Below are 143761 nucleotides of genomic sequence, written 5' to 3'. Positions count from 1 at the left end.
GTAGTGACAACCCATCAAATCTGAAGGTAATTCCTTCGATCACCACCACCCATATCATCCTTTTGAGACCTGGAACAAAGCCCAAGCAAGTTTGGGGGCATCGGAGTTGCAATGGAGTCAAATTGAAGACACCCAAATTATAGGGTTTCGGCAGGTTTTAGCAAAATTAGAGCCTTTCTAGGCCAAATTAGACTTGGCCACAGGCGCCAATCGCTCGGAACGCCTCGATGGTTGTGCTAGAAAGTTGTAGCACGGACTTCAGGTGAGTGGATCTTTTCCTTTTTATCGTGTATACACACACACACACACACACACACACACACACACATACATGATTGATAATTTCAAAAATACTTTAAAATTGAATTAAGCAATTTATGTCATGGTTTCTCCATATGCATGTTACCTACAAATAATTGATGTGAACTACGAATGGCTTGATCCCTGTTTAGGGTACGTAGGCAGTCTAACGAGACGTTAGATGCAGCCATACAATAAGTGAGATACAATATTTGAGACAAAAACCTTGTTTGGGAAATTGAGCAATGTGAAGAAAATTGGTGGAAATGTGAGTTTAGCTTTATGAATTGGTGGCTAAATGTGGTCATAAATCAATGTGTGAGGAATAGAGAATTGAAGTAAGAAATCATCAGTTTTGATAGTTAGTTAAACTAGTGTTTAGTTGGGTTTATCACTGATAATTATTCCTAAAAGTAAATAGTTTGGGAGTAGGGCATTATTGATTGTATATTTGACGCTGTATTATATATTTTGGGAATACTATGAAATGTCTGATTCTTAGATTTGCATCATGGCATATTCTTATATATATTACCTAAATCTAATTATTGTGAATGCTTTGAAGTGCTAAATGACACTGCGGACGCCCAGGTGAGCTTCAGGTGAGTACATGTTGATGATAGTGATGGTAGTAAGTATGATTGTGTTGAGATTTATTTAATGCTCATTATCTTGCACCTCGGTGTTAGTGCTCTGCCCGTGGCCAGGGCCTAACCTTCAAGTGATCGTTCACCTCCTGCACCATACTCTCACCTTGGATCCAAGGTAGGTGTCATCCTGTCATACAGACCATATTAGGTGGTTCCAACTCGTAGGTGACTTGCGATACATCGCACAACCTTCACGTGATTGTAGCACTTGAGCGTATTTATTTACACCCAGCCTATTGTATAGACCACTTTAGGTGGTTTCGACTCGTGTGCAGGATTTGGTAGATGAGCTAATTGATGAGATATGTGATAAGATATGGATAAGTCGTACATGTCACTTTAGGTGACTCCGACTTGTATGCTAGCAATGATTGATGAGATATGGATTCAGCCGTACAGGTCATGTGAAGTGACTCCGGCTAATATGTTGATGAGCTATTAGTTCAGCCGTACAAGTCACCAAAAGTGGATCCGGTTGACATACCATTTCATATTAATTTATTTCACCTGGGTTACTTATTCTGTGCTATTGAGATATTTGGCATGGAATATTTATGAATTTCGCTATTCTGAGCATGGTAATGAGATATATATTCTATTTTCTGGAAAAGTATACAGGTGTTACAGCGAGGGGCTACTGCCTTTGGTCTGAAATTGGTTTGAAAAGTTTTGTTCACTCACTCACATTTTCTATTTTTGCACCCCTCCAGGTTCTAGCAGCAGAGTTTCGTATCAATGAGGATTCATGGCACTTTCCAGTACATATATCTTCTTATGATGGTATAATCATTATCTTACCTTACTGTACTATACCTATGCTCTGTATCATGCGTGAAATAGGTCCAGACCCACTCACCGCGCACTCGTGTACTTAGGCACTTTTAGATTTTAATTTATTCATATTTTATACATTATCAACTTTATGGTTTTGTCACCTTCCAGGTATCGGCCAGCACGCCTCGATTTGGGGTCTTAGTGGATATTCTGGGTCAGGGTGTGTCAACATTGATTTTCGTCCCATTAATGTAAATTAGTAAACAACTTATACAATTTAGTACAATTCCTACTTCGATTTCTTAAAATTTTAGTAAACAGTTTCAACAGGAATTTGATTTTGATTCCACCTCATTCCAATTCCTCCTCAATTCAATTCCTTTCATTCTAATTACGGATTAGTAAACAAGCCATTAAAGTAATGTGTTTAAAAAAATTTGTTGCATTTTTAATCTCATACATATTTTGGCTACAATACTTACATGTATTTAATACAACGTCATCTAATTGTCAGAATAATTCATGTGAATCTATGTAATTACTGAATCACCGTCTATAAATAAAGATCCTTTCTCTTAAACCATATATAAATTTGAAAAAAAGAAATGTGGATCTCTTTTCCTTAAATGCTCTCTCTATATATCCTTGCAAAAATTCATTAAATTCAAAACCATTTCTTTATTTAATTATCACGATGAAATTTCATTTTTTTTTTTCTTGGAACAAAATGTTCGTTAATTTCTTCAAACTCATTTAGGTGCCTCAAATATTTTCAATTTGGCTAATATTTTGCAAGAATGTTCTATGAGGTGCAAACTAAAAATAGACAATTGGGATCGTTAAAGTTTCATATGGTGTGGGCCCACAGTTAATCGCCATTTTTTTGAAAAAAATGAGGATCCCTTCCTTTAAACTTTAAAGGCTCTCTCTCTCTCTCTCTCTCTCTCTCTCTCTCGATCGACACACACACACGCATATATATATATATATATATATATAGGGGAAAAGACCTCTAATTTTTTTTATAAAAATAGAAATTAGTTGTGGGGCCCACACCACATCGAACTTCAATGATCCAAACCTTTTATTTTTCAAATTACTCATCTTAGATCATTCTTACAAAATATTAGCCAAATTAGAAATATTTAAGACATCTAATTGAGTTCAAAGAAATTAATGATCACTTTGTTTTATAAGAAACAATGAAATTTCATTGTGATAATTAGATAGGCAAATAGTTTTGGATTGAATTGAATTGAATTTTTGCAAGGATGATCTATGAATCAAGACTTACAAAATAGACGGTTGAAGTCGTTGAAGTTCGATGTAGAGTCGGTGCCATAACTAATCCCCATTTTTTGAAAAAAAATGACGATCCCTCCCTTTAAAGAGCCTATAGATATACATATATATAACATGAATGTATAGAAATCAACTGGCTCAGTGTCTATTTTGTGAATAAGATAATAAATAAATACTTCAATTCTGGAATGACTAAGATTGCTAATCAAAACAGGATCATACATTATGATGAAAATAATAAATTTAAATTAATGATGCAATATAATTGCTGAAAATATAATTTATTATTGACTTTTGAAAACTTACAGTTGACTAATAAAATTTATTGAAAAAGCCGGATGATGGTGCTCATAGGCATCATTCTTCTTTTTCTTAAATAAAAGAAGTTTACAATATTTGATTTCTTTGAATACAATGTGAACTCAAAGAAAAATTGGATTGAGAAAAATATATGGAAATTAACTTGCTTTCTTTGTCTTCGGAGTCTTCCGCTTATAGACTTGGAAAATGAGACTTGAATGATTGAGTTATTTACTGTTGAAGCACAAAATGGAAGATGACTTGCTTTTACTATTGAATAGTGAACTTGTTGGAATAATTGTTGCTTTTACTATAGAATATGATGGGTGATTCATGTTGGCTGATTGATTCATTGCTTTCACTGTGCAAATAATGTCTGAATGCTTCACATGGTGTCTTGAAATGATGATTGAATTCTTCACATGGTGACTGACTACGTTCACATGGCTAGACTTGTTGATTCACATGGCTTTATGCAAATGAGTCTTGCGCATCTTGGTAGTAACCCCACCTGGTGTTTTGACTGTTTGACTTTATTGGTTGATATAATGATGCATTTGATGGTTCAGAGGAAGTTTCATCTTCTTTGTGTTCAGATTTTAACTGTAATTGTAATTGGGCTGCCTATGATTGTAACTATGCCATTTGAGTGAGAAGTTTTTGTCTAAGGTCTTCAATTTATGCAGCTTTATGCTTTGATTTTGATGACTTGGAAGACTTTGATTTCCCTTTCAGTGAGGAAGATGGAGAAATCTCTGATAATGATTGTGTTTCGATAACTGGCTATGGTTCAACTGGCAATTCATTGAGAACATGTTCAATGATTCTTTGATGGTTGAATTTGTCCCACTATTTGACTGATATGACTCTATGAACTTCTTCATTGTCTGTTTCATACTCCCATTTTAAAATCCATGAAACTTTATATTTGGCCATGAAAATTAAAAGAAGAGGTATTTTCTTGTTGAACTGGTTTATGTCGAATCTTGACTGAAAATGGTTGATTCTGTGCTTGAGCGATTTTGGGATGAGATGGGCCATGAATTGACCACCACTTGGAGAACCAAGCTAGAAATATTGGTTGAAATTTCTTGTTTAAATTGATAAACCAAGAGTGACTGAAATCCTCTTTCTGATAAAGGAAAATGTTGGTTGATGCATTGATGTAATCATAATAATTGTACTGAATATTGGGTGGTTGAGTGTGAAGGGACTTATGTTTGTAAATGGGGATTTCCCATTCTTTTTCTTTCATCATTCGGTTTCAAAGAGAATGCTTTTGTAAAATCCAAAGGTTTTGCATGACTCTTTTGGTTGGTAATGGAAACTTGGGGGAAACCAGAATTTGGCTAACTTTGCTGGTGTTAAGTTTGGAATAAGATCTGGAAGGTAACTAAACAAATATTCGCTAGATGATTTTGGAATGTAAGGGGAAGTTTGACTGTAATTTATCATTGGTTATGACGGTTTTACTAAGGTTTTGTAAGGATCATAAGGTCTGACTAAGGCTGACTGATAATTTGGTCTGTAATTCCCTACAACAGGGAGTAAAACAATTAACTGAACTGTTGGCAGAGTAAGGTACAAAGTTTGACTGACTATTTTTTTACTGGGTTGAGAGACGCAGGAAGCCTTCTTTGATCAAGATTTTGTCCTGACATTTTTCCCTGCACAAGCTCTCTTGTTAGGAAATCAAGAAAGCAATTTTGACTGCCTTTTGACGTATTCGATTTCAAAATAAAAAATACTCAATATTGACAATCATCATGCAAAAATTTATTTTTATGCAATATTTTGAACAATTTTTTGTAAAACATGTTTTGCATTTTTGCAACCGACTCCTACTAAAAAAATTTATTTAAAAAATCATCTTGAAATTCTAATATGCATAATACTATAGATAATATTTCTTTTTTAATAGTACTATAATTACTTTAAGCTGAAATCCAGACTCCTGAAAGGAAACGAACAATTTGTTCAGGAGAATCGAGATGAGTTAACTGTTTAAGAATATCTCTGTAACCAATTTAGAGGCATCAGTTTCAACAATTTTGAATGAATTGACTGTAGGAATACCAAGACAGGGTAATGTCTTGACATGAGACTTGATTTGTTTGACTATGGAAGTATGAGTAGGAGACCAAGATATGGGGGTGGGGGGTTAGTCTTGAGCCTGTCAAATAATGGTTGGAAATTGTTATCTCAATTTTGGATAAAATTTTGCAACATAATTTAATGATCCTAGAAATCTCTGGAGTTGGGTTTTATCAGCAATAGCAGAGCCAGGAATTATTTTGTGGGTAGGCTAAACTAAAATCATTACTACAAAATCAAAAGCTTAAATTTTTTTTTGTTACATACATAAAGTTATATAATACAGAGAGGGATTTTCTACTTTCCTATTCCCATTTCCTTTCATCCCCTCCTCTCACATATTACTTTTTGTCTTATTATCTCTATAAAAAAAATCAATATAAAATGTTAACGTGGCTTAACTGTAACCTTTCAAATAGAAGGAGATGAAAGAGTATAGAGATTAGATGGATAGATAATCCTACTTCATTCCTGAAAAGCGTGTAAGTACTTATTATAATGAATAAAATAATAAAACCTAATTATAACTTCCTAGAAAACTAATTACTTCCTAGAAAACCTAAAACCATGAGGGTTCTCGAATTGTTAAAAAAATAAAATATTAAAACTATAATTACTCCCTAGGATACCTAGGTCAGTTCGGATTCAGATTTGAATAAAATAATCATGTTACTAATATATTTTATTCGTATGTATAAAATTTGTAATTTAAAAATAATAAATTTTGGTATTAGTTGAAGTAAACAATTTATTAATTCTCATTTTAAAAAAAAATGGTCATAATTTTCTGATTTTTCATCTACTGGTGGGTTATAACAATTAAAAATAATAAAATAATCCAAATAATTAGTAGTTTTAAGCTCAGATAACTAAAACTCTCCCTATGTTACAGCCCACGACAGCTTATTAGTGGCTCTGCCAGTGTTTGTCTGTGAATCCATTTGGGAACTTATCTGCAAACTGGATGACTTTGTCTATGGGTTGGATTGTTGACTAATTGATATTGACACACCCCAACCGAAGCCAGGTCATGCTGGCCGTCACGTGGGAGTAACGTAACCATGTGCACAGTACGGAAGCTAAGAAATAATAATAAAAGTACGAATAAATGAAAACCAAGCTATACACTAAATAGATAACATACAAGTGCAAGTGTAAGCGTGAAAAATAATATTCAGAGCACGGAAGACCTAGTGCAGTCTGGGGAAACAAACACTAAACGAACACACTCAAAGGTGGTCCTGCTCTGGTGATAATCTTTTAGATATGCCGTAAATCCCTCGAAAACCACCAACAGAGCTATCCAAACTAGAACTTAGAGGGGCGCAAAACAAAAAGTGTGAGTGGGCAAAAAAAAAAAAAACAAAGCTTTTCAAAAATCATTTCAATATCAAAAGTACTAACCCCTTACCGTAAAACCTGTATAGTTTCCCAGAAAATAGAATATGCATATATATATATATATATATATATATATATAAATCATGCTCAGAAATATGCCATGTCGAATGCCTCTAAACAAAATGCAAGTACTCAGGTAATGTTATTCAATGCCATGTAATCTGTTAGCTGGAGTTACCTAACGTGACCTGTACGGCTGAATCTAGAGCTCAAATCCACAACTCACTAACTATACCTGCACATGAGTCGGAACCACCTAAAGTGGTCTGTACGACAGGACTGGGTGTAAATAAATACGCTCAAGTACTATGATCACGTGAAGGCTGGGCGAATAATCGCGGGTCACCTACAAGTCGGAACCACCTAAAGTGGTCTGTACAACAGGACTATGCACCTAACTTGGATCCAAGATGAGTATGTGGTGCGGGAGGTAAACGTCACGTTATGTATATATATATATATATGAGCTCTCTATACATCTCAAATCATTACTAAACACAAACATAAACCATAACTTACCTGGCACTTACCTGTGCGTTCGTAGCACCAAATATATATATATATATATGCAACTACTAACGCATAATTAAATAGGCAAACGCAAAGCATGACATTTAAAACATATAAATGTTTAATTTCATTTTCTGGGAAAATCACAAGTATATAGGTATATATGGAAAACCAAAAGTCCACTCACTAGAATGTAAAAGGGTTGTAACCCCCTTGCCTCGAGTGACTGAGCTCATCCTCGGGATGGGTCTCACCTATATACGAAATAACTATAAAAACGTTAATTTATAGCACATACCCCAAACTAGGTAATAACTTCTCATACAATGCTCAAATGGGGTGTGTGAATACACCAACGTGATTTACTCAACCTCACGCACCCCCACGCGCCGGCCAAGGTACGGCCACAAGCGCAGCCCACGTACGGGCACATGCCTGGCACACTGATGGCGTCAGTTAACGCCGTCAGGAATATTCTGTTAACTCTGACAGATTCCGTTAAAGTTAACCTAACGCCGTTAGGAATATTCCGTCCAACTGACGGAATATTTCGTCGTCTTCTCCGACCAACCTCTGGCGCCGTCACCGTTGCCGGAAAACCGAGAAATTTTCCAAACTTCATATCTCACTCGTTTTTCACCCAAATTTCACGAAATTGGTACCAAAATGAAGCTTACAACTAGAGGAAAAAATCTTTACCACTTTCAAGCACTAAAACCAATGGAATCTCGCCGGAAAAACTCCACCAAATCCGGCTAAACCTGCAACTCACGATCTCGATGTCCAAAACCTTCAAATGAACCACCCCGAGCTTCCTAAGGACCTCACCAAGCTTCCTACAAGCCTGAAATTCCTAAAAACACATGAATTTACGTGTGCATGAACAATACTCCGAAATGAACCTCTCAGGTTCGACATGAAAACGAAGGTTCCCTTACCTGAAATGGGTATGGTTGAACTCCTAAGAACCTCACGAGCACAAATGTATAGTTTTCTTCCTTGACCTACCACGTTTTCGAGCACTTTGGTTCTTGTCCGTACAAACTGATGAAGAAGAGAGAGAGAGAGAGAGAGAGAGAGAGAGAGAGAGAGAGAGACAGGGATACGGGATAGAGAGGGTCAACAAGAGAGGGTGATGAGAATGAAGATGGATGTGTGGCTGAGATGCAGCCAACCGAGTACCCAAAGCAACCACACAAACAACAATTATCCACTAGGGGCAAAATCGTCATTTCACCCCTACGGTATGAAAAATCCGGGACAAGCTGTCACAGATATTGTATCCTAAAAATCTTATGTTGGTTTGAAATAAGGGAATTTTAATGAAAAGGGTTTGGATCAAAATTATTTTAACCAAAAACCAATCTAAAATATTATTTAATCAAAAGTTGCTCAAATTTAATTATAAGGACAAAGATCCAAAATTATACATGAGCTGGATTACAAAGCCCAACTTGCTCAAATATAAATTTCCATAATTGCCGCTAACGGAGCAACTTAGCCCGTTAAAAACTTCAACATATCTACAATCCTGGCCCACCTTCTGACCAGCTGCCGTAAATGCAAAACCAGCAATTCAAGCCATAACTTCCATTTCGATGTCCTGTTTCGCAAAACACAGGGGTTCCTTCAAACGCCAAAAATTTACTAAAAAAAGTTCAAATTCAACTTCAAGAAAAGATAAATTTCCAGAACCACGTTGCAAGGCTGCTGGTAGTTAAGCGTTTCAGCTTCCGTTAATAGAGTCATATTACATGTGTTCGATCCACCGTTAGTTTAACTGTTGATGAACTCTTGCGAACAAAATCGCACAACAATAAAGATGAAGCAGAAGAGTTTCTCTCTCTTCATTCCCACCCCACGTAGTCTCACCCTTTCATATGTAATTTTCTATTAAATTACTTTCCAATGAAATTGGTACAGCTAGCATCCCAGTGCTCAACCTGGAATTTGGTGTGGCCGATCCCGATCTAATTGATGGTGAAGTGGTTGGCCTTCCCGTGTTCTTCTCCAGCGTGAGAGGAGGAGAGAGAGAGAGAAGGGGGGCGGGGTGTAACTGAGAGGTGAGGGGAAGGGATGAATGGGTGTGGGTGGGGCGAAAGGTTCCATATATAATTTGGGTTGTTTGTCTTTTTATATTTTATTTATCTTTTGTTAATTTAGTTTTATTTATATTTTGGAGAATAAGATTTAAGGATTGTGTCATTTAAAAAGGTAATATTCAAGGTGTCATCTCTAATATGAGAAAGCCAGAAGATTACTTTGGTGTCTCAAGGCTTCACCAAAAAAATTTGGACTAAAACACCCCTAAACCAAAAAAAAAAAATCTAAAACTGATAAAATTTGATACATATAAAAGCACAAGGGCAATTTTGTTAGAAAACTTAAATTTGTTAATAAAGATAATAAAGAGAGAAAAATGGAAACGTGCTGATCAAACTCCTCCTCCATTATAGGAGAGAGATAATAAGAAAATAAAAAACCAACGTGGGAAAAGAAGGGTAGAGAAAATTATTTGCAATTGCCGGCAGCTTTAAACTCCCCACTTTGAATCAAATTTGTTGTTTAGCAGATCTCGCTCCCATATTTGGCTACAACTAAACCTTAAGCCGACCTTCGCTCGCGCTGATCCACCACCACCTCCACCTCCACCTCCACCTCCACCTCCACCCCCACCTCCACCTCCGATCCTTCTCCCTCCTTTCAATTCTAACCCAACCCTAATTTAAATTATTTAACGTGTTGTGTTGTTCACTTAATTTTGATTTAGTTTAAGTTTTGTCTTCCGGATGTTGTCAGGAACCTTGCTGGCTATCACACAAATTTACAACAAGGCTGTTCTACAGTGGGCTACTGGGAGATTCCTTTTTTTTTTTTTTATCTTAAGCATGGTTTTGTTTAATTTGCTTTGGTTTTTTTTCTTCTTAATTTTAAGTTTACTTCAAAATCCAAAAGTTAATAATTTCTTTTGATTTTTGTTTTGGTTCTCCCAATCGCCCCCAGAGTGCGTAGTTATGCTTGCAGATTTACGATGAAGGAGAAGATGGACGTGGTGTCATTTTTGAAATTGCTATGAGTCATTACCATTTGGTTTCTCTCTTTCTCCACCACTCATAAACTAAGTTGTCTCAGTCTCTCAGGTATTTTGTATTTTGTTTTTAACTTTTTTTTTCTTCTCTTATGTCTTCTTAGTGTTTGATTTCTTTTCCCCTTTTATCTTGCGTCTTACTAGGGAGTTGATTCATTTTGTTAACCCATTTTTTTTGTCTTACTTTCCTCTTTTATCGTGCATTTTGATTTTGAAACAGATACAAACATATTGCAAGAAGCGAGTGGAAAGGTTAATGAAGACGAGCACGACCCAGCTTGCGAAAAGTGGAGGAAGAGATTGGCGAAGTGGCATATTGTTGCTTGATTAGTGGATTCAACAGGTAGCTTTTTATATTTGTCTTACTTTGTTTATCAAAGTTTTGCCATGTTAGGTTGTTAGATGTTGTTTTGTTTGTTTGTTTGTTAATTGTGTGAGTCTATGCTTGAAACATTGAGGACAATGTTTGATTTAAGTGTGGGGGGGGTAACCAAAGTGTTTTGATGCAAATTCGTAGGGTTTTGTCACCATAATTCCAAATGTTGTTTCTTGCTGTTTTTAGGCTGTTTTGGTGTGTTTTAGTATTTATTGATCTAAAAATCCGAAAATTCCAGAAAAAAATTAAAAAAATTGTTTTGAAAACCCAAAAAGAGTTGTTTTAAGTTGTTTTTGTGTGTTTGTTTGTGTCTTAGGGTACCTTCCAACACAATGATGAGGATTCGGTTTGTAATTGCATGACTGTTAAAGAGAATGATTAACATGGATGGAAGTTTGATTTACTCTTTGTTTATGCTTGGTTGTGGTTATAACTTATGACTTCACATGTAATCAAAAAGAAAAAATTAGTTTTTGTAACATGCTTGAAGGAAGGAACTCAAACAAATGCTACAACCTTGTGAGACTTGAGCCTAAACGTTTATTTGGAGAGTTCAAATCTGTGCATTCTTGTTTTCTAAAGTCGTTGCATGATCTCATTATTCTTTGCTTGGTTACTACTTAGAAGGCGTTTCATCATTTAGTTCCAAATACTAGAACTCATGCCAATTTCATTCAAAACATGTTATTGAATTGCATAAATTCAAGATGAAGTTAGTAGTTACCACCATAGCCAAAAAGCCATCATTCCATGCATGTGTTTTTGTAGGTTTAACCCCGTTGAGCCTCGTTAAGCCTATTTTCGTTGTTAGCCACATTATCCTCACCTAGCCTAGATTAGGACTTTCCATACCTTTGTTCTTAAAGGATAGTAAAGCACGACTTAGGGTGAACTCCTTTGGTCAATATATGGCAGGAAACGAGTGTGGGGGAAGATGATAGGGCACGAAAAAGGAGAAAAAGAAAAGAAAAAAAAGAAAAAAAGAAGAAAAGAAGAGAAAATCGTAGAAAAATCAAAAGAAAATAGAAAAGTGTTGAAAAGAAAGAAAAAGAGTTGAAAAATAAGTGAGAATGAACTCACAAGTGTTGGTTGTTGAAGGAAGGGTCCAAAAGAGTGAATTTGACCCTAAATGTTACATGAATCTTCCCTTGTGTGTACTAATTGATTTCGGCCATTTGAAGAGAGTTTAAGTGTCAAATTCATTACTTTGCTTACTATTGCTTTAAAGAACATTTGTTTTATCCTTTACCTTTCTTTGTTAGCCAATACCCCAAGCCCCGTTACAACCCTTGACTTTAATCTTGAGTGTTATGTGTTTCAATTTGTGGAGTTTAAAATTGTTACGAGCATATGGTGTCACTGGTTCTCGCATCTAAGTAGTAGCATTCCATTCATGAGATCATATTGATAAACATGCTTTTTAACTCCAAAAAAATGCTTTCTTTGTCATACATATATGTGAGCATTCGTTTTCATATTTACATCTATCTTCTCACATATAACTAGTATAGGGTGTGTGGTCAGAAAATCTGTGTGAAAATTGAGTGCATATCTAGTAAGGAATTGAGGAAATTCTCTAAGGCATGTTGCTACATTCAAATCATGTTTTAAATTGGTTATTTGTGAACTAATGAGTAGTGACTATGATTAAGTAAATGCTTAAGCGTAAAGATGGCTAAAATCTGTGGGAATGATGATTTTTAACATGTCATGTGCATTGGAAATCCCTGAGGCGATTGTTGGAAGGTGTAGGTTGTGTTTTACTCGTTTTACTTCGTTTACTTACTTTGTTTCATTTTGTTTTGCTCGAGGACTAGCAAAAGCTAAGTGTGGGGGAATTTGATAGGAGCATATTTATGCACCTTAGTTTAGCTTGTTCTTGTGCATTTATAGTGTTTTTCCTTAGTAAAGTAGTGTTTTAAGCTAGTTTTATGTATTTTCAGGTTTTAAGGGCAAAGTATGCAAAAGGATGCATTTTGGAGCCTTTTGGAGCAAATTAGAGCTTGGAATGGACCTCATATGCTTAGAGCCAAGAGGATGGACGAAATTGAAGATTTGAAGATGATGTTTCCTACTTGAGCAAGGTTTCCTAGTTGAAGTAGGAAAGTCCCTAATGAAAATGGGTTTCCTAGTTGAAGATGGATTCCTAGAAGAATGAAGATTCCTACTCAAATAAGGTGTCCTACTTGAAGTAGGAAAGTCAAAATCCAAATGGTCTCAAGTGAAGCAACAAAGAAGTTTTCCAAGTCCAAGAAGGAAAAGGAGTCCAAGATGAAGAAGGAATGATGAAGACAAGGTTTCCTAATCCTAATAGGCAAAGTTTCCAAGTACAATGAAGAGTCCTTATCCATTTAGGACACCTTATCCTAATCCTATAGGGATGCCATGCACTTTACCTTATCTTGGAGGGTTTCTAGAAGCCTTAGATGCCCTATCCTATCCTTGCCGTGGGTTTTATCCAATTCCCCTTAGTTTTAGGCTTTCTAGAAGCCCTAAACATTATCCCTAAGAAGGTGCTGCACCCTTATCTCTTTTTCCCTACAAATTTGGCACTTAAAGCATGATTTTAGGAACCTTATCTTATCTCCTACAAAGGTGGCGCCCAAACCCTTCTAGAAATCTGATTTCCCTTGCCTTGCAAGGCATTCTAGAAACCTTATCACCTTATCCCATACCTGCCACACCTAGGAAGCATTATCCCTCTCTATTTCTGATTTCTAAGCCTATTTCCTAGTGGATTTGGGTTATTCAAGTCCATATCTGATTACCCTAGGGTTTTAAGTGCCTATAAATACTCATATTAACCCCTAGATCAGATCACCACCTCTCATACACATTCATTCATTCCAGAAATTCGTCCAAACCTCTCCACACCCTTTCCGCAGCCACCAAACACCCCTTTCCCTAGTTTTAGACCTTTGCCGCACCATCCCCTTCCCCTAAACACTACTACATCCCTCCATAACCATACATCCATACACCTAAGGCCCTAAAACCTGTCCCTAGACCCTTGCCGCACCAAGGAGGAGGAGAAGGAAGCTCGGAAGTTCATGCAATTCAAGTTCACGTCGCTGGAATTTCTAGGTGTTTCTTTTCCTTTGATTTCAATGTTTAATTTCAATTCTCTTTGTTTCGTGCGTATGAGGAACTAAACCCCCCCTTGGCTAGGGGGGGATTCGAAACACATGTTTATGCTTGCAATATGATTTGATTACTTCTAATTGCGTTTCATAAGTTGTGAATTCAATTTACTTATCTATGTGAATTACATTGATTTGTGTGTGTGTTGGTTGAGAGTGCACGCTTAATTATCATGCATAAATTGGATGCTAGGATATAAGGAAATTTCACCTAATCGTTATGGAATTATATTCACAAGTAGTAAAGGTTGATGATCTCAATCGCGTTAAGTAAATTCTTGGCATAAGTTTCATGCAATCATAGTAACAAGTGCTTCGTCAATGCTTATGGTTTTCATAGAACTTAATGATTCTTGCTTGTATCTCTATTATGCAATCATGTAGGGGACTTGTGGGGAATGTTTTGGGTTGTCGTATGCAATCATCCAATTCAATAACGTTAGGAAAATCTGAGGGTTAATTAGTGCAATTCACGGTTAATCTGGGGCGTTGAGAATTCATGGTTTATTGAAATAATTTTTTTTTTTTAAATCTGAATCATGTAAGAGTATTTTTGGATTATGGTTATTTCAAAATTTTTGCCTTTTGTATTTATATATATAGAAGAAGAAAATATAATAATAGTAATAATATTATAAAAAATCCCGGCAAAGAAATATTGCATACCAAGAAATTGAAAGAAAGCAGGATAAGGAGGGAGATCGTGAGATTTGGCCTTAATTCATCAAAAGCTTGGAACTGCAAGAAAAATAATAATCAATAAATGGTTGTTATAAGCACATGAATAAGAATGCAGGGATTATAAATAATAAGATAGAATCTCACACAGAAAGGATAAAACAACAAAGAATTAAAGCCAGAGAGATTTAGTGAAATCGTTACCATTTGTAATCCTATCATACGGTTACAAATATATAAAAATTGCTAATATACAAACCAATGAAGTGAAACACCTTATCTATATATATAGAAGAAGAAAATATAATAATAGTAATAATATTATAGCTTGAAATACAAACAAAAGGTTTGGAAATGTGCGGGAGAGAGACTTACCGATTTGTGTACATTCTTAGCATGCAAATGGGTGAGAACTGAAACCTGTAGAGAAATAGTAGTGAAAGAAGGAGAGAATATGGAGTGGTAGGCTGCAGTTAGAAAACAGAATGAATAGAGTTGTACGTGGAATTGTGTGAGGAAGAAGTTTGATCAGAAAATGGGGGAATAGAAGATAGACGTGGGTTGTATGGAAACTGCTATGCAGTTTGAAAATTAAACGTGCTAATCCTGAAGATTTTTCTCCCCACGTTGGTTGTTCTCTCTCCTAAAATGGAGGAGTTATCTGTTTCTTTTTCTTTTTCTGTTAATAAAACAAATTTTATATTTTTGTATTCTGACAAAAATGTCCATGAGTTTTTTAATGTATTTTATTGTGTCGGTTTTTGTTTTTTTTTGTTTGAGGGTTATTTTAGTCTAGAATTTTTTGGTGAAGCCTTGAGACACCAAAGTTGATTGCTGGCTTTCTAATATTAAAGACTTTAATATTAGAAAGCCAGCAATCAATTTTGGTGTCTCAAGGCTTCACCAAAAAAAATTGGACTATAAAGCCCCTCAAACAAAAAAAACCAAAACTAACTGAAAATAATAGAAACAAAATAGCAGGGATAATTTTGTCATAAAAAAAATAAATTAACAAAACATTAGAAGCAGTTTTCTTCCCACTATCTTGCGAGAAGAATCCGCGTGATGGGAGCAAAAGAAACTGTCGTCGTCCCACACAAGAACCACACCCGGAGGAATTCTTTGAAACTCTTTGACTCATCTCAAGAACCACACCCGTTCTTCCCGGAGGAAAAGAATCAGTTTTCTTCTCGGAGATTATATTTTGGATGCAAAATTTGATGTTTTTGTGATATTGCTACCCAAAACAAGAAGTGATATTAGCAATTCTGTCTCCTCCACCTACTCCCCGTCGCCTTCAGTGCCATTCGAAGGTACCCAACTTTCCAATTTAAAAAACTAGGGTATTTTTCTGGGTTTTTTTTTTTCTGTCAGTTAGTTTGGGAATAGTGACTACCTTACTCAATGGGTGAGATTGTGTGTTTTCTACTCTTTTCATTTTCTTAAGTTTTCGTTTTTTTTTTTGTTGGCTTTGTAGTTTGTCACTGATTTTGGTATTTTAGATTGCTTTTTGGGGAATTTAAAGTTACCCAGAAACTCCAATTGCATAATTTGTGGATATAATTTTAGTGAGATTTTGATGGGTGTTAAGGTTTGAACCTAAGCTTTCTAATGAGCATTTTTTTGTTGGATTTGGATTTGGGAATTGGGACAAATTTGGATTTGAAGGTAGACTGATCAGAACTAGGGTTTAATTGGAGTTTGTTTGGGTTATATTATGTTTTGCGATAATGTTTTGAAGGCATTTGGTATTTTTGGGTGTTCGATTGTTGTAGGCTTGCAGAGGAGTGAAATGGTTAAAGAATCGTCCCACACAAGAACCACACCCGGAGGAATTCTTTGAAACTCTTTGACTCATCTCAAGAACCACACCCGTTCTTCCCGGAGGAAAAGAATCAGTTTTCTTCTCGGAGATTATATTTTGGATGCAAAATTTGATGTTTTTGTGATATTGCTACCCAAAACAAGAAGTGATATTAGCAATTCTGTCTCCTCCACCTACTCCCCGTCGCCTTCAGTGCCATTCGAAGGTACCCAACTTTCCAATTTAAAAAACTAGGGTATTTTTCTGGGTTTTTTTTTTTTCTGTCAGTTAGTTTGGGAATAGTGACTACCTTACTCAATGGGTGAGATTGTGTGTTTTCTACTCTTTTCATTTTCTTTTTCCCTTGCAGATTGGGACTACAAAGTCGAACTCTTCCGTAAGTTTTCGTTTTTTTTTATGTTGGCTTTGTAGTTTGTCACTGATTTTGGTATTTTAGATTGCTTTTTGGGGAATTTAAAGTTACCCAGAAACTCCAATTGCATAATTTGTGGATATAATTTGTTGGTATAATCTTAAATATGCTTTGGTCTTTTTCAATTCACATAACTATACTACTGGGTTTTCTAGATGCATGGTAACATGTATACGCTATGAAAGTAACAAGCAAAATCACATATCTATATGTAGAAAGACTCCAGTCTTTGCCTCTAATGCTTCTAATCAGCAAAATCCCAGGTGGGATTCCTCTCATTGTATCAGAATTCTGAGACATTTTAACAATCCCACAAAAAACCAAAACCAAAATCAAAACAACCCAAAATTCTTCACAAGACCTTCATATGGCATTCATTTTTCATGTTCAAAAACTACCCAGAACGCAAAATTGCAGGTTTCATGTGTCAAAATATCAGAGCAAAAGCTTTAGAGAGGGAGAGAGAGTAGGATGAATCAGTGGCCATACTATTTCAGTGTGTTTTGGTACTTCCCTAATCCTGTGATTGAGTGCAGGGTATAGCCGAAACAGAAAAAACTAATGTACACGAATTTCTTGATGTTAACGGCAGACCAGTTCTCATATTGGATGCTTCTAAGCATCTTTCTGCTGTAAATTTTATATTTTTCGCCATGTCTGACTCCATACCATATAATCTTAATATTTTTGAGGTGTTACATGCAAATTTTAATCGATAAAATAGTGTTACTCTTTAACTTAAAACATGCAGACTCTAAGGGACACCATCCATCAAGAGTATTGTGATGTTGTCGAGAGGCGAGTTTTTACAAGTTTGAATCCCTCACTTGCCACTCATCAGTGGTTGCTATATGTGGAGCTTCTACTTGAATTTCTATGATCTGATTTTATAGTTTATTTCTCTTGCATTTTGTGAATGTCAGTAACGAGCATAAGAGCTGATGAAGAGGTAAAACTTATTGCACTGTTGAAATTACGGTATATCTATACCAATGTGAAAGCTCAGTTTCTAATTATTTAACATCGTACAGACAATTGAAAGATTAATCGACACACAATACAGTGAACATATTTTCTGGATGGCAATCCAAGAACAAGGTGGAGGCCAGGTTTGTCAAATTTCCTTTTTTATTCTCTACCCCCAAATAAACACTTTTTACTATCGAAATTGTGCATTCTCTCACAAACTTGACAAATTTTTTGACATCTTGAACAATTAATTTTAAGCTCCTAACTCTTCTAGCTTGGGTTGTTGAAACACTTAATTTTCTGATTAAGATTGATCAGGTCCAAAATTGTGTATCAAATTGTAGATAATGGACACTTTGGCCAAAATTCAAGAGCGACACGATGCTGTTAAAGATCTTGAAAGAAAGCTTCTGGATTTACAACAGGTATCTTCTTAGTTTGTTCAATGATGTGTACTCTGTGATGGAAATGAAGTTGCTATATAATACAAATGTCTAGCATAGGCCTTACTTTTTAGAGTTCACTTTACAATTTGGTTTGCGGTATTGAATATAATAACATTAATCTGTTGAATCTTGCTGCCTGGCATTCTGCAAGAAAGTGTAGGATCGGTTAGATCATTAAGTTGTGTCATGACGTGTTAATCTGTGTCCGTCATGTAGCTCATAAGAAAACCAAGCTATGGTCCACTTTTAATGTCACGATTCATTGAGGCCAAGGCCAACCGGGAGAATAGCTGCAAAACTGAAAGGAAAACTTTCTATTTGTGTTTCGCCATGGGTATATGATATATGTTAAACACTCACTCTCTCTTATGCACAGATATTTCTCATGTCTTGCTATTTTGTAGATTTTTCTGCAATTTTTTTGGGTTACTAATAGTGTTGGCCTAATTTATTTATCGTTTTTGTGTGACTAATTTACTTTAGAGCTATTAAAAAACAAAAGTTTATATAGTCTCTGAAAAACAATTTTTTTCAGTGGATATAATGTGATCAATTCCTTTGACAAATGCAGGTGTTTGAACATTTTCAACTCTGCAAGTTGTGAAAAAAAAGGGTTTCGAAGTATTGTGCTTTCACGTTTCGTCATCTTTCCATTTCTGTTTCAAGGATTTTTGCACTAAAGGTAAGTGATCTAAAATTAGGGATTTGTTAACATCAAATTTTAAGTATATGTTTTCATTCTATTTTTTAAGTTTGAATAAACTTTGATATTCCTTTTAGCTTTGATTGAGTTTAAATTTAAGTCCTAATTTCGGTGGTTTGTTTATAATTAGTGGATGTCTTTAGTATTTCGTGTAAAACCTTTTGGTAGTTTCTGCATTATCTTCACTTATAATTCTGCTTTATTAGGTCGAAGACTTCTCAAGGGAGCCACAAGTAGAACGTGAACTGATGCTTATCAAACTTAATGCATATCCAAGTATCCCTCCAGAGGTAAAATTTTCGATCATCCAACCAATATTTGGATGATCGTTCAAATATGTTTAAATGATCCACCCCTAAGAATAATCATCAGTAATATGTGATGCTTCTGCAGACCAACATTTGTTATAAAATTTGTTATCTGTTTCATTTTTTATTATCACAGGTAGTGAAATTAATAGGAATGTTCTTTTCTGTTGTTTTCAATATGCCAGAAATACATTCGGGTGAGAGCGGGTCCAAGAGGTGTTTTCAAATAAAAGTTATCTCCAGTGGTAGGTATCTTCTTCTCTTGCTGTTTGTTTTCTACTGGCATAATTGTTACAACAGCATAATGTCAGGTCGAGAAAGAGTCTTGCTCGGTACAACATTTCAACTCTCAATCTTAATCTTTTATACTCAAATCTCAAACTCATTTGTTTTTGTCCTGTCAAGCTTAAATAAGGATTACAAACATGGACTATTAATCGGTAGTGGGTGGTTTGCATTACTAATATCAATTCCCTATCTACATTCTGCTCATTTCTTTTTGGTTAAATAGGCTTTGGTGCATTGAATTAGTGGAGCATTTAAACAGAGATACAAACAGAATTACTGCATTACTAAGGTACTTCCTTCATTTCACTCTTAATTTGTTAGATGGTAGACAATCGCACAACATGTTTAATATTTACTTTGAATGTTGTCAAAGGCATCACCTTTTTATGCCTACTTTAGAACAAAACTCTAATTAATCTTCACATGAGATAAGACTTTACATTTTTCGTACTTGAGTGATTTCAACATCATCGTGATCAATATTAAGCATGTACGTCCAAAACAGAATAGGCTACTTTCCCTGCCAGAGATGAAATAGAAAGGGATGACAAGAATGGTCATCCATTAGAGAGAGAGAGAGAGAGAGAGAGGGAGAGAGAGAGAGAGAGAGGGTATTTTCCCTTTGCCTTATGATTTATGGTTCAACTATATATAATGGATGTAAGCTTAATTTTTTTTTTATGTTTTCATATTTTTCTTCAATTTTACCTTTATTAAGAATCATCAAATTGAAATTTCAGTTTTAAGATTTTTGGAGGACTACAACATATCAAGTATGGAGGGAATTGATAGAAGCGATATGTCAGAGGTTGTTACCTTATCTGCATTATTCCTCTTTTGTACAGATGATATATTTTTTCTTCTTTTTCAAAAATAAAATAAAATTCATTCTGTTTAGCAATTTCTCAATGTAGGTTGGCAATGAAGAAGTTGACTTTGGACAAACAAATGTTCACAATTTTCAACAGTCAGACCCAAGGTATCGTAGGAATAATCAACAAAGGCAAAATCATAGGAGCAATCAACAAAGACAAAGACGACAATCTATGAATTCATCACAGCGGGCTCGAATTTCAATACGACGACGTGCCAATTATCAAACCCGCTTGAACTCAATCAATATAGTCCAAAATCAAACAGAAGTAAACCAAGAAAACATAGGACCGACATCTGCGGGTAACTATGATTTCTTATTTTTTTGTCTCTATTCAATTCGTATGTTGTATTAACATTTTTGTACAAATTATTAAGACAAATTATTAAGACAAATATAATAAGATTGAACAAATCAGTGATTCTAAGTTGTCATTGCCTTTTTGTACTATCAATGCAAACATCCATTTAATAATTCTGTTATGTCTATAATAATTTCAACATTTGGATTGTATATATTTACCATAGTGACCAACGTTTTAACAAGTACTCCAAACAAGAAAAATAAATAAATAAATAAAAATTAAAAAAATAAATAAAAATAAACAAATAAGGAAAGGAATATTATGTAAACTTGGAATAACAGTTCAACTATAATAGTCAAGAGAAAAATATAAAAATAACATCACATAAAGATATAGTACATCGATACTAAATGGAAAAAATTGTGAAGTTAAACAAAAACATGCAGCACATAATTATACAGATGCAAAATCAAAGGAAGCAAAAAGCACAACCCAAATCAGAGAAATGAAATCATAAATCAATGATTCAGTGCATGAAATTCACTAAATTTTAGTAAACCCTAGATTCAGAGATATTGGCGTTGCATTCATTTTCATCCGAAAACGGCAAGAAGAAAACCACTCTCATCCAAAAAAAATGAGTTTTTTCTTTTCTGTGATCAATTAAAATAAACAATACTATTCATCCAAGGTCTGGCATCCAAAACAATCCACAGTTTTTGCTTTTCTGATCACTAAAATCTACAGACTTTAAAGAGAAAATAGCTCAAAATACAAAACATTCACTTTTTCTTTGTTTTCTTCTTCCTCTGCCACTTATTATGTGACCTAGGCAGTCTCAATCAAACGAAAATAAAAAAAAAACGTAATGTATACCAATGATTCAATTACAAAAACAAAAGGAAAAAAAAATACGTATGTAGGTACTTAAATAATATTCTATGCTTACTAATATTTTTCGTGCACCATTACGTTTCTTGGTTTAGAGCAACAAAATGCATATGTTACTGATGAGACACAAAGCCAACGAGAGCAATGGCGGGATCAACAACGTATGAGGCGGAATTCAATGAGTTCAAGCCAAAGACACAAATATTTAGCACGGCGACGATCCAATTATCGTGTTCAACAAATTCAACGCTCAAACATAATGCTATTTGGTGGTGATGCCGATCAAGTTCAACACCCTAACATAGTGCAATTCGATGAAGGCAGTAGCAATCATGTTGAACGACTAAACATAGTGCCGTTTGGAGAAGGCAGCAGCAATCAAGTTCCAAGAACAATGCGCTTAACTCATATAAGGCAAATTGCCCGATCGAATAGGACACGCTTGCCTCGGGATGGACTAATACAAAGTTTCACTAATAATGGTAATCGCACAAACTACCATAGTACAACTTTGAAAAAGATAAACATCAATATCATCATTTCTGTAAACACTACTTATTACCTTACTTCTATTTCATTTGATTATAACAGAAAATACAACAGCGCAATCGTTTAGTTCGAATACTCCAATGAGTCATTGTTATCTGCCCATCATCAATGAAGGTATTAGCTTTTGAATATTAATACCTACAATTTCAACTATGCTCTCTAAATCATGAAACACCTTTAATGTTTCCTTTTTAAGCAGATGCTTTTAATCTCATTAATGAAAATGAGATCCAGCCTAACGAGGACGTACCACCTCGACATCATACTATGGGAAGAAGGCCAATTCATAATTGTGCTAGAAACTTTAATGAAAACATGGAAATCCCAAGATTTCACATGCCAAATCCAACCACATGTCCAGATTGTCATGCCCGTTTGTTCTCTCATGAAACATCTGAAATGTGTTGCTTACGTGGAAAGCTTGCTCTACCATTGGCACCGTCCCCTCCTGAAATGACTGAGCTTTTTTGCAACCAATCTGCCGAGGGAAGACATTTTAGGCAGAATATACGAGCTTACAACCACATTTTTGCCTTCACTTCAATGGGAGTTCATGTTGACGAAAACCTAGCAACTGGAAGACGTGGTATTTACACATTTCGTGCTCAAGGTTCCATATATCATAAGATTGGAAGTCTTTTTCCTATTAGAGATAGTAGACCGAGATTCCTACAAATGTATATATATGACACAGCTCATGAAATAGACAATCGAATGAGAGAAAGTGAAGCACTAAACAGAGGTGTGGTTGAAAAAATCCAACAAATCTTGAATCAATATAATCCATTTGTGCAAACATTTCACCACCTTGCGCAACGTCAAGATTTGCAAAGTTGTAGATTGATTATCAAGGAGCAGCTCGCGAATCAACGACAATATTGTTTACCATCTGCATCTCAGGTTGCTGCAATCATAGTAGGTGGTGAAGGATCAGAAAACATTAGAGGTCGAGATATTGTTGTGCAAACTACAGATGGTCAACTTAAGAGTATCAAAGACTGTGTCGGCTACTATGACCCTTTACAATATCCATTGTTGTTACCTTATGGAACATATGGATGGGATGTGAATACTCGAAAAAACAACAGCAGAAAAGTGACATGTTGTGACTATTATTCGTATCTTCTTCAGGTAACCTAAGACCTTCATCTCTATGAATACAATATTAATTTTTAAAACTTATATTGTGTTGAACAATGAATTTTATCATTTTAGATCCGTCAACATGACGAATCGCTTCTACTTCGTGGTGGCCGCCTATTGCAACAATATGTAGTTGATAACTACGTCAAGATCGAATCACAAAAGCTTAGATGGATGCGTAATAATCAACACACAATTCGATCTGAATTTTATCGAGGACTGCAAGACTCATTAATTGCAGGACAAAATAATGCAGGTATGAAGCTAATCAGTTTATAATAAAACATATATTCTTTAAGTTCATGTTCTGTCACATTAAATGAGACTTATTAAAGGGTTGAAACAAAACAACATATTTAGATTTATTAACGACTTATAACAAAACAAATACAGGAGACGTCGGTCGTCGTAGGACTATATTACCATCATCTTTTGTTGGTAGTCCCCGAGACATGTATCAAAGGTATCAAGATGCAATGACTTTGGTTCAAAAATATGGAAGACCAGACATTTTCCTAACAATGACATGTAATCCAACTTGGGAAGAAATAAGTGATGAGCTACTACCTGGCCAAACACCACAAGATCGACCAGATTTGCTTACAAGGGTTTTTCGTGCAAAATTTGAAGAGTTGAAGAATGATGTTATAAAAAAAGGTGTTTTAGGCAAAGTTCTTGCATATGTATATGTCATTGAGTTTCAAAAGCGCGGTCTCCCCCATGTTCACATGCTTCTCATGTTAGAAGAAAATGATAAGCTTAATAGTCCAGATGATTATGATCAGGTGGTACGGGATGAAATACCAAATCCAAATGAAGAGCCTGAATTGTATGGTGCCGTCTTAAGGCATATGATACATGGTCCATGTGGAATACACAATTCACGATCACCCTGTATGAAACGTGGTAGCTGTAAACGAAATTATCCTAAGCCATTTGCACCAACTACAGTTCAAGGAAATGATTCTTATCCAGTCTATCGTAGAAGAGACAATCATGATCCAATCCCATTAGATCATAATGCACGTATAATGGTGGATAATCGGTGGGTCATTCCGTACAACTCATGGCTACTCCTCAGATATGATTGTCATATTAATGTTGAGATTTGTTGCAGCATTAAGAGTGTTAAGTATCTGTACAAATATGTTTACAAAGGTCCCGACCGAGTAGCTTTTGAAGTCCATCATGAACCTATTCAAGATGAAATAAAGCAGTTTGTTGATGCAAGATGGGTTTGTGCACCTGAAGCTTTATGGAGAATATTCAAATTTGTAACTAATCGACTTTATCCATCGGTGGAACGATTACAAATTCATCTTCCTGAAGGACAAACTATTCATTTTTACCCTCACCAAAGAGTAGCAGATATTTTGGCAGATGACACTAACTCGATGACTATGCTGACAGAGTTTTTTACCAAGAATACCACTTGCCCGGAAGCAAGACAATACTTATACCGGGAATTCCCTGAACGGTTCAAATGGAGTCAAAGAGATAAACTCTGGAGTGAGAGGATGAATAACCATAAAGTTATTGGCCGGATATATGCAGTCTCGCCGAATGAGGGTGAAAAATTCTACTTACGCATCCTTCTTAATCATGTTAGAGGACCAACATCATTTGAGAACTTAAGAACAGTCAATGACATTGTACAACCAACATTTAAGAAGGCAGTGGAACAACGAGGTTTGCTAGAAGATGATGATAGCATCAGACAGTGTCTCTGTGAAGCCACTAACATTCGCATGCCGTCAGCTTTGCGAAGGTTGTTTGTTACCATCTTAGTTTATTGTGAGCCACATGGAGTAAGAAGATTATGGGATGAATTTCATTCATTTATGGTGGAAGATTATTCTGTTTCAAGTACCACAAATAATACTTCTATCTTGAACAAGCTTTTGCAAGACTTGAACGGACTATTAGTGCAACATAGTAAGTCTGTATCTGATTACGATTTACCACAAATAACACAAGATTGTGTTAGAGACAACACAATTCCAAGGATAATACAAGATGAAGTTTCACTTGACATCTCTGAAGCAGACCTCAATGCAGTACAAAATCTAAATGAAGACCAAATGACAGCGTATAACTCGATTGTGTCTGCTATTGAACAACGAGACAATGCCATATTTTTTGTGGATGGTCCCGGAGGGACAGGAAAGACATACTTATATCGTGTTTTGTTAGCAACCTTAAGGAGTAAGGGTCATATTATATTGGCAACAGCAACATCTGGAATTGCAGCAACCATATTACCAGGTGGAAGGACAGCACACTCTAGATTTAAAATTCCCCTCAGTCCAGATGCATCTTCCACATGTTCTATTAGTATCCAGTCAGATTTGGCAGAATTGATAAGAAAAACATCAGCTGTTGTTTGGGATGAAGCACCAATGGCACACAGGTTTGCATTTGAGGCTCTCGATCGAACGTTCAAAGATATAATGGGCGTTGACCTACCATATGGAGGAAAGGTCATAATCTTTGGAGGAGATTTTCGACAAGTTCTTCCAGTTGTTCCAAAAGGTACAAGATCTGAATTGATGCAAGCAAGTATGATTAATGCTTCATTTTGGGAACACGTGAAAATCATTCGTCTTAGGCATAACATGAGATCCATCAATGATCAAAACTTTTCAGAGTTCTTACTTCATGTTGGTAATGGGGAACAAGAAACTATGATAGACGACATGATGCAATTACCATCATCTATGGTTATTCCATGGAATGGTGAAGAATCCATTGTCCAATTGGTTAATGAAGTTTTCCCCGATTTGGAATGTCATGTATGTGATGCAAGATACTTGGTGGAAAGAGCAATTATAACACCAAAAAATGAGGATGCTGACAAAATCAATAAAATGATCATCGATAAATTTCCGGGGATTGAACATATCTTATACTCTTTCGATTCAGTTGAGGACGATGTGAGAAATTTGTATCAACAAGAATTCTTGAATTCAATCTCACCTGGTGGAATGCCCCCTCATCAGTTAACTTTGAAAAAAGGTGCCCCGATAATGCTTTTGAGAAATATCGATCCGAAGATGGGGTTGTGCAATGGTACAAGACTGGCTTGCCATGGAGCTTACAATAATCTAATTGATGCCGAAATCTTATCTGGACAATTTGCTGGAACTAGAGTGTTTTTACCAAGAATCTCTTTAAAGACCACAGAAAGCGCAGGACTCCCATTCGAAATGATGAGGAAACAGTTTCCAGTGAAATTGAGTTTTGCACTAACTATAAATAAATCACAAGGGCAGACAAGACCAAATGTGGGTATTTATCTACCAGATCACGTATTCAGTCATGGACAATTGTACGTGGCTTTATCAAGAGGAGTTTCAGCGTCTACAACAAAAGTCTTGGTAAAGAAAGGAGAGTTACACGGTAACGAAGGAGTCTTCACAAGAAATGTTGTGTACAAAGATATTTTGCTTCCCTCGAATTCAACATAAGGTTACATTCTTTCTTTTAATGTTTAATTCCCTTTTTCAACTTTTAATGCACTTCAATTACAAATAATGCTAATATTTGATTTTAACCAAACGCATTAAATTTTCAACAGGACGGAATGATATGAGTTCATTATATTTTTTGGTGTCATGTGTATCAAGGTCAATTAAATTTCTCGGATTGTTTTTATACTTTTTATTTAATTTTTAGTTGCAACTAAGTTATAAGGATCTTCTCTGTTATTTATTACTTTTTTTTTTTTTTTTACATATTCTAGACAAAATACTTTAGATCCCGCCTGTATTATTAGAGATGATAATCGCCTTTATTTTATGTTTCTATACTTTGAACCAATCCTCGCATATAAATACATCTAAAATGTGTAAGTTGCGTGTAGCGTGCCGTGATTTAAAAAGTGTCTTTCGCACGTGCTTGAGAACACCGTAATAGGCATTGTTGTGTGTGAGAGAGTATCCACGTCAACAACTTCAATTTATTGCTTCCAATTAGGTGCAGTCATCTTCTAGATGTACAGAAGATCAAGAGTTAGGTTCCTTAAACTCTCATATAAAAAATTAAAAAATATGATTAATTATTTAATGTTGTATAGAAAATGTGAACTGATCAATATATTTTGTAACATGTGGATTAGTGGGTGTATTAAAAGGGTGCACAACAACATTTTTTTATTATGGTGGACAAAAAGGTATTATGGGCAATATTTGGCGTCATTCGAGCAGGTGGCAGATCATTTATTCAATGGCTGTGTGAATGGGATAGTTGATGCGGTTAGAGGAGTGAGTACATAATTATGGGTGTGCCATTTTGGGTTGGGACTGAGATGTTCAACATTAGAGCATGGGACAGGCTATGTAGTTCCAATTGCTTGAGTTGAAGAAAGGTTGATGAGATAATGGTGTTACCGTACAATCATCCCATCATTCCAAAGTGATAATGGTGTTATCGTATGCCATATTGTCATATTGCCACGTTTGTTGAAGAATTTAGGAGCATATATTCCATCCAATTTGCACATATGTGAGTAATCTCTCATACATTTTTTACTATTTTTTCTTTAAAACAACAATGAAGATAAAATGAGAAAACATATACTATTTATAAATAAAAAAAATCTGAAAATATGACATGTAATTTCATTTCTAAATACATATTGACAACACTTAATGTCCTTAAATCAAAATGTTTTAGATTCATAAGTTTTCAATCAAAGTTATAGGCTAGCTAGGGATGAACTCCTAATATATGAAGCAAAGCAAAATATGGACAACATGTACATATGTAAACATAGCGTCTACGTGTGAAATCAAAGCCATGATTGCCACCCATTTGCTTGCACTTGATGCTTTAGATTTTCATGGTTAATCTGCAAGCAATAATGATAAAATAAGAAGTCTAACTGTAATGCACAATCCCAACTATAAAGATTGTAAGCAACATAACCTAAATACCTTTAAGTTTGACAATTTTCTCATGGCAATATTTTTACTCCAGTTACTTGTAGAATACTGAAAGATAAATATATTTGTCAAGTTTGAGGTAACAAACTGTAACCATATTTACAAAATTAAATAATAAGAAATATTACCTTAATCTTGTACTTCAACCTTTGCACTTTGAGACGGGTGTGATGCTTGTAAAACTAACAAAAAATGCAATTTTATTTATATTTGAAAATTGAATGCAATTTGAATTTATAGTATACTTTTGTATGAAAATAAGAGAAGACTTACCGTATTTAGAAAAGTTGTTTGGCCTCTGTTAATCTTTTTCCTGCACCCATAAATTGTTTTATTTTATTTTATAATTTGAGATAATTAATTTGTAGAATGATATAGAGAATGCCAATAAAAATAAACAGGTAAGAAATGGTGTTGTACCTAATTTGTTGGACTTTATTCCAAATACGTATGATTTGAGGAGTTGTTGAAGGTTTTAATTCTTCTACAGCCTTTTTCATGCGCCACCTATATATTGAAGGTATATATAAAATAATTAAGTTCCTTGTAACAAATTTAGTATATAATTTAGGATACATACTGCTCATGCTTCTTCTTTTTCCACTCTTTGAGAATCAGTTGGCTTAGATCAGTAGTTTTTACTCCGACAGATATCTCCCAACCAGGTGTAAAAATAGAGACACGTCTGTTTGGGATCTTATGAATAGGTAGTTCCTTCTTCATTTTTTGTGGGTATTCTTGTAAATATCCTGAGAATGAAAACAAATAATTTTTAAAATTACCATAGCACACATATAGCACATTAATATAATCAAAATTGAAACTCATAATCTAACCGATATTTTAAAAAACGCACAATGAAGATTCCAAAGGAAGAAGTTAAAAGAACCCATATGAAGCTAAACCTGGGAATTCATACAATTACATATTATGATTGCATGAAAATGTGTAAAATGAGTACAACCATGCAGGAAAAAGAAGTGAAAAAAAGAAACTTACACCTAGATTAATTTCCTTTTTATGCCTGGGGAGAAGAAGTGGGAGAAGAATGGCAAAGCAAAAAAGCGAAAAAATTGAAATAAAGAAGAATGATGACTCGGGCGTAGCTTAATACCAGTTTTATCCCACGTTAGAGCGCAAGGGATCGTGAAATTGGAATGGTTGAATGTAGAGTGTGTAGAGTAACTCATGGACATTATTGCCAGATAAATATTGATCAATATGTTTGATCATTTGTTTTTATTATTATTTTCCAGTTTTTACGGTACTACAGTGTGTGATATTGTTTATGAAGATTGGATGGTATCTGATTGTCCAGTTACTCATCATTGTATAATAATTTGTTGTTGATTTTAGCTATCTGGCTACCATGTTTATTTATTTGTTTATATTGTTTCTACTTTTTTTTCTCAATTTTTAAACGTTAGGTGAGGGTTGATGACTGATTTTAAACGTTATTTATCAAACTGCTTTTTGCTCAACGTGGGTGCAGTTTTCATTTTCCACGTTCCATTTTTTATTTGAGGGATTTCTCGTGTCTCTTTTGTATTTTTTTTATCAATTCTTTTTTTGCCGAATTTTTATCAATTTTTTTTCAATAAAATAATATATTGGTAGTTCAGTTTGATTAGAAACTCTGCTTTTTGCTGAATGTTGGGTGCAATTTTTCAGTTTCACGTTTTATTTTTTATTTGAAGTATCCGTCCTTTTTTATTTTTATTTTTTTTCATTTTTTCCCAATAAAATAAACTTTTACAAATTTTTATACATTTATATGGGATAATAATCTCTCTCCTAAAATGGAGGAGGATTGGGGTTATTCCCTTTTCTAGTGAGATTTAATACACGTCTTCCCCATTTTTATTGTTTTATTTTTTGTTTGATCTAATATAATGAATTTTAGATTTATGTTTTTTGACAAAATTGCCCTTGTGTGTTTTCATGTATCAAATTTGGTCAGTTCTAATTTTTTTTGTTTAAGAGGCTTTTCAGTCCAATTTTTTTTGGTGAAGCTTTGAGACACCAAATTGTGCTTCTGACTTTCTAATATTAGAGATTAGAGATATTTGAAGTATCCGTCCTTTTTTATTTGTTTTTTTTTTTCATTTTTTCCCAATAAAATAAACTTTTACAAATTTTTATACATTTATATGGGATAATAATCTCTCTCCTAAAATGGAGGAGGATTGGGGTTATTCCCTTTTCTAGTGAGATTTAATACACGTCTTCCCCATTTTTATTGTTTTATTTTTTGTTTGATCTAATATAATGATTTTTATTGTTTTATTTTTTGTTTGATCTAATATAATGAATTTTAGATTTATGTTTTTTGACAAAATTGCCCTTGTGTGTTTTCATGTATCAAATTTGGTCAGTTCTAATTTTTTTTGTTTAAGAGGCTTTTCAGTCCAATTTTTTTTGGTGAAGCTTTGAGACACCAAATTGTGCTTCTGACTTTCTAATATTAGAGATATTTGAAGTATCCGTCCTTTTTTATTTGTTTTTTTTTTTTCATTTTTTCCCAATAAAATAAACTTTTACAAATTTTTATACATTTATATGGGATAATAATCTCTCTCCTAAAATGGAGGAGGATTGGGGTTATTCCCTTTTCTAGTGAGATTTAATACACGTCTTCCCCATTTTTATTGTTTTATTTTTTGTTTGATCTAATATAATGAATTTTAGATTTATGTTTTTTGACAAAATTGCCCTTGTGTGTTTTCATGTATCAAATTTGGTCAGTTCTAATTTTTTTTGTTTAAGAGGCTTTTCAGTCCAATTTTTTTTGGTGAAGCTTTGAGACACCAAATTGTGCTTCTGACTTTCTAATATTAGAGATATCTTGATATATATCTTACCCTTTCCCATTCCACATGCAAACTGCTTTGTCAATTTTATGTTGCCACAATTGTAAGAACTCAATTTAAAAACAAACTCCATTTGAATGAAGCCACCTATTAAGAAATCAAATATTACTCTGATACACATAAACTATGGACTAACCTGGGAGCGAAGATTATTAGTTTTAACCCCCAACAGCTCAATCTTCTCACCGCAATCAAGAACCTGCAAAACATATGAATTTTGATGACTAAAAATCGATCCACATTTACGTACATGTAATGAAAATGGAAAAGGAATATGAATAGTAAAAAGGAATTAGACTGAGAAAAGTCAGAATGACTATTCTCCAAATGAAACAGGCATCAAGTTCAACAATTGAAAAGCATATTACGAACTTAAATGAAAAGCCTAAATACTCTATAGCCATTCTACCAAAGGAAAAAAACTCTATACCCATGTTTTTACCTTTTTATCCATCTACGTGGTAGTTTTGTTTTGCTAGAAGACTACAAATTGAAATAATTTTTTTTTTTTTAAATCTGAATCATGTAAGAGTATTTTTGGATTATGGTTATTTCAAAATTTTTGCCTTTTGTATTTATATATATAGAAGAAGAAAATATAATAATAGTAATAATATTATAAAAAATCCCGGCAAAGAAATATTGCATACCAAGAAATTGAAAGAAAGCAGGATAAGGAGGGAGATCGTGAGATTTGGCCTTAATTCATCAAAAGCTTGGAACTGCAAGAAAAATAATAATCAATAAATGGTTGTTATAAGCACATGAATAAGAATGCAGGGATTATAAATAATAAGATAGAATCTCACACAGAAAGGATAAAACAACAAAGAATTAAAGCCAGAGAGATTTAGTGAAATCGTTACCATTTGTAATCCTATCATACGGTTACAAATATATAAAAATTGCTAATATACAAACCAATGAAGTGAAACACCTTATCTATATATATGTAACTAAAACTTCCTTTAATTATGATCATGGCAAATTGTGATACAATTTTTTGCAGGACTTTGAATTCTTTGTTTCTTTTTGTTTGTTGGTTTGGCATGTTCACTAATAAGTAGATCCCACTAAACATCCAAACCCATCTTTGTTTCAGTTCTTTAATTATGCAAAGTTAAGACAACTAGCTTGCAACAATGTTATAAAAATTGGGGAACTAGACCTTACACATTAACCGAGGGGTCAAATTACTATAAAAATTCGACACAGGGAACACGATTAGTGTTGTCAAATGCCAATTAAAAAATTAAAACTTGAATTTTGGACTAAGTGTGAGTGGAATTTCAGATTTCCAAAGGGGAAGGGACAGAAGGAACACAGTTCAAGAACTTGAAATCAAATTGGTAATTTGATGTAACGTGTGTCATTCCCTTCTTTCTCCTCCTCCGCAATGTTGCTTCTTCAAAGGCCACAAATCTCTGTCCACGCACACGAAGGCTTCGGTAATGTCGAAGGCCACATGGGAATAGTAGCCAAGTCCCAGGAGTGGTCTATTGGTATCCTAAACGGCTTGGGAAGATCTGGTAGCAAGCGGAAGAAACCCGAGGTCATCATCAGGATGCTCTGCATACACAACCATTTAATTGAGGATACACTAGGAAGGATATACATGATGGGAAAGAGAAGAGTAAGCTTATCAAGCATTTGAGTGTATATCATTACCATGATTCCAGCTCCTGTTATAATACCTATTAGGAAATTGGGAACCAGAGACGCTACAACCATCATGAGGCTCTCTATACACATAATGTGAAAACTCCAGTCGAAATTTCACCAGATAATAAGAGTGATTGCAACCAAGAATGGGAATTAAGAGAGTAAGTTGCAAATGATGAACACCGAAACTCCATAATCTCTATCCTTGTAGACCACCTAGGAATATTTACCATCCTTGTATCTTGAACTGGCGGGGGTTTGCCACAATAGTTATCAGATTGTCAAGCTCGATTGCAAATAGTTCACTAGCCCTTTTGTTCATGTCGACATCGGCCTTCTTGCAGACGATGGCGAAACGTCTACGAATATCCTTGATGGAGGTAAGGGTGAAAAATGATCTTCTGCTTTCCATCCACATTGGTATTCAACACACGTAGAATATGCTGGAACTCCTCATCTGCGAATTGCGACGAGAGACATGGCTGCGACCTTAGGGTTTGACGGCTCTTTGCTCTCTGTAACTCTACATGCTTGTGTGTGAGTTGCTGTGAGGGGTAAAACTGGAAACGCATTGTTTGGGCCATTATAATTGGACTAATTTAATATTAGGCTTTGTCCTAACCATTAAATAAAGGTAATAAATGACTCTTGGTTAACATTCAAAGTTTTCCAACCCTTATCATTAATTTTCCTTTGAAATAAATTTTTTTTTTTTGTTGAAACAATTAATATGTTTGACTTAATTATCTTGATTAACATGTTTAGATGTTTCCAATGTTCATCATTTGACTTTGAATAAATGAGGACATCATCTATGTAAACAATGGAAAAGTGACTGTAGTGGTTGAATATTTCATTTATTAAATTCATTGTGTGCATTTTTCAGGCCGAATGACATTACATTCCATTCATAATGGCCGAATAAAGTGACATGTGCTGTTTTTGTATTTGTCATCTTCATGAATTTGGATTTGCCAGAAGCCCGTCTTGCCCTAACTTCCCAAAATTTTGAAGACTCTTCACTTCTTCAGTCTTCATCCTTGCAAATTTCTCTCTCGCCATCACTGGCCTTTCAGGTTCTTTGTCGTCGTCGACCTTATTAAGTTCTTTGTCGTCGTCTCTCCCATCTGTGTTTGCGTGCCATCGTCTTTGTCACCGTCGACGTCAAGACTTTAGTCTGTAATAGTCCCTTTGCACCGGCTCCTTCACCGACCATCTGAGAGTCAATCTCTCAAGGTCTCACCACCAGGTCAGTATATGGATGGGAATTTATGGGATTTCATATTATAAGGTACTTTATTTGCTGTTTCGATTCAAATTTTATTAGAAGTTTCAACTTAATAGATAGCTTTGAGTAGCTTCTTTTTTTTGTTTTTGTTTTTTTGCATACATATGACTGACTACTAAAATGCAGATAGAAGTAGGAGTTCATGACTCCGTTATTTTACATATCATTCAATACGAAACTGCACAGATTGGCAGATTACACTGTCGTCTGTCGCATATTGCTTGCATAATTAATTATATTGATACTTTGTATATACATATATAATATATGTTGAGATTTTGCACAGATTGTCAGATTGTCAGATTGTCAGATTGCATAGATTGAAATTTTGTATATTAGGAATGGTGGACTCAATTATTGGAGAATATTGGGAAAGGTGGATTCAATTGAAATTTTGTATATACATAAAACTGAAAATTTGACGATATGTGAGGAAGTTGGAGAATATTAGGAATGGTGGATTCAATTGTTGTTCTTTTTGTGTTTGGTTGACATGGTTGTTGAGAAAATGTAGGAAAAGAAATTTCAATTTGAGCATTGAGTTTTGGGCTGTTTTGGTTTCTAAAATGATTGGGAAAACATTGAAGCGATGAACCTAAATGCACCACTGCCCGTCTGTCTACACACTACTCCTTCTGCCCTTTGCCTATTTGTTGCCATTTGATTATTGTGTTGTGTGTAACTGTGCATATATAGGAATAATTAATATATAGAGCTTAGTACAGATTGAAATTTTTTAGATTGCACAGATTGATTGTGTGTGTATATAATTATAAATAAATATATGATTTGGCTATGCACAGATTGAATGTATATGCTATAAAATAAAATTATTATTATGTGTGAATTGTGATGACTCTATTGTTGATTGTTTTACATGCAATGCATGTTTGTTTTCTTGTGTGATGACCGGTACCGCAACTTCCGAAAGCGTAATTAAAACAACACGTAGCCAATATAAGGGGAAATATGGCGGTGTGCACAAAGTCTTCAGATGAGGATAAAGCCAAATGTAGATCTGTATTAGAAGAAGCCAAAAATAAGAAGAAACAAAGGAATAAACACAATGAGAAAGTGAGGGAAGAGGTGCAACTTCAACAAATTCAAGAAGAAGAAGAAGACAGTGAAGTTGTTGAGTCAAGCTCAAGGGAAAGGTCACACACTTTCGGACCTATAAATAGGTTTGCATTTGCCATCAGTCCCCACTCTTTAATGATGGAACAAGAAGATGTGGCAACAAAACATCCATGATAAAATTTGGAAGGAAATAGCACATCAAGTGGATCAATATGTGGCTCGATGGGTGTACGAAGTTGGTATTCCTTTCCATGCTATTGGTAAGGATAGCTTCAAGTGTTTGATGGAAACGGTTGGTCAATTTGGCCTGGGTTACCCACCTCCAAGCCAATACAAATTAAGGGAGCCATTATTGAAAGAAGAGGTAAAAAGAGTAAAACAAACACTCATGAAGCATGAAAAAGAGTGGGCTTTGCATGGTTGCTCAGTCATGACTGATGCTTGGAGCGACCAAAAAAGAAGATTCATTATGAGTTTGTGCGTCAATTGCAAGAGATGCATCACATTTCTTTTTTCTAAGGAATGCTCTAATGAAGCACACACCGGGGAGTACATTTTTGAATATGTTGACAAGTGTGTTGAAGAAATTGGGCCTCAAAATGTGATTCAAGTGGTGACCAATAATGCTTCCAACAACATGGCGGCGGCCAACATGATGAAGAAAAAGAGGCCAAACATGTTTTAGACATCATGTGCCACTCACACTTTGAATCTCATGCTTCAAAGGATTGGTAATCTCCCTAGGTTCAAAGGAGTTATTGACAAGGAAAAGACTTTCACTATCTTCATTTACACACATCATAAAACTTTGGCGTTGATGAGGAAGCATACCAAGAAAAAAGACAGTGAGGCCCGGAGTCACTAGATTTGCAACTTCTTTCCTCACATTGCAAAGCTTGAGTGATAAGAAAAAAGATTTGAAGGTTGTGGTTCCTATTGATGATGAGAGCAATGCAAGCATTTGAAGACTACAAAGGAGAAAGCGGCATATACTACCGTAGTGAATGCATATTTTTGGAATGGGGTCTCACTTTGCTTGAAAGTGTTTGAACCTTTTTTCAAGGTACTTTGTATTGTGAATGGGGATTAAAAGCCATCAATGGGGTTTTTATATGGAGAGCTACAAAAAGCAAAGATGGAGATTAGAGAGGTACTCAAGAACAATGACGCCAACTATCAACCAATTCTCCAAATTATTGATGAAAAAGCTCGTGAACGGCTTGAACCCATGTTACTTCTTCAAAGATCAAAGCATACAACATGATCCAATCGTCATGGAAGGGATTTTTACTTGTGTTGAGAAGTTCTTCCTCGAAAACTATGAGGTTCAAAACCAAGTGATAAATGTTGAGATGCACAAGTACAAAGTAAAAGAGGGTGAATTTGGAAGACATTTGGCTAAGATTGGATGCGTTGAGAATGATGACAACTATAATCCGGGTATGAATCTTCACATAAGCTTATTTTTTATTTATTAAATTTGACTTTAATAATTTTCATTACTAATCGTGTGTTTTTTTTCTTCATTAGTTGCATGGTGGTATAATTATGGAATTGGTGTACCGAATTTGCAAAGGATGGCTATAAAGATTCTCTCATTAACTGCAAGTTCATCCAGTTGTGAGACACATTGGAGCATTTTTGAAGGTATGCATACAAAGAAGAGGAATAGACTAGATACAACAAGATTAAATAATTTAGTCTATATCCAATTCAATGCAAGGATCATGAACAAGAAGAAAAAGGAGAAGAAAGTAGACATACTACTTGCAAGTGAAGCTAGTACGGCGCAAGGATGGATTGTGGAATGTGGTGATGAAGAACTTGAGCTTCATTCGGGAATTGGAGAGACATCGGAGATAGGTAGTTCCCTAGAGCCTAGGAGAATTTTAAAAAAGTTGAAGGTAGAGAACTTCATAAAGAAGATTTTGTATCGAGTGAGGACATGGAAGAAGAAGAAGGAGATGATAAAAAGTTGAGTTTGAATCTGACACAGAGAGAGTCTTGGAGGGCTATGGAGAAGAAGAGTTTGATGCCTAGCTTTGAAACTTTGCAAGTCTCTCATATTACTATAGTTCCTTATTCTTCTTATTTTGCATTTTATCTGTTTTAAAATTGTGAACTTGTTAGTTACATGTATCATCCTAAAATACTCCTCACTAAGGTTATATGGCATCTATGCTTAATGTGCTTTTAAATTTTGGACTTGTTGGATACACTACTTCTATTTTTCCATTTTATCATTCTTTTATTACTTTATCCATGGAGTCCATACATGTAATTTTTTTTTAAGTGTCAATAGACACTTATTTACAGGATATACAAGAAATTTAACTAAATTAGCCTAGGCCGCCTAGACCCTGCCTAGGTGCCTAGCCGCTATGCCCCAGCCAGCTGCCCGACTAGCGCCTAGTGTTTTTTTTAGAACATTGCCTCTTTCTAATTCAACATTTTTCTGGACATAGAAAGTAGGGCATGACCAAGGTGACTTAATTTTTTTTTTATTTTTTATTATTCCTTTGCTGAGTAATTCTATGATTTCATTTTTATGGAATTCCATAGTTTCATGACTCATTTGGATTGGTCTAATTTTTGTGGGTATTTTCCTTTCATCAAATTCTTTGATGTAAGGAAGTTTGACTATATATTGTTTTTTGTTTTTTGATAGGAGCATATTTATGTGACTTAGTTAGCTTGTTTTCTTGCATTTACATAGCTAATTTCTACTTGTTAGAGTGTTTTAAGCTATTTTCGTGTGTTTTTAGGTTCAATTGACAAAGTTGGCAAGAAAGTGCAATTTGGAGCATTTTAGAGTAGTTTTGGGCTTGGAATGGATTGCACATGCATGGAGCAAGGTGGATGGACGAATTTGAAGATCAAGAGAAGCTAGGAATGTGATTAAGATCTAGAAGAATTAAATTGAAGACTTTGAAGATAAGGAATCAGCTACAAAGAAGGAATATTGTCCAAATTTCCTTATCTTATCCAAACCTTATCCAACCTTATCTTATCTTATCCTATCCTAATCTTTTCCTACCTTAATTCCAACTTCAAAGAGGACTCCTTTTCACATTAAATCACCTAAATATCAAGTTCTAGAAGCCCTATTTTCGTGCATTAATTTTATGCCACATGTAACCCTTCTAGAAGTTCTAGAATCTGCCACAAGGACCATTCCTTATCCTCCTTGGAATCTGATTGAAAGTATCCTTATTCTTTGGGGATTTGGAGTCCTAATTCCTCTCTTTTCAGCCTAATTTTGTGCCTCCCCTTCACCCTATAAATACATGATGCCACAACATTCAAAAACCACTACCCTCTACCACAAATTCACACCACACCATCCACCACACCTCAAGAGCCTAAATTCACACAAATCCCCATTGTTGGCAGCAAGGAAGGAAGGAGGAGCCACCTGGAGTGTTTCTAGGTGTATTCTATCTTTGTTTTTAATGTTTAAGATTAATTATCTTTGTTTTGCGAACATGAGGAGCTAAACTTGTTTTAGCTAGAGGAGACTTTGAAACCATGATTATATTTGCAATATGAATTGATTACTTTCAGTTGTGATTTCATAAATCGTGAATATAATTTACTTAACTGCTTGATTAAGAACTTATTCTTGTGTGTTGATTAAGAGGGCCCGCTTAGTTTGCATGCATGAATTTGATGCTAAAATATAAGGGAGTTTCACCTAATCGTTATGAACTTACATTTATAAATAGTGGAGGTTGCTAGTCATGATCATGTTAAGTAAATTCCTGGCAGGAGTATCATGCTGTTCATAGTTACGAATGCCTTGTCAATGCTTATGATTTTCACAAAGCTTAATGATCTTTGATTGTATCTCTATTATGCTGTTCATGTAAGGAACTATTGAAGAATAATTTGGTTGCTGATGCGTATTCCATCCAATTCAATGACTGAAGGAAAATCTGAGGGTTAATTAGTGCTGTTCACGGTTAATCTGGGGTAAAAAGGTTCATGGTTTATTGGAAAAGCAACTGGAAATTAATTGTATGCAAGTGTGTCATGTGTGGAGAATGACCCTCTAGCTAGCTTATCACCCATATTTTTCCCCAATTTCGTCCAAGTTGTTTAAGTCTTTAAATCTGTTTGTTTTTACTTTAATTTCGTCCAAATCAATCTCCCCTTTAATTAAGTGTGTTAGATTAGTTAGAAACGTGTTCAAATTTGTCCAATTTAGTGTTTTGAGTCTTAATAGTCTAAAATTCGTCCAAATAACTTCTTAGAGTCCGTTTCGAGTCAATTTAACTTAGTTTGTGTGTTTTGAGTCTTTTTAGTTTGTTTTGAGTCATCAAAGTCTAGTTAAGTATTTTTAAGTGTTTTTAAGTCAATTTAGAGTAGATTAGCATCCCTTCTAATCCCTGGCCTAAAACGATCCCTAATTTCATATACTACAATCATAGGGTTTTATTTTGAGTGTTAGAATATTTCACATCATTTTTTATGCCAAAAGGCACTTGGAATATCTATACATATTTCTTTAACAAGTTTTTGTTGAAAAGAAATAATTCTTTGTTGTAAGGGTTTACTGTTTAATTGTTCTTCAATTTTTTTTTTGTAATTTATCTCGTCTTTGAAATAACTAATGTGTTGCGTTTTTCTTTCAATTACGTTGATTGTTTTTTGAAATATTATTTTTCTTTAACTGATTTATCTTGTTGAGCTATGTTTTGGAAGAGAACTTAAACCTTACTTCTTGTCCCATAGCAATGGTGGAAATTCCATCATAGTGTAATGTAAAAGGATACATAAGGGCTGTGAAAGGAAGTCTTAAAATGATATGATCTAAATGTTTTTTTATCAGGACAGATGATGTTTTAAAATAAACATTGTCTTGACAAATGTGTGCTTTTGGTATTTCGTAATTTAATTGCATTGGAGAATGGTTGGCTGCACTAAGGATTTCAATTGATCTGTGAAAGTATTTGGTTGAAATTATTCATTCTTGAATACAATTCAAATCTGTTTCTGAATCGATTAGGGCAATAGTTTCTAATTGGAAATCTCAATTATTATCTTAACTTTTGAATACCATTTTATGATCCTAATCTTGTTAAGTAAGCTTAAAATTAAACTTTTGGTCGAACCTTTATGATTTTCTTCATGGTTGTTTTCTTTTGGTTCTTTGTTGGATGAGGAAGAAGTTGATTAATTGTTTTGTTTAAATTCTTGTTCAATTAATTTTTGTGTTTGAATGAAGCTGAGAGGTGATCTAATTTCTTGATTGTCTGTTTTAAGGATTTTTATTTCTTCATTAATTTTGTTTACTTTGTATTGTAAATCTTTAACTGTAATTTCTTTCTTGGTTTGTTAAATCTTTTTAAGGTCGTACTGAGACATATTTTACTTTGAGGAGTTGGCTGCTAACTAGTGCTGACTTCTTCTTGACTTACTAATTTCTTTAATTTTTTCAAGTAATGAGATTTTAATTCAGGATCATCAATTTTACTAATTAATTCAATTAATAAACCTTCTTGTTCTTCTTGTTTGTTTAAGACTTGTTTTACAACAACTATCTCTGCATCCCATATTTATGTCTGGAGAGTCAAAGCTATTTGAATGGTTTGACTATGAGGAGCTAGAATCGAACTATTGTTCGTTTTCACTTTGGTCTATGTCTTTTAACTCTAGCACTTGGATTAGTTCGGTTTTCTCTTCTTTAGATATTTTTAATTGGTTAATTGTCTTTTTGACTCTGCATTTGTTTGCATAGTGGCCAAACTTACCACGTTTATAACAATTACCTTTGTATTGAGCTTTGGAATCATTTTTATTGAATGATTTTTTTTCTTCCAATTTTTCTTAAGTTTGCTTTTTTTTTTTTCATAGAATTTATTGGTGTTAAAATTCTTTATTTTGTTGTACTTGTCATATTTGAGATATCTTTTATTTGGATATTTATTAGGATGTCTTTCTACTCTTTTCTTTTTACTAGAAGGAGCAATAAGAGGTAAACCATATCATTCACAAAATGTTCCTAACTCATATTGGCTATTGATTTATCTTTGTTGACTTGTTTTGTTATTTTCATATCAATATACAATTTTAATCCTTCCTTCTGGATAATATTAATAATATCTTCATAAGTAAGGGTATTATATGGTATGATACCTTCTTCGTTGACTAAAACTTACCTGATTTTGTGTGCAAATAAGTTTGGTAATCTATTTATGAACTTTTCTTTCCAAAATGACTCTTTATTGTCTTTTCTAAGCATTACTCTAGACATGAAAACGTCTTTGTACCACCTAAAATCACTTAAGGTGGGGCATCTTAGATTATTGATGTCACATCCCGGCCCGGGCCCCTACCACATCCCGGGCCCGCTCCACCACCGTAACACAATATTGTCCGCTTTGGGCCTCGACTACGCCCTCACGGTTTTGTTTCTGGGAACTCACACGAGAACTTCCCGATGGGTCACCCATCCTGGGAATGCTCTCGCGCGCTACTCGCTTAACTTCGGAGTTCCCATGGAACCCGAAGCCAGTGAGCTCCCAAAAGGCCTTGTGCTAGATAGGGATGGGAATATACATTTAAGGATCACTCCCCTGGGCGATGTGGGATGTCACAATCCACCCCCCTTAGGGGCCCAACGTCCTCGTCGGCACACCACAGCCAGGGTTAGGCTCTGATACCAATTGTCATTTCCCGGCCGGGGGCGGATCACTTCCCCGGCCTGCTCCACCACCGTAGCACGATATTGTCCGCTTTGAGCCTCGACCACGCCCTCACGGTTTTGTTTTTGGGAACTCACACGAGAACTTCCCAGTGGGTCACCCATCATGGGAGTGCTCTCGCGCGCTACTCGCTTAACTTCGAAGTTCCTACGGAACCCGAAACTAGTGAGCTCCCAAAAGGCCTCGTGCTAGATAAGGATGAGAATATACATTTAAGGATCACTCCCCTGGGCGATGTGGGATGTCACAACTGAGTTGGCCATGTATTCTGGAGGTTACGTTACTTGGTGTTCCTATGAAGTGTTCAATTATTGTGAATAGTATGTGTTGACTGCGTCTGGGACTCCCATACCAATTCTTTCATCGAATATAAGGGTTTCATCTTCATCCCTTTTTACTGCATGTTTTATTGCATTTCTGGATTGTTCAGTGAGATTTTTTCCCACCAAGAATGTAACATTCTTGTAAATCTAATGACTAAAGGATCAACGACTTTTGGTTGACTAAGATTATGATTGGTAATATAATTGTTAGCAACCATAGATACATGTTGTACTTTTTTTAGAATTTCTTGTTCGGATAAACTGACACTGAGAATTGACTTTGCAAATTTCTTTCTTCAAATTGAATATCCGAAGGTGTTGGCCTTGGATACCAATTCTTGGTAAGACTGGTTGGATTTATTTTGCATTTGTTTGTTATTCTTTTTAATTCGAAATTTTTGAAAGCTTCTTCCAATTTTTCGATTGCGTTACTATCTTCTGATTCTGAGTTTTCAGAAGTTGTTTTTGATTGTGACTCTTGGTGTCTTACTACATTAATGGTGTTGTGTTTCTTTTTTAATTCATTTAACATTTGGTCTATTTTTTCACTAGTGGAGTTTGTCTTTAGAGCTGTTTTACTAGATGAGGCATTTGGGAAGTTTACTTAGGGTTTTTTCTTTGGTCTTTGTTTTCTGTTGTGGTTGTCTGTCTATTTTACTTTCAATTTTGTCTAATTGTTTTCCTATGACATGTAGGCTTTGGTTTGTGAAATTGTTTCATTCTATGACTGATTTAATCCTTGCATCTTCTTAAGGAGTTTCGTAGGGTGTAGCTATTACTTGTGTATTTGAGGTGGATATTAGTATTGTTTCTTGTGGAGGGTGACTTGAAGAAATTATTGTTTTGCTTTGTTTGACCTAATTTTCCTTAGTAATTACTTCAATTTTCTTTTCTGGTTCATATTATTCTTCAACAAAATCGAAGAAGAATATATCAATCTTGTGTTTATTCATCAAAATTTCCCATTTTTCATAAATATCTAATTGTTGATCTTAGGTGTAACTTTGTCTAAATATTTCTCTCCTTACTATATTTTCTTCTGCTTTGATGTCAGCTTTTAATGATTTCCAATATATTTTAAATGGCTTGCTTAAAACTAATAATTAGTGGTTTACTTCAAAATTAGTTGTTGTTGGTGAAGTTTGATCTTCTTGAGTTTGGGTTGTTTTGGTTTGGGTTTGGTTTTCATAGCAAGGGTGACTTCAGAGTTTGTTCTAACTGATTTGAGTCTTACGTATACTAAATCGTTAATTAATTCTCGATCACAATCTAATATGTCTGTTGAAGTAGATCCTGAAAAAGAATGTCTAACTGGCTCTTTTGACTTAGTTGATTGACTTAATTCTTGGAGTTGGACACTCAACTTTCTAGCTGGAGTGTTGAAATTGATTTTAACTGTTCCGTCAAAGTATTGTTCTATGTTGTCTAAATTGACTAAGTTGTTTTAAATATCAACTGGTTTACTTTCATTGATTAGGAACCAATATGATGGTAAACTGATGTCTGACCATTTGATGGTTATGAGTACTTTGATATTGGCATTTTCTTGATTACTTTGGATTAATAAAGTGTGTTCTCTAGAACTTTTGGCTATGGTTTGGAAGTTCATGTTAGTACTAGTGCACTTGTAATAGGCTCTGAAAAATTAGAGCTAGTGGTTGGACACCTCCTAAGACTTGATAACAAGAAGTTTTTAATGTTTAATGTGAGTGCTTTTGTGACATATGTGGATCTGTTAGGCTTATTGTAAGGTCTGGGAAACAATTGAAATGGATTGGTTCATTGTATAGTCTTGACTCGATCATTCCAAGATTGCTATCACTAAAGTCAATGAATCTTGCATCTTGGAGACATAACAAGATAGAGGTGTTAAGACTTCTTCTTGTTAATGGTTTTACTATGATCTGTACAAGACCAATGTGAATTTATTTATGACCATTTTTCTATGTGCTCTTATTTGTTCTGGTGTGAATAGTTGACATGTTTCATGTTCTTTACTGAGAGCATAAGCTTGCTCGACTGTTCTTACATGGTGTTCACTTTTAAATGAAGAGAGTGACCATTTTTTCTATAAATTTCTTTGCTGGATACTTTGGGGATATTCCAATCTCCAAAGTCAACATTGTCCTTTGACTAAAATTGTAACTTTTGTTCTTCATTTACTATCTCTGGGGTCCTACTTAAATTCCATCTAGAGTTAGTATTGGCAGATGAGTTTGTCCTAAATAGCCGACTCATTTTATCTAGTTTCTAGGTTTACAGTTATAAAATAAATTATCTACTTATTGGAATTTTAAACTTACTGGGTTTTCTCTCTCTCCTTGCTCTTCTTGCTCCACTCATGCCACGTCCTTGGGACTTATTATTTGGACTCAAGCTCTTTTGGTTTAGTTTGAGATTGAAAACTCAGACAGTTAAGAAACCAATGAATAGATAAAATATTGAATTACTGCAACGACCAAAAACTGGGTAGAATGAATTAACTATAAATGACTTACTCAATTACCATTCACTTGACTTTGATATATATCTGAACATATAGACTTTCAGTAAAGAATATGTCATTCCTAATTCGACATGCAAAAAACCAAAGCTTTAAGTTCTATGGTGCTAGATTTGTTGATCCCTCACTGGGATTGATACAATCCTGACCTAAGCCGTTTATCTCCCTTTTTCTTTTGAACTCCTTTTCCGTATTCATTTTACTATTTTGACTAGGGCTGGGTTCAGTTCGAAACGGTTCAGTTTTTTTGGGTTTTTTTTGGTTCAATTTTTTCTGGTTCGGTTTTTTTTCTTTTTTTTGTTTGTTCTTCGTCTTCTTCTTTAATAGCAAAAAGAAATCCGAATTGCTGAAAAAATTGAATACATTCTTCAATCAGTCCTCAAATGCACTTAATAAGATACCTTAAAAATAAACATATGTAACTGGTTGTTGGCAAATTACATCTAAACCAATCAAGAAATTTAAGTGCACCATCAGGAAACATATGAGATTTAAGTTGCTCATCAGTAATTAAACAATAATCCTTGCATTTTTTAATTTCCAAGTGAATCAAATTACATTCAAGAAATTTGAATTATGCATTACAGCTGACATCTACCATTTCACCCTTTTACTACCATGAACAATCAAGAAAAGCAAGAAAAGCAAAACTGGTGCAGCATAAAAACCCATAAATCGACAAATAAATAAGAGAGATTGGGGATCTTTGGTAAAGGGAGAGCTACTGCGGGTTATGGAGAAGAGGGTGACGATTCGGAACCCAATCACTCAATCACAAATTAAACAAATTTACAAGATTGGGAACAAAATCGATGAAATTGATACAGCGAGAGCATCGTTTTCGAACCTGAACTTCTTGAAACAGGCATCGCGGCGGTGACCCACCTAAAAATGATGAACAAATTACTGCAAATCCTTTTATAAATCGTTTACAGTTGCAGACATTTGAGCGTTCAAAGAAGAACCGTTTGAGCTGCAAGAATTCAACGATGGGAGAGAGAGATTCTTGATGGTGGGAGAGAGAGAGCCTGAGAAGTCAGAGAAGATGAAATGGGAGTAAATGGGTGGACGGCTAGGGTTTTGTGTTTACAAATCTTATAAAGAATTACACTCCAGAATCAGTATAAATATTTTACTAATACGAATGTAATAACACAAAGCTTGCTGTCAAGTTGGCTAAAGCAAGCAAGCAAACACTCTTAACCAAGAGGTAAGGGGTTCGAAACCTCTAGCATTCAGATTTTGAGTATTTGTAAATTTAATATATATTAAATAATTAAATATAAATTGGTTCGTTTTTTTTTCGGTTTTCGGTTTTTTAAACCCACCCTTAATTTTGACCTAAGACGATTGATACAATTGTGACCTAAGGTGATAAACTTGGCCTTACACAAGCATGACTCCTTTTCCGTTTATCTCCCTTAATGGGATTGATACAATCCTGACCTAAGGCGATAGACTTGGTCTTACACAACCTGTTAACATGCCACGAAAATGACAAGAAAATAATGGGTTTCAAGTCAACACAACAACTAATCGAGTTGTTATTGGGTCACCCGTTAACAACATGTCCTTAATGGGTTTGCACGTGGGTAAACCCGTTTCGACCCATTAAGAAAAAATTATTTTGATGATTTTAAGTTAGACTACTAAAAGAAGCTTAATTATTTTTACACAAGAAATAAAAATATATTTTAGAGAAAACCCCTAAGAACAACTGTTCTCTGAAGAATCAAACTGAAGAGCATGAAAACAAACAATATACAAAGAAAACATGAACTAAATGAGTAGCTTTCTCTCCGCCGTGAGAGTCTTCCACAGTGAATATCCTTTCTCTCCGCCGTGAGAATGACCTACCTACAATTTTCTCTGTCTGTTTCGTCCAACTCATATTGGCTATTACTTTCCTTTTTATCTGCCCCTCACAAAAACATTTACACCCCTATCTACCTACCTAATCATTTTCGTTGTAGCTTTCCCCCTTTGTCTGAGTGGGCAATTATTCCTCCACCTGAGCCTTGTACCATTACCATAAGGAAAATTTTAATTATTCCTGAAATCCTTTCACCGATTACTGTTAGGACCCGGGATGGGAAATGATAGTCCTAAGGGACATAGCACAGATGCATCCCTTCTTGGACCCGTCTTACCTAGTTATTACTTGGTTCATAATTTGGTGGGTGGTGAGATATTTAATGGGGTACTGCAAACAGAAGGACGAAGGAACTAAGGAACGAAAACAGAGTTACTACCCTCAGCAACTAAGATCAGTTATTGCAATGGCAGGGATTACACCTACGACTATAGTTGGACAATACTCATTGATTCCATCCACAAGTAAGTACAGGTATGAATAGAATTTTACGGCTTAATTTTCATTGTATTGCTTAAGTGAAATATATATACAAGATACAATCCTTGTTCTATAAGGAAACAATAAATAATAAAGGACACACATATATCCTTCCTAATAAAGGATTCCTAATATTTACAACATATTTACATACTCTTTAATTATTACTCACGACAACAGTCCCCCTTAAGTTGGAGCATAGATATCACACATGCCCAACTTGACAAGTGAGTCACCAAAAGATCTATTACACATGGCATGAGTGAGGATATCCGCAAGCTGCTCTTTTGAGTTCACAAACGGTATTGACACAATCTTCTTCTCAAGCTTTTCCTTAATAAAATGACGATCAACCTCCACATGCTTTGTTCTGTCATGTTGTACCGGGTTCTCTGCAATCTCCCGTGCAGATTTATTATCACAACACAAGCTTATGGCCTCTTTTGCTTTAAAACCTAGACTCCAAAGTAACTTACGTAACCCAAGAACTTCACATACTCCATATGCCATACCTCTGAATTCAGTCTTAACTGAAGACCTTGACACCACATTTTGCTTCTTCCTCCTCCAAGTAACTAGATTTCTGCCAACAAACGTAAATTATCCAGAAGTAGAGCGCCTATCAGTCATATCACTTGCCCAATCAGCATCGGTAAATCCCTTAATCCTCAGATGACCAGAATTTTTATACAAAATTCCTTTTCCCGGAGCCGACTTTAGATAAGCTAAAATCCGCATAACAGCTGCCATATGATCCACACTTGGTGAGTGCATAAACTGACGCACTACACTTACTGCATAAACTATAGCTGGATGGGTATGAGCTAAATAAATTTGTCTTCCTACCAGCCTCTAATTTCTGCCTTTATCTACTGGTTCTTAATCCGGATAAATTCCCAAGTAATGTTTCTCCACAATGGGAGTATCCACGGGTTTACACCCAAGCATACCTATTTCCTTTAATAAATCCAGAACATATTTTCGTTGAGACAAGAAAATACCTTTGGATAAACGAGCAACTTCAACTCCAAGAAAAAACTTTAAGTTGCCTAAACTCTTCATCTCAAACTCGGCAGAAAGATTCTTCTCCAGTTTGACAATCTCATTTGAATCATCACCTATTATTATCATATCATCTACATAAATAAACAAGGCTGTTACTTTACCATTTCTCTGTTTCACAAATAAAGTATGATTAGAATGACTCTGATAATACCCATTCTTTCTCATGGCTTGACTGAACCTCCCAAACCATGCACGTGGTGACTGCTTAAGCCCATAAAGTGACTTTCGCAATCGTCACACTCCCGATTTTTCTCCGTTACTATACCCTGGAGGGAAATCCATATACACTTCTTCCTCTAGATGTTCATAAAGAAACACATTTTTTACATCAAACTGTTTCAGTGGCCAATTCAAATTTGTAGCTAAGGAGATAAGAACTCGTACTATATTCATCTTAGCCACGGGAAAGAAAGTTTCCTGATAATCAACTCCATAAGTTTGAGTATACCTTTTCGCTACCAACCTTGCTTTATACCTATCGAGTGATCTGTCAGCCTTGTATTTAACTGTAAAAACCCATCGACACCCAATTGGCTTTTTTTCTTTCAGCAGCTCAACTACTTCACATATATTATTTTTTTGCAATGCCCTCATCTCTTTATCCATTACTTCAGTCCATTCTTGACTCTTCAAAGCATCTTCTACTCGAGTTGGTACTTGAATTGAATCCACATTATTCACCCAAGCTTGATGTTTGGATGAAAGGTTTTTACAGGACACATAATTGACTATGAGGTACTTCACTTTCCCCTCCGGAGAGAACCTTTCAGGAGGTACACCACGATTTTGCCTTGGTGGCAATTTATATGTACTTATAACACCATTAGTTACATGAATATCATTAGTACTTACCTCAGGGATATCTAAAGAAGATGTATTGGATAGCGGCACTATTGAGCTAGAGAGATGAGAGAAAGCTTCAGCAACAGCTGGCTGACCATCAGTACACTCCTCTCCGGCAGCACCAACGCACGGACTGGCAATCTCTTCTTCAGTGAGAAGCTGTTGACCACTTGCAGCAGGTTTAATGAAAAACTACTGACCACTCACAAAAGGCTTAGCAGAAGGAGACCAAACATCAACTACATTACTTGGCATGGTGATACGAGAATTATACGCACACAAATTAAACCCTCTTTTTATCAATTGTAGTAAGTACGTAAGTAGGGATCGTTCTGGACCGGGGATTAGGAGGGATTGTTAATCACTTGGATTTGACTCAAAAACGTAAAAACACAATATAAAACACTATACTAGACTCAAAGAATGCAAAACTAAACTTTAAAACACTAAAACAAACCAAAAGACTCAAAACAGCACCAAAACACTCAAAACTGCCTTAAAAACACTTTCTGGGCAGTTTTGAGCATTTTGAGTACTTTGGACGAATTTGGGTAATAACTTGAATCAAAACACTTAGAAACACAAACTAAGACACTTTCTAACTATATTGGACACTAAAGTAAAGGAGGATTGAGTTTTTGACGAAATTAACTAAAATGCACAGATTGTAATTAAAAACAGATTGTAAAGATGAATGTGATGGAATTGAATGGATGGGATGGCTAGCTAAGGGGTTCATCTCCACACATGTTACACTTGCATAATAAAACGATTTCCAATTGCGTTTCAATAAACCATTAATTCTCAACACCCCAAGTTAACCGTGATGCACTAATTAACCTTCAAATCTTCCTAACGTTATTGAATTGGATGATTGCATACGACAACCCAAAACATTCCCCACAAGTCCCCTACATGATTGCATAATAGAGATACAAGCAAGAATCATTACGCTCTATGAAAATTGTAAGTGTTGACGAGGCATTCGTTACTATGATTGCATGAAACTTATGCCAAGAATTCGTTTAACGCGATTGTTTATAAGCAACCTCCACTACTTGTGAATATAAGTTCGTAACTATTAGGTGAAACTCACTTATATTCTAGCGTCATATTCATGCATGAAAATTAAGTGTGCACTCTCAATAAACATACATAAATAAGTTATCAATCAAATAGTTAAACAAATTGAATCCACAACTTATGGAACGCAATTAGAAGTAATCAAATCAAAATGCAAGCATAAACATATATTTCGAATCCCCCCCTAACCAGGGGGGGTTTAGTTCCTCATGATACAAAACAAAGAGAATCAAAGAAACACCTAAACATTCCAACAACTCAAACTTGAATTGTATGAACGTTTAGGCCCTCTTCTCTTCCATTCCTCATTCGTACAAAACAAAGAGTATTGAAATTAAACATTGAAATCAAAGAAACACCTAAACATTCCAACAACTCAAACTTGAATTGTATGAACGTTTAGGCCCTCTTATCTTCCTCTTCGTTGTAGCACAAGGTCTAAAGATAGTTTGATGGTGTGAATGGTTTGGGGAGTGGTGAAAATGGAAGGAGGAGGCCACGGCAATGGGATGATTTCTGGTGTGGTGTTTGGATTATTAGGGAGAGAGCACGGCACAAGGGAATGGTTGGTGTTTGTGACTGAAATGTGTATGGAAGCATGAATGACAATTTAGGTGTAATGGATGCTTATTTATAGGCGAAATGGGGGGAACATGACAGCTAGGAACTTAGTGGAAATCTGGAATGGTGATGGGAGATGCATGTGGCTGATTTATGCATGTGATTAAAGGGTGGGATTGCATGTGCTTTGACAGAAATGAAAGGGAATACACGACATGGGATGTTTTCTGGTGGTTGTGAGGTGGAAAGCTAGGTGGAAAGCTGGAATTTCACAAAGGGAATGCATGTGCACGGTTTTGGTGTGGAGAAAGGAATAATCTGGAAATGCAAGGTGAATGATTAAATGGCTGAATTGGATTAAAGAATGGGAGTGATGGGTTGGAAATGATGGTGGGTTATGCACGACAATGATGAATGGGATGAGTGGATTTGTTGATGATTGTGTTGGTGATGAATGCATGTGGAATTGCAAGGAGGAAGGTATGGTTATGGTTATGATAAGTGATAAGTGAATGTTGATGATAAGTGATAAGTGAATGGTTTGATAAGTGATGAGTGAATGGTTATGATAAGTGATAAGTGAATGGTTTGATAAGTGATAAGTGGTGATGATAAGTAATGATATGTGATTATGATAAGTAATAAGTGGTGATGATAAGTAATGATATGTGGGAGTGTGGCTGAAATGAAGGAGTGGAATGTTGGAATGTTATGCACGGCTAAGGATATAGGAAAGGTTTAAATGTCCTAAAACTAAAGGGAACAAGGTTCCAACACCTTGGTCTTCAATTAGGTCTTCAATTTCGTCCAACACTTTGGCTCCAAGCATAAGCTATCCATCCTTAGCCCAAAAGTGCTCCAAAAGTCTCCAAAATGCATCTTTTTGCTCCTTTAGCCCTTTGGACCTACAAACACACGAAAATAGCTTAAAGTACTAAAATAACTAAAGAAACATAACGTAAATGCACGAGAACAAGCCATTTAAGTCGCATGAATATGCTCCTATCAAATACCCCCACACTTAGCTTTTGCTAGTCCTCGAGCAAAACAAAACAAAAGAAACCAAAAACAAAACGACACTGAACAAGAAAAACACAACCTAAACCTTCCGACAATCGTCTCAGGGATTTCCAATGCACATGACAAGTTAAAAATCATTATTCCCACAGATTTTAGCCATCTTTACACTTAAGTACATTCTTAATCATAGTCACCACATACTAGTTCACAATTAAGCATTTAAAACCATGATTTGAATGTAGTAACATGCCTTAGAGAATTTCCTCAATTCCTTACTAGAATGCACTCTATTTTCACACAGATTTTCTGACTACACACCCTACACTAGTTATATGTGAGAGATTGATGTAAACATGAAAGACTAGTATCTCACATATGTTATAACAAAGAACGCAATTTCTGGAGTTAATAAGCATGTTTAGATATGATCTCATGAATGGAATGCTACTACTTAGACGCGAGAACCAGTGACACCATATGCTCATACCAAGTTCAAACTCCACAAATTGAAACACATAACACTCAAGATTGAAGTCACGGGTTGTAATGGGGTTCGGGGCGTGTGGATAATAAAGAAGGGATATGGAAAACAAAGGTTCTTAAAGAAATAGTGAGCAAAGCACTTGAATCAACTTAGAATTCACTTTTGAATGAAAACTCAACTTTTGAACAAAAAGGGAGAATTTAGACAATTTACGGCCAGAATTGGTGTTTTGGACCCTTTCTTCAATCACTCATTCTTTCATTTTTTTCAAGCTCTTTTTTCTTTCTTTCTTTTCTTTTTTTTTTTTTTTTTTTTTTTTCTTTTCTTTTGAATCTCAAAACATACATAAACACTTAAACATTCTCTCCCCCACACTTATTTTCTTTCATAATGTAACTCAAAAGGAATTCAATTAAGTCATGCTCACTATCTTTTAAGAACAAGGGTGGGGATTGTCCTAAACTAGGCTAGGTGAGGAAAATGTGGGTAAACAAAGAATAAAGGCTAAACAAGGCTCAACGGGGTTAAAACTTACAACATATACGAAATATGGGAAGTAAGGCTATTTGGCTATGGTGGTGGTCACTACACAACTTCTTCTTGAATATGTGTTATGCAAATCAATAACATGCTTTGAATGAAATGGGCATGAGTTCTAGCATTTGGAACTATATGATGAAACGCCTTCTAAGTAGTAACCAAGCAAAGAATAATGAGATCATGCAACAACTTTAGAAAACAAGAAATCACAGATTATACTCTCCAAAGAACGTTATAGGCTCAAGTCTCTCAGGGTTGTAGCATTTGTTTGAGTTCCTTCCTTCAGGCATGTTACAAAAACTAATTTTTCTTTTATGATTGCATGTGAAGTCATACATTATAACCATAACCAAGCATATACCAAGAGTAAATCAAACTTTTCTCTATGTTTATAACTCTTTTTAACAGTCATGCAATTAAAAACCAAATCCTGAGGCAAGTGTTGGAAGGTACCTACGACACAAAAACGACTCAAAACACTCTTTTTAGGCTTTTCAAAACATGTTTTTCAAATTTTTATGTGATTTTCGGAGTTATAACACTAAACACACTAAAACACTCCAAATCAGTTTAAAAACATTTTAAAACAGCAAGGAACAACACTAGAAGTTATGGGTGATAAAATCCCGCGAATTTGCATCAAATATACTTAGTTACCCCCCCCACACTTAAATCAAACATTGTCCTCAATGTTTTAAGCTTAAAACACACCAAACAAAAGTAAACACATAAACAGCAACTAAACATACTAAACATGGCAGAATGTATCTAACAAAGAGAAGAGTTTAGGGATGCAAATCTGATTATGGAGTGTAAATTCCATCTTCTCCTTGGTGATTGCAGTGAGGCTTCATCGTGAGTTTTTCCACAGGCTACTCTTGAACTGAGCTGGAGATTCTTTTGGTTTCCTCCGATCGTTGATTTTCCTTTGTGCTACTCTTGAACTGGGCAGCAGGATTCTTTTGGTCTCTCCCGAAGGTCTGAGCTTACTCATTTTATCTGTTTCTTTGTTCAATCTCTCCAATTCGTATTGAAGAGGGTTAGAGGATAGCTCAGCATATGCTTGTCTCCTCATGCTTCAATGTATCCTTTTCCTTTGCCTTACTTGCTCCTCTTTGCAGAAGTGGTCCCTTCTCTGGAAGTGTATCAACCGTTGAAGATGACTACTCGAGAGCAACGCTAGGTAAGCAACCAGGGAATAGAGTCCAGATAGACTCCAAGTGCCGGCTGATTGCTTCTTTCACTTTGCCATGCAAGTAATATCAAGGACAAAGGAAAAGACAGGGAAAAAGCATGATATGAGATACCTTTGCTTTCGCCCTTGATGATATGAGATACCTTTGCTTTCAAAGAGGCAGCGAATGAATCCACATGCTTCGATCCACCGTTTCCTCTTGCCTCCTTTGTACTCCAGGCATTTGGTATCTTCTTTGGGGGATACATCCATGGTTGAAAGTGTGTTCTCAAGAGAAGGAGAAAACTGAGCATGTTTGAGAGGGTTGGTTGCATTTACATTCTCGGCTGAGAAGGAAAGTCATGCGCTTCTGGGTGTATGCCTTGCCATGAATGTTGATGTATATAGGAATTGTAATGGCAAGTGGCAATGCGGATGCGGAAATTACCTCCACGCGTCTTCAGCTTTGTCAGAGAGCTTTTGACAAAATGACACGCGTTTTCTGAAAAGCCGGGAGCTTTCAAGAAAGTGGCACACGCTTTCTGAAAAGTTGGGAGCTTTCGGCTTTGTCTCCCACGCTTGTCGGCAAAAGTGTGCAACTGATTTCTCGCCTTCCACGCGTCTTCTGAAAAGCTGGGAGCTTTTGACAAAGTTACACACGCTTTCTGAAAAGCCGGGATTGCATCTGACGAGCTGGCGATCTTTACGCCGAAAATTCCGGTTTTGAAGAGTGGTGTCTCTTCATTTCTGAATCGGTGAACGCCTCTCCTTTAATAGAGGTGATCGATCACCTCTAGCATGCACACTTGAAAATTGCCCAGAAATCGTCTCCGGCCCGTCGAGATTTCACTCCATCCAACCCTTCTCTTTTAACTTCTTGAAAAATGGCTAGCTCATCTAACCCATCGAACATTTGCTTAGATTTGAGTCTAAGCAATGATCCTGTTGCGCCGCGTCAGGATAAGGTATGGTGCCCGTCTTTCTTATCTTCTCATGGCCCTCTTACAGATGAGGACTCTGTGATGACGGATGCAACAACGGCTACGATAGTAGCTCGGAACCTCCTCACTCCCAAAGATAGTCAGCTGCTTTCAGGACGGTCCGATGAGTTGGCCGTTCAAGAGTCCCTGGCTCTCAGTGTTCAGTGCGCTGGCTCTGTGTCCAACATGGGCCAACGCCTACTTGCTCGCTCCCGTCAGGTTGAATCCTTGATGGCGGAGGTGGAGAGTCTTAAGCAGGAGATCAAACAGCTTAAGTACGAGAACCGAAGTTTGCACGTGCTTGCCAACAATTATTCGACAGGCATGAAGAGGAAGCTTGATGAGCTTGATGACTGTCAAAGGCTTGCGGTTTTCTTCCAGAGGCACCTTTTCCCTGGGTCATCCAGCGTTCCACCAAGGATTGGGGCCTTGAATGATCTATCTTCGGTGCCTCCCGCTCTTATGCCTCTTGCTTCGATGCCTTCTGCTCCGATGCCTCCTGCTCCGAGAGTGTTGCCACGTAGTGGGGCCTCACGTACACAACCCTTGTGAAGGCTCCATCTTTCTGCCATGTTTAGATACAATTGTAATTTCTCGAAAATTAATGAACAAGCTTTGTTTTATTCACTGTATTGGGTTGCCTCCCAAGTAGCGCTTTCTTTTACGTCTTGAAGCCGGACGAAGAACTTCTTAGGCTCACTTAGGACCCACGACATGGAATTTATCTTTGAATGGGGGGTGATACTTGAGATGATCCGGTAATGGTTTAAATTCTAGAGTGGGTGCCTGGATCATTAACAACATATTAGTATAAAAGAAAATTGAAATTCGGGGAGGCGGCTTACCTGTGTGCTCCGACAAGAACTCAATGACAAACACCACTCCCTTGAAAGTTTCAGGGATATTGGACTTGGCCAGATTGCATGTGATGGTTATGACTTGTCCAATGTCATCAAATTCAACTTCTTTGGGTTTTGTGGTTTCAAATATGTCCTCTTTGACGAATTCTTGATATTCCCCCGTCACATCTTGCTCTTGATTCTTTGGAAAGGATTCGAAGATGCCTTTCTCACCCTCTTCTTCCTTGGATTGCATGATCCTGCAAGGAATAGGGACATTCAGTGGAACGGGGTTAGAAATAATTAACTTTGGAACAACCTTACCTGAATTGGATGGCGTAGGAGCAATAAGTGCCTGCGGTAAAGGTGTTTCCTCTTCCTCAATTAGCAGCTCCTCATCCACTTCTAGGCTATGTTTGGACATTTTTAGGTCAGCTCCAACCTCCATAGCATTTCCCAAAGTGATAGCATTATGGATTTCAAAATCTTCCTTCGAGTTTTCAATAGTTGAGTTGGAGAGTTTACTTTGCTCTTGAATTTGTTTCATGAACCCCATAATCTGCCCAATTTGCTCCTCCAATTTACCCAACTTCTTGTCTTGATTTTGTTCGTCCTTGTTTTGAGTTTGGACTTCATTGCTTTGGGCAGGTTGTGGTGGTTGCATAGGTGCTGTATAGAACTCCTCATATGGTTGCCAATATTCTCCTTGTTGAGCCTCCTCGACTTGGTTTTGTGAGCCCTGCACCGAAGAAATTAAGTCATTAAGAGCTTGATTATAATCTATTGACAAACCTTGGTTTGATTGGGCATATTGTATATGAGGTTGTGGTGGATGCATAGACGTTGAATAGAACTCCTCATAAGGCTGCCAATATCCTTCTTGTTGAATATGTTGAGGTTCCCACCACATAGAGTTTGAATGATCACTCCAATCCGAATTGTAAGTATTGGAAAACACGTCGTTCCTTGATTGATTATGATGAAATGTACCAACTCTTTGCATTTGGTACTCTTCCATAAGCTGTGACAATAGAGAAGCATTATCAAGTGCCATGTCAACAAAATAAAACTAAAAATATAAACACACAAACGAAAATAAAACAATCCAAGAGATTAGCAAAGTTGCTAATCCTCGGCAACGGCGCCAAAATTTGATGCGAGAATTATACGCACACAAATTAAACCCTCCTTTTATCAATTGTAGTAAGTACGTAAGTAGGGATCGTTCTGGACCGGGGATTAAGAGGGATTGTTAATCACTTGGATTTGACTCAAAAACGTAAAAACACAATATAAAACACTATACTAGACTCAAAGAATGCAAAACTAAACTTTAAAACACTAAAACAAACCAAAAGACTCAAAACAGCACCAAAACACTCAAAACTGCCTTAAAAACACTTTCTGGGCAGTTTTGAGCATTTTGAGTACTTTGGACGAATTTGGGTAATAACTTGAATCAAAACACTTAGAAACACAAACTAAGACACTTTCTAACTATATTGGACACTAAAGTAAAGGAGGATTGAGTTTTTGACGAAATTAACTAAAATGCACAGATTGTAATTAAAAACAGATTGTAAAGATGAATGTGATGGAATTGAATGGATGGGATGGCTAGCTAAGGGGTTCATCTCCACACATGTTACACTTGCATAATAAAACGATTTCCAATTGCGTTTCAATAAACCATTAATTCTCAACACCCCAAGTTAACCGTGATGCACTAATTAACCTTCAAATCTTCCTAACGTTATTGAATTGAATGATTGCATACGACAACCCAAAACATTCCCCACAAGTCCCCTACATGATTGCATAATAGAGATACAAGCAAGAATCATTACGCTCTATGAAAATTATAAGTGTTGACGAGGCATTCGTTACTATGATTGCATGAAACTTATGCCAAGAATTCGTTTAACGCGATTGTTTATAAGCAACCTCCACTACTTGTGAATATAAGTTCGTAACTATTAGGTGAAACTCACTTATATTCTAGCGTCATATTCATGCATGAAAATTAAGTGTGCACTCTCAATAAACATACATAAATAAGTTATCAATCAAATAGTTAAACAAATTGAATCCACAACTTATGAAACGCAATTAGAAGTAATCAAATCAAAATGCAAGCATAAACATATATTTCGAATCCCCCCCTAACCAGAGGGGGTTTAGTTCCTCATGATACAAAACAAAGAGAATCAAAGAAACACCTAAACATTCCAACAACTCAAACTTGAATTGTATGAACGTTTAGGCCCTCTTCTCTTCCATTCCTCATTCGTACAAAACAAAGAGTATTGAAATTAAACATTGAAATCAAAGAAACACCTAAACATTCCAACAACTCAAACTTGAATTGTATGAACGTTTAGGCCCTCTTATCTTCCTCTTCGTTGTAGCACAAGGTCTAAGGATAGTTTGATGGTGTGAATGGTTTGGGGAGTGGTGAAAATGGAAGGAGGAGGCCACGGCAATGGGATGATTTCTGGTGTGGTGTTTGGATTATTAGGGAGAGAGCACGGCACAAGGGAATGGTTGGTGTTTGTGACTGAAATGTGTATGGAAGCATGAATGACAATTTAGGTGTAATGGATGCTTATTTATAGGCGAAATGGGGGGAACATGACAGCTAGGAACTTAGTGGAAATCTGGAATGGTGATGGGAGATGCATGTGGCTGATTTATGCATGTGATTAAAGGGTGGGATTGCATGTGCTTTGACAGAAATGAAAGGGAATACACGGCATGGGATGTTTTCTGGTGGTTGTGAGGTGGAAAGCTAGGTGGAAAGCTGGAATTTCACAAAGGGAATGCATGTGCACGGTTTTGGTGTGGAGAAAGGAATAATCTGGAAATGCAAGGTGAATGATTAAATGGCTGAATTGGATTAAAGAATGGGAGTGATGGGTTGGAAATGATGGTGGGTTATGCACGGCAATGATGAATGGGATGGGTGGATTTGTTGATGATTGTGTTGGTGATGAATGCATGTGGAATTGCAAGGAGGAAGGTATGGTTATGGTTATGATAAGTGATAAGTGAATGTTGATGATAAGTGATAAGTGAATGGTTTGATAAGTGATGAGTGAATGGTTATGATAAGTGATAAGTGAATGGTTTGATAAGTAATAAGTGGTGATGATAAGTAATGATATGTGATTATGATAAGTGATAAGTGGTGATGATAAGTAATGATATGTGGGAGTGTGGCTGAAATGAAGGAGTGGAATGTTGGAATGTTATGCACGGCTAAGGATATAGGAAAGGTTTAAATGTCCTAAAACTAAAGGGAACAAGGTTCCAACACTTTGGTCTTCAATTAGGTCTTCAATTTCGTCCAACACTTTGGCTCCAAGCATAAGCTATCCATCCTTAGCCCAAAAGTGCTCCAAAAGTCTCCAAAATGCATCTTTTTGCTCCTTTAGCCCTTTGGACCTACAAACACACGAAAATAGCTTAAAGTACTAAAATAACTAAAGAAACATAACGTAAATGCACGAGAACAAGCCATTTAAGTCGCATGAATATGCTCCTATCACATGGCACCGTGCATTCCCCCTGAAACAGTTACTTCTTGTACATCCAACCATTCAAACTCACCATCAAGATCACAACTAGAACTCTCCTCATTGTGATCGAAGGGTGGTGATACGAAAGCATAAAAATATTCTGACTTAGAGAAAGTCACATCCATGGTTATATACATGTGGCGAGTTGCAGGGTGGTAATACTTATAACCTTTCTGGTGGGATGCAAAACCCACAAAGACACATCGAAGAGCACAAGGATTGAAGATTGCTCACAAAATAGGCAACAAACCCTATAGATTTCAGCCAAGCAAGGGAAAATGGCTGAAATTAAGATACAAAACATGCCTAAATTCTCCCATGGACGAATCAAGACACAAATCAAGGCTAAATCCATCCAAAGGCAAGGCTTTGGAAGTCTATAAATACAAGATCCCAGGACAAAGAAAAGGTCAACAATTTCTACATTGATGGGCCGAAATTCTCACAAAATGAGAACCTCTGCCAAATCTTTGAAGACTAATATGTTGCCAAAGCTCTCTTCGAAGAATGTATAACCAAAGTCGAAGCATTCCCTTAAAGAATCAACAAGCACTTGTGCCGATTCCTTCAAGACTTTGTTGTAAGCTTAAAACTTGTACCAATGTTCAATTCAAGATCAAGTCATCAAGACCCTTGAATTAACAAAATCCCACATCAACATCACCTTTTCCACAGGTCATACACAAACCTAGAGGTGAAAACTATCCATGCATTGTTTAAAGCTCAAAAGTTGAAGCAATCGTTCAATCGTTCGTCCGAGATCAAGTCATCGCGACTCTTGGATCAACAACCTACTTATCTACATCAAATTTGAAAACTGAATCAGAGGAAAATTGTAAACATAGATTGTAACCTTACAAATTCATCAATACAAATTTACTTTTTACACGTGTTCTCGTTTCATTCGTTATAGAATTTTCGTGTTTACAAATTTGGCACGCTCGGTGGGACATTTTTGCCTCTCATCTTTGTCTTCAAATCCGCAAAAAGCACATATGGCATCAAGAAATGATCAAGCTGTTCCCGCAACCAACGCGAAGAATAAGAACATCATTGCCTCAAGTGGTGGCACTTTGGGCGTCACAACCCGAAGCAAGGCAAGAGCTCTCTTTATTGTGCCTTTCACCCCTACATTAACCCTACGGAAGAAGCAATAACACTCGAGGCATGAACCCATGATCACCTAGCCTCGCTAAGGGTGCCAAGAGAGGAAAACCCAAGGAGGTACTCCAAGTTGTTGACTTTCGATGCCGACTTAAGCAGTAATTCGTATCCCGTAGCCATGCAAGTCATGCTACTGGTGCGACATCCATCGAGGAGTAGCTAGCATAAATGAGCGAAGCAATTGCAAGGCTGACAAAGACCGTGGAAGAAAATGACTTGCAGATTGCTATACTCGTCAACCGTTTGGAGGCGCAGCATGACGAGAAAGCTGACCCAAAGGTTGATCCACCAAAGAAAGAAACCGATGAAGAAGATGAGTCTCTGGTAGAGAAAGCCGAAGAAAAGCTAGAGATGGACTGAGCTACCGCACTCATGGGATCTATCTCTATCCAACAACTACAAGAGATGATCACAAACACCATCAAGACGTAGTACGAAGAGAGCTCACATGACTCCATTCTATACTCAAAGCCCTACTCTAAGAATATTGATGCCTGAGGATGCCAATGGGTTATTAGCCGCCCAAATTCATGCAATTCTATGGAAAGGGCAATCCTAAGCAACATATTGCCCATTTCATTGAAACCTGCAACAATGCTGGGACCGAAGGAGATTACCTCGTCAAACAGTTCGTGTGCTCACTAAAAGGTAATGCCTTTAACTGGTACATCGACCTCGAGCCCGAGTCCATCAATAGCTAGGATCAGCTTGAAAGGCAATTCCTCAACCGCTTCTACAGCACCGGTCGTTCCGTAAGCATGTTGGAGCTGACAAGTACGAAGCAGTGGAAGGATGAACCTGTCGTCGACTACATCAATAAATGGTGGTCACTAAGTCTGGATTGCAAAGATCGGCTTTCTGAAACCTCTGTCATTGAGATGTGTGTTCAACGCATGCACTAGGGTTACATCCTCCAAAGCATAAAGCCAAGAACATTTGAGAAGTTAGCAACTCATTCCCATGACATGGAGCTGAGTATCGCCAATCATGGGAAGAATAAGCTGATCACCGACTTCAAGAAGGACAAGGTGTTTACTCCAAATGTGGACAAGACTAGGAAGAATCCCGCCAATAAAGCTTTTACCGTCAACACTACCCCCATCAAGACCTCATCTGCGCCCGTCAAGATCTTTTCCAAGAATAAAGTGAATGAGAGGAAGAGAGATAAACCTTCTCACATCCAAGATAGGTACAAAAACACCTTGAAAGAACTGGAGCAAAAGACGTACCTTTTTCCTAACTCTGACATGGCTACAATGCTAAATGACTTACTGGAAAAAAAGGTGATCAAGTTACCTGAATGTAAATGTCCTGAAGAGATGAATCACGTTAACTATCATAGGTACTGCAAATATTATCGTATCGTGAGTCATCATGTTGGCAAATGCTTGACCTTGAAGACACGACTGCAACATACACTACTATAATCATGTTTAGATTCTTTGATCCCGTGCTTCTCCAAGTGACGCCTGACCACTTCCGCCCATGCTCAAGCTACACGACACCTTCTACACAACCATCGTTGCTGGGCAAGTACCCAAAATGCACCTACTGACGATAAAGAAAGGTGGACACTAGTGACCTACAAAAAGACAAGGAAGTCAAGACCATAAGCCACACCACCAAAAATGGAACAAATGAGAAAGCACCGCCGCCACAACAATAGGAAGCCCAAAATGAGCGTAAGAGCTGTTAAGCTAACGTACACTGGGGAACCTATGGAGCAAAAGCCACGCATTCCTGTCTCCTTGCACGAGTACTTCCCAAAGGATTTCTTCCAACAGTGTATTGTCGCTGCCTGCCACATAGTTGAAATAGAAACAGAAGTGCCCTTAAAAGGCAAAGCTATCGTCGTCGAGGAAGAGAAGATCCGCACACCCAAAGAAAGCCTACCAACATACTTTAGCATCGAGGAAGCACTACGATTGCCCAAGAAGATGCGAAAAGCACTATTAGCGGTCTTGGCGAGCCCCGACGACCACGAAGTGCAAGAAAGCAAGAATGAATGCTTGAAGCTTCGACCACACGAATATGCCGCGTGTTGTGCCGCCCATGATGCAATCAACTTCACTGACGAAGACTTGTTGCTAGGATTAAAGCCTCACAACTGTCATTTCTTCGTCTCTGGGTACGTAAGGGAGCACAAAGCCAACTGCATGCTTATGGATGGTGGATCGGTCATAAACATCATGTCAAAGTCAACAATGACCACAATCGGCAACAAGGTGGATGAATTATCCTGAAGCCGCCTCCTACTCCAAAGTTTTAACCAATGAGGACAAAGAGTGATGGGCATGATCCGAGTGGAGATGACCATTGGCGAAGTGAAATCAAGCATGTTATTCCACGTGATTGATGCAAGAACTTCCTACAGCTTGCTCTTTGGAAGGCCTTAGATTCATAAGAATGGAGTAGTGTCGTCCTCCCTTCATCAATGCTTAAAGTTCTACCTAGAATGAGTAAAGGTGATACAAGGTGACACCAAGCCATTCACCAAAGTCAAATCATAATTCACAGACTCCAAGTTTTATATAGATGAAGACATGGTGCCTGAAACTTTTCCAAAAGAGATCAAATCCACAGGCAAAGCATCACCCAAAAAGCAAGAGTGGCAAGCCATGCCCAAGAAGCAAGAAGGAGAAACTGTGCCATCTTCAAGCAAAGACGAAGATGAGCCTGCTGAGCCCATAACAACCAAAAGTAATGTGATGCCCTCAAAAGGACCAAACACACTTGTCTTCCGATACATCCTAATGTCGAGAAGAAAGAATGGGCAATCCCCATTCAAAACTGGAACAAGCAAAGCCGACACACAACTGCACAAGGACGATGTAATGCTGCTCAAGACAAATGCAGTTTTACCTTTGACACAGCTAGGCAACACTAAAGTTTCAAAACCATGACAAGGTTTCGTAAAACCTCTATCAAAGGGGGTAGAACCAAGCTCTCTTCCAACCAAGAGGACCAAAGAAGGTTTCGACCCCAACGCCTACAAACTCATGTCAAAGGCCAGGTACGATTTTGCCTCCTCTTCAAATCTTGGAAAGAATAATGTAAACACTATCAACAACAAAGAACACAACCTTACCAAAACTCAAAAGAAGTTGAATGAGCATGGTTACGGAGTTGACAACAACAAAGCTGGACTTGGCTTCACACCAAATACACCCGTGAAGATTTCAAGTAAAGCGAAAAATGTTAGCGCTCAACACATCAGCATGAGTGTTGAACAAAATCAAAATGAACCTAAACCCGCCCCTCGAACGTTAGTCTTTAATAGGCTGAATTGTTCAAAACCCAGAATTTCGGCACTTGATCACATTGGTGGTCAAGACTGAACTTCCGTCTTCAAGCGGCTTAACACGCCAACACCCCAAAGCTCTATTTTTGAAAGGTTGTCAAAACCTAAGAAACAAAGCAGCACAGCTAGCTCTCCTCCACGATGTTGGGCTTTGGAAAGACTTGAATAAACCAAGCAGCCTTCTAGAAAGAGGAAAACAATGTCAAAATAAGAAAAACCCAACGATCTAGCAGAAAAAGACGACGTTCAAAGCTCGATTCCTTCAAGGATAAAATGCCAAGCAACTTTGGAAGTTAATACAAAAGGACAACTAAAGGTAAAGAGGTGCACCTTCACCCATACTGGCCAATCTTCACGCCAACAAGCCTAAAGGGATGACACTGAAGAGGAGATCCAAGACGTCTTCCATATCACAATCCAAGAAGATGAAGTCCCTAAGGAAGATGTCATTGTTGCGCCACCACAACTCGAAGACGGAGGGCAAGCCACAGTTGATGATCTCAAGGAGCTCAACTTAAGCACAAAAGAGGAGCCGAGGCCTATCTTCGTAACTGTGCTGCTAAGTGCAAACGAGATAGAGGAGTACTATTAACTACTATTGGAGTACAAAGACGTCTTTGCTTGGACCTACAAAGAAATGTTAGGCCTTGACCCTACCATCGTCGTGTATCGTCTTGTTGTCAAGCCTAGAACGCGACTGATAAAGCAAATTTAAAAACGCTATCGATTTAAGCTCATCCCACAAATTAAGGTCGAGATTAACAAAATAATCGAAGCAGGCTTCATTCGAAATATGCAATACCCTAAGTGGATCTCCAACATCATCATTGTCCTTAAAAAATCTGGACAAATACGTTTTTGCATATACTTCTGAGACCTCAACAATGCTTGCCCGTAGGATGACTTTCCCATGCCAATCATTGAAATCATGGTGGACGCGACCACCGGCCATGAAACACTGTCATTCATGGACGGCTTCTTTGGATACAACCAAATTCATATGGCTCTTGAAGACGAGGAATAAATAGCCTTCCACACTGCAAAAGGTATCTACTGCTACAAGGTAATGCCCTTTGGTCTGAAGAATGCTGGAGTTACATATCAATGTGCAATGTAGAAAATCTTCAACGACCTATTACATAAAAACATAGAATGTTATGTAGACGATGTAGTTGTCAAGACCAAGAAGAGGTCCGATCACTTAAAAGATTTGTGAATGGTGTTCGACAAACTACTACACTACAACCTCAAGATGAACTCGTTGAAGTGTGCATTTGGTGTCACCTCTGGGAAGTTCCTCGGCTTCATTGTCAAGCACCATGGCATTGAAGTAGACCAATCAAAGATCAAGGCCATTCAAAGCGTGCCTGAGCCAAGAAAATTACACGAGCTAAAAAGTCTACAAGGGTGGCTAGCCTTGATCAGACGCTTCATCTCCAACCTCGTTGGACGATGTTAACCCTTCAGTCAATTCATGAAGAAGGGTGCTCTATTCATAAGGGATGACGCCTGTCGCAATGCCTTCGAGAGCAAAAAATGGTACCTGGCAAACCCACATGTCTTAGGAGCACCCGTGCCTGGAAGGCCGTTCATTATATACATTGCGGCACAAGAAGGTTCCATTAGAGCACTTTTGGCACAAGAAAATGAAAACTAAAATGAAAGAGCACTTTACTACTTAAGTAGAACCCTCACTGGTGGCAACCTCACCAATCGAGAAGATGTGCCTTGCCTTATTCTTTACCGTCCAAAAGCTTAGACACTATATACATGCTTACACCATCCACTTGGTTGCTAAAGCCAACCTGGTCAAGTACATTATGTCCAAGCCAATTCTGATAGGGCGACTATCTAAATGGGTGTTGCTTATCAACCAACACGAGATCATCTATGTCTCAGCTAAAGCCGTCAAGGGACAAGCCCTAGCAGACTTCCTTGCCGATCATCTAATCTGAGCTGATTGGAAAATCTTGAACGACTTGCTTGATGATGAGGTGTTCAACATTGATATCTTCCCAACGTGGACAATGTTATTCGATGGATTAGCACAAGAAGATAACGCGAAGGCAGAAGTAGTATGCATGTCACCACAAAGACAAGTGCTACCCTATTCTTTCCGATTAAGCGAGCTGTGCTCTAACAATGTCGCTGAGTACCAAGCATTGATTATTGGACTCTAAATGGCTATTGACATAGAAATCACAACACTAGAAGTGTATGGCGACTCCAAGCTCATAATTAATCAACTCTTGACTAAATATGAAGTGAAGAAAGATGATCTCGTCCCATACTTCCGGCTAGCAACTCAACTGCTACAAAAGTTCGAGGCCATGACGCTAGAACATGTGCCAAGAAAAGAAAATCAAATGGCTCTCACTAACCTAGCCTCAAGTATGGCGCTAGAAGATGACGAAGTTGCGGACGTGCCAGTTTGCCAAAGATGGGTGATCCCACTCATCACTGAAGTACTACTAGATGATACAAATGTCATCTCAGTACTTCTAGTTGACACTGAAAAGTGGAGACAATCGCTAATCAATTACTTGGAGCATGGAAAGCTTCCAGACGATCCTAAACACCGCTCTAAAGTACATCAACGAGCACCTCGCTTCCTCTACTACAAAGGAACACACTACCAACGCTCTTTTGAAGGAATACTTCTAAGATGCCTAGGTGAGGAAGAAACCAATCAAGCCATGGAAAAAGCACACTCAGGCGTATGCGGGGCGCATCAGTTTGGACCAAAGCTACACTTCCAGCTCAAAAGAATAGGTTACTACTAGCCAAGTATGGTGAAGGATTGCCTGGAACACACCAAAAAATGCCAAGCCTGCTAATTCCATGCCAACTTCATGCATCAATCGCTTGAGCCATTACACCCTACGGTTGCTTCATGGCCATTTGATGCATGGGAATTGGACGTCATAAGACCAATCACACCAAAATCATCTGCAAGAGAAACCTACATCCTAGCTACAACTGACTACTTTTCCAAGTGGGCTAAAGTCGTACCCCTAAGGGAAGTCAAGAAGGAAACTGTCGTCCGTTTCATCAAAGAGCATATCATCCACCAATATGGTGTGCCTCACTACATCATCATCGACAACGGAAAATAGTTCTCAAACCAACTTATGGACAAGCTCTACGAGAAATACAAGTTCAACTAGCACAAGTTTTCCATGTATCATGCTCCGGCCAATGGTCTTAAGAAACATTCAACAAAATGATGTGCAACCTTCTAAAAAAGGTAATTAGCTAAATAAAGAGACTAGCATGAAAGAATAAGCGAAGCACTTTGGGCATATAGGATGACACATAGGACTCCTACCCAAGCTACGCCTTATTCACTCGTATATAGCATGGAAGATGTTCTACCACTCGAAAGTCAAATCCTTTCACTAAGGATGGCTATATAAGAAGGCTTGACTGAAGAGGAAAATGCAAAGCTACGACTTCAAGAGTTGGAAGCACTCAACAAAAGAAGGCTCGAAGCTCAACAACACTTAGAATGCTACCAAACACAGTTATCCAAGGCATTCAACAAGAAGGTCCGCCCAAGGCATTTAACACTTCAAGAATTGCATACAAATGATGCATCACAAAGCTCGACATGGCATATAACTCATCACAAATGGACAAGTCATCAATGACATATGGCACAAATCAAGCAAATGAAGCTAAAAACTTCCCCAAAATTCGGCAAAAAAGGGGAAATATCTTTAAAATCGGCAAGGGGTCCAAATTGCTCCCAAAATCGGAAAGAAAGCTAAAGCATCTTCACAAAACAAGCAAGAATTGAAGATTGCTCACAAAATAGGCAACAAGCCCTATAGATTTCGGCCAAGCAAGGGAAAGTGGCTAAAATTAAGACACAAAACATGAAATTCTCCCATGGATGAATCAAGACATAAATCAAGGCCAAATGAAGAACGTACAACCAAAGTCGAAGCTTTCTTTCGACCAAAGCTGAAGCATTCCCTTGAAGAATTAACAAGCATTTGTGTCGATTCCTTCAAGACTCTGTTGAAAGCTTAAAACTTGTAACGACATTCGATTCAAGATCAAGTCACCAGGACCCTTGAATCAACAAAATCCCACATCAACATCACCTTTTCCGCAGGTCATACACAAACCTAGAGGTGAAGACTATCCACGCATTATTTCAAGCTCAAAACTTGAAGTAATCGTTCAATCGTTTGTCCGAGATCAAATCATCACAACCCTTGGACCAACAACCTACGCATCTACATCAAATTTGAAGACTGAATAAGAGGAAAATTGTAAACAAAGATTGTAACCCTACAAATTCATCAATACAAATCTACTTTGTACATGTGTTCTCGTTTCATTCGTTACAGAATTTTCGTGTTTACAATTCTATATAAATTATATAAAAAAAACAAGTTTTATTTATTTATTTATTTTTATTACGAGAGTTTCTTATTATCATTATTCGGAAAAATTTTACTTGATTTCAAAATTCAAATCAACTAGTATAGTATTAGTATAGTAAAAAGGATAAACTTTCGATTTTAGAGGTCGACATCCTAACAAAGCTTTTTACTATCTCTCATACAGACATACTCATAAATGTTTTATCATCTTAAAAGTGAGATTAAAACATTATAAAACACATTAAAAACAATAATATCAAAGTAATTTAAAAATATTAAGGACACATTAAAAGCTATAATTGTTACATCCCACATCGCTCAGGGGAGTGGATCATGTAAGCCTTATATGTATATTCCCATCTCTACATAGCTCGAGGCTTTTTGGGAGCTCACTAGCTTCGGGTTCCTTAGGAACTCCGAAGTTAAGCGAGTTGGGGGTGAGAGCATTCCCAGGATGGGTGACCCACTGGGAAGTTCTCATGTGAGGTCACAAAAACAAAACCGTGAGGGCATGGTTGGGGCCCAAAGCAGACAATATTGTGCTATGGTGGAGTCGAGCCCGGGATGTGGTGGGACAATTTAGTATTAGAGCCAATCCCTGGCCGGAAGTGTGCCAACGAGGACGTCGGGCCCCTAATGGGGTGGATTGTTACATCACACATCGCCCAGGGGAGTGGATCCTATAAGCCTTATATGTATATTCTCATCTCTACATAGCTCGAGGCTTTTTGGGAGCTCACTGACTTCAAGTTCCTTAGGAACTCCGAAGTTAAGCGAGTTGGGGGCGAGAGCATTTCCAGGATGGGTGACCCACTAGGAAGTTCTCGTGTGAGTTCCCAGAAACAAAACCGTGAGGGCATGGTTGGGGCCCAAAGCGGACAATATCGTGCTACAATGGAGTCGAGCCAGGGATGTGGTAGGGACTCGGGCCAAGATGTGACAATAATAATTAATTTGCAAGTGCGAAAAATTTGAAGAAATATACAAACTTTGTGATCGCATTCTCTACGCTTTAAGATGGGTACATCGTCGTTTAAATTTTTAAAACCCTACAAACCCTCGTGAATAGTATTTTTAGGGGAATTTATAAAAAATAAAAATTCATAATCATTAATGTACAAGTGTGAAAAATGTGAAAGAATATATAAACGCTCGTGGTTGCATCCTTAACACGTAGACAATGGTTACATCGTTGTTTAGATTTTTAAAACTCTCAAAACCCTCATGAATAGTGTTTTTTATTTGAGTGCAAAATTAATAAAATTCATAATAATTATTATAGAAGTGTGAAAAATGTCAAATATATATATACAATCACTCGTAGTGACAAACTTTACAACTTTTGTGAAGGAGTCAACTCCGAAATCCAATAAACCCTTAGATTTATATGTAACCGTCAATTCCTGTTTATGCTTTATTCTTCTCACAGAATTTCGTTTTTCCAATTTTCTTTTTTTTTAAAACATTATCTTTTATCAGATGTAGAAAAATGAATGGTTCAGATCATTAGTATCACGTTCCAAAATTTACAGTTAACTAGAATACGAGTTGATGTTATAAAGTTTCTAGAGACTTTACAAACTTCGAGCAATATTTTCACTTATGGGAAAACTCTGGACGTAATATCAACGATCTGAACCATTCATCTTCCTATATCCTCTAAAAGATCATGTTTTCAAAAAAGGAAAACCTGAAATAACAAAATTTGGTGAAAAGAATGTAGCGTAAATGTAAAGGACAATCAATGGTTAAACTTCAATCTATAGTTTATGTGATTATAGTGGCGAATTTTGAAGTTGAGCCCTTCAGCATCACAAGTGTTTATATATATATATATATATATATTACATTTTTCACACTTCTACATTAATTAATATTTATGTGATACTTGAAAAACAAATGTGTTTTTATGTTTTGAAGTAATTTTCATGTAACATTGTGGTATGTATATATTAATTTAGTATTATATTTTTCATTTGACTATTTATTCCATTAAAATATATTTTCCTTAACGGGTAACGGGTTGCGTTATATTGCCGTGAATATTATAGGGTCAAATTCAGGTCGGGTCATATTATTCATTTATTTAAAGAATGTTACATAATACGACTCATTAAGATATCGAATAAGATACAAAAACGACACGAATACAAAAAAAACATGATACGAACGCAGTGTCTAATTGACGTTGATTGAGTGGTTGCATCTTCTTTTAAGCACGCGGGGATAATTTTGGAAAACGCAAACCTATGGAGGATAGATTTTTATTTTATTTTATTTTATATTTAAAATTAGAAGAAGAATTGGGATTTTGGAACCCTCCGGCCTCCACCGCTCAGCTCATCCCTCTCTCTCTCGCTCTCGCGATTCTCATCGCATCTCAGTAGCCCAGCCAGTCCTGTATTCAGCTATACGTCCCTGGTTTCTCACATTGCGCTGCGCACCAGCTGTTTGTTTATATGTCTCACTGAGAAAAACAAAAGACAGAGAAAGTAATTCCTCGTGAGGTATCGAGATTGCTATGGAGGAGGAGAAACCTCTATCAACTTTACCGGAGCCATCTGTTGCAGCAGTCCCAACTGCTCCAGTCCGCGCTCCTCCCCTCAGACCGCCGCCGCCAATAAATGGGGAAGCCAGGACGAGCACAAGTGACTCCGATGATTCCGACTCGGAGGAGCCTCCACGAGCTACCGGCGTTTCGGGTGGGGAGTACGAGATATCGGAAGAGAGCAGAGTGGTGAGAGAGCGGCAGGAGAAAGCAATGCAGGAACTGCTGATGAAGCGCCGTGCTTCTGCTCTTGCTGTTCCCACCAACGACATGGCCGTGAGGGCTCGTCTTCGGCGGCTCGGCGAACCCATTACTCTCTTTGGGGAAAGAGAGATGGAAAGGCGAGACAGGTTGAGGATGATCATGGCGAGGCTGGATTCGCAAGGGGAGTTGGAGAAGTTGTTGAAAGTTCATGAGGAGGAGGAGGCTGCAGCTTCTGCTGCTGCAATGGAGGATGGTGATGATCAAATTATTCAGTACCCTTTTTACACTGAAGGGTCCAAAGCTTTGTTGAATGCTAGGATTGACATTGCCAAGTACTCCATTAGGAGGGCGGCCTCGCGGCTCGAACGGGCTCGAAGAAAGAAGGATGACCCAGATGAGGATATGGATGCAGAGTTGGACTTGGTTTTGGAGCAGGCAAAAAGTTTGGAACTTGATTGCAGTGAGATTGGGGATGATAGGCCACTTTCGAGTTGTTCTTTCTCACATGATGGGCAACTGCTTGCCACTTGGTATGTAGATCCTTGCCTCTCTTTTATGTGTATAATTGAATTGCAAATTTAATTGATTGCTAAGTTTGATAATTTATGGTTTATTCCCTGCTATAATGCTATTTGATTTTCGATGACTTTGGCTCTCTTGAGTTGAGAGGTAAACATGTCAGTATACTGTATAAGTGAAGAAAAACAGGTTTCATCCTTTTCGTATTAAGATGCTATTGCTAACGAGGTGTAGGAGGGTGGTCATGATTTATTTCCTTTGCTAGTGTTGTAGGTTTTGTGAGACTATACTATTGTATGTACAAGAGGTTGAATTAATTTTTCTTGTGTTGTTTTGCTTTTGTCAGTGCTATAAGTGGAGTGGCCAAGTTGTGGAGCATGCCTGAAGCAAAGAAGGTTGCCACTTTAAAGGGACACACAGAGCGACTGACTGATGTTCAGTTTTCTCCTGTGCATAACCTCTTAGCAACTGCCTCTGCTGACCGGACTGCAAGGTTGTGGAACACTGAAGGAACTCAGCTGTTGACATTTAAGGGCCATTTGGACCGTCTGGCACGAATTGCCTTCCATCCATCAGGTAAGTACTTGGGTACGACTAGTTTTGACCAGACATGGAGGTTATGGGATGTAGAAACTGGTGAAGAGTTACTTCTACAAGAAGGTCACAGTAGGAGTGTCTATGGGATAGACTTCCATCCTGATGGATCATTGGTGGCATCCTCTGGACTGGATGCACTTACTCGTGTTTGGGACCTCCGTACTGGTAGAAGTATTCTTGCCTTGGAAGGCCATGTCAAGAAAGTGAGACTCTAATTTTTATCTACCATTATTTGAGGACTATTAATTATAATTTTTTATTGTTCATGATTCATTCATGTATTTGGCTATCTTTCAGGTTCTTGCACTCAGTTTCTCAGCAAATGGCTATTATTTAGCCACTGGGGGTGAAGACAACACTTGCAGAATATGGGATTTAAGAAAAAAGAAATCCATATACACCATTCCAGCACATTCCAATCTCATATCACAGGTCAAATTTGAGCCTCAGGAGGGATATTTCCTTGTAACTGCTTCATATGATTTGACAGCAAAGGTATACTTCTTTTCAGAACCTTGATTTCTAAATTGATAGCGAGTTGTAGTTATTATTTGTTATTACTATTTTGTTTGTTTCACATCTTGACTATGAAATATTTCATCTTTGCCAGATATGGTCAGCCCGAGATTTTAAGCCTGTCAAGACGCTCTCTGGACATGAAGCAAAAGTTACATCTTTGGATATTTCTGGAGGTAAGTTTCCTCGTCCAAGCTATGCAATTCTTTTTTATTATTATTACTTGTTTCACCAACCTAAGTATGCTTGGACTCTATTGATAAAAAGTATGGATGGATCTTTTGGGTGTATGACTGTATTATGGCATAGTTCTAAGTGTAATAAGAAATTGATGGGTGGAACGAAGTGGGGCACGCAGAGCTGTGAACATATCTCACCTTTTGGTATGTGTAATGTACGCCTTTTGATATATATTGTGTACATATGTGACATAGAGGCACTCATACATTTTTCACCCGTTCCTAACTTTGTACCATATTAGGTCGTACTTTTTTTCTCCCTTGTATAGTAGGTTCAGAAAGCGTACCACTGCAATCTGACCTTGTTATCGTGTGTTGACTTCACCAAGTTGGGCCATCTCCAAAGGAGATGTCAAATTTTAAACATAAAATTTAAATTTGATGGCCTATGTGGCACTCTGACATCTTTCCAAGTTTTGCTCTCCACCCGATATGTCAAATTAAAATATTATTTTATTATATTATTTCTTTTCATAATTTCTGTTTTATAATTACAAATTTGATTACATTATTTTCTTTTTGTTATTTTATTTTCATAATTTCCCATATAGCATGTACAGCAGAATGGGCATCTGAATTGATACCCAAGACATAAAAAACTGAGGCTTCTGAGCTGCAAAGTTATTTAAATCAGCTCGATAAGTTTGATAACTATATAACTTCAAGCCGTCTGGTTTTCTTCTTTTCTTTTAAATTGGATTCGAAAAAAATTGAATCGATATAATTTCACATAGCCTCTTCCCTTTGATTCAAATGCATTGCAAGATTCAATGGTCAAATATTCAGTACTCAAATACAAACCAAATCCTTAAACCCATTTGCAAAAAAGCTCCATAGGCCTATCAAGAAGAAAATGAGGAACTACTGGCTGGAGAGAGCGCCAAGCTTCAAAGATTTGTGGCGGAGTTGGGTTTTCTCTGAACCAAGAAGCTGGGTTTTACAATGTGCAGACTGATATTTTCAGAGTTGGTGAGGGCGTGGGAGGAAGATAAATATTTTCAAACAATAATAAAATTAATAAAAAGCATTTAATAATTAATCAATAAAAATTTGAAGCTGCTGTCAATTTTGACAGCAAGGGTGAGAGCTGCCATTCCATGTCATGCCACATCAGATTTGGCTTTTCAGTGGGAAAACAATGTTGCTGCCTTTTTTTTTTTTTACTGTTAATGATGATTTGAACATTTGACCTAGCAGTAGAGACCCTGTCAAAATAAAGTGATAACCATGCTCCTCTCTTTGGGCTTCGGTTACTAAAGAAGTTAAAGACGTGTCTTCTCTTGTATTTTGCTTAATTGGAGAGCAGCCGTTATCTAATTCTGTGCTGCTCTCTTCCTTTCCCCATTGTAATTTTTTTTTCTTTTGATATTAGAATGATATCGTTTCTATTAAAAAAAGTGATAAGTTGTAGTTGTTTAGATTGAGTCCTTGAAGCAGGTTTGTTGCGGTCAGTTTGTACTTAGTTTAGAATTTCAAACAGTAAAGTCTCACCCAGACATTTTAAAGTCAGTACTCGAAACCCCAAACTCTCATCAATTATTAGTGCAACCCTACCAGCTGCTATTTGTAGCTGTTACCTGAGGAGGTATTGCATCATTCTTTGCATTGTTTTTCTGTGGTGAGAAGTGGGAATTTCTAGGTGGAACTTCACAGCTTCACAAGTAATCATATTTATTTAAAAGGAATTGTTCAGAATGATTGGTTCTTCTGAAAGAATGTTTTTGATTGCATGATGTCATAATTAATGAGGCAATGTTCATATGAATTAGAACAATAGTAAATTAGAAAAACCACATGGACAACGACAGGATTTACACAAAAACACTTCAAAAGCTCAATAGGAGAGAAAGCCTTTTTCTATCCACTTTTCATACTCTAATTGATTCTTAGTTGTGAAATTCTTTTGGTGCCCTTAACCTTACAAAGTCGGCCTGGGTTTTTTTACCTAAAGTATTGAGCTTGAAGTCTTTTTCTCCAAAGTGTAATGCTTTCAAGGGCTTCTAAGGGGCCCTTAGAACAATCGTATCTTGAGCTAGTGGCACTGTTCAATTTACAGTGTCTGAGATTATATATATCTATGGGTTTTGGATATGAACATATGCCTTGCCTTGTAATCCTAGGTCAGGAGCTCACTGCGCTTCTCGCAGGCATGCTTCCTGGACGGAGCATTGTAGTGAAAGCAAACTTCAACAAGAAACAACCTTTTGTCTGTTGCAGCTCAAGACAACTCATTAACCTGCAGATGTCCTCCACTTAACCCCTTGCCCCTTTTTTCTTCTCCATTTTAATTTCCCTCTCTTTGACACTATTTTGGAAATACCTAAACACTGTATTTTCCTTTTTTATCTTTATGATATATGATATCTATGTGCCACAGCCTTTCTAATTCTGTCCCGTAGACCATGTAACTGCACCCACCGTTCTTTTTTTCTTCTTGCTTTTCTTTCATTCTTTGGTTTTGTTTGTAATTAACTAGTTTCTAAAAGCTTTTCTTAAACCTGCTTGTGCTTTTTAATAATTTCTCAAAATAGGAGTACCTTTTTTAACCTGCTCAGGTATTTCTTCAAGTGACTAGTTGTTATCTAATTGTTGTGCTGGAAAGCTAGTTTCTGGATTAACATCCGAACTTATGTTATTGATAGCAGATGGGCAACAGATTGCTACTGTATCACATGACCGAACCATCAAACTGTGGTCCAGCCGTACCAACAAGAAGGATCAAGCAATGGATGTGGATTACAGTACCAATGAGAAGGATCAGGCAATGGATGCGGATTAGGACTTGTCCAATTCTAGATAAACTTTCAAAAGATGGTAAAGAGGCGGTTACTTGCGGATGCATGGATTATAGTGAGACAGTTTCGTCAAGGCTAAAGCTTGTGTTTGAGTTTAAGATCATAGCGTTGGTACTAGCTTTTAAAATGATAAGGTACATGAGATGATGTCCCTTAGAATATGAAAAACATGTACAATGCTTCTTGTGCCGTCTTCAGACACAACCCTTGCTAACTGGCAGATATCTGTGTTCAACTTAGTTTTTTTAATTGTGAAGGAACCCAGGTGGAAGAGGGTTTTTGTTAAACTGCCAAAATCCTTCCTGAACTTGTTCTTGGCTTTCGATTATTCGTTTTGTTATGTAATGTTGAGGCTTGTAGTTCTTGTTATTTTCATTGACGTATTGTGAATTGTAAGGGAAACACTCCGATGGTTTCGTGTGCTTTTGGTGAAATTTTCCGATCGTTTTAAACTCGGATGTAAAGCTTTCCTTTTTGTTGTGAATTTATCTGATGCTGACCAAAAATAGAGCTCGTAAAACACTAACAAGCGACGAAAAAGAGGCCGATGTGCGTATGTTCAAGGATCAAGACTACTTAAAGACAATCATCACTAGTTGCAAACGATAGCTCACGACCCGCATCACCGATAATCTTTTTAAAAAGTATGTTTGATTTTCTCAGAAAATAAAAGTACATATTTCAACTTCAAGTGCCAAAATACAAATTTTGTATGCCTAAATTTAACGTTTATCATCTTTCTTTAACATAGCATAAACAAATATAAGTTGGAACCATCTTAAGGATGTCAAAATTTCAAACCAGTCATTTGTATTTTAACCAAAAAATGTTCTCTCTAGCAGCCATCGACTCGCCTGCGGGGAATGATACAGTACAACATGCTTCCACCGATTAGACCGAAGTTACTTTCATCTGTTCCGCCTCATTTGTACCAGCCAGCAAGGAAAAACCTCAGCAGGAAACAGAAGCAGCATGCCATAGCCTGTTGCATGAATGCATCCAACGCATGAGAAATTTAAATAACGCGATTAAAACGCAAGTATGCACGTGAACCCAAAGAGAAGAAACAGAAAGGGTGACTGAGAAGACCACCCGAGATAACATTACACAACAAAAGCATGGAAAAAAACGACCAACTCAACAGAGCTCGTAAAGGACCTAAGACCAACTAGAACGTAGCCACTTTTCACTCGAGTGAAATTCTCTGGGAAACTGAAGCCCAGAGAACAGACAAAAACTGAACTCTATTCCAACGAACCTCCAAACCAGTACCTGTCCGGATTGAACACACAGAATATCTTAACAAGTTTCTGGAATGCATCCGAGGTACAGAACAATGGGTTGCAAATGTTGAATAACACAACAATACTACAAAATGTGCATTATCTTCGGACACCAGGTTAACCGTTCATAAAGCCACTAAAAACCCACTCTAAAGAGATGGATACATGTTTAAAGCAATCTATCAAGACTTAAACCCCTGGCAAGAGGTTAGAATTAGGATAGCCATGGGTTTGATCCAAAGCCAATGTACCAAGAAAACGATCAACTGAGACTTAACCGCACCATATTGGGGTGAATTACATGGATCCTTAATTCACCATCTGGGCGTCCTAGTACCCGATTCTCTAAATACATCTGAGAAGCAAATTCATGATATATTAGAATATCTAGTTGGGTACATTGTAAATTTATAAGGATAATTCAGCTTGATCAACATATAAGGGTAGGGGCCAGACTGACATGGCATAATCAAAATGGGAAACACTCATGCGCTGGAAGGATTAAGGTAGTTCAGCTGGATGCTTCCCTATTGCCTAAAAATGCAGGTTATAGGCAAAACTAGCATGAATAATCACCTGGAAAACTAGAAGAGAGACGCAAAGTGACTTCTCCGTCATCCTGCCAAATTGTCTTAGAAAAAGGTTTACAACTGTCCCATCCTTTGTCCCAGTCAGAAGTCCAGTTTCAGGATCAAACCTGAAGTAAAAAGACACGTGAGACGTTTATAAGGATCATTCCCATAAGATGCCTGAAGCAATTCCTAAACTGTTTGTTAGAATTTTTACAAAGTTACCTAGGCAGACGATGCCGTGGACATGGAACAATTCCAGCAAGCTGAAAAAACGAAACAGTATAAGATGCCTTGCATCTCATGAATTTTAGATGTCATGTGTGTGAATGTGTGCGTGCATGTGTGTGTGTGTGTGTGTGTGTGTGTGTGTGTGAGAGAGAGAGAGAGAGGAGAGAGTCAAACCTGGGGCACTGACAAGAGAAAGTTCAATACTTGAGGTGCAAAGAATATCAGGAGTGTTTCGCTGAACCAAAATTAGAAAGAAGAAAAGAGTTAATCATCAACAACTGTATGACTATGCTAGAAAGTAGTGTACAAAAAGTACATATAAGGAAAGAAACGGCCTCATTGCATAGGGTTTATATTGTTAATTTTTAGTACGTTCTGTGGGCTCAGCTCATAAGAATTATACCCTTGACCCCTTCATTCGATGCAAATACTTCATACTTATTCTCTTTACCTAGAAGATGATCATGACAAGATCAACTATTTCTTTCTCACAAATTCCACCTAAGTAGTACAGCTTAAGGTTCACTTCTTAAACATCTTTCTGTTACGAGAGTATACATGAGAGGAAAAAATGACCTCTCTGATATGAGATTTTTAGGGTTAAGCAAAAGCAGAAACAACCATATTTGCATAAAATTAAAAAGATAAAATGAGAAATTATTAATTGAAACAAGAGAGCATAATTTTAACCTTCCAGCCATGTCGCAGATTTGAAAGAAAAATACAACGAATTCACCCTAGTTCCTTTTAGCTATGCAAGATTGTGAGTTCCAGTTAGAGAACTGTATGGTGATAAGGATTCCCCATATTACAGCAGGCCACAATAAAAAATATGCAAATTAAGATCCACATATCATTTGTATCAAAAGTGAAATTGACAGCATAGTTAGTAAAATACATAACAGGTATTGTATGTGAAAAATACGTTCGTGTATTATTTGGCAACTTTGCCAAAAAATTAGTTTGAAAAATTCGGCCATTTTTTAAATATTAATATTTTATGTATTTACAATATACATTTATTTTCAGTTCTTTGATAATATGTTGAAAATCAGTATAGAAAACACGATTTTTATATGTTTTATTGAAAAATGTGTCAGATTAACATGCATTAAAAGCAAAAAATATGTATGTTCGTGTATAATATGTGTAGAGTAATTTGGAGGTATAAAAAACGTGCAGTTTAACGAATCATTAAAATGTGCAAGGAAAACGGAATTTTTTTTATTAAAAATATGTATGTACATGTATAATACGAGTATTATACGCGAATTTACTAACTATAATTGAAAGATGATTGAGAACGCACCTAAAATGGCCTAAAATCCCAGCTACAGCCATCGTCATTCCAGCAAAATATGTGTAAGTATCTCCAACAAAAGCTGAAGAAGGATACCTAAATAAAGAGAAATGAAAATGTTAAAGTCTATGAAGAAAGCCATATGCATAAGCAACTTAGTACATAAATACAACAAGCAGCATCACCAGTTGTAAGCGAACAATCCCAAAGAGGTGGCTAGTAAGGGTTGGACAAGATAAATAGAGAATGCATGTGCCATCTTGTACTCAGAATCTGCAGATGCCCCGATTTGCATGATATTATGTATTAAAATCTGCAGTTCAGTCACACGAGTCATTTTCATAACAGAGTTGGACTGCAACTGTTTCTTAAGTCTGTATGCTTACAGCAGCTGCAATAACGACCGTCTGCCCAACTTCAAGACCATTCAAGCCAGCATGAATATTTATGGAGTTTGTACAAAAAACCGCCAAAAGTCCCATGTATAGTTTATAAATCCATCCTTCACATTAACGAGGAACATATTTATGATGAAGGATAAGAATTCAATTTTTCATATTACAAGTGTGGTAAACATTTTGGAGATTACTGCATATAAATAGATAATTTCAATTGCTATCTCGTGCTTATGATCAATTTATCTATTGCTTCCTCAATCACATAACAGAAAGATGCAGCACTTACAAGTTTCCCTATGCCTCTGTTTACAAGATTCATCCTAGTGACTCAGTTTGATCTAATTTATAGTCAATATTCGTGCCAGTGAATGATAACTGTAATTGTTAAGAAAGAACCTAAAAAACCTAAATCACTTCCACTACATGTTAAAAAAGAATTATTTAAAGAATCAGATCAGATAAATAGAAAAACTTTTAAGTCTTGTATATTAAATCATTTCCAAGACAAGTTGGCTATATACGCAGAGGCATAAAAGTTACAAGACGTATTAAGGGTATGCGATGAGTATAACTTGGACTAATGACAGGAAATCTGGTCCTTGTCATCCATAGGTGCAAATGCTAATAATTGGTCTGATTCCTTGAAAATCAGAATTGCTGAGCCTAATGTATATGCTAGCAACATAATTACTGCCAAGTACGTGGTTACCTTCTAGTGCACACATAAACATAGGAGATATCTTTTCCATTTCCCCCAGCGAGATATACACTTTGTACAAATTACATCTTTTACATTTTCTGTTTATGATACTTTGCGATCTTAATGGCCATCTCACTACAATTACGTGATGGAAAATTAACAGAATTGATCCTAGCATCCTTACTGGTGTGTGTGTATCAGAGGGAGAGGGCAGTATGACGATAGGAACTGTATTGTAGTTGAGTAACTATATTGCGAGAATACCTAGATCCAAAACCTCTAGCCCAGCATATGGAACAAGAGGCTTTGGTATGACGATAGTTGTATGTCCAGCATAGGCCATCAGCAGAGGTAGAGCTGCAATGGATGGCAGAACTAATTTCCTGCTCTTCACAATTACAAGAAAGCACACAGAAATACAATATAGCATTAATCAGAAGAGCCGTTCTGAACATAAAATGCTATTAAGTGGTAATCTAGATTAGTGACCAGATACTCACACCCTCCAAGGTACATCAAGGACATCATCTACAAATCCAAGCAATACCATAAAGCATATGGATGCTAATGCTGCATTGTATTCGACAAGCCACTGCATGATTCACATATTTAGCACTTTAGTCTTCCATCATTAAAAAATAGTCACAATTTGCAAACATAAAGTTCAATACAAGAAGCCTTTAAAGCTGATGTCACAAAATAATAAAATTTGTCCAAGTGTTCTCAAAGACATGCCTCGAGGCAAGCTTTATGGCAATGTAGGCCAAAAACAATTAGGCACACCTCTGATATACAAAATGCTCTAAAGGCGTACGGCTTTTTGGTGAATTGTACGCTTGTTGCGCTTTTGTGTGAAAGACTTCGAGGTTAAGCCTCGCAAGCTTCTGGATTTCTAGGACTTTCCACTCCACCCATTGCCTTGCCAGAGGCTAGAGGAAGTTTCAGGGCCTATATGGTGTTCAGATGGGGTTGTCAGCAGTTCTAAATCGTTTTGCTCCAGCTCTTCCTAAGGCCATAAGGCAATGGCCAAGGACCAAAATGAGATTTAAACCCCCATGTATTTAAGGTTTAAATTAAACATAGCTAACTTTCCAATTTTGTCGCTTTAATATCCTTTTTTCGTTCTTTTTTACTCTTCTTTCAAGTAAAAAGGTTCAGATAAATAAGAAAATCAATTAAAATGAATTCTTTTGAGATGTTAGTTACCAAAAGTGCCAAATTTATAACTTCATCTTAGGCCTCTAGTTGAACCAAGTCAGCTCTAATCACCACCAGTGAAATTCCCTCTATGCCACTTACATCACTAACCACACCAAAGTAATGACCATCTCCTACAACATTAAGCCTGCCTTGATAGCATTATAACACTACCATTTACAAAAGGATGCCTATTTCGGGAAGCATGTCCATGGCTCCATTGAGATTGACTATGACCTTAGTATGCTCTCATATATTTCTCCCTGCCCATTGGCTTCCTAAGTAGCAATAGCCTTCATTAACGCCCTTAATTATGTAAATAACTACATTAAACAATTTGACAAAAATAAAGAACAAACCGACATAAAGCATCTCGTGTCACTAAGAACTAAAAGTTTCATCGTTGAGCTAAAAGCTACTGCAGAAGTAGTAAACTGGCATAAAATGTATGTTCCAGAGTTCAATGAAAAATAGCACACTTACATTTGAATCTGCAGTGAAGTTAAAATACTGAAATAAGATTCCCAAGACCAAGAAGACAATTCCAACAACAATACCCAGTGACTCAGGCCTGACAACCAAAAATAGAGTCATGATTATCAAAAATAAAATACGTCGGGAGCATGAAGCATCAGATCAATATACATGAGAAGGTACATTTTGGAAAGTAAAACAGGATATTCTCCAATAAACAATGAGTATTTCCAGAACAAACTTTATGTCAATCAATCGAGAATCAAAAATGCAAAACCAAATACAAAACTATGGATGACAATCACTGCACTCAATTGTCAAATATATGGAATTTTGTATCTAACTAAAATCTTCATAACCAACAGTCTAAGCAACAAGCTCGAAAGTCTCGAAACACAAGACAGTTGAGGTGCAAATTAGAATGCAACATTCCGTATTCATTGCCATGGTCAAATCCTCAAGGTAACAAACATATACCCAGTTCATGAATTCAACGAAAATTAATTCCAGTACATACCCACTTCATAATTTCAATAAAAGGATAATTTAGCGAAAACAAATAATTTGAAAAAATACTCACACTTTGACAGTGCCCTGAGGGGTACCCTTCTTGTTAATATCGTAGCCAAAGAGATTGCGCCGGAGGACGTATCTGGAAGCGACGGGGATCATCTTAACGGTGACGAAGAATCCGGCAAGGCTGAGACCAGCATTGATGAGAATCGATTTGCGAAGCCCTGCTTCGATCTTGTAGTGGTAGAAGAGGAGGTAAAAGTATGGGACTGAGAAGAAGAGCACGAGCTTCAGAATTAGGCCTGACTTTGGTGGTGCAATCGGCGGCTCTGCTAATGTGGGTTTTTGGGGTTTTGGCCGTGCGGCGGTCTCGTTTGGTTTGGTTTGTGCCGATGAATCTGTCGAAGCTCGCTTTCGAGCCGCCATGGCTCTCTCTCCCCTCTCTCTCTCTCTCTCTCTTTCTCTGCGATGATCTGAGTAATAGTTTCTAGTCTTTTATTGAAACTCTGCGTTTAGACTCGGCAAATCATGACTCATGACTGTCCAGTTACGTTTCTTCACCTCGTCATTGCACCAGTTGCACGCTGCCAGCTAATCATCCTCATATTTCATTGTACATCCTGCAGTTAGAGATCATTATAATTTTTTTTATTCAAGATTAAATAGAAATAGTACTTAACGAAAACTAACTCCACGATATACAATAAACAGATAGAATGTAAAGATTTTTAGAGTCTCAGAAATAATCTTTTGTGAGGATCTAGAGAGGATCCTCATCCATTTTGACCAACCAATTTGATGATGTTGGGTGGAACCGGATCCCCTCTGGACCCTTGTAAAATGAGCCTGCTGAGTATGAAATTCGATCCAATTACTACAAACAATGGGCCTTAAAAGTTATAATAGTTGTAGCAGTTGAATCAAATTTCAATGGCCCAGATCCTTTGCTCAGCAGGCTCAGTTTACAAGGGTCCGGAGGGATTCGATTCCATGTTGGGTCCATGAATACTTACACCTAGTTTAACATATAACATTAGTCCTTCTGGATTTGGATCCTGAGCAGGGGTCTGAATCCTCCTAATCCAATAACACGGCCCGTTGAATTTTGATCAAACTGCTACAATTATTATAACTTTTAGAGGGGCTCCCTGTTTGTAGTCATTGGATCAAAATCCAGCAGTCCGTGTTATTGGGTTAGGATGATTCGAACCCCCTCCTCAGGAGAGGATCCAAATCCAGTCCTTATTTACTTTTTTTTTGTCAAAATCAAATTTTTTATTACCAAAAAATTCTCAAAGGTTAAAAAGTAAAAAATAAAAGGTTAAGGTTTACTACCCTGAAATTTCTTTGTTTTCACCATTTCTATCAAGTTTTTTTTCGTTCCAATCTGGTACCTAAAGTTATAATTTTAGGACACTCTCATATATCTGTTAAGTTAATTAATAATGTGACGCCCACGTAAACAATAATTGGGCATTTCATGTCAATATGCCCCCACGTGGATATTAAAAAAAAAAAAATCAATGTCTTGCCCTTTGTTTCCCACCGAACCACAGGCCAATGTTAGCCCCAACCCAGCCACTAACAACCAAGGTTCTACAAGACACTAGACGCTAGTCGGGCAGTAGGCTGGGGCCTAGCGCCTAGGCGAACTAGGCAGATTTAAGTAAATCTATTATAGTTCGTGTAAATAAGTGTCTATTTATACTTAAAATATATATAATTTTATCATAAACTACAAAATAGAATGACATATATATTATGAAGTATTGGAACATAATAAAATATATGGAGAATACATATATAATATGTGTTCATTTAAGTATTCAACAAGTCTCTTACAATTTATTTATTTTTTTTAAATGCAAAATGAAAGTTATCTATTTTCTGTCTAAGTGAGTCACAACCTAGACAGGTGCCTAGGCAAGTCTAGGTGGGCTAGGTAAGTACCTAGACGGGTCTAGATGGGTTAGGCTAGTGTCTAGGTGGTCTAGGCGAGCACTTAGCAGGTTTAGGCGCCCTCTCTTAATTTTCAAATGTCTAGGCATTAATGGGGGCAGTGACTAGCTGCCTAGCGCCTAGGTTGGGCCTAGACGGCGCTAGGCGGGGATTTAGTGTTAACAACCCATTCTTCCAAGGTGACTAGAGATGAACCCGAGGCTATCTCTTGGCTACTCCCAAATCCTAAGGCAATGGAGAATCTGAATCTGGACTCGTGGTAGTATCTAAATCTAAGCTGCAGACATGTGGACTTGAAGCTTGAAAATAGTTACTAAATAAGATTTTAGTTTTCAGAAAACTAAAAATGAAATGGATATTTAACAGCCTATTGAGTGTCTAAACTTTTGTTTTACATTTTGGCTTATAGTGTTTATTTATTGGGTAAAGTACAAAAAACTACCTCAACTATTGGTGTCACGACACTTTCATACCTCATCTTTTAAAATTAACAATGTCATACCCTTATCTTACGAATTTGTGTCAATATTATACATTTCGTTAGCTTGGCGTGAATTTCTCAGTTAAATGCTAATGTAGCTTGATCCGGAGCCCATTTTCTATTAAAAATTATTAAAAACTAAAAAAAATCATTTAATATTTTTTAAATATTAAAATAATAAAAAAAAGTTATTTAAAAAAAAAAAAAAAAACCAACACTCAGTTCGTCCTCTTCCCCCCCCTTCTCTCTCTCTTCTTCCCATTCCTACAACTGCAACCCAGAAAAAAGAAGAGGAAAAAAAAAAACCAATTTGTCTTACCCGCTCCCCACCCCCTCTTCTCCCCACACCCACTCTTCGCACCCAACCTCCCCACCTTCACACCCACCCTCTGCACCCTAACCTCGCACCCACTACCTACAACCCAAAAAAAAAAAAAAAAAAAAAAACCCATATCCCGTTGAGGTGGAATCAGGAAACCTTTGCTAGGCCGATTCCGAAGGTTGAGAACCTGGGCACAGAGAAAATAGGGGGAATGGGTGTGGAGGGAAAAGGGTGGGTGCAGGGGGGAGGGACGAACTGGGTTTCCTTTTTATTTTATTTTATTTTATTTTTCTTCTCTCTCTTCTTCTTCTTCTTCTACAAGTTGGGTGGGGGGGGGGGACGGACGAACTGGGTTTTTTCCTGGTTTTTTTTTTTTTGGATTGCAGGTAGTGAGTGCGAGGGTGGGTGCGGGTTTAGGGAAGACGGGACGGGAGAAGAAAGGAAGGGGGTCGGGGAAAATCGCGAGTCGGGGGTGGGGGGGGGGAAGATAAATTGGTTTTTTTTTTTCTTCTTCTTCTTTTTTCTGGGTTGCAGGAAGGGTGCTGGAAGGGGAAGAAGATGAAGATGGGGGAGAAGAGAGAGAGACCGGGGGAGGGGGTGGGAAATGGGACGTGAGGGTTTTTTTTTAATTTTTTACTTTTCTTTATTATTTTAATATTTAAAAATTATTAAATGATTTTTTTTAGTTTTTAATAATTTTTTATTAGAAAATGGGTCAGTATGAAGCCGCGTCAGCATTTAATTGAGAAATAAATGGCCAAGCTAACGGAAGGTATAACATTGGCACAAATTCTAAAGATGAGGTATGACATTGTCAATTTTAGAAGATGATGTATGAAAATATTATGACACCAATAATTAAGGTAGTTTTTTGTATTTTACTCTTATTTATTTTTTTTAAATTGGAAGTTGTTATCATGATTTGAGTGAAAACTGAAAACAAAAATTAAAAAATAAAAATGAAACGAGATAGTTATCAAACACCCTTGAAATTTTACAAACTAACCTTCAGTTTTTTTTAGTTTTTAGTTGTCATCGAATAAGATTTCAATTTTTTATTTTTTAGTTCTCAAAAAAAGAAAAAGAAACGCCATGTAAATCATTAGCCCAATACCCGTGGGCCTCGTCTGGCACTCTGCGCTTTCAAACGCTTCCTCCTTCCTGGTTGGTGCGACTGAGCTCTGCTCTCACACACACACACTCAGGTGAACCTCTCCCTCTCCAAAGCTCTATTTCTCTCTTCCACTCTCTCTTATGATTGCTCTCACTCTCTCTCAGTCCTACTGGGTTCTTTTATGGTTAAAATCTGTTGCGGGTTTTTGTTTAATTTTAAGTTTTGATCATGATTTTGGTCAAGTTTGAGCTGTGATTTGGTGGGTATTTTTCTAGGGTTTCATATCAAGGTTTTTTTTTTTCTTTTCTTTTTGGGATTTTGAAAATTTTCTAACACAATCAATTTTTTGAGTCAATTTGTTTCTTAGTATGTACGAGTGTGGACCAAATGTCATCAAATTTCGTACGAATTCGTGCCTGAAAACCCCAAATATCTTAAATTTCTGCTAAGCAAATTAAGTTAGTAAAAAATCTATCCAATTTTCATCTGTTTATTAGCTATACTGTCATATATGAAATTCAACATCCAGGTCCTAAAGTTTGGATTTTAAAGCCTTACCTGATCTGCTTCACTTTCATACTTACTTTCGTTTGTTCTTTATACTGCAGGACTCAACAACATTTCATTTGTATTTTTTTTTGGTCAATAATTTCATTTGCAGGTTAGTCTCTTCATACATATAATTCATGTGTGTGTGTGTGTATATATTATGGATATGTTTATCTGCACTGATTGGATTGTGATATAATTGACTGCTTTATATATGTATGTGTCCATATTGATAAGAAAAAAAATAGGGTTTGTAAGAAAAAGCACGGATATAAAATGATTAACTGAAAAACCACACGGATATATCCAATTCTTTGATATATTTTATATCATTATACGTGTCTGGTGGTTCTCCCTCACTTTTCTGGTGCCGCGATGATGGCCTTTATTAAGGTTGTATAATACGGATTTCCGTATGATATGAGTATTGTATGTTTGAGCTGCAGAAAATGTGTTTTTTTCCATGTCTGTTGAACCAGTACTGAATACGGGCATATAACTGACTATGCTCTCAACAGTGACAAAGCACACAAAAATGTCAACCACCTCTCGCTCACTGTACCGCGCACTACGCCTGCGATCCTTCTCCACAAGCACAAAGCCAACTCATCACAACAGCCACCAGCAGAACCACCAGTACACGGAACCGAATTCCTTCATTGGGTGCTGGGATGCCCCCAAGGACCCCAAGGAGGCTGAGGCCAAGCTTGCGCAGCTCCGCCGAGACTACGCCAAGCAGGTCAAGGAGGTCCGCAAGGAGTATATCAAGGAGGTCGAGCTCATGAGGCTCGAGAAACTTCGCAAGGACGAGGCTCGTAAAGAAGCCCTTAGGCTCCAGAACGAGGAGCGCAAGAGGCTCAAGGCAGAGGCTGCAAAGGTCCGCGCCCAGCAGCGTGAGGTTGCCGAGCAGGAGTTCCGGCAAACGCTGGTATGTGCAATCTGATTTTTCTCCGATTTTGATTTTGTTCCGGCGTTTGGTTGCTGAGAAAGTGTGGGAAATGGAACGAAATTCTTGGGTTTTTAATTAATTTGAAATTTTGGGTTTTTGGTTTTTTGGGTTTGTCATGTGGAAATGGGAGGGCGGAGGAGAATTTGAGTTGGTGAAGTTTCTGATTTGTGTTTGCTTCAAATTTAGGTCTTCTAATTGGTTTTGATTATCTGTTTTGTTGTTGGAAAGATGAGAAAAAGGAGAAAACTTTGAATCCTTGAATCTTTTTTGGCTTTTCAGTTTGGTTTGTAGGAGAAAATGGGAAGATCTAATAGGAGTAAATGGTAAAGATAGATGATAGTTTTTTTCTTTTTTTTTTACCTTGTTTGATTGAGTTTAGATGCAGATTGAGAACAATAACTAATGGTCCAGTAGTTAGGAATTGGCTAGATTGATATGTTAGCATCTTTGTTATTTATGCGGAAATGTTAACCCATAAAAGCATTAGAAAGTAAGACATTCATAATGGATCTATTTGTGCTGTTGTGCTATCCAACTCTTCTGATGGTAAATCAGTCTATTCATTGATAATATGCATGGTGCATTTCTGACCATGATCTCAAAACAATTTTCATTAGGTAAAAAGTAAAAGCTGACATTCATTTGTACGCTTGGTAAACCTTGAGATATTTTTAGGTTTAATTTCCTTGACCAAATTGTTTCTTATCAAAAAAGAAGGCTTTTAAGAAGGTCCTTAGAGTTTAGAGTCCAAATCGATGTTGTTTAACTTAACATTTGATTAAAACCCTAATCTGGTGGTTTATAAATGTTCAATGGTGAAATTTTTCCCGTTAAAATAAAATTAATTATCTTGTTAAGCATTGATCAAAAATCTGGTTTGGCATATTCTTTTAGTTTCCATTCCTGTACCAACTAAAACTTGAGTAAATGTTTATAGTCATTGATGAAAAAAATAGTTGACACTGGTGTCTTGACATGTTTTATTTTAACAGTCCGAGCTCATACTGTGATAACATGAATAATGAGGGTTAAAAAATTTTGGTGAACTTAAATGTATTGATTGTCAGAGATTTCCTTGATCGTTTAAAGAAATATATAGCTTTAGTGGTGTGGGGGGAAGTGGTGTTTTGTTTGAGGTAGAAGGTAAAGTCGTTGTTTTCCTTGGTAGAGTTCTCCTTTTAGAGTGCACATGGGGTTCAAGCTTTTCCAACTCTATCTCTCCTCATGTAGTTGAGATTGCATTGCTTAGATGAAAGGATTAAGTGTATCAGTCGGAGATGCAACTTCCTTTCCCGTGGTTTTGGCAGGGACATGTGGGATTTGTTCTTTGTTAAGTATGCAAGGTTTGAATATCTAAAGTAAAATCACATGAGTAATCGTGGCATGCGAGTCTACCTTCGCGGGTTACATAAATAAATGACAATTTTATACTTGATTGAAAATCTTTATCCAATCAATGTCCTTGAGAGGAAGGAAAGAGAGCTGGTTATTTTTTCTTTTCTTGTTCGACACTGCTTCTATGTTTCTTTCACTTGTCTTATGTGTTTTGATTTGTCTAAATGCACAGTTGAAAGAAAGAGCAGAGAAGCTTGAGAATTGGAAGATGAAGGAAAAACAGAAAGAAGAGATGAAAAAAGATGAGAAAGAACTGCTGCGGCGTAAGAGTTCCATGTGGATCGATGAACAAGAGCTGGAAAAGAAGATTTTAGAAGCCATCGTCGATACCACACCCCTTTGAGTCTATTTCACTTCTAAATAGGCCAAGTGGTGCTATCCTGTAGTTTCACCGGATAGACAAGATAACCGAGACTTAGTATGTTTTGTACCGAGTCCTCATTTTTAACAAAATTTGTACACCTTTTTCAACTGAACTCTCTGTTTTGTGTCCTCATATGCTCTAAATTTTGGAAGGCATTGGTGTGATACCAGCCATAAGTTCTCTTACGGTCAAGTTAGCGTAAAGATTGTAAGCAGTAGGGAAGAGAGCGATTGAGATTTGAGAGCCGAATATGCATTGCCCATGTTCAACCCTAATAAAAGTCGGGAGATAGACCTTTTAGGATAGTGATATCCATATTAAACAAGGAGAATTTTAGAGGATACCTAGTAATGGATATTTTTACGTTATACGATTGTGATTACTTGAGGCTTAAGCCAATCCCAAGATTGTGGGAATCTCCAAGATTATAGGAAATTAGTCCATTTATCTTGCGGCGCAAACATAGTTATTCTCGACAAGACCTGTAGGTCCATAACTTTATTTGCTCACAAAGATTCATAGGTGAGTCTTGTTGGGAATGAACTTCAAAACATTTAAACAAATAAGTTCATCAATTGGTTCAGTCATTATATTACAACATAGAGTTGAAGTTTACAGACGGAAGGCAATACAAAATCTCCACCTCTAAATTTTGCAATGTACTACTTTGGTCTTTAGGCGATTTCAAATGCCCATACAAAATTGGATTTCATTTCACCGTCCTACCTACAGCTTAAATACAAGACCTACAGGGCAATGATCGCTACCAGTAACGTCAGGGAGAATGTATGAGTCGTGAACCTTGTCCGCTATGGATTCTGAGACGAGGAAGTAGTCAAGCCGCCACCCTAGCAAGAACAATAACAACAACAAATCTGAACTATTGAAGGTGAAAAAAAAAAAAAATCTTTCCTTAGATATGAATATCGCGCGCTTGCACACACACACACACACACATGTTCCAAGAATCACAAAATCAGTATGCAAATAATGGATGCTTAGAATGCCTGGTCATAGGAACACTTAGATCATAACTATATGGTATAATTTGATACCATCAAGCACTTGTTCGAATGCAATTGCAAATCTGAATAATGAAATCTACTTAATACAGATTGAGAAATACCTCTATTAAATTTGCGTCCGCCATGCTGATAACCCCAGTATGTATAGCCTACAACACCAGGGTGTTGCCTTCTGAAGGTATCCACAAATCCCTTGGATAAAAAGTTTGTCCCAAAGGATTGCCTTTCTTCATCTGTAAACCCGGCACTTCTTCTATTTCCCTATAGGTGTATTAAGAAAAAAGATCATCAATAAAATCAGTATAGTATGCTATAAGCTGTGTCACCGAGTAGGCATAACATCCCCTAAATATGTTCAATTTGCCACCTCAATTTTCCTAAGAAAAGGTTAAAAAAAATTTGAAGCAAATTAATGGCCCAAATTTAGGATTCGTTTTTTCAAGTAGGAACAGATTAAATGACACCAGACAGGTGTGTGACAAGCTGAATTTACACCACTTAAAGCTTCTACAGAATTTTTTTCCCCTGATTCAACCGTAGAACTTAATGCTGAAATTATGCTCATTTTGTTTGTCAAAATCTCAAACATCGATAACCTTGATTTATAAAATATATTTCTTGAGACAGATACCCTAAAACTCAGATACTTTTCCTTATGTTGAGTGATCTGCAGGGAACAACAAAGGTTTACTGACAACAAAATCTGGAGAACTTACAGCTGGGTTATATATGTCTATCTCTTGATGAGCACAGTTCAGATCACCAGTTAAAATGACAGGTTTTGACTTTTCCAGCTCCTGCGTTGAAAATGAAGGTGCCCAAAAGCATCAAGTAATTATTAAATAATCACATCAGCTATGCTTTTTCAAAAGCATAAAAAATTTCTTTGATCCAGAAAAAAAAAAAAAGAGTATTGTGCCGTAATAGAGGTAAAAATATAGTACACTTACTTTCATGTAATTGCTGAGAGTTGGATCCCATTCTGTGATCCTGTATGACTAAAAAAGAAATTGCGACTGTTAGCAGAGAAGACACCTCTAAATACTACATCGAACTTGGCTGCAAAATGCTTACCAGTCTTCGCAAACCATCTCCAGAATTAGGAACATATCCACTTATCAGGTAAAACGAGTCAAACTCTACTGTTACAATCCGCCCCTCACTGTCATGATCGGGTATGCCAAGGCCATATGTGACAGAATGTGGCTTTATCTGTCAGATGATGAACGCCAATTTGTATTAGCAGATTAACCAATATAAAATTCATGAATGGATAAAAGCAAATCCAACTCTGCTGTTCCAATACCACAGATGGAAAAACAATATCAATGTAGAAACAAAAATGAATAGTTGCATTCAAATAAGAAAGCAAGAATTAATCAAAATAATTTTATTCTGACCCAATAAGCGTTTGAAACATTTTTTTTAAAAAAAGGTAATAGGCAAAAATCACTGCTCTCAACTTTGTTGCTGACATCTATATTATTCATATGTAAGAGAAAAAATTAGCAGCTGCAGTTCAATTCTCGAAAAATTCTAAAACTAGGTAGACACAGACTAAAGTAGTACACAGATTTCATTATCATTGGACTAGAAGCCTAGAATCTACATTGTTCACACAAATAAATAGCTGACCAGAATTAAGCATTAAGTGAGGTTAACACAACATTAAGGAGCCATGGTGCAGGTATAAATAAAGACCATTATACATTAAATACTTCATTTTCTAAAGACATCAAATAACTGCCTTCAAGAAGAGAGAAGCTATATACCCGAGATATAATTGCAGTTCCTGAATAACCAAGTTTGGAAACACTGCATGTCCAGAAGCTATTCTCATAGCCATCTATCAGAGACCTTTTCACATCTTCAACATCTTTCTCCTGTTCCAAAACATAATATAATTGATATAGAAAAAGCAAAATGAAAGATGGGCGCAATTTACGTCTTATAGTTAACTTTAGAAGGACAAAGGCATAAGATGTAGCTTGGTTGTCCCAAATAGAAAATATACTTTTCTATCACTGGTGAGACACAAAAGTCCAGTTCCAATTATAAACTAAGGTTTCGAATGGAAAAAATCAGTATACCTCAAACATTGATAGTATGATCGAACAACCTAAGAGTCCAAAGTAGGGAATGGTTACCGGTATACTTGGCATGAATATTTCAGAGTAAAGCACTGCATTACAATAAAAGATCTCCTTCTATTGTAAAAATAAACTCCACCAAAATTTTTTTTTCTTCTTATAAGTGACCAAAACTATACAAGTGCAAGTAGTGAAGCAATCTTGATAGTTGATGCACACAAAAAGAGATTGAAAAAAAAAAATATTGACCTTTATTTACTCAGAAATGAAAACCTATTCTTCGGTGAGCCTTCTTGAGAGTGAACTTTAAGCCTTAGATAGCCCATCATGTTGAAACATAAAAGATAATGTCACTCATTGCTCAGCACGTTCAGAGTCCAAACTATCAGCCAATTCTTTGCCAATCACAAAGCATGTAGATATAATAAAATGTAACTACAAAACAATGATGCATTAACTGTATTATCAAACAAGAATTGACCCTTTAAAGGTAAAAATTAGAACTAAAATACTTGCCTGCAGTTTGGTTTCCTGCAAACACAGTACATCAAAATCTTCCCTTTGAGCGAGCTGCAAAGCAGAGAATCCCTCCAGCTTAAGTAATGCCCTTAAACCATTGACATTCCAAGACATAAGCTTCACAAATTTAGTATCTTTGGGAAGCAGTGGACGCTTCATTGTTCTAGGATTATAAGGAATCCAATCTTTCTGAGGTTTCTTGTGTGCAAGAACTGTCCACGGCTCAGCCACTTTATCATCAGTTTTGACATCAACGCTAATAGCTTCTGAAGATACTTTCCTCCGTGTCCTCGAGATTTTCTCACCTAGACAGATAACAACAGTATACAAGCAGAACCAGTCATCATCATTAAGTTAACTGAACCCGGATAAAAATATGAAAATACACTGAATTAAGACAATCCATGGAACCATTTTACAGCACCTGAAACCTCATCATATTCAATTGACAGCTTCTCCTTTTTCGTGGCAACTTTGTTATCGCCTACAAGAGTTTTACTCTTAACTGACGAATGCTTTAACCTTCTCTTATTCCGTTGCAGTTCATAACCCTCCAAAACAGTGTCGACATTTTGAGCATGGTCTCCATCAGATGAAGTTTCAGCCTTGGTTTGACCCGATGCATTTTCAATAGAAATGGAGGACACTTGTCCTTGTCTTACCACAGAACCTTCACCTGATAAATGCAAATGAACTCTTAAGTCCTAACCATTCAAGTCCAAGGAACTAGGCACAAAGAAAGAAATAGTATGAAATCAATTTTAATAATAAGTTCATTAACTTTTGGAGCAGTACATGAAAAAAAAAATTCGGTACCATCTATCTTCTTTTCCAAAAAGCACTTCAAGGCAGACACAAGCTCGCATTTACGACCTTTGGCAGGGATACCGACATTCCTGGCAGGCAATTTAAAGTTTCAAACCATTCTACAAGCACTGTAAATCATAATATTCAACTCAAATCCCCACTTGCTATCTATCAATACCATACACACTTGATACAAAAGGAACATACCCATTTGAGTGTTGACTAACAAAAAAAATTAAGACTTGAAGAAATGTTTACCTCAACGTAGTTCGGAGTTGGTGAACCGTCATTGCCTCGATTCGTGCAGGGTCATCCTTAAAACTCTCAATCTCAAGCTCATTGCTTTCGACATCGTCTTCCTAAGAGATTCAATCAATCACTAACAAACACTATTTGCAAATCACCCAACAAACAAAAAACAGAAATAAATAGAAAAATCAGAATAAAATACATGAAATTTATACAAGTAGAACCTTGAAAATAGGGTTCTGAGGAGTTGGGTTTGTGGAACTCATTGGTACTTTGGCTTTGGGGGATTTCTTTCTTGTGGGGGAAGCAGTCGAGACGGTGCGTTTAGGCACAAAAGCTTGAGGTACTCTCAATCTAATAAGAGAATCCAATGCTCTTGTTCCGGTTGTGGAATTCGTGGGAGAAACTGCGAAGCTACTGGTATGGGTCGTCAGTTATTTCAAATGTAGCTGAAATTAAATTCATACGGAATTGAAAATCATAGAAAAAACCTTAACCTTAACCTGCTGAGATTGAGGAAAGACTTAAACCCTAATTGCATTCTTCTTCCAGACCAAGCTGCAAAGACAGACTGAGAAATATGATTTTTATTTATTTAATTTTTTTTTATTTTTATTTTTTATTTATTTATTTTATTTTTTTAACTTCCTTTGTGTCCGTACAAGTACAACCGTCAATTTGACGATGAAATTTGAACGGAAATTTTTATATAAATTATTGTAGATATGTTAAATGATTAAAATAAATATAATATTTAATGTGATATAATAATTGTCGAAGATAATAATGTAGGATAATTATTATAATTTTGTAAAACATGTAAAGGTATACTTGTCATTTAAATTTTTTAAATGGGAAATGATTACTATTCCTTAAAAAAATATATATTTTAGAAGCATAGTAGACAATGCTTTTGCTTTTATATGCTTTTCTAGTGTCATTGACATTAGTTTTTTTTAAAAAGCATTTTTTTTTTGTTTTATCAAAAATACATTTAATGTTTCAGATTTTTTTAATAAGCTGGTTTTTTTAAAAGTACCACAATTCCAAACCAACCCATAGTCGACAACTTTGTTTTTGTACTTTTTTTTAAAAACAATAGTATTTCATTGGGCCAGCCAAATTAATGTGGTTCAACTTTGCGTTTGGCGAGAAACGAATTTAAAACCTCCCACTTACAAGTGAAGAGGAATACCACTAAAACTAGATTGAGAAGTAGATGGATCTCACGATAAGAACATCCAAGGGTAAGTTCGGTTCGGTTTTTTGCCGAAACCGAAAAATGAAGTCACCATTCAGTTCAGCTTTTCGTTCTGTGACCTCGGTTCGGTTTCCTCATTCTTTCTATGGTTTTAGTTCGAAGGCATCTGTCTTTCATCGTCGTCTCGCGCCATGGTTTCTTGCAGATTCAAGAAATAAAAGAAAAAGCCAAACATGAACGTTGCGTTGAAATATTTTGTCGGGAGGTTGTAAGCCTCTGGAGGATGAGGAGGAGGAGGAGGAGGAATTGGTTCAACCTAAGTAGGTAAACAGGTGCATGCATGTGTGGAGTGTGGCTTTATATACAAGGATGTCAATGACAATATATCATTTGCGAGAATGAGGTAAAAGGATCTCTGTATTAACCCCCATCCAATGTTGTATATAAACACAAACGAATGTGACGGGAGAAAGAATATGAATTACAGTCGCCAGCAATCGGGCCGGTTCTTGAATACCTACCGGGAAATCCCCTCTAACCTCTTAACCTCTGCAATCTCCTAATCTAAAACCTGTAATGTACATCAGCGCTTGGGTAATGATCGGGAAGAACCACATAAAAAACTGAAAAACGAAAAAAAAAACACCTCATCTCAACAGCAGACCAACCTGTCTGTTTCTTTCACTCCCTCGAACTTTTCTCTTCAACAAAAATGGCATTGCTCAATATGCTTTGTTCACACGGGAAGCTTGATGAGGTCTCGGTCATTGGGATTGGAAGACAGTTGTACGTCAATTTGAAAATCATCCTCATCCAAGCCAGGAGGAGATAATGGTGGAATTGCCAACGGGTGAGAAGCATCGTCTATGAATTCCAAGACCCTTCTTGCAGTTGCTTGAGAATCTAGTAGTTTACCAATCTTTCTTGAATTAATTGCCCCAGATGTTGATTCCCTAGAGGAGTTGCTACTTTCAACCGAGGACAAAAACTGATCTCTTGTGAGATTTGTTTGTGCAGCTGATGCAATTACGGAGCTGAAAACACCTGATTCCCTTAATCCCTGTATGATGACCTGAAACAGAATGAATTCAAAAGGTTTCAGGATTCCAAGCTCACAGCAATTATATCAACACACGAAATTAGTTACCATATTCATTGAACCAAGAAAGACAAGCAAGGCAAGCCAGTACTGCAGAACTAACCATCGGTGCATAAATCCGAGTCAAGATGCCCTTCCTTAAAAGTTTTAAGTTGAGCTCTTTGTCAGTCCACACAATGCGTTCCCGGTACCTAAACCAACAGAAGGGAGTTTTAGAATAGAAACCTTGACAAATTTCAATTGTGAGACCTGTTTAAATCCAGCTCTCAAGGATTTCCAACAATTTATCGTTTGAAAAAATCCTTCTTTTTGTAGTAGTAGAGTGACAATTATTACTAGACAAATGCTAGAAACCCTAAAATGAAATGATTAATGTGTCATAATGCGTAAATGTTTCTTCACTGCCACACAACAAGCTCCCACAACTAAAAGTTAAGGATAAGAAAATCTGTTGGTAAAAACTATTACCAGTTAAGCATTTCCTCCTCTGTTGCAGTTGAAGCAATTATGAATGCCTGCAAAAGATAAAGAGGAAGGAGTGTGAGCATGACAAATCAAATTTAACCAACTGTCGAGACAACTGCACTGATAAGAAAAACCAATATCGGAAATATGGTGACATTCAAAGACTTGCTTGTTCCTCATAGAAACATATGTAGTAGTCCCAGGACATCTCCAACAAATCTCAAATATTACCACAACAATAACATTCTTAATAAATTTACAAACATAACAAATGTATATCAAGATTAAAATAGATGGTAATATGTCAAGAGGCAAAAGCAGAATAAAATATGAGGCAACAAAGAAAATAAGAACAAAGGTATAAGAAGTTCAGAACTCACAGCTCTGTCAAATTCCAACATGAAGCATCTTTTAACATCATCCTTGGTAGGCTTGCAACCACAACGATCACGTCTAGAGGTCAAATCAGAAAATTTGGGATATGTATAATGCAGAATAGCAGCCTCATCCAATTTGATCTCACTATGAAATATCACAAGGATGAAGGCTAAGTAAATATATATCACAAGGAGAACACCAGTGATAAACTACAAGCAGAAAGACCGTTTACAATCCTCTGTAAATTGGGACTATACTGGAATAATTAGTCGATTACAAAAAGGACAGAAGCATTATATAGATGCATGTTTAAAAGATTGATAAAATATTTTAGATAGAATAGCCGTACTTTGGTGTCTTCATATAATTGTGCCATCTATGTGCACCATTAGGGCGAAGGTGATCTTGAATTCGGGCAGCTGATTTCCCATTTCCGTATGTTAAAAAGTAGTTTGGGTTACCCCTAGTTGCTTCTTTATAATTTCCAAAATATACATCCTTTGGAAGATGGTCATAGTTTTTCTTGAACATTGACACCTACAACATAAACAATAACTGATTTTGGTCAACAAAAATTTGTTGTGCTCTTTTTTCATAAAAGCAAAAACTGTAATGATTCCACAAAATTAATTCACTTTCTCTTCATGCGCATTTGAAATGATTTTTTTTTGTCCTTTTTCTCTTTAGAGAATCATCCTTCTCCATAATAACCAAAAACACATGTTGCTGACCTTCAATCACTATTAATTCTACTTGGTATTAACAAACATGGACAAGAAGCGTTTAAATAAATTATACCTCACTGAAAGGTTCCTTGATATCATCACGCTCTACACTACTTTCCTGAAGAAACACAAGCAGATGTCACTATAAATTAAACTAAGTCTCATATTAATGTCAATGATTAATGTAAAAAGCAATGAGACTAGAAGTCTGATCAACTATAATTTCTTGACATCAACAAAATACTTCATCTTTTTCACAGGTCAATATGAATGCATCTTTAGTAACAAGACTAAAATCCACATTCAAGGGTGCAGTGTAGCTTAGACAATAAAGTTTAGCATTTCCCTAGAGAACCAAGATCAGAACTTGTCTTTACAGTTGGAGTTGAACGTTAAAACAATGGAAGATGGCCACTGTTCACTGTATACCCTAAAAACCCATATGACATATAATGTGCCGAAGAAACTATCTCTAAAAAGTCACTTACATAATTTGGAAAGATAACCATATCAACATTTCCAGGCACATCGGACAACAACTGTCTCAAAGAGTACTCATGAGTGCCCGCTGGATATATTAGCTCATCAGTGTCAAGATGGATGATCCAATCCATGCCGGCTTCCTAAAATAGTAGAAGAAAATGTTACAAACTATATCAAGCCGGAAAGAAATGAAATTGTGATGTGTGCAATAGAAGAAAAAATTCATACCCTTGCCATGACAATAGCCATCTCCATGTTAAGGGACTGCTTCACAAACAACTCATAATTACACGGCTTATAGAAGAAGCTTGACAGCCAAGTCTCGTTCCAAATCCGGCTAAGTAAACAAAACAGAAGGTATAAATAAACCATCAGATCATAGTAGTAACAACATGAAAGAACCGCAGGACTGTCTTTTTTCATTAAATTGAAATTTTCTCTTCAAAATAAGTTCTCTAATCTTAGCTTATTTAGTCATTCGTCAAAAAACTGCAGGACTGTCTTCTTTATCTTACACTTACCTTTTAGCTTGCTGCTCCTCCAATTCCCTTGTCCTGTATATAACCTTCACTCCCTATAATATGGATGTTGTATCCCATGAGAAGTTGGCAAACCAAAACTAAAAACAAACTAAACTTATAGACATCAACTGAGTTTTGTTCACTAGTAATATATCCAAGTGAAGCATTGAACTAGAACTCACCGGAATGGTTTCTAAAACTTTAGATACTTTAGGGGACGCAGCCTTCCCTTCCACGAAAAGGAAAAAGTTTGATACTCCAATAACCTTATGATAAAAGATCCATGGCAAAGTTTGCTCTAAACCAGCTGAAGTGCTTGTTTGAATGGATATCTGGCACATAAAAAATTCATAAACATACATCATGGCAATCAATGCGCAAAATCAAACATCTAAGATCAACCGGAAACATGATTCCGCATTAGAGACAGAAAACTGGAAATTCCATGGAAAACATAGAACATGAGACTTTTCCATAAACCAAATCAAACCTAAAGCACCCGTGACATAAATTCTGCTTGACCTTTTCTTTCGGTTTTCTTTCAACGTAAAATGATAATTGTTGTTCCTTTGAATTTGGTTCAATTCATGCTTCCATCCACAAGTCAAGACCCCAATATATTTACTAGCTCACCGGTCGTAAATTGCCTCTTCATGCCGATAGTATGTGCTGATGTTAGTACAACTGTAACTTACATCATGAAACCCGAAAATCGTTGTAGAATTTAGACATTGAAGACTAAATAATAGAATCCAATCATTTTTAATCAGAAATGGCACGTTGACATCATTAGACATTAATCAGAAATGACTACATAAATGCCAGAAAGCCCAAAACGTAATGTATTACAGAACAAATCTCCAATCGTAGATTCTCAGAGCCAATCAGATCCCAAGATCCAAACACGATCTATCAAATCAAATCCAAACACCATTAATCAAATTTCGACAAACATCAACGGCGATCAAACAATCAAATCAAATCGAACACACACACAGACCTTGGGCCTCAGATCGGAGGCGTAATCGAACTTCCAATCCTTGTAGTAGGGGAAGGCGGGGGAGTGGCTCCGACCCAGAATATCGACACAGTCGGAACCCGAAGAACGTAAAGCCTGGCGCTGGACCTCACCCATCTGGACCATGCCGGGGAAATCGTGGTGATCCGGCGACCACCGGGTAACGGGGTCATTGAGGCCGCCGCGCCATTGGAGAACGAAGGCGAAGGCGGCGAGAGTCAGGGGGAGGACGGTGAGGAGGAGAAGGAGGCGGGAAGCGAAGGTCTGGAAGGAAGAAGAAGATGGGGACGACAACGAGGAGGAGGAAGAAGAGGTGGGTCTGGAGGAAGAGTAGAGACCCGCCATGGGAGGTTGACGAGAGAAGGACAGGCGAGAGATGAGGTCGCTGGTCTGCGCATATATATATAGTCTGAATCGTATATGTAATGAGAGAGAGAGAGAGAGCGAGAGAGTTTTGAGTTGTAATTTGTAACCGAAGGGAAGGAAAGGGCGTTGGAAATCCCTCCTGAAAAGAAAAACAGAGACTGACAGTTATTACTGGCCTTCAGAGTTTTTTGCTTTTTCTTTTTCTTTTCTGGAAAGGGCTTTTTTCCTTTTTTTTCTTTTCTGTCTATTTTTTCTTTTTTCAAGAAATTTTCTTCCTTTTTTTTCTTTTCTTTCCATTTTTTCTTTTTTGAAAAAATTTTCTTCCTCTTTTTTTTGAAGAAATTTTCTTCCTTTTTTCTTTTCTTTCCATTTTTTCTTTTTTGAAGAAATTTTCTTCCTATTTTTAGTTTCTGATCCATGAATTTCTAAGAGTAATGATTTTTTTCACTCACGTTTTCTCTTTTGCACTATTTGTCTTTCTTTTATTTATTAATTACTTTTAATTTATTCAATTCAAAAACTTGAAAAAAAAAAAGAAGATTGCGAGATCACTACTTGTCTCGAATTGCAACATTACAAACAAGATTGGTCCAGAGATTTTTGAGGCCTAGGGCAAAGCCAAAAAATGTGCCCTCACTTCATGTAAAAAAATTATTTGTTTTTACATGTAACACATTGATAAAATTATATTTAGAAAAACACTTCAAACTCAGTAATTTAGAAATATGGAAAAACTAATTTATTTTGTATCGAGAGAAGGAAACAAAAAAACTTCAGGCTTACAAGTAGATAGATTATGAGTTTTGTCTTCCATTTGAACTTTTAAAGTGTTAATATATAAATCGTGTGGTGTTTTTTCTTATTTACTAACCTTGTCAATATAAGATTAAAAAAAATAATGATATTTTCAAGTCTTTAGGGATATGTGTAATTAATGAAAGGGCACCAAATTAAACATTTGGATGACACGTCATATGATTTGCAAATTTGGTCTAAAAATTTAGTTTACACATTACCCTTTGTTGAAGATTAGACTTGAATTGGAACGAATGTTTAAAAATAGCAACTCACATAGTTACTAGCTAGTAATTAAAAATAAATTAACAACCAAACAAAACTAGCTAGTAATTAAAAATAAATTAACAACCAAACAAAAATTCGTAAAAATTGAAAAAAAAATAAACATGCACATAGCATTTTGAATATAGGACCTCTCGCTAATTTTAAATACAAAAATCATTGCTTCTAATTAAACTTCTAATCATTTAGCCAAATTTTATAAATTTATACTGTGATGACCCGTCCCAAATTAAAATTTATTATATCCTTGAACTTGTGGAAATGACGGTTTTTCCCTTGTGAGCGTTGTGATGTGAATGTATGTATATGGTTTAAATTATTGCCCCGTTGACAAAAAATTATTGATATTTGAGGTTATGAGGGTGTCGATGTGAATTAGTGGCCAAGTTGGATTCATAGTGGAAATATTAGTAAGGAAGAGAGGAAATCGAGAAAGTCAAGGATAATCATCAGGATACTTGCCAATATTATTAATATATTGTAATTGATTACATTCCTTTCTTGTATTATAAGTTGTCAATTAGTAGCTAGTTAGTAGGAATTGATTGTAAACATATGGCTACATATAGTAGTATTGTACAGAGAATTATTTTTAATGAGAATTGGTGAATTACCACTTTCCAAAATTTACATGGTACCAGAGCCCTTCCTGGGTTCTTAGTTCCTTTTTTTTTTTTTTTTTTTTTCATGGATTATGGTGGAGGATTCAACGTCTGGCATTGAAACAAAATCAGCAATGGCCAAACTTAAACCCTCTAGTGATCCTGCTAGTCCTTTCTACGTTCATCATTCTGATCATCCTGGAATGATGCTCAGTTTCAACCAAACTTACCGGTGAAAATTATGGCACTTGGTGTCGTTCCATGTCAATTGCACTCAGTGCGAAGAACAAATTAGGGTTTGTTGATGGAAGTGTTGAACAACCATCTGTGAAGACAAAGCCCACAGAATCTGCTTTTTGGCAACGGTGCAACGACTTGATCCTTATGTGGATTCTCAATACACTTTCCGACGACCTGGCCATCAGTGTGGTGTACATGACGATAGCTAAAAATGTTTGGGATGATCTTCGAGAATGTTTTTCCTCAACAAAACGTGTCTCGTCTCTTTGAAATCCAACGTGACCTTGCACGTTTTTTGCAGAGTCAACAACCTATCAATGTGTATTTCACCAAGCTTAAGGGTTTGTGGGATGAGATGGATTCCTACCAAACTTTAAAGCCGTGTTCTTACAGGGCTATCCAATCCAACAACGAACAGAACCAAGGTTTTGCAGATTTTAATGGGCCTGGACGACTCGTATTCTGCGATTCGTGGGAAGATTTTGCTTATTCAACCATTGCCTTTGATTCGATCCTTCTATTCCATGTTGACACAAGAAGAGAAGCAGAGAGGCATGGCTATTAGGCCTAGCCTTGTTGAACCTGCAGCCATAGTGGTACAAACAACCCGTGGCAACAATAACAACAATGGAAAAGGAAGATCATTCGAGAGGAAGCCATTACATTGCTTGTACTGCGATAAGGATCATGACGTTATTGAAACATGTTGGAAACTCCATGGATACCCACTGGGACACCATCTTCATGGTAAGTCCAGTGGTTTGAGTAGTTATGGTGGGCGAGACAACAAGCCGAGCGGCAAACCTGCTGTCAACAATATGGCATCCACCGTTGCACCATCCATGCCCAACCTTACCACCGAACAATTTCAGCAACTCTTGTCCATGATGAGTCAAAAGATGGGCCTTGATTCCAAGGCAAATATAGCAGGTGGGCCTCCTTCTTTCCAATGGGTTATAGACAGTGGTGCCACTGACCACATATCTAGTTTTCCATTGACTAATGCAACCTCAAATCCACCTCTACCACCCGTGGCATTGCCTAATGGGACTCAAGTTCCCATAAACTCTGTTGGCACCTACAGTTTTGGTTCCAAAATATCTCTTTATAATGTTCTTGGCATAGCTTCATTTTTTATCAACTTAATTTCCTTTAGTCGGATAACTCGATCATTGGGATGCTCAGTAACCTTTTATCCTGATTTTTTTATTTTACAGGACCTGGAGACGAGGACGATGATTGGTTGGGGGCAACAACGTAATGGGCTTTATTATTTGGTGGACTCCAAAGGGCGGACATCACCGACAACTACCTCATATCCCAAGGTTTTTTCCGTCACGTGGCATCGACGACTTGGTCATCCTTCACCCTCGAGACTCTAACTGTTAGCTAAACATTTTCCTGAAATTTCCCATTCTGAAAATAAACCTTGTGACATCTGCCCTTTGGCAAAACAAACTCGATTGTCTTTCGGATTAAGTCATATTAATACTAAGCATGCTTTTGAACTTATACATTGTGATATTTGGGGCCCCCATAGAGTAGCATCTCGTTCGGGTGCTCGTTATTTCCTTACTATTGTTGATGATTTTACTTGTTGCACTTGGGTTTATCTCATGCGTCATAAATCAGACACTCAATCTTTGGTTAAATGTTTCATTGCCTATGCTGAAACACAATTTCACCACAAAATTAAAACCATTAGAACTGACAATGGTGGCGAATTTGTTTCTATGCATACTTTCTTTAATGATCATGGCATACTTTTTCAACACTCTTGTGTTTCCACCCCTTAACAAAATGGGGTTGTGGAGCGAAAGCATAGACATATTCTTCAAACCGCGCGGGCCTTGCATTTTCAGTCACATATGCCCTTGCACTTTTGGGATGAATGCATTCTCACATCCATTTACCTAATTAACTGCATTCCTACCCCCCTCTTATCGGGGCTTACGCCTTATGAGAAATTATTTGGTCACCCTCCTTCATATACCCATTTACGCACTTTTGGGTGTTTAGCATATGCCACTAATCTTCAGCCACAACATAAGTTTGATGCTCGGGCTAAAAAATGTGTTTTCATCGGGTATCCTTTCGGGCAAAAAGCTTACAAATTATATGATCTTAATTCCAAACAAATTTTTACAAGTCGAGATGTCATATTTCATGAGACTATTTTCCCATTCCACACAACTCCTCAATTCCAAACAGTTACCCCGGACCCAAATATTGGCCTTCTACCAGGCCCAATCTCCTATCCACCCGCTCCAGTCCAACTCTCTTCCCAATTAAACCACCAAGTTACCGACCTGGGCCTTTCTCTAGTCCTTTCTATACCCATCTCTGCCACTGACGGGCTTAACCAAGTCCCAGCCGTTCTTGATGGGCCTGCTGTTTCTCTGGACCCGTGTCCAGCATCTGCCTAACCTGCCGCTACTGTCTCTCTGGATCTGTGTCCAACATCTGTAGCTGATGTCTCTTTGCGACATTCCAATCGCATCTGAGTTCCGCCAACCAAGCTCCATGATTATGTTTGCCCGACCATTACGTTGATCTCCCACCAATTCCTCGCTTTCTGGTCCTAGTACAAGGTATCCTCTTTCTAATTACTTGTCTTATCAAGGGCTCTTTCCCCAGTATCAATCCTTCATTGCACAATTATCTATTGTTTTGGAGCCTAACAGTTATACAAAACTCACTCATGGTCACTTCATCAACTTGATGTCCATAACGCCTTCCTTCATGGCGATTTCATGGAGGAAATCTACATGCTTCCACCACCCGGTCTTCGGCGACAGGGAGAAAATTGGTGTGTCGCCTTAATAAGTCGCTTTATGGGTTAAAGCAAGTTTCTCGGCAATGGTTTTCAAGTTCTCACAAGCTATTCAATCAGCTGGTTATGTTCAATCCAAAGCAGACTACTCACTTTTCACTAAGAGAAGAGGAAAGTCATTTACTGTGATTCTCATCTGTGTGGATGACATACTGATAACGGGGAATGACTTGAAAGCAATTGATGATCTCAAATCTTTTTTGAATACCAAGTTTTGTATCAAAGATCTTGGTAATTTGAAATATTTTTTGGGAATTAAGGTGGCATGATCGAAACAAGGTATTTTCATTTCACAAAGAAAGTATTTGTTGGATATCCTAAATGATGTTGGTTTTGTAGGATTACGACCTGCAAGTTTTCCTATGGAACAAAATCTAAAATTACTCCTTGATGATGGGAATGCATTAGATGATCTAGCCAAGTACAGAAGATTGGTTGGTCGGTTGATATATCTCACTATAACCCGACCGGATATTACATATTCAGTTCATTTATTGAGTAGATTCATGCAATCACCTTAAAAGTCTCATTAGGAAGATGCCCTACGCATCTTAAAGTATTTGAAAGGCACACCAGGGCAAGGCATGATGTTTCACTCTCAAAATTCATTAAAGTTAACGGACATATTGTGATTCCAATTGGGCAAGATGTCCTACCACTCGACGTTCAACTACTGGTTATTGCGTTTTCCTTGGAAATAGTCTTATTTCATGGAAAAGCAAATGACAGAAAACTGTATCCTTATCTTTTGCTGAAGTCGAATATAGATCCATGGCAGCAGCATGTTGTGAGCTTGCATGGCTCCAAAGCCTTTTCCGAGATCTTCAAATTCAAGATCAAGGGCCGGCTACCTTGTTTTGCGACAATCAAGCCGCTCTTCATATTGCAGCAAATCCGGTGTTTCATGAGCGAACAAGGCACATTGAGATTAATTGTCACTTTGTTCGAGATATGATTATGGAAGGAAAAATTGTGACGGGATTTGTTCCTTCCATATCACAACTTGCTGATTTGTTCACTAAAGCTCTTGGAAAGGAAAGATTTCATTCTTTGCTCGGCAAGTTAGGAGTTCGCAACATTCACTCACCAACTTGAGAGGGAGCGTTGAGAAAGTCAAGGATAATCATCAAGATACTTGCCAATATTATCAATATATTGTAATTGATTACATTCCTTTCTTGTATTATAAGTTGTCAATTAGTAGCTGGTTAGTAGGAATTGATTGTAAACATATGGCTACATATAGTAGTATTGTACAGAGAATTATTTTTAATGAGAATTGGTGAATTACCACGTTCCAAAATTTACAAATATTAGTAGGGAAGAGAGGAAATTGGGTTGGACCCAAATTGCACGAGCTTGGCCATGCAGCCTAATTAGGACTTAGGACATTTTAAAATGCCCAATTCCGTTGGACACATATACACACATATGCAACCTTCTTCCCTTTTCTCTATTTTTCTCGAAAATTCTTTCAGTTCGTACAACCGAGCCTTCAACCTTCAAACACCACAGATCGAACTTCTAAAGACCACCTTTGGATTCCTTGCAAGCCTACGAACCTAATCATACCAGTTGTTCAAAGAAAGGATGCCAGGAACTCGAGAACTCGCAAGCTCCGGCGGGGTACCCTGTTACTCCAACATGATCGTGGATTTTTCACAGTATTTTAAAGCCAAAAAAGGGTCCTAAACGTTTCTACTAGGATCCTAGGCTAGTTTTGGAGTGGTTAGAACATTGAAACGCTTGGGTCTGTCGAGTTTTAGGTTTGGCCAGTTGTGTCGAGGTATTTTCCTACTGTTTTTAGTCGGTGTTAGGACTTCATAGTGGTAAGATCATGTTCTACTCATCCAAGGCTTCAATTTGATATAAGTTTTATAAATTTGGTTGAAAAATGGTGAAGATATTAAAGTTTTTCCAGAAACCGATGAGTGCAACGGTGGCCGGTGCCGGAATCAGGCGAACCATCGGAGAAGATAAGGAATATTCCGTCAACTTTGATGGAATATACTAACAGCGTAAGGTAAAACCGTTAGTTTTTAGACGGTATATGCTGATATTTAATGGAATATTCCCTAACGTCATTAGGGAATCCGTTCGTGTGTTAGGCATGTGCCCGCGCTTGGCCGGTGTGTGGGATGTTGGTAAATTATTCTGAAAATACGAGGATGGTTGGGGTGTTGAGTAGGCCACGATAGTATATTCAAACACCTCAATTGAGCAACGTATGAGAAGTTATTTCATAGAGATGGTTATGTGCTTAAAAATAACATTAAAATAATTGTTTCACATGTAGGTGAGACATTTCTAGAGGACGAGCACAGCCAGGCGAGACTTGGAGGTTACGACCCGGCTACATACTAGTGAGTGGGCTTTTGAGTTATATATATGCCTTATGTTTCCCAAAAACTGTTTAAATTGTGTTTACGTTTTAAATGCCATGTCGTATGCATTACATATTAGAATATGCTTTATTATAGCTGTGCATATTACTGCTCGACGTTGTGGACGCTCATGTAAGTTTCAAGTGAGTATATAGCAATGGTTGTGATGGTAGTGTGTATGATTATGATGAGTTGCTTTCAGTGATTTATATCCTGCACCCTGGTGTTAGTGCTCCGCCCGAGGGTAGGGGGTCTTCACGTGATCGTTCACCTTCCGCACCATACGCTTACCTTGGATCCAAGGAAGGTGCCAACCTGTCGTACATACCACATTATGGTATTATTAGAATGTCCATTGTACCAAGTCTTAGGCACACCCGTTCGCATTCAAAGATATAAGGTTTCCTTTAATAAAAAGTTAATGAAATTATCCATATACGACGTTCTATTTTGACAACCTCCTCATTTCTCCAACATATCCACATTATTATTGAAATCACCAATTAAGTACCAAGGTTTATTATGTGGGTTAAGTTTAAGGATATCCTCCCAAAGAGCTACCTGCAAATGTTTTTGGGGGAAAGCACACACAAACGTAATGCATTGTTCATGATCATTATGAAAATCCTTAGCGACACAATGGATACAACGAGAACTTAAATTCATCATATTAATGGCCACCTTGACCGAGTTCCACAGAAGACAAATCCCACCAGCCTTACCTAGGTTTGGCCATTTCTTAGACAACTCGTTAACCCAACTCTAAAAGACAAGAAATTAACAGGTTTTAGGTCGACACGAATTGGGTCGTTATCAGGTAACTCGATAAACACTTGTTAAAATAATAGGTCGATCCAGGTATACACGCGGGTAACCCAAATCCAACCTAATTCCCTATTTGGAAAATGAGGTAATATATTTTTATGTGATATAATACTATTATTTTATTTCTTTTTTATAATTATTTTTGGTACACTTCTCATAATTTGAATGGTTTATAATGTTTAGTTTTTGTATATTTAGTTTATGCGGAAAAGTTCTGATGTGGAAAGCCTTATTGAAAACATCATCAATATAATCTTGAAGAAAATAGATCAAGCCAAAGTTCCACTACCATTTATCCATGATGAATGATGAAAATTGAAAGATTTTGTAAAAAGAACAACATGCAAGCTTTGAGTTGGCAAGGTTTTAACTTCTAAGAAAGGTTCCACAACTTTGAAACGAAAAAACTCCTTTATTTTGCATATTCTTACACATTTGATAATTTGTAGTAGTATATTGATGTTCTTTTATTAGGCTTTACTTAATGACAAATGTGTTTTTATGTTTTGAAGAAATATTTATGTGACAATATGTTATGTGCAAATTTTAAAAAATATTTTTTTTTCTTAATGGGTAAAATGATCCGACCTGTTAAGAACCCATTTAAATAATGTGTGTGACACTCGATGATCCGTTAAGATAGCAGGTGTTACATGAAAATGACACAAACACGACCAATTTGTTAGACCTAGCCCTACCAATGGGATTACAACAAAAAACATTATAGAATGCCTCCCATAAAAGTTCCTTGGGACCATCTCCAAATCCATTTTAGTTTCTAATAAACATAAAAGGTCCAACTTCAATAAATTACGCAAAAAAACTAAAATTCCTACTAAAATCCAGTCCCCTAGACGTCGGCAATTCCAAATTATGCACTTGATTAATCAATTTCTTCAAGTAGACTCTTGTAGCTCGATCTTGCTTCTGCAATCTCCTTTCGGACTCATTTTCTCATACTTAACACTCCCTCGCTTGGCTTAGGAGAGGCCATCGCAACTTTTGCTACCACGATGGATGTAACAACATCCCTCACTGCCCAACTACTCTCCCCCACATTCCTATTTCCCTCCTGAATCACTACATCCTAGAAATTTAAAGTACATTTATCGACATCAATTTCAAACAAACATAACACATTACCATCATGAACAATCAACAGGTCATACTTAATCATAAAACACCCATCATTTACTTCCTCTTCAGGGCATGAGTCAGCCTCAATCCTTGTACGCCCACAGTAAAAACACACTTCAAACAATTTCTCATAACTAATGAGAATAAGCTTATCATCATCATCCTTGCTGACAATCAACACCTCAGATCTACTTCAACAAATACTTTCACAGACAAACCACTTAAACCTAACGTGACTTCATCAACTCTATTAATATCACATAGAGGTTGGGCAATAACCTTGATGATAACAACTTCCTTGTATTGCACAAGGACACAAGGCAACTTTAGCCCCCACCACCATCTTGTTGATTGCAACATGTCACTCAACTGACTAGCCAAGCGCTCCAAGTGAAAAATCTGACCACAAACATACCAGGGTCTATTCTTCATCTAAACTCAAATTTGAATCTTCCTCTTTATAGTTTAGATGATAATAGTGTATATTATCGTTTGCAAAATCAAAATAAAAATAAAAAGTTAGTGAAAACTTCTAAAAGTTTATTTAAAAATAATGCAAGTGATTTTTTTTTATACAATGATATATTTACACTAAGGGGCAGATGAAATAAATTAGTATGAAACTCGTCATTCATAAGATTCAAACCGAAAATTTGTAGACTTGGACGCTTCCAGTGGGCCACCATTTGGCCTTTTGGTTGAGAGAGATGCCTCATTCATGAGGCAAAATACTACGGTGGTGCCGTGGCGGTATACGTGTCATGTAAATTGCTCCCCTCATCGTTAAGTTCTCTCAGACTTTCGTACACATGTATACCAAAAGATGGCTCATTATCAATATTTTCTCTAGTATACTAGGCATGTTTAGGATTAATTCTGAAATTGCTAAAAATGCTTTCTGAAAACTAAAAGTATCTCTAGTGCTTCTTCAGGAAGTACTACCAATTGGTTTTTCAAAGAAACACTTGAAATTTTAATAAAAATCTCGATGCATTTCTAATTGAAACACTTCCAGCAAAAACGCTTAAAGAGAAGTCGGAGAGGGATTAAAACCATGTAACTTTACTGTCTTGTGTTAATATGAGCACCAATAAGAGGTTCAAGATTTCCGTCTAAAACAGACATTAGATCAGGTAGTTGGATGCCTGTTTTTACATCCTTGACCAGCTTGTGTGGATAAGACATGTACCTTCTCGTCTCCTTCTCCCACAGATTCACAATCTCATCTTTCTTGATATTGCTAACCTCGCTAACACCTTGTTCCAATGCAAGGATCAGAAGCTTGCCTTTCAACCGGTTAATTGCCTTGATCTTATTTGCAAAGTGACTCCTCTCGCCTGCACGATTTACAGCAGATTTGCACGAGAACAAAAGATTATGGATTTTGAAGTGAAAGATAAAAGGCTTTCTGCAAATGATATTGCTGTCATAGTCCTCTAGATATATTGTTCGACCCTAAAGAGCTCAATTTAAACTAGAAGGTATGTAATGGCTACTAGTAAAAGGAGTACCTGATGATTGAGCACTTATGCCTGTAAGTTTATGCTGGATGGACACTGTAGGTTCAGTTTGGTGCTGCTCTTCAAGCACCGATGGCAATGCAACGACCAAGTTGTCGTTGTCAATTTCTAGGTCATGGGCTTTTCCAAGAAACAAAGGAAACACATCCACACCTGCTGAGCTAGCCTGCAAGACATTCATATTTCACAAAGGTAAAATTACCAGTCCAGATTGTCAAAGAAACGTAATGAAACTACTATAATGATTATTTTGAAGCACTCGTCCTATCACAAGGCCCTAGTCTCTGGTTTGCAGTGTGTGACCGAATTATAATATATGCAGCAAAGAATTGACCAAGGCGAACCAAACACATGAGAAGTAGATATATCCTTAACATTGACTGTTGGCTAAATGGATCTAATATCTGACAGATCCATTTTGCGAAGTTGTAATATAGTGAACAAAAAGAAATCTTTACCGTAGGCAAATCAGACACATTTTGCGAGCTTGTAAGATAGTGAACACCTGTCTCTCCTGAAAGATACCCATAAGCAAATGCAAATTCAAACTCAATAGTTGCTGATGTGATGCCACCATTTGTGGAAGAATGCTTCTCGACTACCCTCCCTTTATAACCTAGCTTTTTGGCCCATTTGGTATACATGCTCAGTAGTTGTTTTACCCATACCTGTTACAGAAATTTTTGAAATGAAGTTACACAGAATAAAAGTGTGTATGCGTGTTAGAAGAGAGAGAGAGATAGAGAGAGAGAGAGAGAGAGAGAGAGATAGTACAAATAGCATTTAGGTCTAGAGTCACATTTTCAGTACTGCATTGGTCCATACACACTACAGATTCTTACTGTTACGTTTCTTACTTGTATAAGCGAGAAGAGTATTGTTTAATCAGTTTATGTTACTAAAGCCCTATGTTTACAAGTGCAAACTTGGTTCTCATTAGGAACTTACAACCCACTATTACTCAATACTGAGGTTAACTACGCACCTTAGGGCATTCAAACTCGTAAGTAAGCAATCTTCCTAATTTTTCTTTTCATTTTACCAGATCCTAAGGTTTGTGGTGTATCGAGCTCCTTTTCCATTCAGCCGATTGCATTCTATTTCTAGGTAACATGAATGATTAACAAAAACTACCACCTTCATTCATAATGGCCCATGGTACCAAGAGAAAAAGTAGATAATCATACCTCAGGGTAGCCTTCACCTCCAGCTTCGATAGTTAGACATGCTCCCTCCATGTCATATGGTCCCTTCAGAAGCTTGGACATCTCATACTGATCCAAAAGCTTGCTTACATCTAGAGAGGCATCATATGCTTGCCTAAAAAGCCCATAATTTATAGCGTCTACCTCTGCTAACTGTGTTATTAGCTTTGCTTCTTCAGCCTACATAGATAAGCAACTCTAGTCATCATCCATATCAAAGCAACACTATCAAAGCTACTTTTTGACAATTTCTGCATATATATAGGGAGATATTAAAATGAATATGCAGATCACCACACTTGACGTCGATGGGTAAATAAGTGATTGACGTGCATCAAATGTTGAGCAGGAAGTACATCTCAATATTGCATAATTGCAAACCAGTTGATAACATGAAATAACTACAAATTAAAGATGTTGCCTAATGTGTCACCTTAAATGTCAAGTCTTTGAGAGCATCAACCACTTTAGCACTGGTAGCTAACTTAGCAAGAATCTCATTAGACTTTGCTGTGTCATCCCAAAGGTTATAGTCTCGTATCTGTTGTTCCTGCTTATTTCTTCGTGCTTCTTCAAGTTCCAATGCCATTGGAGCCAACGTCTCAGCTCTGAGAACTGTATCTTCAATCTTCTTCTTCAATGAAAATAATCCTGAACAAAATTCAGACAATCATTTTGAATCCCATGTAATAAATAAATAAATTGTATTACTGATTCATACTCTAGAGCTGTGTGTGACGGTAAATACTCATTAATTTCTGATCAGTTCACTGATTTTCTGAACATAAGCAACAACTGACATCCTGCTTTAGGATCTTCAATTAAGCTTTTGTTTGTGAAATGGAAACATGCATAAATTTCATCCTTTTTCGCACCAGTTACAGCTGAAGGGTTTTGTTTTGTATATCCCACAACTACAAGCAAAAAGCGAATGGTTTTAATAACCTACTGTCAAATTTCACCACTCGAAACTGATGCATCCGTATACTATAGTACAAATGCCTCAGCCCTTTTTATACCCTTCCAATAATTTTTTAAACAAACATCCAAAACTTATGCAGAGAGGTGTCGTGGAGCACGACATTAGCATGACTGACCCGTTTCACCCTCTAAACAATAAGCATCTTATATTTAAACACCAAACACAATCACAGAATAGTCTCCCCGATGCCCCTTCCTTAACATCCTCTTTCCTTTTCCCCCAAGTATAGGTCCCAACATCTTTTTTTTCACTCAAGACCGGACTCTTGCTATGCGGGCAGAGGATAAGCGTTGTACTACTGGAGCTAGAAGCCCCATAGATCCTATCATCTTTGATAAACACTTGTTAAACCTTCCAATCTACTCCCCCTTCCCAACCCCAAATTGATTTTACAGAACAGAATATTTCATGCCTTTAAATTACAAAGATATACAGAAATTCAAAGCCTTATAGTACCTCACTTAGACCAAAACATAAAACTTCAAAAAATACTCAAAAGGATAATACTTTAGACATAATCTTCACTTAGGACCCAGCAATATGCATTTTCCAAATTTGAATTCTTGCAATAAATTCACAGAAAAACAAAGTTATTTTAGCATAAAGTTGCTTAATTTTCAGTTGGGTCTGCCCAATTCAAAACACCTCATCAGTAACAGCTATACATATACATACAAGAACACATGAATACATATTTAGAAAGAGAGAGAGAGAGAGAGAGAGAGAGGAGACCCAGTTGTTTGGAGGCCCTGTTCCTGTCATCCACGCAATGAGTGTGTAGCGACCGGTGGCTCTTTCTTTGGGAAGCTTTCCAATTGAAGCTGAATAAGGCGGCGGCGGCGGAAGCAGCAGCGGCGGTGGTGGTACCATTTCTGAGAAACGCGGATTCTGCGGCCAAGCTTGCCATAACAATGAAAAGGGAAAATTATGTTTCAGAAGAGAGAACAGCTGAGGCCACGTGGGGTGTGGACATCCGTACGTATGGGAATACTAGGTTGTCATTGCTGTCGGAGGCGGAGGACGGAGGACGGAGGAGTAAGTTGCTTGGCCTCCTCTCTCCTGCATCTTATCCTCAATATTCTAGACCGTTGCTCATGTTTTTTTTTTTTTTTTTTTTTTTTTCGGAAACTACCGTTGGTCATGTCAAGACAGACTTTAAAACCTGAAAGAAGTGAAATTCCTACTGTCTCACTGTTCCAAAATAAGTGGATAATCGTAATTTGTCTACGGGAAATTGGCTTGAATAGCACTGTTGCAAAATCATCAATCTAAAATAGCCTTCAATTTTGTATAAAAAAATATTGACGTCATATCAATACTATACCGATAACATATTCAAATTAATATTAACATTTTGAAACAACACAATATCTTTCCTGAAAACTTAGATCATGTTTAATGTTAATCTAGAAACAACACAATATGTTCAAAGACGTTCATAGAGAGGTATTTAAATTAGAGTATTTTTGTCAAATAAGACTTGTACATATTGAATTTTAGGGAGTGGGGTTATTTGGCATTGTTTGCTTTGCAATAGGGTTTCTGAACCCAATTCCCTAAAATAAATAAAATGGCGTTGACACCTTAAAAAATGTGCACAACTTTAGTTCATTGGTTTTAAATGGTGGGACCCATGATCGTCTTCTAGTATTCAGCTTACAAGAATCGAACAATTTGAAAATTTTCGGTTGTTGGCTACTGAATTTTACATTCGTTTTCAATTGTTTGCTAATGAATTCTTACATATTTTTCGGTTTGCTGCTGCTAAATCATAGGACTGGATTTCTAATTTTAGGTTGTTTGCTACTAAATTATGGGACCTCTGTCAGCATAAAGCAACCAAAGATTTTGAGAATTTTTTCGATTTTGACTACTGATTTGTTATATTAGTTTTCGGTTGCTTGTTAGTCCATTGATTGCAAAAGACTAATATTTTGCGAATTTTTTGGTGATTGACTACTGAACTATTGCATAATTTTCAGTTGGTTGCCATCTAATATTGTATCTTATGATGCCTCAATAGTTATTTATTTCTTTTATTTTGGTTGAAAGGGGGCTAAGAGTCCAAACAAGAAATCTAGGCCTTGAGATCTTAAGCCGATCTTCACAGACAAAACTATTCGAACATGAGCTTTATCAAAATAATGATTTCATAGGTCTAGACCAAGACTCGAGTTTGCCAATAAGAGTTCCAAAAAGGGAAAAAGAAAAAGAGGACAACTTATTTCTCTGCTAACACAATACATAATTCGAGTTCAAGTTGGATTACGTTTCAACCATTTATGCGTCATTTGTTATTCGTGAGCAAGTCTTGAATAAGGAAAACAACTTATATGATACGGGTTTATAGTCATATAACTTCAAGTGCCAATAAAACAAGGACATATAGACAAAACAAACTTACATATTTTTATTTCATAGACACGGGACATCACCGTGACAATGTACCCGTACCATGCAACTGTGCAAGTCCTCCTCAATAAGTACAACCAATGCCCTAAGTCTTGGAAAAATTTAAACCTTGATTAATAAATACTAATGCTTCAAAAGCATTCCTGCATAAAAGCCTTTTGACAATCTGTTTCTGTCCTTATGAGGAAACCAAACCATCTTAATTTCTTGGTTCAACATATGCATACAAATAATTATACTAAATGTACAGAAGACTTTACATTTTGATTCTATCTTCCTCTTTTATTCGACGTACGGTTATGCGACACAGACATTTATATATGCAATTTTCTCATCAAAGTCAGAGGGACTCTGCAAACTGGGGAGCCTCCAGGTCAAGCTCTTGTCTCATGACACAGTTCATAAGCCAGTCACTGCTAAAAGTCCATATCCCCTTCTCTACGGCCAACGATACTTTTTCCATATCTTCCTCGCATGCCACAAAGATTGTTTTTGAAGCTTCGTTTACTTTCTCCAGTTCACCAATAATCTGTAGTTTCATCTAGTAATCAGTGGCTGGCTATGATTATATATATACATATCAAAGTGAACTATTAAGAAATAATTTACGTAGAATATCTGTTCAAGAAAAATCAGTTTATAGGTTCATATCCCCACGGCATTGTAGATAATAATCGATTCAAAGAGTTACAATCATCAAAATCCACAACCATGCTTCTGATAACCAGTAAAGATCAAGCACGATGAACCTAACACTGGTCATACAATGAGTTCTGAGCAGTAAAATGAAGGTGGGAACATACACAACATGTTATGTTGAAGTTGCAGATATCATGCTCAACCTTGTGTACACATTTGAGAAACTAAAGATAATATCGTGCAGTTTTGTAAAACATGCATTTTCCTAAAGCATATCGTGCCGATTTGGTAGATATCATTTTCTGAAAATGGAATTTATAAGCATGACATACAAAATGCACGATGTCATTCCCCTAAAGCATTACAGAATGTTCGCACTTTCAATGACAGACATGCATGCTTAAACAATGCTCAGATTGATCAGTAAAGAGCTTACATGTCCACCAGCAGACCTTACAACGGAAGACAACATCCTAGCAGGAGGTTGAACACAAGCTGCTATGCATACATTATAGCCTTTGAACAAGCCTCGGGGACTTGCCTTCGCTCTGAGAACTGCACTTCTCAACTCAGTTCCGTATTTAAGTACGTATTCTTGATCATTCAATATGTAAGATGATTCATCTGCAAATGAGAAGCCCAACAAATGTTTTTCATTTTTTGTCAACCCAGCAAAGGTTGAGTATCAGTAATAAAACAAAACCAAGTAGTCAATCTGACTCACCGACAAATCTTCCTTGACGAAAGCTTTCTTTCAACCAGGACGGACAAACCATCCAAGCCCTGCACAGCCAGAAAGCTCTATGAATAAATAATGACATAATCTGGACAGACAATTGATAAAGGTTGATGCTGTATAAAATACCACTAGCTGCTAAATCATTGAGAACATAAAATGTAATAGATTTGTGCATCAGCAGTAGCAGCAGTGAAAGAATAAAGAGAACTTTTAGAAAGTTGACTACTAACCCTGAACAAAGAGCAGTACAGAAATTCAAAGTGGTTCTCACTTTCCCAGTGACAAGATGTGTGCTTGTACTTCCATCAGATGTAATCACACCACCAAGGTCCTCAATTACCTATACATCAAACAAATACAAAAATCAACAAAACTCAAAATATTTATATGCAGTGAAGCGAAAAAGAACTAAATATCATTCCAAAAATATTGGACAGTGACACTAAAGTAAAAAACCATTATCAATATAGAAAGAAAAAGCAAATGAAATGCATGAAATTATCAAAAACAAAACAAATCAGGACGCCTCCTGATTTATATGACCAACAAGTTCATCTTTTCTAGTAAAATATATTAGTGAGGACTATTGGAGATCGTATTCTTTCAGGAGAGAGTATCGAACCTAACCAATATGAATTCAAGTCATCCGTGCAGACTAGAGTAAATGAAAGTATGCATATGAAGGCTCGGCACTACGGAATTGCTTTATGTACAACAACGTCAAAATTCCATCCATATAACCCATGGAATGGTACCATAAGAACCCTTAATACTATACTACCACATTTATGTTTTCAAGGAAAATGCATATCCAAACAGAGAGTATTTTTCCTTACAAAATTTGTAATACTAGTTAAACCTTTTGAATTCACTGTTCATTGATTCCAATAAATCACGCTGACCTGAACATGGCGGGTACATTTTTTCCCAGACTGGCCAGGATTCACTCAAAATTGGACCATCTCCAAGGTCCAAGCTTAATCCATGATCAGGTCATGCATAGAAAGAAACCATTGAGCAAGATAGAACTGTATTCTATCACCCTCTAACTCTAAGATATTTAAAAACCCCTTACTAAAGTCAAAATCAAACAGATATCTACTAGGTCCATTCAGAAGCATCAGATTCTTCACCCCACTTTTCTTGTACGTTGTGTTCAAAAGTAGAGAAGTACGATTGAATAAATCGCACATACAACACACAAATTATGCATGATAAGAATCATGTTGTGGTACCAAACTGCAGTTTGCAGATAGAATAAAATGGGATTTTTTATATCCCGAAAAATAAATGCTAAAATAAAATTTTGATATTTGCATCATTTTTTTTATAGCTGACAATCATAAGTAATAAAATGGGCATACCTTTGTGAGATTAGCTTTCTTTCTATTGTCAGCAATATTCATCAACATGATTTTAAATAATTCTGGCTGTGACTGAAACTCCTTCCTGACTAAAGTTTCTGATGTTATATTAATTAGTCCGCATTCTTCAGCAATATTTTCCTCGTGACTACTAGCCAGAAGATCTCTAGGATGATCTGCCACTAAGGATTTGCATTTGGAAGAAACTAAGGAGCATCCTTTCAGACAAGAATCACTTCCATCAGTTTCTGGAACTAAACTACAGTTAGACTCGGATCGGAAGCCAACCAGATGGCATCCCTTCACTTTTTTTGACTTCAATGAAGACGTTGAAGCTTCCCAGACCTTTCTCTTTGCACATGAAGGTTGTTTGGAACAAGGTAAGTGGGTTTCATCAGCATCAGTTCCAATATTGGATAATTCCGCACCACTGCTCAACATGCTGGGGTCCACTCTGGTGAGAGGAACTGAATCCCTGTAACGCTGCAATTTCTCCCAAGACCCATAACCTATAAAAACACAGAGATTTTCAATTCTCATCGTGATAAAAGACGTAAGTTTCTTGTCAGTGGCTGAACATCGGTAGATTAGTGCTTGAAAGTAAAATACAGTCATTTTGATTAAGCATTGTCATAATGGTTTGATCTACGCCAAGAAGATGTGCATTATGCATTCATATGCTGTCCAGACATTCCTTTTGTTTATAGTATAATTCAAAGAACTGGACTATGCGCAAATCTACCTACCTACAGACTGGTTATCTTCTCTTGGAAGGCCATCATTGACCAACGCTTCAGGCTGATAATTTTCACTTCTTGAAGACGTTTGATTTTTTGCATTCAGAGTATTGCGATTCCCTCTAGAAAATTCCAGCACTTGGTTTCCCAAAGCAGCAGATGAATTTCCATTAGGCTTCAAGGAAACTCCCAACTTCAAAGAGTCTGAAGTATTCCCGGAAACATCCTGGTTAAGATGTAAAACCATGAGGGTTGAACCACCAGGAAAGCACAATGCTTTGCGGATGTCAGCTTTAATAGGTAATCTGCAGCGTCTACCTTTGGCATCCACCTCAGCTATTGGTACAAAACCCTGCAATTTAATCAATTTCAGGACAGCTTCAAAATTGAAAATCAAATGAAGACCTTGACATATCTTAGAGAAAATGAGTGAGAAAGCATGTTGTAGTTCATTTCCAAATACATTTATCAACAAAATAATACAATTACTTTTCCTGCTCTGGTCCTGAGGATTTATATCATCAAAATTACCTGTTTAAACCAAAACCCTTCAGATTCCTTGTCACCCCAACAGAATATTGTACATATGCCTACACTCTGAAGTCTCTTTCTCAACTCCATGAACAAGGAGCTACCAAATCCCTGGAATTACTAATTCATGTCAGATAACCAATAAAAGAAATTTCCACATAACCACACAAAATCCATCATATTACTAAAAAGAGTGAACATGAGGAGAATATCAAAAGGCATATTAGTACAAACCAAACAAATATGCAAAATATATGACACTAGAATAGAAAAAACTTCGCATGCTGCAATTACAACTCAGAACCCAAAATATTTCTAATTTTCAAGGATACTGAAAAGCAGAATTTATGGATGTCCCCTCTCCCTCTTTGAAACAGTTGACTATAATCCCGCATGCTTTGGAAGTTATTATAAGGACTTAATAACAGTATATCTCTATCATATGTAAAAAGCTACAAAACTGAAAGAAAGGAGTATTTCATCAGGTGCTGGTACTATACTAAGAACCAGATAGTGTATTATTGGGGTAAGTGTGTTGTCATTCCTAAGATTGCAAACTTACCTCTCAGAGAAGCAGCATCCCAACACTACACAAACCCCTAATCTTAAGCCAAAAAAAAAAAAGTTCTAATGAGAACTAACAAAAAGAAGAGAGGATAAAAGACCTTGCGTTGGTAGTGAAAATTAACAGCAGTCAGAGGAATCTCAGCATATTGTGTGTCAGCAGGAACTATTTGGTAACTGATTGCAGCTATAACCTGCAAAAAGAAAGCACAGGGCAAAAGAAGAAAAGTGACCAACAGTATTAGTTGGAAGGAAAAAAAGGGAATTAGCATTTCCTTTCCATGCATTGTTAAGGACAAAAAAGGTCGGTTAATGAGAAGAAAGAACCTAGCAAACCTACCCCTTCAGAATCTGCGAGAGACTGAGATTTATAAAACAAAGTGCAGTATTTCCTGTAGAGAGAACCTAAAAATGATCAAAAGCCAACTAGCAAACATATGGTTTATTAGTAATTAAATACTAACAAGCACCGATGCAATTTCATTTTATGATGTGAATATAAGGGATGAAAATGAAAAGGCACACAGCTAAGTAACTGTTTATTAACAAAAATAAAAGAAAGTTTCATAATCTTACCCATTTGTAACAGATCTTTTTAAAAACATTGATTGCTTTCCAGTATTAGCAGCAAAATTCATAGCAGGAAGTTCCCTAATGTACATTTTCAGTACTTCCTACAAGTACAAACTCATATAAGTTCAATCCTTAGCCGAAACATAAAAATGCCCGGTCAATAAAACAAACAAGGGAGGAAATAGATTCATTCAATTACCTGGAGATAAGATTTTTGACAGCTATTGGCATCTTTGGGATTCACGAGCACGTACGAAAGATCACCCCCTAAATATATCCAGAAATAACATATAAACTCTGCCCAAATATTACACCTCCAACTACAATTTTTTCAAATAAACCAATTTAATTTACCTCTCTCTTCAGATTCCAAATGCGCGGCAATACTACAATCGCCATTATTTCTTTCCACCTCTTTCCTCACTACCAAAAACAACAACCCAGTAAGTAAAAACCCTGGATAACTTAAATAAGAATGGGTAAAAAATTAAAGACCTTTGTTTAGAATTTAAGAAACCCATATCCTTATTGTATTGGATACGGCAAAATGGCACCTGAGATGGTGACTTTGGCGCTTCTGGAGAGGGATATTTGGAGGGAGTTTGGGTCCGACTGGCAACTGAAATTGTTAGCTTCGACTGTGACTTGGCAATTACCTGTCAATGACATTAACAAGCAATTAGAGTAAGTGAGAGAGAGGATGAATGAGATCGAATTTCTAGGGTTAGGGTTAGGGTTTGTTCTTACCGATTGGGATCGGGGGAGACGATGAAGCGGTCTTTCTAGGCGCCATAACAAAACGAAAGTGTGGTTTTTTATTTTTCAAGTGGAAGAGAAGGGGATGGTTTAAATAGGCGCGAAGAAGAAAAGATTTCAAGTAATTACCCACGAAGCTACGTGGTGCAATATATTTATGACACGTGTCGTTTTTGAAGCTCTCCCTGTCCCCAAACACTTGCTATCTCCGCAACCAATCACTACAAGATCTCCCACTCAATTTCTCTCCTCCCTCTTCGTCAACTCTGACAGCTGACCTCAACCCCAACCACCAACATCATTAATAATATATATTTACAATTTTCCAAATCAAATAATTAATAAAACTCTATAAGCATAAGGGACATAATTAATAAAACTCCAAAAGCACGAGATTTGCAAAATGTGATCAAGTAGCGTTGTTATAAGTTGTGGGGCATGCTGTCTTCAACATCATAAAAACTGTATCACCCAATTAGATCTTCACTTCAAGGAAGAATGTAAAAAGCATCACAATTCACAATTGAAATATGTATAGAAAAAAGGTGTAAAACATGAAAATACAGAATGACACACCACGATCGAGACCAGGGCGTGCTGGCCGTCACGTGGAAGTGACGTAGCCATGTGCACAGTGCGGAAGCTAATAAAGTAGTAACGTAAAAGTACGAATAATCAAAAACTAGCATACATAAGATAAAAGTAATAAGTGCTAGCGTAAGTGAGACGCTAAGTTCAGAGCTGACCTAGAGCAGTCCAAACTAAAATAGCGTTACAACAGGGCACCCGAAGGTGAACCTACGCTGGTGAACGTCTGTCAGAAATGCGGGGAAAGCCCTCTGGGACACCACCAACCTTGCTAGCTAGCTAGAACCTGGAGGGGCGCAAAACAAAAGCGTGAGTGGGCAAAAACAAAGCTTTTCGAAAACCATTTCAAAAACAAGATTCTAACCCCTCGCCGTAAAACCTGTATACTTCCCAGAAAATAAACATATGAACGTATATATAGATATGCCAAATCATGCTCAATAATATGTATCCCAAATCTCACGATGAAATGCAAGTGCTCAGGTATAAATCACATCAATAATATATAATCTGGCAGCCGGAGTCATCTAACGTGACCTGTACGACTGCATCTAGAGCTCAAATCTCAATATCAATAACTAAACCTGCCCACGAGTCGGAACCACCTAAAGTGGTCTGTACGACAGGCCTGGGTGTAATACATATAAACGCTCTAGTGCTACGATCAGGTGAAGGCTGTGCAAATAATCGCGGGTCACCTACGAGTCGGAACCACCTAAAGTGGTCTGTACAACAGGACTGTGCACCTAACTGGGATCCAAGCTGAGCGTGTGGTGCGGGAGGCGAACATCACGTGAAGGACTGTGCCCTACTCTGGGCGGGAACACTAACACCAGGGGTGCAGGTTATGAGCTCTCTCAGCATCTCTAATCACTATTGAATGCAAATATGAAATAACGCTTACCTGGCACTTACCTGTACGTCCACAGCACCAATTATGCATACGTATATATATACGATTAATAAAACTACTAATGATGCATAAGGAACGATAATATAACACATGGCATATAACTAATAACATTTAAATCAATTTCTGGGAAAATATAAGTATATAGGTATATACGGAAAACCAAAAGCCCACTCACTGATATGTGGAAGGGTCGTAGCCCCCCTGCGTCGAGTGACCATGCTCGTCCTCGGGATACATCTCACCTATATGCGAAAATACTATAAAAACGTTAATTTTAAAGCACATAACCTTCCTTTCGTAATAACTTCTCATACATTGCTCAAAATGGACAATTGAATATACCAACGTGCTCTACACAACCTCAGGATCACACCCAAATTTTTAGAAAAATTTTCCACCGCCGCACGCTCCCCCACGCGCCGGCCACGCGCAGGCACGTGCCTGGCACGCTGACGGCGTCAACTGACGCCGTTAGGAATATTCCGTCAGTTTTGACAGATTCCGTTAACGGCGTCAGGAATATTCCGTCAGAATTGACGGAATATTCAGTCACCTTCCCAGGCGAACCTCCGGTGCCGTCGCCGGCGCCGGAAAATTGCGAAACCTGCAAACTTCGATTTCTCTCTCGTTTCTCAACCAATTTTTGTGATTTTTGTACCAAAATGACGCCTAAGACTAGGGGAACACAACCAACCAACTTTTAAGGGACAAAAACTACGAGATCTTACCTGTCACCAAACTCCAATTCCGGCCAACTTCGAATATGGCGATTCCGACGTCCAAATTCACCAAACGAACCACTCCGAGACTCCTTGGGACCTCACCATGTTACCTACGAGCTCCATTTTCCTTAAAACGTGAGTATTTACGTTTGCATGAATAGTATCCAAAACGGACCTCGTCGAATCGACGTGAAAACGGTGATAATCTTACCTGAAAATGGTACAGCTGCACTCCCACGAGCCTCACGAGTTCGAAAATGTACTTGGTTCCTTCGATCTGTGAAGGTTTAAGTGAGTTGTGTGTGTGTCCGTACGTTTATGGTGAATGGGAAGGGAGAGAGAGATGCGGAACAGAGACAGAGGAAGGGGACAGAGGGTGGTGCAGGTGTGGGAGTGTGTGTGTGGCCCAAAGACATGCCAACACAACACCAAAAACAACCAATAACGTAAAGAGAACGAACTAGGGGTAAAAGTGTCTTTTCACATATACGTTTTCGATATTTTCGGGACGGGCTGTCACAACTTACCCACCTTAATAGAATTTCGTCCCGAAATTCAAAACAACCAAATATAACCCTTAGTGACCAAAGAACAACCTAGGATACAAATCCCTCATTCTATCCTCCGTCTCCCACGTAGCTTCCTCGACCGAAAGATTCCTCCACAAAACTTTCACTAAGTTCACTGTCTTGTTCCTCAGAACCTTCTCCTTCCAATCTAATATCGTCACTGGCTCCTCGTCATAAGTCAAATCTGGATTAATTTCCAAGGGTTGCGGAGGTATCACGTGAGACAGATCAGCAACATAATGTCGAAGCATGGACACGTGAAACACGTTATGCACTCTGGCTAGCTCCAGAGGCAACTCCAACCTGTAAGCTACCTCACCAACTCGCTCTGTGACCATGTATGGTCCAATGTACCTGGGACTCAACTTGCCTTTCTTCCCAAACCTCACAACACCTCTCCACGGCGAAAGCTTCAGAAATACCCTATCTTCGACCTCATACGCTCTGTCCGTAGCATGCCGATCCGCTAAGCTCTTCTGCCTGTCCTGGGCTGCTTTCAGGTTAGACTTAATTACCTGAACATTCTGAGTAGTCTCCTCAACAATCTCCGGACCCACTAAGACTCTTTCTCCAACCTCTGACCAACACAACGGTGTGCGACAAGCTCTACCATATAATGCCTCAAATGGGGCCATGCCAATACTCGAATGAAAGCTATTATTATAAGCAAATTCCATCAAATCCAACCGCTGGTGCCAAGCATCACCGAACTGCAACACCGAAGTTCGCAACATATCCTCCAAGGTCTGAATAGTTCTCTCTGACTGCCCGTCAGTCTGAGGATGATACGCCGTGCTGTAAAGTAGTCTCGTACCCAAAGCTTCTTGAAAAGCCACCCAAAACTTGGATGGAAATCGTGGATCACGATCCGAGACAATACTCACAGGGACACCATGGTACTTCACAATTTTCAAAATGAACAACTCCGCTAATCGGCCCAAAGAATACTTCTCCCTCACTGGAATGAAATGTGCCGACTTAGTGAGCCGATCAACGATCACCCAAATGCCATCAAAACCATTATGTGTACGCGGAAGCTTGTACACAAAATCCATGGTAATATTTTCCCATTTCCACTCTGGAACGGGAAGCGGCTGCAACAACCCAAACGGCTTCTTCCTTTCCGCTTTAACTTGCTGACAAACAGCACACCTACTCACATACTCAGCTATCTCTCTCTTCATACCCGGCCAATAATAAAACGGTCGAATGGTATGATACATTTTAGTAGCTCCTGGATGCATAGCGTAAGCCGAGATATGTGCTTCATCGAGAATTTCTTTCTTTAAATCCAAATTATTCGGCACAACCATTCTTCCCTCTTGCATCAACATGCCATCCGAATCACAAACTCTGAGGTCTCTCCTCCTTCCTTGATCTCGAGCTTGGATTAGTTCTTGAGTCTCCCTATCAGCCACCTGGGCTTCACGTACCCGATCGACTAAGATGGGCCTAACTTGAAAATTAGCAAGTAAAGCCACTTCTCGACCTTCTGCTTCAAACCTCACTCCCGTAGAACGCAAGTCCGCCAAAAGAGGAATATGACTTGTATACAATGCATTAATGTGGCCCTGAGACTTCCTGCTAAGCGCATCAGCAACTACATTTGCACGACCAGGGTGATAATCAATCGTGCAGTCGTAGTCGCTGAGCAACTCCATCCACCTTCGTTGACGAAGATTAAGTTCCTTCTGAGTAAAAAGATACTGGAGACTCTTGTGATCTGTAAAGATCCTACATTTCTCTTCGTAAAGGTAGTGTCTCCACAACTTCAACGCAAAGATAATAGCAGCCAACTCCAAATCATGTGTAGGGTAATTCAACTCATGAGGTTTCAACTGACGTGAAGCATAAGCGATCACCCTACCATGCTGCATTAACACGCATCCCAGACCATTCAAGGAAGCATCGCTATAAACCTCGAAATCACCACTATCGTCCGGGAGTGCCAAAACTGGTGCAGGAGTGAGACGATGCTTCAACTGCTGGAAACTCTGCTCACACTTATCATCCCACTCAAATTTAACATCTTTCCTCGTCAATCTCGTCAATGGTAAAGCAATCACGGAGAAATCCTTAACAAATCTCCGATAATACCCCGCCAAACCAAGGAAACTCCTCACCTCAGTGACTGTTCGCGGTTGCTCCCAATTCTCCACAGCTGCCACCTTCTGAGGGTCCACCAAAATACCCTGAGCAGAAATAACGTGCCCCAAAAACGCAACTTGGTCTAACCAAAACTGGCACTTGCTAAACTTAGCATACAATTGGTGTTCCCTCAACCTCTTTAACACCAAAGTAAGATGTCGAACATGCTCTGCCTTAGACTTCGAGTACACCAAAATGTCGTCGATGAAAACAATAACAAACCTATCCAAATATGGCTGGAATACTCGATTCATTAAATCCATGAAAGCAGCTGGTGCATTCGTCAACCCAAATGGCATAACCAGAAACTCGTAATGACCATAACGAGTCCTGAACGCCGTCTTAGGAACGTCATCCCTACTAATCTTCAACTGATAATATCCAGACCTCAAGTCAATCTTGGAGAATACACAAGCACCTCGAAGTTGATCAAACAAATCATCAATACGTGGCAATGGATAACGGTTTTTAATCGTTACCCGATTCAATTGCCTGTAATCAATACACAGCCTCAAAGTTCTGTCTTTCTTCCTCACAAACAGAACTGGAGCTCTCCACGGTGAAGTACTAGGCTGAATGAAACCTTTGTCCACTAATTCCTGTAACTGAACTTTCAACTCCCTTAACTCAACAGGAGCCATACGATAAGGAGTCAAGGAAATAGGATTAGTACCTGGAAGCAACTCAATAGTAAACTCCATGTCTCGATCTGGTGGTAAACCAGGTAAATCCTCAGGGAAAACATCAGGAAAGTGTCTGACCACCCTCACATCCTCAACTTGACTAGGAACGGCCTCATCCAACACCACATGAGCTAAGTACCCCTGACAACCTTTAGACAACAACCTTTTCGCTCTCACAGCAGAGATAACGCCATGTCTCACCCCACTCTGCTCACCCACGAAAGTAACCACAGGTAGTCCAGGACGATGAAACGTAACTATTTTCCCGTAGCAATCAATATTGGCACGATAAAAATGCAACCAATCTGTTCCCAGAATCACATCAAAGTCGACAATATCTAACAGGATAAGATCAGCTGGCATAACAATACCCTCAACTATCACTGAACATCCTGGGTACACACGATCTACAATACATCTCTCTCCTCTAGGCATAACGAACTCTAAATCGTACCCTAGAGGTGTGGGGCGAAGTTGCGTCACTTGAGCAAATGTATGAGAAATCATAGAATGTGTAGCACCACAATCAACTAATACTCTAGCAAAATAACCAAGTATATTTAACGTACCCATGATCAAATCTGGATTGTTCTGAGCGTCCTGCAGCGAAATATTATGAATACGCCCCTGGGTCTGCTGTCGTCCACCGCGACCTCTGCTCGACTGACCACCACGATTCTGAGTACCACGCCCCTGACTGGGCTGACCAGACTGCCTCGAAGACCCCGCACTACTCGAAGCAATCTCTCCCTGCTGAAACTATCCTCCCTGAAACCACTGAGAACCGCCTGCTGGAGCTGGAGGATACGGCATATAGCCGTTAGAGTACTGAGGATAACCACCCTGAGAATATGGGTCCTGGGGGTACTGATACTGTCCCGGGGCATAAGGAACAGCATCACCCTAATAGTGATAGGCACCACCGCGACCTGCTTGCCCATAACTACTCGGACCCTGAATCTGCTGGATAGGTGCAGGTGGCGGCAAGAAAGTCTGCTGCGGCTTCTGCTGCTGACTCTGGGGACAATTTGCAGCTCGATGTCCCATCTGCCCACAAGTAAAACAACCACTGTTGCCACGCCTACACTCACCAAAGTGCCGATTATTACACCTGCGGCAAAGTAGGGCCCTACCTCGGCCACCATCACCCTGTCTCTGGCCTCGAGCACCACCAGCAAACCTACCTCCACGTCCCTGACCAGTGGCGCTGAAACCACCGCTAGAAGAGCTAGAACTAGTACTACCCCTTTTGAAATTCTGAGTCTGACGAGGCCCGAGCGACGCTTGACCTTTACCCTTAACATCTTTCTTTTGATTACCGTTTTTCTCTTCCTCATCACTCTCGCTAGACAGGTTTTCAGAGTCCTTAACTCTCAGTAGAACCTCATAAAAGTCCTGGTAAGTATCACAGTGGGTAGTAGTCGCCATCGAACGCCATTTCTTCTTAGTACCTAAGCGAAAATGACGAAGCATCTCCGCCGGATTACCAGCAATCTCAGGATGATAGCGAGACAAGTCAGTGAACTTCCGATAGTACTCATTCGCTGTCATCTTCCTCTGTTTCAACTCAGTAAATTCCTGCTTCTTAAGATCAATGTACTCAGGGGGCACAAACCTTCTCTTGAACAAAGTAATGAAAACATTCCAATCCGTCTTCTGAGCTGGAGTTAAACGACGAAGTTCCTGATCCCACCAGGCTGCAGACTCCGAACCCAGAAACCACGAGGTCGTCTCAACCCACTTCTCGACTGGAAGATTCCCCTGACTATTCAGAACACGAAAAGTCTTCTCAATGTGCTCTAACCATCGCTCCGCACCCTCATGACCTTCATTACCCTCAAACTTATCCAACTTCAAATTATACATAGTCTCCAGAGGAGTCCTCTGGGGAGGGTGGATCGCCGACTGAATGGCTGTAGCGATAGCTTCCCCCAGCTGAGCAATATCGGGGAAACTAGGCTCAGCAGAGCGACGTGGTTCCCGACGAGGCGGCATAGTTCTGACAGAAGGCACCAAAATTATTAGAATACTCACAAAGACACAGGACTGCCAAACCTAGGCTCTGATACCAAACTGACACACCCCGACCGAGACCAGGGCGTGCTGGCCGTCACGTGGAAGTGACGTAGCCATGTGCACAGTGCGGAAGCTAATAAAGTAGTAACGTAAAAGTACGAATAATCAAAAACTAGCATACATAAGATAAAAGTAATAAGTGCTAGCGTAAGTGAGACGCTAAGTTCAGAGCTAAACGCCTAGAGCAGTCCAAACTAAAATAGCGTTACAACAGGGCACCCGAAGGTGAACCTACGCTGGTGAACGTCTGTCAGAAATGCCGGGAAAGCCCTCTGGGACACCACCAACCTTGCTAGCTAGCTAGAACCTGGAGGGGCGCAAAACAAAAACGTGAGTGGGCAAAAACAAAGCTTTTCGAAAACCATTTCAAAAACAAGATTCTAACCCCTCGCCGTAAAACCTGTATACTTCCTAGAAAATAAACATATGAACGTATATATAGATATGCCAAATCATGCTCAATAATATGTATACCAAATCTCACGATGAAATGCAAGTGCTCAGGTATAAATCACATCAATAATATATAATCTGGCAGCCGGAGTCATGTAACGTGACCTGTACGACTGCATCTAGAGCTCAAATCTCAATATCAATAACTAAACCTGCCCACGAGTCGGAACCACCCAAAGTGGTCTGTACGACAGGCCTGGGTGTAATACATATAAACGCTCTATTGCTACGATCACGTGAAGGCTGTGCAAATAATCGTGGGTCACCTACGAGTCGGAACCACCTAAAGTGGTCTGTACGACAGGACTGTGCACCTAACTTGGATCCAAGCTGAGCGTGTGGTGCGGGAGGCGAACATCACGTGAAGGACTGTGCCTTACTCTAGGCGGGAGCACTAACACCGGGGGTGCAGGTTATGAGCTCTCTCAGCATCTCTAATCACTATTGAATGCAAATATGAAATAACGCTTACCTGGCACTTACCTGTGCGTCCACAGCGCCAATTATGCATACGTATATATATACGATTAATAAAACTACTAATGATGCATAAGGAACGATAATATAACACATGACATATAACTAATAACATTTAAATCAATTTCTGGGAAAATATAAGTATATAGGTATATACGGAAAACCAAAAGCCCACTCACTGATATGTGGAAGGGTCGTAGCCCCCCTGCCTCGAGTGACCACGCTCGTCCTCGGGATACGTCTCAAATATATGCGAAAATACTATAAAAACGTTAATTTTAAAGCACATAACCTTCCTTTCGTAATAACTTCTCATACATTGCTCAAAATGGACAATTGAATATACCAACGTGCTCTACACAACCTCAGGATCACACCCAAATTTTTAGAAAAATTTTCCACCACCGCACGCGCCCCCACGCGTCGGCCAAGGCATGCCATACGCGCCGGCCACGCGCAGGCACGTGCCTGGCACGCTGACGGCGTCAACTGACGCCGTTAGGAATATTCCGTCAGTTTTGACAGATTCCGTTAACGGCGTCAGGAATATTCCGTCAGAATTGACGGAATATTCCGTCACCTTCCCCGGCGAACCTCCGGTGCCGTCGCCGGCGCCGAAAAATCGCAAAACCTGCAAACTTCGATTTTCTCTCTCGTTTCTCAACCAATTTTTGTACCAAAATGACGCCTAAGACTAGGGGAACACAACCAACCAACTTTTAAGGGACAAAAACTACGAGATCTTACCTGTCACCAAACTCCAATTCCGGCCAACTTCGAATATGGCAATTTCGACGTCCAAATTCACCAAACGAACCACTCCGAGACTCCTTGGGACCTCACCAAGTTACCTACGAGCTCCATTTTCCTTAAAACGTGAGTATTTACGTTTGCATGAATAGTATCCAAAACGGACCTCGTCGAATCGACGTGAAAACGGTGATAATCTTACCTGAAAATGGTACAGCTGCACTCCCACGAGCCTCACGAGTTCGAAAATGTACTTGGTTCCTTCGATCTGTGAAGGTTTGAGTGAGTTGTGTGTGTGTCCGTACGTTTATGGTGAATGGGAAGGGAGAGAGAGACGCGGAACAGAGACAGAGGAAGGGGACAGAGGGTGGTGCAAGTGTGGGAGTGTGTGTGTGGCCCAAAGACATGCCAACACAACACCAAAAACAACCAATAAGGTAAAGAGAACGAACTAGGGGTAAAAGTGTCTTTTCACATATACGTTTTCGATATTTTCGGGACGGGCTGTCACACAGAAAGTACAAAGCAACCATCTTATAATTCTCAAGAATTGAAGTAGTAAGTAATAGTTGAAAAAAAAATAGGCTCAGAGAAAGGAATTAGAAAGATCCTCTATTCATAATAGAAAATCTAAAAATATCTTTAAAAGAACAAGTGAAATTCCATACCATTTAGAACTACATTTTAAACCTAACTGTTAACTCGATCGAACTCACCTGTTGAAATTAGCCCTTGGGTGGATGCTTAACAGGTCAGGTCGTTAACAGATGAACTCGTTAATCACCTGTTAAATAACATGTCATTATGAAAATCCCTCCCTTGACTACCTCGTCTACATGGTGACCGCTTCTTGGTCACCTGCGCCATCAACTGCTTCGGCATCAACCTCGTACACCCACCCAAGGTTCCCTTCCTTAAGCAACTTTCATTTCACGGTCCTCTTTTTCTTTGGAATTTTTTTTTTTTGAGATTCTCTTTTTCTCTCTCTCTTTCTTTCATCTTCTCAATCTCAATGGTCTTTTGTTGTTTCAGAAATTTGGGAAGTTTCAATTTCTTTTTGGGTTTATGTTTGTTCTGCCTCTAATTGAATATGTTTTTGTTGATTATCCTTGAAAACATGATATGAGTTGCTCATATTTTTCTCTTTGCTTTGATGGGTTGACATTTAATTTTCCATATTCTTGAAAATTCAATTTTTTTTTTTTAATTTTTGTAGTTATAGATGTCGTTTTCTCTTTTTGGAAGTGACAATTTCAAGTTATTTCAAAGATTAAGATGGTATGTAGCTTGAAGATGACCATGCTTCTACTCATTTTTTGCATAGCTTGCAGTGGTTCATAAATTAATTTGATGGTGAAATTATTTCTTGGAATATGATTGTTGCTGGTTATGCGCAAAATGATTAGTTGTTGTGTTTCTGCATCTTTAGGGGGTGTAGTTAAACTTGGATTTAAAATGATTTTTAAAAGACTTTAAAATCCTAATATAGTCAACCAATGGATTTTAAAGGATTTTTAGAATCCATGTAAAGCTAGGTCTAGTCAATGAAGATTTTATATAGTCGGTTTTAAAATCCATCCAATTCTAGATGTATTAAAAAATTAAAGATTTTGCAGGATTTCATTAAGTTGCAGATTTTGTGGGTTAACATTTTTCAGGATTTCAATAAGTTGTTAGATGTATTTGACAGTTAAGATTCAACGCTGCAAAATCTATCAAAATCCATAGAAATTTGTTATATGAATCTTCTCAAATTTTCCAAAATCAATATGGATTTGGTAGAAATCTATACTGTCACATCCCCATCCGGGGCGGATCACTTCCCGGGCCCGCTCCACCACCGTAGCACGATATTGTCCGCTTTGGGCTTACCATTCCCTCACGGTTTTGTTTTTGGGAACTCACGAGCAACTTCCCAATGGGTCACCCATCATGGGATTGCTCTAGCCCCCTTCTCGCTTAACTTCGGAGTTCCTACGGAACCCGAAGCCAGTGAGCTCAAATACATATATTTTGATATCAAATAGCCTCATAGAAATATTTTTAAGAAATATGTATTAAAGATGTTTGAAGATGAAAAGATAAAATTTTGAGATTGGTTAGATATAATTGAGGGAAGAATTTGTTTGACATCTAACTTATGTCTTCTACTGCAATTGATAGATATATCATACTCATAGCTAACTTTGTTGACAAATAATGAAAACTGCACAAGAAAATTTTAAATTTTTGTTATATGCCTCCACCACTTACCGGTGTTGATTTGTTTGAAAAAATTAATGCGTTATTAGTTGAGTGGGACTTTGAAAAGAAATAATTTTTCATTACTTTGGATAATGTCGCTGCAAATAATTGTTTTGTTGAGCTATTGAAGAAATAATTGTATTTTAGAGGTTTCTACTAATGATAGAAATTCCCTTATATCCGTGCTCCAATACTATTTTCCTAATATCAACTTAATTGAAGAACTTTCCATCCATTAATATCAAACCTCTAAAATTCAATTGTTTCTTCAATAGCGCATCAAAAAAACATTTACAGATGTATTATCAAAAGTAAAGGAAAATAATTCATTTTCAGTCCCCCAATCAATTAATAATTCATTAAGTTTTTTTTTTTTTTTTTTTCCAGATAAAGCAACACCGGTTTGTAGAGGAAACATGACAAAAATTTAAAATTCTTTTGTGCATTTTCCTTTTTTTTGTCAACAAAGTGATTTGTGAGTGTGGGATATCCATCAATTGCAACAGAAGATCATACGTCAGATGTCAAACAAATTCTTCCCTCAATTGTATCAATCTCAAAGTTTTACATTTTCATCTTCAAACATCCTCGACACATGTTTCTTAGCAATATTTCTACATGACAGTTTGATATCAAGAGATATGTACTTAAATAAAGCTCTAATGCTCTCATATTCAACAAACCTAAAAACCAAATCATGCTTAACTATAACCCCAATAAAAAAACTCAAAAAAAAAAAAATACCATGATTAAATTGAGGAGAACGCAATCCAACTTGAGATTTCTTCATATCATATTGATGTTTTTTATTACATGAACATGATTTTTGTCCCACAATTATTATCATATGCATAAACTATCCCACATTTTTTACATTTCTCATGTTGTTTATTACCATAACCAACAAGCAATTCATCAAACAAAGTCCAAACACGAGATCTCTTTTGACGTTTCTTACCCACTCGTATGCCTTTTGTTTTCCTCTTTGAAAGACTTGTTGCAATTGTTGTACCTTGCGTATCACTTAAATTCATTGTTGACATTTATATAATTTCAATGTCCTCTTCATCAATATCCATACGCTTGAACCATAAACAAAAGCCAACGATGAATAACGAAAAATAATAGGCAGTTATAACTCAATGCTTGCACCAATTCAAAATGAAACCATCAAGAATCATAAACAATGGTAATTGGATTCAATGAAAATGGTACTAAAAAAAAAAAAAATCTTGGAGAATGTTATTCATGCAAACAATAAAGAGGAAGAAAGTTTCACCACCATAAAAATTCATACTACTTAAAATTGCCTTGAATCTAAGGGGAGATGTACTCAAACTTGGATTTGAGAGGATTTTAATAGATTTTGATAATTGATGGATTTCATAGGATTGTATATGTGACATCCCACATCACCCAGGGTCGTGATCCTTATATGTATATTCTCATCCCTACCTAGCACGAGGCCTTTTGGGAGCTCACTGGCTTCGGGTTTCGTAGGAACTCCGAAGTTAAGCGAGAAGGGGGCTAGAGCAATCCCATGATGGGTGACCCACTGGGAAGTTGCTCGTGAGTTCCCAAAAACAAAACCGTGAGGGAATGGTAAGCCTAAAGCGGACAATATCGTGCTACGGTGGTGGAGCGGGCCCGGGAAGTGATCCGCCCCGGGTGGGGATGTGACAATTTGGTATCAGAGCCTAACCCTGGTCATGGTGTGCCGACGAGGATGTCGGGCTCCTAAGGGGGGTGGATTGTGACGTCTCACATCATCTAGGGGAGTGATCCTTATATGTATATTCTCATCCCTACCTAGCACGAGGTGCTCTCATACTCAACAAACCTAAAAAGAAAATCATGCTTAACTATGGCCTCAATCGATAACCCATAAAAATATCATGATTATATTGAGGAGAAGGCAATCCAACTTGATATTTCTTCATATCAATTTGATGTTTTTTATTACATGAATCCATTTATTCAACATGTATTTTGTCCCAAAACTACTATCAAATACATAACTATCCCACAGTTTTTACATTTCGTATGTTGTTTATTATCAGGACTAACATGTAATTCTTCAAACAAAGTCCAAACACGAAATCTCTTTTGGTGTATCATACCTACTCACATGCCATTGTCTTCCTTTTTAATTTTTAAGGACTTTTTGCAGTTGTAATTTGCATGCCATTTAGATTTTTTTTTTTTTTTAGTCAAATGATAGATTTTGTCAAATTAGATGTTAGATTAGACGTCAATGGGGTTTGAACCCATGCTGTCATACAAGGGCTCAACACCCTTCCATCACTATGGTAAACGGCCACTTGCGCATACCATTTAGATTCACTATTGCCAGTTCCATAGCCTTAATGTCATTTTCATCAATATCTATTTGCAAAACAGTAGGCAATTGTAATTCAAAACTTGCACCAAATAATAGTAATTGAATTAAAAAAAAAGTACTAAAAATAAAAACATCGGAGAATGTTAATCCTGCAAACAAGACAAGGGAAGAAGACTTCACCACCATAAAAATTTGGACTCTAAATATGCAAAAACACCACAACTAATTGTGCATAACCAACAACAAACTTATTCAAGAAACGATTTCAACATCATCAATTTTTGAATTACTGCAAGATATGTAAAAAGGAAGTAAAACCATCATCAACTACAAGCTACATACCATCTTAATATTTGAAATCGTTACCTCAAAAAGAGAAAAAACATCTATAACTACAAAAATTAAAAAATACGAATAACTCATGTCTTGTTTTCGAGGAAGATTAACAAAAACAAATTTAATCAGAGGCAGGCATAAACCCATAAAGGAATTCAAGTATAAACCTATAAAGGAATTCAAACTCTCCAAATTTCTGAAACAACATATGACCATAGAGATAAAGGGGAAAATAGAAAGAGAGAATCTCAAACAAAATTCTAGAGATAGGACATACTGTGAAATGAAAGCTGATATAGGAAAACAACCTTGGGTGGGTGGAGGAGGTTGATGTCGCGGTCACCAATGCAGGTGGCCAAGGAGTGAAAGGAGGTGTCGTGGTCGCCAATGTAGATGAGGCAGTTGAGGGAGGGGTTTTCGTCTTAGATGGCTCTATCTTGCAATCGAATAGGGAACTCCAAATTAAGGAGTAAGAAGTAAATCTTTATTGAAATTACACAAACACTTTCAATTAGCGAGGTTAACTGCTTCGTGAGTAAACTCAAAATGACCCGTTATTTAACGAGTTCAGTTGTTAACAACCTAACTTGTTAACAAGTCCACCTAAATGCTAATTTTAACGGGTGTATTGAAATGAGTAAACGAGTTGGTCTAAAATGCTAGCTCGCCCAATTCCTTTCTTCTGCGGTGACAACAGTCACCACCCCAAAATCTCTATTCTCCGTTAGTCTACACACATATCCTCCGTTTTGTTTGGTTAGAAAGTTAAGTGACAGATGGCATTATTTTATTCACGCACGTAGCTTGCTGAGTCGAGGCAAATTTGAAATTTTGAAAGGGCTTTCGGTTACCATGTAAAATTAAACCCATCACAACCCCAATTCATTCTGTTCGGGCAGGAATTTCGCTGGGAAGGGTCCTTGGCTCGAGCACACAGCTCCTCAATGAGTTGATACTTTGTTTGACTGTCGGGCTTTCACTTGCTTGTCGGGTTGCAAGAAGAGGATAGAGTTAGTTCTGAAGGGTGCATTTGTCGGGCTTTAGATGTAGGCCGGGAGGCTTGCAATTAAAACTAACTAAATGTGCGTGCCACTGCCATCTCTGTATGACAGATGTCGAATGAGTGTATTTAAGTCGATTATTTGCACCCCAAGTTATTCTGACTTCTCATCATCAAAGGATTGTCGTGGATGGGTTAAATCCACATTAAGTTCTTTTCTATGCCTTAAGATCAAGGACTTTTGTTTATCTTGTATGCTTTTTACATAGTAGGGGTTCAAATCTAATTAAGACATTAGTTTCATTTACTTTTATGATAGTAAAAGTACTAAGTGAACCAGATCTGAGAGTTAATAGAACTTTGGATCATCAGGAGACCGAAAATGACTTGCATATATACTGAGGGATACATTATAACACTAGATCTATTAATGGAAAGGCAAAAACAAAGAGAGTTGGGCAAGATTTCAACTTGTCAAGCAAGGTTAAAGCGTCTTGCAATCTCTTTTCATTGTAGTTACAAAGGGTTAAGTAATAAAAAGGGATAAGGGGTAAACAAGTTTACACAAGGGAATCGATACTACAACATTTGGGGAAGGTAGCAAAACTTTTACACAGACAAAATATGTCTTTCTATGGGAAATCTAGGGCTAAAAAAGGTGCAGAATTTGGACAAAGCGTAGCTTTCTGAGTATTTGCTTGATGAAGAGACAAGTTGTATGTTTGTTTGTTTGATTGGTTGAGTGCCATTATCTTTGGGCCTTCTTCCTCATTTTATAGACGAATTAAACCCAACTGTGCTGTTTCTGTTCTTGCCTGAAAGTAATTGAAGGGTAATGAATCATCAACATTTTTACATGTTTTGCCATCCGAAGTACTTTTGGGCTAGAAGTAGGTGGATTTCCATTGGTTGTCACTTTTCTTGTAAACACCTAACCTTTGCATTTAATGGGGGCCGTCATTTTGTCTTGAAATGAATGAACTGGGCTTGACCCTAGGCTTCGGGCATACCTTTTTTATTAAGCTTAATTGGGCTTCTTTCCCTTTGAAGCCCAAAGTTCAAATATTAACCCAAACAGTGCCCCCTTCAATCGTTGTTAAGCTTACAACCCGAGGTGCTAATAATGATTGAACAGTCGTCTCATGCCTTCTCTCGGTACGCGTGCTATTTAATGTAGTTGGTGTTTATTGGAGTTTTTTGCACTAACCCACAATCTTTGTCCTTAATCATCTGCTCCTTATATAATTTTCTTAATATTTTAAACAATTTTAAACCCCCAAATTCTCAAAACTTCCTGAACTTCCCATAGTCCTTAAAACCTTTCTTGTTTTTCTAGCTTTCTTTTCAAATCTTCTCATCTCACTCCAAGTTTAATTAATGGCCCCAAAAGCTAAACAAATCCGATCTTTTCATGAATTTGGTGAGGGTATTGCCACTTTGCGCCGTTTACTCAACGCCCTTCATCGCCCTCGGGCTGGCCTGCATTCAGAATTTTTCTTTGAAGAAGGTGGGGTGCATTTATTGGGACATGCATAGACTTCTCGGGTTCCAAATGTAGTAGAAACTAACATGCCCTGAGATAATTGGTTTACCCCTAATCCATTCATGGCAAAGTTAGGCATTTCTTCATGTAAGTGGTCCCAATATCGTTGCAGTTTTCCTCTGATGAATGACTCGGCTTGGGTTCAATGGATAAATAAACTCGAGCCAATTTTTAAAAAGAAATGGATGAACAATGGCATCTATGAGTTGATAATGCTTACGAAGATTACTATGGTTGCTAAACCCGGATTACTCACCACCGCTCTTATTTTCTGGAATTTGGGCACTAACACCTTCGATTTCAGGATGGGTCCTATGTCCCCGACAATTCTAGATATGGCACAAGTCTTTACACTACGACATTCGGGCAGAATCGTGGATGTGACTCAAGACTACTACAGTGACTACTTCCATTCCTGCACCTGTTTGTGCTCCTACTTCTGCGTCTACGATCCTTCCTATTTCTCTAGCTGATGTTACCCCTTCTGTTACGTTTGAAGGTGCAAGAAGTGAACCTTCTGAGTCACCAACATCATCCTTGCCTGCCTTGGCAAAGAAGTTTGAGTAAATCAAAACCAAACTGCAGTCACGCTTAACATCCTTAGAGTTTCCTAATTTTCAACATGCTTATATCTTCAAGGATTGGATGAAAAAGGACTTTACAGCTTCCTTCAGTCTTAAAACCCTCTATAATGCAGAAAAGATCCTTATTAAGCTATACCATGCTCAGTTATTATACCAGGTTCAATATAAATCTTTTCTCAGTTTCTTTGAGAATTTGCGGGCATTAAGGGATCAGCATCAAAAGGCGAAGTGGGCAGCAAACCGAGTGAAATGCTTTCAAGAAAAAAACATGTAAAGAGTACAACTGTGCTTCGACAATTGGTGGATGAAGGGTCAGTGATGGAAGAAAGGACTGTAGTGGTTGACTCTGAAATCCAGCGTTTGAAAGAGCAGTTGTCTTCTCTTAAAGCTGAGAAAGTGACTACCAACCACCTCTCCAAAAAAGTAGAAGAGATGGAAAAGATTTCCCAAGAGGTTGAGGATTCCAACGTTCAACTTGTGAATAGCAACACGTATTTAGGAGAACCAAGGTGGATTTTCACCATCATGCAAACTTACTTCTTTAAAGTAGTTGCTAAAGTTACTGGACTATGATCCCTATAGCCCCTTTATGAAATGGAATGAAATCTCTTTTCTTTGAATTTCCATTTTCTGAACTTTTTAATAGTAAAAGTCTTTCTTTTATTGCTTGCTTTGGATTTTTTGGGTATTTTAAGAGTTTCCTCTGTGGACCCTTCATTCTGCTCCTACTTCCCAAGTGGCTTTCCATTTTTCTTTCTTGGACACCATTAGGTTGACCATGTTTATAAGAGCTTTTGGGAAGGGATCTGTGTCAATCATCATGTTGGCCTGAGGTTTTTCTAATAACAACTTCCCTTTAATGATGAGATCTTGTATCTAATCTTTAAATTGGACACAGTTAGTGATGGAGTGATTGAAGGTGTAGTGTAGCTTGCAATACTTTTTTCCTATTAATTCCTTAGGCTTAGGCAGCTTTTTGGTGTTGTCGGGCACAATCACTTTTGCCCGTACCAATTCTTCATAGATCTCTGTGGCCTTGGTCAAGTCGAAGGAATAACTCTGGTGTTTTGGGGGTTTCATGGGGACGAATCCATCATCGTTCATTACTATCTTCTGATCCTTTACCGGCTGAACCAATCCTTTGACTATCAAGGGTTTAAAGGGAATGGTCATCTCTACTGCACACATGTCCATTACCTCTCTCCCTCAACCATCATCTCTTTCTGGCTCTCCTTCAAATTCCACTTGGTGAATGGCGACTTTACTTTTGTAGAAAGGTGGTGTTTTAGAGGAGTGCTTTAGTTGCTACTCCTTAAGCAACAACTTCTCATACTTAGTGGCCGCAATCACCAAGTCTTGAAGCTCATTAAACTGTGCATCATAAAACTTCTTCCTCAAGGGTAGTCTTAAGGCTTTCTGAGCAATAGCTATAAGCTGGACCTAGTTGACGAGAAACTGGCATCTCATCCTCGTTCTTCTAAACCTCATAATGAAGTTTTCAGTAGATTCATGCTCGTATTGTTTTACCTCAACTAGATCATTGATGGTCATTTCTGGCTCTATCCTGTAGAACTACTCATGGAAAGCCATCTCCATTTGACTTCAGTTAGCAATGGAATTTGGGGGCAATAAAGAGTACCACTGAGATGCTAAGCCTACCAATGAGTTCCCAAACAACTTGAACTTATAGTTGGGATTGTCTTCAAATGTTACACAGTGGTTGGAGAACTTGAAGATGTGATCCCTAGAAGATACATTGTTATCTTCTCCACTGAATGTTGGGAACGCGGGCATCTTGAAATTAAGAGGAAAGGGATTCTACTTATCAATAAACTCTGGGTAGGGCTTTTGATAAGCGATTCTAAACAGCGGGCGAGCTTGTGGTTGGGCATTTCTTACCATCAACCTTCTTAACTTAGCCAACTCATCTTTGAGTTGTTAGTTGGCTGTATTATTAGGCGGGTATGAGGAGTTTCCCCTTTCAAGCTACGGTCAGTACCTGATAAAGCCTTCTTTCTTGACTCGGGCTGCCTCTACTTGACGTCCCCTCCCTTTTTAGCCAATAATGATGACCTATAAGGAGGGGGTTTATCCGTAGTTGTATACTCTCCTTTCCCGCTGTCGATAAACTGGGGCATCCCATACTTTGTTCTTTCTTACTTGCTTTACCTTCTACTATTTAGTGGGAATAAAGGGTCCGGCAACTCTGCCTCTAGAATTTCCTCCAGTACTGGCTGATCTATTTTGGATCCTTCTTTGTTTTTCCCTTTGTTCTTCTTTTCTTCAAGTAAAGGAAACAAAGGAATAACTGGCTCTTCCACAGGGTTGGCTTCTCTCATCGTCTCTTTAGCACGATCATTTTCTAGGGTAGAATATTCCAGATCCAGCCTCCTTTGTAGATGTCCTGTTAAGGAACAAAGTCTGCTTACTTTTCCATTTTTTGTAGAGAATTTCTCTCCATGCTTTTTATGACAGCCATCATGGTAGCCTGTAAGTCTTCATTTGTAACCTTCCCTCCTAATTTCTCAGAAGGACTCGGGCTTTCTGTTAGGACAGGTCCTTGCAAGTCTTCGGGGAGATTTTCCATGCTAGATCTTGGTGTGTATTGGGGTGGTTTTTGTTCTTTTTTCCACTTGAAGTTTTGTTCTTTCCTTCGTGTTCTTGGCATACAAGATTTGAGTCCCACCGGGTGTGGCAAAACTATGTTCGGGCAAGAATTTTACTGGGAAGGGTCCCTGGCTCGAGCACACAGCTCCCCGAGGAGTTGACACTTTGTTTGACTCTCAAGCTCTCGCTCGCTTGTTGGGCTGCAAGAATAGGACAGAGTTAGTTATGAAAAGGTGTCTTTGTTAGGCCTTAGATGTAGGCCGGGAGGCTCGCAATCAAAACTAACTAAATGCTGAGGCGTGCCACTGCCATTTCTGTATGGAAGATGTAAAATGAATGTATTTAAGTTGATTACTTGCGCCCCAAGTTATTCTGACTTCTCATCATCAAAGGATTGTCGTGGATGGGTTAAATCCACATTAAGTTCTTTTCCATGCTTTGAGATCAAAGACTTTGTTTATCATGTATGCTTTTTACATAGTAGGGATTCAGATCTAATTAAGATATTAGTTTTATTTACTTTTATGATAGTAAAAGTACTATGTGAACCAGATCTGAGAGTTAATAGAACTTTGGATCATCAGGAGACCGAAAATGACTTGCGTATATACTAAGGGATACATTATAAAACCAGATCTATTAATGGAAAGGCAAAAACAAAGATAGTCGGGCAAGATTTCACCTTGTTGGGCAATGTTAAAGTGTCTTGCAATCTTTTTTTTTTTTTTTTTTTGCAGTTACAAAGGGTTAAGTAATAAAGAAGGATGAGGGGTAAACAAGTTTACACGAGGGAATCGATACTACAACGTTTGGGGAAGGTAGCAGAGCTTTTACACAGACAAAAGATGTCTTTCTATGGGAAATCTAGGGCTGAAAAAGGGGTGCAGAATCTAGACAAAGTGCAGCTTTCTGAGTATTTGATTGGCTGAGAGACAAGTTGTATGTTTGTTTGTTTGATTGGTTGAGGATCCTTGTCTCTGGGCCTCTTTCCTCCTTTTATAGACGAATTAAAACCAACTGTGCTGTTTCTGTTCTTGCCCAAAAGTAACTGAAGGGTAATGAATCATCAATATTTTTACATATTTTGCCATCCAAAAGTAATTTTGGGCTGTAAGTAGATGGATTTCCATCGGTTGTCACTTCTCTTATAAAGACCTAGCTTTTGCATTTAATATGGGCCCTCATTTTGTCTTGAGAAGGATGATCTGGGCTCGACCCTAGGCTTCTGGCGTACTTTCTTTATTGAGCTTAATTGGGCTTCCTTCCATTTGAAGCTCAAAGTTCAAATATTAACCCAAAACACATTTAACTTCCCTCTCTCGTTTCCTCTCCTCCGTCACCGGCAGCCGCTGCTCGCGACTTCTCTGCCGGCTTTCTCTGTCGGAGGATTCATCTTATTTCTCTCTCTCTCTGAGGTATGTAATCTCACTTAATTCTTCAATTTTTCTTCCATTTTTTGCTCTGTTTTTCCTTCGTGATTCTTCTATCTGCTAGATATTAGTTGATAAAAATGATGCTGAAAACTTGCTGTTTTGGGGAACGATAGAAACTTTAGGGTGCAAATTCAGTTCTCTGATTTTACCGAAAACATTTTTTTTTTTTTTGGGAAATATTGAAACTTTAGGCTACAAATTAAGTCCTCTGACTTTAGTGTTGGCACAGGCATGTGTTTTTCCAACCCGGAGAGTTGGGATAAGGCACTGTGTTATCTTTTACTTGAAGAACGTTGACAGGGTTGTAATGGGTATCTGCCCATGTTCAAATCATGTTTGGTTGATTCGGGTTCTCTCAGAAACTCTACGTTTTTTGTGGAGAAGGGGAATTTCAGAGCCTATTACGCCACTGCGTCTGCGCTGTTGACGAGGGATGCCCATGTGTTTGAGGAAAACCCATTGCTGGTTGAAGCCTATGTGATTCAGGAGATTAAAACTGTGAGGGAAAGGTCTGGCATTTGGAGAAACCGGAATCTTTATCCAGACGTTGCCAGAGTGTTTAAATCTTTGGACTGGGAGGTTGCATGGGACCTGAGGTTTTCCAGGTCTGTGAAGCAGTATGGCTTTTCTCATTCTTTAAGTGCGTTTAGTGTTATTGTTTATGTCTTTGCATTGGCTGGGATGAAAATGGAAGCGCAGTCTTTTCTCAATGATATTGTTTGCTATTATCGAGATGCTAAGTATGATGCATTTGGGTTGTTCCCATATGTATTTGATTCACCTCACAATGGGGCGAGAACTCTTGTATTTGATGCACTCATTACGGCTTTTGCTGCCTACTCGATGCTTGAGAATGCTGTGGATGTTTTTGTGCAGAACAAAAACATGCAGCTTGAACCACACATTTGATCTTGTAATTTTTTGCTCAAGTG

General features: G+C 37.5%; 8 protein-coding genes, 3 long non-coding RNA genes and 2 pseudogenes across 20 annotated transcripts; 7 read left to right on the top strand and 6 right to left on the bottom strand.

Annotated features, from left to right (window-relative positions):
- The first annotated feature begins 16274 nt into the window (after nucleotides 1–16274).
- Nucleotides 16275–17548, top strand: LOC125473370. Its single transcript, XR_007255278.1, has 2 exons — nucleotides 16275–16643; nucleotides 16788–17548. It is a non-coding gene; the product is annotated as an uncharacterized LOC125473370 (long non-coding RNA).
- A 1311-nt stretch (nucleotides 17549–18859) lies between these two features.
- Nucleotides 18860–20867, top strand: LOC125473329. The gene is made up of 6 exons (XR_007255243.1): nucleotides 18860–18947; nucleotides 19175–19258; nucleotides 19462–19521; nucleotides 19788–19853; nucleotides 20305–20372; nucleotides 20479–20867. It is a non-coding gene; the product is annotated as an uncharacterized LOC125473329 (long non-coding RNA).
- A 1714-nt stretch (nucleotides 20868–22581) lies between these two features.
- On the top strand, nucleotides 22582–26792 carry LOC103934779. The gene is made up of 3 exons (XM_009344524.2): nucleotides 22582–23313; nucleotides 23398–23581; nucleotides 23719–26792. The coding sequence occupies exons 1-3, from the start codon at nucleotides 22582–22584 to the stop codon at nucleotides 26790–26792; spliced, it is 3990 nt and encodes a 1329-aa protein (XP_009342799.2).
- Nucleotides 26793–28687: 1895 nt separating this feature from the next.
- Nucleotides 28688–28959, bottom strand: LOC125473341. The gene is made up of 2 exons (XR_007255251.1): nucleotides 28849–28959; nucleotides 28688–28775 (listed from the first exon to the last, which is right to left on the bottom strand). It is a non-coding gene; the product is annotated as an uncharacterized LOC125473341 (long non-coding RNA).
- A 6098-nt stretch (nucleotides 28960–35057) lies between these two features.
- LOC125473346 lies at nucleotides 35058–37204 on the top strand (annotated as a pseudogene).
- Nucleotides 37205–70336: 33132 nt separating this feature from the next.
- Nucleotides 70337–75929, top strand: LOC103938672 (U4/U6 small nuclear ribonucleoprotein PRP4-like protein). 2 transcript variants are annotated; one of them, XM_048575986.1, is made up of 5 exons: nucleotides 70337–71359; nucleotides 71695–72148; nucleotides 72243–72440; nucleotides 72556–72637; nucleotides 75343–75929. In XM_048575986.1, exons 1-5 carry the CDS (start codon nucleotides 70599–70601, stop codon nucleotides 75477–75479), a joined length of 1632 nt encoding a protein of 543 aa, XP_048431943.1. In that variant the 5' UTR covers nucleotides 70337–70598; the 3' UTR covers nucleotides 75480–75929. The 2 variants fall into 2 exon arrangements, with proteins under 2 accessions (XP_048431943.1, XP_048431944.1); XM_048575987.1 differs by having other exon boundaries at nucleotides 70340–71359; nucleotides 75346–75929.
- A 197-nt stretch (nucleotides 75930–76126) lies between these two features.
- On the bottom strand, nucleotides 76127–82641 carry LOC103938671 (UDP-N-acetylglucosamine--dolichyl-phosphate N-acetylglucosaminephosphotransferase). Its single transcript, XM_009348702.3, has 11 exons — nucleotides 82228–82641; nucleotides 81657–81744; nucleotides 80477–80568; nucleotides 80241–80359; nucleotides 79265–79380; nucleotides 79064–79191; nucleotides 78888–78974; nucleotides 77753–77813; nucleotides 77573–77613; nucleotides 77355–77475; nucleotides 76127–76477 (listed from the first exon to the last, which is right to left on the bottom strand). Exons 1-11 carry the CDS (start codon nucleotides 82584–82586, stop codon nucleotides 76418–76420), a joined length of 1272 nt encoding a protein of 423 aa, XP_009346977.2. The 5' UTR covers nucleotides 82587–82641; the 3' UTR covers nucleotides 76127–76417.
- A 3333-nt stretch (nucleotides 82642–85974) lies between these two features.
- Nucleotides 85975–89405, top strand: LOC103938673 (stress response protein NST1). Of its 3 annotated transcripts, XM_048576002.1 has the most exons (4): nucleotides 85975–86127; nucleotides 86645–86697; nucleotides 87104–87513; nucleotides 89102–89405. In XM_048576002.1, exons 3-4 carry the CDS (start codon nucleotides 87121–87123, stop codon nucleotides 89270–89272), a joined length of 564 nt encoding a protein of 187 aa, XP_048431959.1. In that variant the 5' UTR covers nucleotides 85975–86127; nucleotides 86645–86697; nucleotides 87104–87120; the 3' UTR covers nucleotides 89273–89405. The 3 variants fall into 3 exon arrangements, with proteins under 3 accessions (XP_048431959.1, XP_048431960.1, XP_018500837.2); XM_048576003.1 differs by lacking the exon at nucleotides 86645–86697 and having other exon boundaries at nucleotides 85983–86127; XM_018645321.2 differs by lacking the exons at nucleotides 85975–86127; nucleotides 86645–86697 and adding an exon at nucleotides 86924–86978.
- Nucleotides 89406–89860: 455 nt separating this feature from the next.
- LOC103938676 (DNA-(apurinic or apyrimidinic site) endonuclease, chloroplastic) lies at nucleotides 89861–94602 on the bottom strand. Of its 6 annotated transcripts, none has more exons than XM_018645317.2 (12): nucleotides 94481–94602; nucleotides 94208–94389; nucleotides 93993–94093; nucleotides 93744–93823; nucleotides 93352–93603; nucleotides 92925–93232; nucleotides 92091–92201; nucleotides 91393–91530; nucleotides 91269–91316; nucleotides 91035–91115; nucleotides 90420–90579; nucleotides 89861–90141 (listed from the first exon to the last, which is right to left on the bottom strand). In XM_018645317.2, the coding sequence occupies exons 2-12, from the start codon at nucleotides 94247–94249 to the stop codon at nucleotides 90020–90022; spliced, it is 1443 nt and encodes a 480-aa protein (XP_018500833.2). In that variant the 5' UTR covers nucleotides 94250–94389; nucleotides 94481–94602; the 3' UTR covers nucleotides 89861–90019. The 6 variants fall into 6 exon arrangements, with proteins under 6 accessions (XP_018500833.2, XP_009346982.2, XP_009346984.2 ...); XM_009348707.3 differs by having other exon boundaries at nucleotides 94208–94400; nucleotides 94481–94585; XM_009348709.3 differs by having other exon boundaries at nucleotides 94208–94400; nucleotides 94487–94585.
- A 981-nt stretch (nucleotides 94603–95583) lies between these two features.
- LOC103938675 (glycosyltransferase-like At3g57200) lies at nucleotides 95584–100386 on the bottom strand. Of its 2 annotated transcripts, XR_007255263.1 has the most exons (12): nucleotides 99856–100386; nucleotides 99038–99187; nucleotides 98856–98908; nucleotides 98563–98671; nucleotides 98340–98474; nucleotides 97925–97969; nucleotides 97476–97663; nucleotides 97129–97270; nucleotides 96752–96798; nucleotides 96387–96474; nucleotides 95853–96256; nucleotides 95584–95755 (listed from the first exon to the last, which is right to left on the bottom strand). XR_007255263.1 is itself a non-coding variant. In XM_009348706.3 (11 exons), the coding sequence occupies exons 1-11, from the start codon at nucleotides 100216–100218 to the stop codon at nucleotides 95921–95923; spliced, it is 1656 nt and encodes a 551-aa protein (XP_009346981.2). In that variant the 5' UTR covers nucleotides 100219–100386; the 3' UTR covers nucleotides 95584–95920. The 2 variants fall into 2 exon arrangements, 1 of the variants encoding a protein (XP_009346981.2); XM_009348706.3 differs by having other exon boundaries at nucleotides 95584–96256.
- A 9998-nt stretch (nucleotides 100387–110384) lies between these two features.
- On the bottom strand, nucleotides 110385–114140 carry LOC103938674 (peptide chain release factor PrfB3, chloroplastic). The gene is made up of 6 exons (XM_009348705.3): nucleotides 113780–114140; nucleotides 112499–112716; nucleotides 112048–112245; nucleotides 111319–111528; nucleotides 110852–111026; nucleotides 110385–110677 (listed from the first exon to the last, which is right to left on the bottom strand). The coding sequence occupies exons 1-6, from the start codon at nucleotides 113952–113954 to the stop codon at nucleotides 110403–110405; spliced, it is 1251 nt and encodes a 416-aa protein (XP_009346980.2). The 5' UTR covers nucleotides 113955–114140; the 3' UTR covers nucleotides 110385–110402.
- A 1239-nt stretch (nucleotides 114141–115379) lies between these two features.
- Nucleotides 115380–121485, bottom strand: LOC103938679 (BRCT-containing protein 1). The gene is made up of 14 exons (XM_048576004.1): nucleotides 121354–121485; nucleotides 121161–121262; nucleotides 120961–121029; nucleotides 120806–120873; nucleotides 120610–120707; nucleotides 120374–120425; nucleotides 120135–120227; nucleotides 119470–119580; nucleotides 118948–119290; nucleotides 118202–118710; nucleotides 117068–117177; nucleotides 116823–116881; nucleotides 116535–116722; nucleotides 115380–115988 (listed from the first exon to the last, which is right to left on the bottom strand). The coding sequence occupies exons 1-14, from the start codon at nucleotides 121397–121399 to the stop codon at nucleotides 115800–115802; spliced, it is 2037 nt and encodes a 678-aa protein (XP_048431961.1). The 5' UTR covers nucleotides 121400–121485; the 3' UTR covers nucleotides 115380–115799.
- A 21198-nt stretch (nucleotides 121486–142683) lies between these two features.
- Nucleotides 142684–143761, top strand: part of LOC103938681 — a 2652-nt pseudogene continuing 1574 nt past the window's right edge.

Source organism: the organism of the source record quoted next, unplaced genomic scaffold, assembly GCF_019419815.1.
Source record: "Pyrus x bretschneideri cultivar Hongxiangsu unplaced genomic scaffold, Pyrus_bretschneideri_v1 Contig83, whole genome shotgun sequence".
Classification (NCBI taxonomy): domain Eukaryota; kingdom Viridiplantae; phylum Streptophyta; class Magnoliopsida; order Rosales; family Rosaceae; genus Pyrus; species Pyrus x bretschneideri.
Note: the sequence above shows the minus strand (reverse complement) of the source record. Positions and strands in the feature narration are given on the sequence as shown.

Excerpts from the sequence above, each read along its gene's own strand:
- LOC103934779 (XM_009344524.2), top strand. The coding sequence starts at position 22,582 with ATGTGTTGCTTACGTGGAAAGCTTGCTCTACCATTGGCACCGTCCCCT. Across the intron at positions 23,314-23,397 it reads ATTATTCGTATCTTCTTCAG|ATCCGTCAACATGACGAATC; the intron begins GTAACCTAAGAC and ends TTATCATTTTAG. Across the intron at positions 23,582-23,718 it reads TGCAGGACAAAATAATGCAG|GAGACGTCGGTCGTCGTAGG; the intron begins GTATGAAGCTAA and ends AAACAAATACAG.
- LOC103938672 (XM_048575986.1), top strand. The coding sequence starts at position 70,599 with ATGGAGGAGGAGAAACCTCTATCAACTTTACCGGAGCCATCTGTTGCA. Across the intron at positions 72,441-72,555 it reads CATATGATTTGACAGCAAAG|ATATGGTCAGCCCGAGATTT; the intron begins GTATACTTCTTT and ends CATCTTTGCCAG. Across the intron at positions 72,638-75,342 it reads ATCTTTGGATATTTCTGGAG|CAGATGGGCAACAGATTGCT; the intron begins GTAAGTTTCCTC and ends TGTTATTGATAG.
- LOC103938671 (XM_009348702.3), bottom strand. The coding sequence starts at position 82,586 with ATGGCGGCTCGAAAGCGAGCTTCGACAGATTCATCGGCACAAACCAAA. Across the intron at positions 79,192-79,264 it reads CGGTCGTTATTGCAGCTGCT|ATTTTAATACATAATATCAT; the intron begins GTAAGCATACAG and ends ACTGAACTGCAG. Across the intron at positions 78,975-79,063 it reads GGATTGTTCGCTTACAACTG|GTATCCTTCTTCAGCTTTTG; the intron begins GTGATGCTGCTT and ends CTCTTTATTTAG.
- LOC103938673 (XM_048576002.1), top strand. The coding sequence starts at position 87,121 with ATGTCAACCACCTCTCGCTCACTGTACCGCGCACTACGCCTGCGATCC. Across the intron at positions 87,514-89,101 it reads AGGAGTTCCGGCAAACGCTG|TTGAAAGAAAGAGCAGAGAA; the intron begins GTATGTGCAATC and ends CTAAATGCACAG.
- LOC103938676 (XM_009348707.3), bottom strand. The coding sequence starts at position 94,524 with ATGCAATTAGGGTTTAAGTCTTTCCTCAATCTCAGCAGGTTAAG. Across the intron at positions 93,824-93,992 it reads CAACTCCGAACTACGTTGAG|GAATGTCGGTATCCCTGCCA; the intron begins GTAAACATTTCT and ends ATTGCCTGCCAG. Across the intron at positions 91,531-92,090 it reads GAACTGCAATTATATCTCGG|ATAAAGCCACATTCTGTCAC; the intron begins GTATATAGCTTC and ends ATCATCTGACAG.
- LOC103938675 (XM_009348706.3), bottom strand. The coding sequence starts at position 100,218 with ATGGCGGGTCTCTACTCTTCCTCCAGACCCACCTCTTCTTCCTCCTCC. Across the intron at positions 98,909-99,037 it reads AAGTTTTAGAAACCATTCCG|GGAGTGAAGGTTATATACAG; the intron begins GTGAGTTCTAGT and ends TCCATATTATAG. Across the intron at positions 97,271-97,475 it reads AATTATATGAAGACACCAAA|TGAGATCAAATTGGATGAGG; the intron begins GTACGGCTATTC and ends GATATTTCATAG.
- LOC103938674 (XM_009348705.3), bottom strand. The coding sequence starts at position 113,954 with ATGGCAAGCTTGGCCGCAGAATCCGCGTTTCTCAGAAATGGTACCACC. Across the intron at positions 112,717-113,779 it reads CAGGGCCTCCAAACAACTGG|GATTATTTTCATTGAAGAAG; the intron begins GTCTCCTCTCTC and ends AATTTTGTTCAG. Across the intron at positions 110,678-110,851 it reads CATAAGTGCTCAATCATCAG|GCGAGAGGAGTCACTTTGCA; the intron begins GTACTCCTTTTA and ends TAAATCGTGCAG.
- LOC103938679 (XM_048576004.1), bottom strand. The coding sequence starts at position 121,399 with ATGGCGCCTAGAAAGACCGCTTCATCGTCTCCCCCGATCCCAATCG. Across the intron at positions 120,874-120,960 it reads TTTGGAATCTGAAGAGAGAG|GGGGTGATCTTTCGTACGTG; the intron begins GTAAATTAAATT and ends GGATATATTTAG. Across the intron at positions 115,989-116,534 it reads TAAGGTCTGCTGGTGGACAT|ATTATTGGTGAACTGGAGAA; the intron begins GTAAGCTCTTTA and ends ATGAAACTACAG.